The 119,960-nt window shown below is 46.3% G+C and overlaps 2 protein-coding genes across 3 annotated transcripts; one reads left to right on the top strand and one right to left on the bottom strand.

The window, feature by feature from the left end:
- The first annotated feature begins 38,813 nt into the window (after positions 1-38,813).
- KCNH3 (potassium voltage-gated channel subfamily H member 3) lies at positions 38,814-99,774 on the top strand. The gene is made up of 15 exons (XM_033138788.1): positions 38,814-39,175; positions 68,723-68,956; positions 70,313-70,447; positions 75,524-75,654; positions 75,864-76,116; positions 79,482-79,639; positions 82,896-83,103; positions 86,361-86,627; positions 88,509-88,708; positions 91,975-92,224; positions 93,118-93,332; positions 94,955-95,238; positions 96,276-96,379; positions 96,517-96,584; positions 99,181-99,774. The coding sequence occupies exons 1-15, from the start codon at positions 39,100-39,102 to the stop codon at positions 99,772-99,774; spliced, it is 3,177 nt and encodes a 1,058-aa protein (XP_032994679.1). The 5' UTR covers positions 38,814-39,099.
- Positions 99,775-101,792: 2,018 nt separating this feature from the next.
- Positions 101,793-119,437, bottom strand: MCRS1 (microspherule protein 1). 2 transcript variants are annotated; one of them, XM_033138785.1, is made up of 14 exons: positions 119,321-119,437; positions 117,427-117,556; positions 113,842-113,980; positions 113,435-113,593; positions 112,272-112,381; positions 111,288-111,396; positions 108,373-108,511; positions 108,203-108,278; positions 106,793-106,821; positions 106,006-106,098; positions 105,207-105,289; positions 104,270-104,357; positions 103,158-103,285; positions 101,793-102,294 (listed from the first exon to the last, which is right to left on the bottom strand). In XM_033138785.1, exons 2-14 carry the CDS (start codon positions 117,534-117,536, stop codon positions 102,208-102,210), a joined length of 1,350 nt encoding a protein of 449 aa, XP_032994676.1. In that variant the 5' UTR covers positions 117,537-117,556; positions 119,321-119,437; the 3' UTR covers positions 101,793-102,207. The 2 variants fall into 2 exon arrangements, with proteins under 2 accessions (XP_032994676.1, XP_032994677.1); XM_033138786.1 differs by lacking the exon at positions 113,435-113,593.
- Positions 119,438-119,960: the final 523 nt, after the last annotated feature.

Here is a 119,960-nt window from a genome sequence, read left to right as displayed (position 1 = left end):
TGCCGCTGGCTTTAAAGCCAGCTGGGGAGAAGGGGAGGACGCTATGGTCCGTCCCTTCTCCCCAGCTGGCTTTTTTTTTTTTAAAATGAAGAATTTATTGGCATTTTCATAACACAACACACACCCAAACCCACACCTACAAATATAAAACAAATACAAATACATATATTGCCAGGATTCTTCTTCTTGTTTATATACATAAAGAAAAATTTATATTTCCGAATCTTGACGGTTGACTTCCCCTGCCTTTTCACCTTCGGTTTTAAATCCATAATCTACTTTCTTAACATCTTATCTCTGAAAAAAGAATTTAACTTCAATTAAAGATAACACAATTATCTTAATCCTCATATTCTATCATAAATCTTAACAAAATATTCTTATAAAATCTAAACTTATTTCTTCTGTCCTTTATCATGCTGCTATTAACATAAAATCTCAATATCTCCTTACTTATTCAAGATAAACTTACAATTAACAACCTTCACCCTCCGATTTCAGGTACCATAACAGACCATTTAACTTTTACATTTAATACTTCACCCCACACCCCCTCTGTCCATTGTCTTTCTCTGTCTTTCGCCGGGACCAATCTTCCAGTTATCTTCTTTTCCCAGATGTCCACAGATCCAGGCAGCATTCACAACAAACTTTGCATCGAGCTTCAGGATACACATCATCTCTTTTCTGGGCTCCTCCGCTTCTTTGTACCATACTTCTTCTTGTAAATATCTTAATTCCTTGTCCCTTGCCCCCGAGCTCCCGCCTCGGGGTCTGGATATTGTAAATTTTACCGTTCCGGGACTGCCACCCCCAAAGAACGGTTCTTTTTCCCGGAGTCGCCCAGACATTTCAAACCATCCTTCAAGCATCCCTTCTAACTCTTTGCAAAGGTTTCCTTCCATTGTGTAAAACTTTTGAAAAGCCTCCTCTGTGGAAAGTAGATTTTTTTTATTTATTATCCCACTCAAGACTTTCAATTTCCGATTAAGCAGTTCCAGCCTCAAGACAGTAAGCATTTCTTCATCCGTTAATCCAGAGTTCAAAACAAGTTCAAACACAAAGTCCAGCATGTTGGGGGAGGGGGTGAGTGTCAAATTTCAGTTCCTGTCTCTTCCTCCCTTTGTTTCAATTGTTTCCCACATCAGTCCAAATTTTTCATCGCCATTTTTCTGAAGCCAGAGCGTAAAGACCAAAACTTTAAACGGAGATATTTTCTGCCCACTTAATCCCCAAAGGGAAATCTCAGCAGTCTCAGTTTTCAAATTTCAAACACTTTGTATCCATTACTGTAGCAGCAGTCACTTAAACTGGTTATTTTCTTTCTTTCCCGAAGGGAGGGAGGCAGGCTTCCTTTCCTCTTCCCCCCGGATCGTTCCCAAGATGTAAAAATCAGTCAAATACTCACAACCACCGGGTTCTTTAACACCATTAAAGACAGGTAGAACTTAGACGCTCATCACGGGATTTGTCGCCGCATTTGCATCCCGGTTGGGGTATGTCCCCTATAGCCCGGCTCCGTCGTCCCTTCACCCCCACTCCCCCTTTACAGGGGGAGCAAGGGAAGGGTTCGGAGCCACAATGGGCACAGCCGGGGAGCCCAGGGTGCGGGACGCTCTTCCCGCACCCCACCGGAGCCCCGCTTTGCGGTAGCGGGGCTCCAACCCCCGGGACGGACTGGGTCGCCTCGCAGCCGAGGCAGCCCACGACCTCCCGCAATGGCGTCGCCGCCGGAAGCCCCCAGCTGGCTTTAAAGCAAGAGGGGGGAAGAAACGCTAGTGCTGCGCACAGCATCAGGGCAGCTCTCCCCTTCCGGGCCACTAGGTCTCACCTCTTGCTGCGTTCAGCGAGAGGCGGTGGCGGGACCAGCAGCCCAGAAGGGCTCCTTTCAAGCCGCTGGTCCCCCGCCTTTCGCCGCATTCAGTGGGGGGGGCAGCAGCGAGGGAAATGCTGCTGGTTCCTCCCCGCCGCCTCCATTCACAAAAACAAGCCTGCTTTTGTGAATGGAGGCGGCAGGGAGGAACGAGCAGCATCTCCACCGCCCCCCCACCCCTTGCTGCTTGCTTGACAGGCAGCCTTCACTCCATAAGACGCACCAACATTCCCCCTTTTTAGGAGGGAAAAAGTGCATCTTATGGTGCGAAAAATATGGTAATTGTTCTCGTAGGACAAGCTCTGTGTGTGTTCCAGAAGCACAGCACTGTGTAGGTTAGAATAGGATGGGGGCAATAAATGTTAAAGCAGTTCATTTAGAAAAGCATCACTATTACACCAACAAAATATCACAGCTGTTTGAAATAAAAATTCTCTCCTGTTTCTCAAACCTGCCAGTCAACCGGAGGGCAACAGCATCTACCTGGTTGCAGACTGAAGTGTTTACAATGGCGAAAAGGATATTCAAACACACCAAGGCAAATCAAGTACATTAGAGGCAAGGATAGTAGTGAAAAATGAGTGAGGGCAGCGTATGTTTTCATCTTTCATTGGTTAGAGCTCGTTCACTTTCTGTCTTGGAAGCATAATCAAGCACACCTCCGCTACTGGTTGGAGAAGATTCAGGTGGGTGTTGGAACATAGGCAATAGATGTAGGGGAACCTTTGTCCCTCCAGATGTTGCTGAACTACAACTATCAGCCAGTGGCATTGGCATCGCTAGCTAGGGCTGATGGAAGTTGTAGTTCAGCAACATCTGGAGGGACAACGCTACTAATCTAGGTTACAGGATTAACCTTTGCAAACACCGAAGACATGATACTATTGGCTCAAATGTGTGTAGTGGTTAGAATAGAATGCGTGTTTGTTTTCCATATCCTTGAGTACTGAGTATGTTTGCTTCTTTTTGCTAGTGTTCACCAATGTATCTAAGTGCCAGCAGTGCTATCAAGGAATCCAAGCCCTGCATCCAAATCCTGCTTGCAGCTTCATGCCATCTCAAAATGTGGTGATTTGGTTTTTTTAGGTTTTTTAAATCCTTTCTCCTAGTGCAGAGTTCAACTTGTAAGGGGGGAGCTAAGAGCAAGTGAGCTAAAATTCGGCAGCAGAAAATTCATGTTTTACAGAGCTAGAGCAAGCGAGCTTATCCTGATTTTCCCAGTGAAGCCTTTTAGTTGTCCCTTGCCGTATATAAGCCACACATTTGAAAGTAAAAGAGATCCTCTGACTCGTTTATTAGGAAGATGCTGTGAGAAAGGTGTGTTCCTCAGTGAATATAATCCCTGGAGTAGCTTGTTTTGGTTTAGCTTCGTATAATTAGGAATATACTTAAGCTGAAATGAAAAATGAAGTACGTGGAAAGAAGTCTATCCATAAACAAAGCCTTTAGCTTTGTGAAGTGGATTTGAATAATCTTCGTCTTACAAATGCCTCGGAAATTTACTCCTCTGGTGAGCCTAACCATTCTTAATTGGAGGCATTTTGGCAAATGTCAGGTTTCCATTTCTCCCACTCCTCTACTCCCCCCCGCCCCCATACCGCTGTCTGCTGCTTGCCTGCTGCTTGCCCACAGCAGGTGTAGGGGGTAGAATAACCTGCTGTACAGGGATGAATGAATTAACTCTTAGGTCCTGTGCCAAAAGTTTGCAGGAAAGCATCCAAATACGCTCCCACTGCAACACAAACTTTTGATCATCATTTTTCTTCTAACATGCCCTTTCTCAAAAAAGAGCTTTGGGTGGCTAACAAAATTCTTAGAAAGAACTGTGACAAAATAAGCAGGGAGTGTGCCTGTGTCTCTGTGGCATCGTTCAATTTTTTTTAATGAAAAAAGTTAAACGTTTAAGAGAACCAGTGTGGTGTAGTGGTTAAGAGCGGTAGACTCGTAATCTGGGGAACTGGGTTCGCGTCTCCGCTCCTCCACACGCAACTGCTGGGTGACCTTGGGCTAGTCACACTTCTTTGAAGTCTCTCAGCCCCACTCACCTCACAGAGTGTTTGTTGTGGGGGAGGAAGGGAAAGGAGAATGTTAGCCGCTTTGAGACTCCTTTGGGTAGTGATAAAGCGGGATATCAAATCCAAACTCTTCTTCTTTCTCTTCCTCTTCCTGATCCTGGAAGTCCTGCGCATGAAAACACTTTACCTTGCCACAGAGGGTGGTTCCTCAAAAGTTTGCAACACATGCTGGAGAGGCAGTCTATTTTTCAGTTTAAACCCTAGGAGCAGCTTGTCTCTATTTGTGTAAATGACTGCAGTGGGAAATGAAATGGTTTAAAGAAAAAACAACCTCTGTGTGCATATCTCTTCCCCCCCCCACACACACAATGTTACGCACGTAGCTTTATTGAACTGTGGCAACAGAGGACATGCAGCAGTTGGACTTTCATTTGGAATCCTTTCCAACAGCTTCCCTTATATAGTGGTCAGCCGTGAAATGGTGAAATTGGGACTGTAGAGTTGGAAGGGGCACCAAGAGTCATCTAGCTAAGGAGCTACCCAAATAATGGTTCTCAATAGATACCATTGCATTAAGGTCAGTGTGTGTACTTAAAACTTTTGGGGAAAGACCCCAAAATTGTTGAGCTTTTCTTAGAGAAAACCCCAACATTGTTGAGCTTTTGTTAGACAAAAACCCCAAAGTGGTCCCCCCAAAAATGTGTGTTTTTTTTTCAATTGATTTGCCTTAGATCCAGGACAAGGCGCCACATTTCGGAAGTTCCCTCCAGGCGGCAATTCTGCCTTTGAAATCTTTGAAATGCTCTTGGTACCGATTTCCAAACGGCCGCACTGATAGATACTTTCCTTGCGGGCTAAGAGCTTGGAGATCTGCAGAGGAGCCAAGCTGGAATTGCAGATGAAGCTGCCTGCAACTTCTCCCTGTCGATGGGCAAGCAATAAGTGAGTGGGAATAGGGCGGAGGTGATTGTGCATCTAGGTGCAGGAGAGGATAGCTAGGCTTGAGGGATGCAGAAGGAGAAAGCGCCAGGGTGACATCACCTCTCTGGTTCCTCATCAACTCATAAGGACTGTTGGTTGTAGCTTACAATAACTCCCCTCCCATCCTCCTTGTCCCACAGAAGCAAGGGTTCCTATCTTCTCCCTCCCCTGCCCCCCACCCCGCGCTATGCAGACCCACCAGCAAAGGTCTCCCCCAGTGAGGAACCCCGTTGCTCCTTGGTAATACCGTAATTGGGAAGATTTTGTGTTCCAGGAGAGCTGCTGTGCCTCTATGAGCGCCACTTGGCAAACAGGAAGGCAGCTTTCTCTTAACTTGCAGCCTTCCGGATGATGCTGATCTGCAACTCTCATGCTGTCTGGGCCGAATGGGAGTTATGGCTCAACAAGAAGGCATCTGGTCTGGGAAGGCGGCAATGGATGCAACTGCCATCATTCAGGGATGTGGCAAGCAACACCTGTTATTCTGCCACAAGCTTTCAGAGCCACAGGGGTCCTGCTAGAAAGAAAAGTCGGCTAATTAACCACATTACTTGGTATTGTGTTCAAATTGCTGCTTGATTGCTATTCAGCAAAAGCTTTAGGTGTTTTAGCTGCCCCCCCCCCACCCCGCTAAAAAAAAGATTCCCAGAAAGGGGCAAACTGCAACCTTGTCACCCTTGGCTGTTTCCAGGATAGGACACCTTGTTATTAATATTATATTTTGGTAGGCAGCCTGCACATATATTTTTAAAAAAACTTTTTGATAATGCCTAACCAACCAGCCTCCGTTAGGATATCTTGGTGGTGGGTGCATCTGTCTCAAAGCCTTTTCACCTGTGAGTCCATGGGAGCAGCTTCTCTGCCATGTCTGAGACTGTTCCCCAGTTCTACGTAAACTCATTTTTTTGTACCAGTCTATATGATTAGGATCATACAGACAGCCTGTACAGGGTTTTTTTCAATGTTTGATGTTTTAATTATATTTTTAAATATGCCCTAAGCCGCCCAGAATGGCTGGGGGAATCCAGCCAGATGAGCGGGGTATAAATAATAAAAATTATTATTACTATTATTACAGGGAGGGTTAAGTTTTAAGTTAGGCTCCTGGTAGGCCACAAATACCCACTATGAGATTATCTCCTTTCTGCTTTTGTGACTGGAATGCTTCTCTGTGGAGTGGGAGGTGCTGAAGCTATTCCTGCTGCCTCCTCCTTTTCTGTCTAAAATTACTGCTAGCCGGAACTCAAAAAGGTAAGTTTTGCCTCGCAGAGCCTGCTTTTCCATCCTTAAATCCTCGCTTCTAGGAGAGCATAAGAGATCGGGTCAATTCCAGCGTGGCAATGCCCATCTTACCTGGATCATTGGGTTGGTTCCAGTTACAGGTGGGTAGCCGTGTTGGTCTGCCATAGTCAAAGCAAAATAAAATTAAAAATTCTTTCCATTGGGTTGGTGTGATTATTTCTATGAGCTTGTAGGATGCTATGGGCGGTGAAGAAAGGCACATACGTAGTATTTTGGAAAAGAGCAGGGGAGGAAAGAGATTTGGTGATGGGGAGTCCTTGCTGTGCTGTGCTGTTCTCCCACAAAACGTGGCTTGACACAAGCAGGGAGAATTCTTGGAGAGGAGATTGCAGCTGCTGTGCTGCCGTTAGTTAAACCATAGTTTGGCTTACCGTTACTCCTGAACCAAGGTTCGTGTTTCATCTCCTCCAGACAAACGACAAGCTGCAAACCCAAGCACAGACTTTGGCTACAGCTTGTGGTTTTTTTTCTGGAAAGGGCTAAAACGTGAACCTGAGTTTAGGCACAACACTAAGCCAAACCATGGTTTAGCTCAGTGGTGGCGAACCTATGGCACGGGTGCCAGAGTGGGCACGCAGAGCCCTCTCTGTTGGCACGCGCCATCACGCCAGCAGTGCCGTTGTTTGGGGTTTTCAAATTGGGCAGCAGCTTCCCCCCACGCCTCCTTGTGAGTAAACTGCTCCCACCCAGCCGGCAGCAGCTTAGAGGCAGTTTATCTCCCCAAAGCAGCTATATTCCTGCCTCCCCGCCCCCCCCCCCCGCCATTGGTGGGATGTTTTTTACAGCCAGCAGGCTGTAGTTCATGCGATTGGTGGCTTTGTCAAGGGTTTTCGTTGATTGGTTGCTGCCTGCGATCCTTGAGACTATATGTTGTTTCTGCTCCTTGTGCCATAGGAAGCGTTTATAATTTGTGTGAGTGTTTTTTCTCCCCCCCCCAAAAAAAACAACTGTGATCCAAGCCCCCCCCCCAAAAGCTCTGTTAGTCTTGGCAACCCCTTCCCCCCAAAAAACTCTGGGCAATGCCCCCCCAAGCTCTATGTGTTGTTTCTGCTCCGCGTTTATAATGCGTGTGAGTGTTTTTCTCCCCACCAAATAAACTACTGTGATCCAAGCCCCTCAAAAAAGCTCTGGAAGTCTTGGCAACCCCCCCCAAAAAAACTCTGGAAATATCCCCCAAAACTCTGTGTTGTTTCTGCTCCGCGTGCAATAGGAAGCGTTTATAAGGCGTGTGAGTGTTCCCCCCCCCAAAAAAACAACTGTGTTCCAAGCCCTCCCTCAACAACTCAGGGCAGCCCCCCCCCACTCATTTTATTACAGTATATTAATTATTATCCCATATTAAATTGCCGTGTTGGCACTTTGCGATAAATTAGTAGATTTTGGGTTGCAGTTTGGGCACTCGGTCTCCAAAAGGTTCGCCACCACTGGTTTAGCTCATGGCGAGCGCAGCAGCTGGCCATCATCTATCCAAGGACCAGTAGGCTCACGTGTCTGAACTCAGCCAGAGGTTGGCTTAAACCAGGCCTAGTTAGGTAGTTGGGTGTGTTAACTGTCTGAAAGAGTGTTTGCCAATTCTGCCTTCTCTTAACAACAACAACAAATACCAACGGTGGAGGAATGGTGACAGAAAATGATTGAATATATGGAGATAGCTAACTTAACAGCAAAAATTCGACAACAGGGCAACGAAACCTTTCAAAATGAATGGGGGAAATTTTTGGAGTATGTTAACAAGATAAGTGGATTGTAAAACACCAGCAGAAAGAAGTAGACCTCATAACAGAATTGAAAAAAAAAGTATTGAAAAAACAATAGGTAATGGAAATGCAATATACAATTAATATGAATAAGCAAATATAGTTAATACTGTTAAAAATCAATAATTGTATAAACAAAAGATTGTATATTTGGATTTACTCTGTGTATTTTATAATTTTACAATATACGGAAAGAAGAGATCAGCTGTAATGAATGGAAAAGGACAATGCGTAAAAGAAAGAGTTGATATAAAGAAGACAGAATAAGGAAGAATGGAAGTCAACTCCAAGGAGTACAAGAAATATGTAAAATGTCATTGTAATCTGTAATATAGTAAATTTATGGAAATTAATAAAGATCATATGGGGGGGGATTCTGCCTTCTCTTCATCCATAGCAAAGAACTGTGTGCCATTACCACTGCACTGCCTATCTCTTGTAAATTATAAGCTATTTTTCTAGAAAAAGAGGGCGCTCACCATGAAAACCTTCCTCATTCTCTTAGAATGGCAATGGTGCCCACCTGAGAGGTGCCAAAACTGAGTTCCAGCGAGTTCCGGCTCAAAAAAATAGCCCTGATTATACATAAAATATTTTTAGTAAAATATTTTCAGATGTGTAGCTAAATGAAGCTGTTCTCAGGCAGCTTTTTCCTCCAACCCCCACCCTGCCCGCTACTTTTGAGCTTTAAAAGTTCTGACACTTTTATGCTTAAATAACTCTGGGCTCCTTAAACTTGAAACTTGCCTTCAGGCTATTCCTGAAGTCGTTGCTTTGCTAAGATTTTAGAGCATGTTAATAAGTAACCTAGTTTAAGTGTGGGTGAGTTAACTAATCTCCAGTAGGTCCAGACAGAGGGCCATTGCCATCTTACTGCCTCTCCAGCAGGGATGGACAACCTGTGGCCCTCGAGATGCTGTTTGACTCCTAACTCATATTAGCCCCAGCCAGCATGGCCAATGGTCATGGGTCAGGGGGAGGTGTGGTCCAACTATATCCAGGGCAGCTGTCTACCAGCTCCATCTGTATGCAGGCAGAGACCCTACCCGCCCACAGACTATCCTGGTAGAGTGGTGCATACTCTAGTTATCTCCCACTTGGATTACTGCAATGTGCTCTACATGGAACTACCTTTGAAAGTGAACCAAGAAACTACAACTGGTCTGAACTGGTTCCAACTGGCATGGGCCAGTTCCAACCGGTCTGAGCTGGTTCCAACTGACTGTTCCAACTGGTCTGGGCCAGTTCCACTTGGACCTGTTACAACCAGGTTAAACCAGTTCCAACTGACTTGGACCTGCTCCATCCGGCTTGGAGCGGTTCCAACCGGTCTGAACTGGTTCCAACCGGCCCAGACCTGTTTCAACCATCCTGGACCTGTTCCAACTGGCCTGGACCCATTCCAACCAGTCTGAACTGGTTCCAACTGGCTCAGACTAGTTCCAACTGGCTTGGACCAGTTCCAACCGGTCTGAACCGGTTCCAACCAGCCTGTACCTGTTCCAACTCTTTTGCTTCTTCTGGTAGGCTGACATTGGTCGGTGTGTAGACCAGGGACGACGATTAACTTGTGGCTTTGCAGATTGTGCTGGAATATAGCTATTTTGTGTGAGAATACAACCAAGTGAAAATTCTCACTTCCCCAAGGAGTTGCAGACAATGAAAGTGTGCCACAGGCAACCCAAACATATTCCCTTGTTGCCCACTCAGTTGTGGAATTGAGTCATCTGTCTATATTGGGCCAGGGTATTTGCTTTCCAACTTTATAGAATTGTGCATTTAGCCACAAGTGTTACATAAGAAGCTGGAGCTTTTTTTTCCATTAGGAAAGCCACAGGAATATAAACCAGAATCACGAAAATGAAAGTTTTCCAATATGGTAAAATGCATGAAAACAGCCCTGTAGCGAGTGAAGTATTATTATTTAGAACAGGCGTCATTTGCTGCAACCCTGGTGCTGCTTGCTGTTAAGATGGCTAACCCTAATTAGAGACACTGGACCTCAATTGTGTTTTGATCATTAAAGTAAACAGTTTTATTATTTTATTTCATAACAAACTGTGACCTTATACGCACGTCACACTAAGCCGCATTTATGTGTGGCTTTATTTTTATTTACAACAAGGAAGGGGGAAATTATTTTTAAAAGATCTCTAAAAGAGCTTAGAAGTTGGAGGAAAATATGTAGGTTCTGAAATTCTAGTCACTGGCCAATCAAGGCTTAGGCATGGCTGATTTTGACTGGAAGTTTGTAGAACTGGCTTCTTCTGAACTTGAACCCAGGCAGGGAATAGTATGTGTACAAATATGGTTCCACTGGGGGGGAAACTCCTGCATCAATGGATATGGCGACGGCGTGGAGTGAATGTACACTAAAGAGCCAGTTTTTGTTGCGATCTATCGTGACATGTAGGGGACGCAGGTGGCGCTGTGGGTTAAACCACAGAGCCTAGGGCTTGCTGATCAGAAGGTCGGCGGTTCGAATTCCCGCGACGGGGTGAGCTCCCGTTGCTCAGTCCCTGCTCCTGCCAACCTAGCAGTTCGAAAGCACGTCAAAGTGCAAGTAGATAAATAGGTACCGTTCCAGCAGGAAGGTAAACGGCGTTTCCATGCACTGCTCTGGTTCACCAGTAGCGGCTTAGTCATGCTGGCCACATGACCCGGAAGCTGTCTGCAGACAAACGCCGGCTCCCTCAGCCAGTAAAGCGAGATGAGCGCCACAACCCCAGAGTTGTCCGCAACTGGACTTAACTGTCAGGGGTCCTTTACCTTTATCCTGACATGAGCAGTGAGGAGAACAGCTCAGTGGCAGAGCACATGTGCTGCAGCTTGCTTGTCACAGAGCTAAAATTCTCAAACTTTGGTTCCCAGGATTCCTTGATGCGAGCGGGAAGCTAAAGTGAGAGAAGTGTGGGCGCAGAAATCTCTGACTTTTTCATCTGTCAGCTTGACTGTATAAAGAAAGACTCCCTTCTGTTGCTCCACCCACCTTCCCCCTGGCCTTGCTCAGCCCTTGCAGAGCCAGGCAGAGGCCCGTGCCAGGTAGATAATGTGCCCCCCTTTTTTTACCCTGGGGATTTCAAGGTTTGAACCGTATCTGCATATAAAGAAAAAATGGGAAATATAGATATACAATAGTGCTTTTTAAAAAATACACAGGGAAAAGGATTATTTTAATTATTTACATTTAAATAAGGGTGAGCGATTGTGAATATGCTGACCGAGGCCCCCTTTGGAATCGGAGGCCTGGGCCAAGTGACCCCCCCCCCTGTTTGGGCCTGTTAACTGGCATGCAGCACCTGTCAGGTAGCCCCTAAGGGAATGTGGCTTGGTGGGGGGGGAAATCCCCCTGCTTTAAGGTGTTGCCGTGAAAGTGAGTTATGCTGCAAAAACCTAACTAGGCGACCCCTCCAAAATCCATTGTTTACAGTTCTGCCGCAGCTGCTCCTTTTCCTGTTCCATACCTTTTGCAATCCTTTTTAAACACACACACACACACACGTAGTGGCATACTTTCATTTTACCCCACAGTAGCAAGTGGGGTAAAATCACCTCCTGGCAAATAGAAGGGGGAAAAATGGAGGCAGTGAGACGCCTGCTTTTTGGGAGAAAAGCAATGACAAACTTAGACAGCATCTTAAAAAGCAGAGACATCAGACATTTTGGGACTGTTGGCCTTCTGCTGTGAATGTCTGAGATTGTTACTACAGAAACTGGAGTGACCTTGAGATTACAGCTGCAGAGCCCACAAGGAATGGAACTTAGATCTAAAGGAACTGGCTCTGAAAAAAGAAAAGGCTCTGTTTCCCTCACTTTACAGGAACAAATGGAGAAACTAGTTGCCAGCGTTGCAGAAATTGCAGCAGGATTGAAAAGCGTGACTGATGGATTGAAGCAAACACAAGACCAAGTTTCTTCAGGAAATACAGCAGTGAATTCAGCAATAGAAAAATTACAAGCTGACATAAAAGCTGACATTAAAAATTCTACGCAGACCCTAGAAAAATCTATTGGACAAATTGAGGAGAACGTAAGGAAGAACAGAGAAGAGATTAATAGGATTGGGCAAGAGGTGGCCACCCTGAAAAAGGACTCAGAGGAAATTAAAGTGGTCAAGGAAAAAATAAAAAAGGTGGAAGAAAAATTGGACAATTTAGATTTGGAACAGATAGAGAATATTGGAACACGACAGAGGTCTGTGGAAGAGTCCCTTGCGTTTCTGCAACTACATCAAAGAGAGGGCAACATCCGCTTAAGAAATCTTCCAGAAGTGGAAGGGGAAGACTTAAAAGATTACATAGTGAAGCTATTCTCAGGATTTTGGGAGATAGAAGAAATTAACGTCTCAGCGCGCATAGTGAAGGCCTTCAGATTTGGTCCAAGAGGTTCCAGAGGAAAGAAAAGTAACAAAACAGTCAGTGACTGTTTGATTGTGTGTCACGATCGACACGATAGAGATTTCTTTCTGGATTGCCATTACAGAAATAACCTGGTGGTAGAACAGAATAAAGTAATTTTTTATAAGGACATCCCCAGATTTTTCCTCGACAAAAGAATTCCTTACAACGATTTGGCAACTGAGATTAGAAAAAGGAAAATCCCCTTCAGTTGGGAATTTCCAGAAGGCCTGGCATTCACGTTTGAAGGAAAAAAGATAAGAATAAGGTCCCTGGCGGAGAAACAGAAGTTTTTGGACAAGCACCTGGAACAATTTAAAGGCACACCACTCGACCCAGCACAATTCTACAGGTTCCCAGAGGTACTCCCACCACCGCCGGGACCACCACCAAGTCTACCAAGTCCAGGCAAGGATCCAGAGGAAGGCAAGAAAGGAGAAGCAACTGGAGGAGAAGACTAGAGAAAGGAAAATGGCGCTCAAGTTGATGACATGGAATGTCCGGGGATTGAACCAGAGACCAAAGAGACGCAGAGTGTTTTACAGCATAGAAAAGAAGAATTTGGATATAATATGTCTACAGGAAACCCACATAGTTCGGCGTCACAGAAGATTGTTACAGAACAAAAAATTAGGCCAAGAATTCATATCATCGGACAAGGTCAAGAAGAGAGGAGTAGTGATTTATGCAAAGGAGAAATATAGCCCAAGACAGCTATTTAAAGATGAAGAAGGGAGATATATCGCAATTGAAATCAACGTACAAGGCGAAAAATTTTTAATTCTGGGACTCTACGCACCAAATGATGGAAAGTCGATTTTTTACAAAAAAATCCATGACTTGCTGTTGGATTATTTGGACTATAAGGTAGTTTGCCTTGGAGATTTTAATGGGGCAGTTTCCACATTAATGGACAGATCTCAAAGAACAAAATTAACAAATGATGGGAAACTCCCAAAGACTTTCTTTGAAATGGTGGATAATTTGAACCTGGTAGATGCTTGGAGATTAAAAAACCCCACGGAAACAGAGGCAACGTACTTTAGTGAATCTCAGCAGTCATGGTCGAGGATAGACTACGTCTGGATTTCGAATGAATTGGCTCCAAAATTACAAAAAGCAGAAATCGGTCCTAAAACGCTTTCAGACCACAATCCGGTACAGGTAAACCTAAAAATGATTTCCAAGGACTCTTTTAGGTGGAGAATGGATGATGCATTGATGAGAGATACCAAGCTAGTAGAAAGAGCGGCGAAAAAGATGAAAGAATATTTTCAAATCAATTGGAACTCAGATGTGGAGAAAAGGATTGCCTGGGATGCAAGTAAGGCGGTAATGAGAGGATTCCTCATTAGTGAAAAGGCAAAAAAGAAGAAACAACAAAGTGCAGAGATGGAGAGACTGCTGAAATTAATCAAAGAAAAGGAAAAAGAACTAAGAGGACATCCTAGATGTGTTAAAATCCAAAAAGAAATCAAATATTTGCAATCCCAATATGCCAATATTATGAATCAAGATATCGAATGGAAAGTGAAAATGATGAAACAAAGAACATTTGAATCTGCAAATAAATGTGGAAAACTACTAGCTTGGCAATTAAAGAAAAGACAAAAGGCAAATGTCATCAGCAAATTGGTAGTAAATGGAAAAAATGTAGAGAAACCGGAGGAAATCAGATGGTGTTTTCAGAGATTCTATAAACAACTGTACAAGGAGGAGAAGATAGATGATGCAGAGATAGACCGATTTCTGGAGAAGAATGGATTGCAAAAGGTCCCAGAGGAAAAACTAATAACTCTCAACCACCCAATAACGACACAAGAAATAGAAGATGCAATAAACAACATGCAACTGGGGAAGGCTCCAGGACCGGATGGATTAACAGCAAAATATTACAAGACATTGAAAGACTGGCTATCACAGCCGTTAAGAGAAACTTGCAATAGAATACTAGAAGGAGATAGGGCACCAGAGACGTGGAAAGAAGCCTTTATCACACTGATCTTAAAACCAGATACTGATAAGACTTTAATGAAAAACTATCGTCCAATATCCCTTTTGAATGTGGATTATAAAATCTTTGCAAATGTTTTGGCTACAAGGTTGAAAAGAGTGTTGAAAGATTATATACATAGAGACCAAGCAGGTTTCTTGCCAGGAAGGCAAATAAGTAATAATACGAGGATTATTGTGGACATTTTAGAAAAACTGGAGAGAGACATAAACACAGATGCAGCACTATTGTTTGTTGATGCAGAGAAAGCTTTTGATAAAGTATCTTGGACATTCATGAAAAAGAACTTGGAAAAGATGGGAGTTGGAGAAAAATTTTTAAATGGCATAAAGGCCATTTATACAGAACAAAGAGCAAAAGTCATTGTAAACAGTGTGATATCGGAGGAGATCGAAGTAGAGAAAGGAACAAGACAAGGGTGCCCTATCTCCCCTTTACTTTTTATCACGGTCCTGGAAGTCCTTCTGAATATGATTCGGAAAGATAAACAGACAAAAGGAATTAAAGTGGGAGAGAAGGAATACAAATTACGTGCCTTTGCGGATGATTTGATGCTATCCCTGCAAGAACCAGAAGGCAGTGTCCCCAGAGCCTTGGAATTAATTGAACAATTCGGACTTGTAGCTGGCTTCAAATTAAATAAGCAGAAAACCAAAGTTTTAGGTAAAAATATGAGTGCAGAACAGATCCAAAGAATTCAAGAAGCCACAGGCCTCAACTTTGTTAAATCCGTAAAATATCTAGGTATCAATCTCACAAGTAAGAACTTGAACCTGTATAAGGACAATTATGAAAAACTGTGGATGGAGATAAAAAAAGACATGGAGATCTGGACAAGACTCAAACTGTCGTTAATGGGAAGAATAGCAGTGGTTAAAATGAATGTCCTACCAAGGATGCTGTTTTTATTCCAAGCCATACCAATTTTGGACAAACTAGACTGTTTCAAAAAATGGCAAAAGGACCTATCGAAATTTATATGGCAGGGCAAAAAGCCTAGAATAAAATTTAAGATTTTAACAGACTCTAAAGACAGAGGAGGCTTTGCCCTGCCGGACTTAAGGCTTTACTTTGAAGCTGCGGCCTTTTGCTGGTTAAAGGATTGGTTTAAACTAGACAACGTGGATGTGTTGGACTTGGAGGGACATGATAATATGTTTGGATGGCATGCATACCTTTGGTATGACAAGGCTAAAATCCACAGAACTTTTAAGTCTCATATTGTGAGAAAATCCCTATATCAGGTATGGACTAGATACAAAGACTTGTTTGAGAGAAAGACCCCTAGATGGATCTCCCCAGTGGAGGCCAAGGCATATAAGAGACCGAATATGTCTGCAAACTGGTTAAGATATATGGACATATTGCAGCAGGAAGGGGACTCTTTTAAGCTAAAAAGCTATGATCAAGTAAAAAGTCAAGTCCCCGACTGGCTGCACTATCATCAGGTTTATGAAATATTTAAAATGGACAAAAAAATTGGTTTTCAAGTAGAAAAATCAAAACTGGAAACAGAACTGATAGAATCGAACTTTAAAAACCTTTCCAAAATGTATAATCTTTTGCTAGAGTGGCATACAAAAGATGAACTGGTTAAATCTTCAATGATAGATTGGGCAAAAGATGTTGGACATAATATTATGATGGATGACTGGGAGAGATTGTGGCAAAAAGGTATTAAATTTACTGCTTGTCATGGTTTAAGAGAAAATATAATGAAAATGGTTTATAGATGGTACTTGACACCAGTTAAGATTGCTAAGATGAATACCAAAGTGTCAGATGTATGTTGGAAATGTAAACATGCGAAAGGTACCTTTTTTCATATGTGGTGGTTGTGCCCAGTGGTAAGTGCCTTCTGGGATAAGATTTATAATGAGCTCAAGAAGGTAATGAAAGTTACCTTTTGTAAGAAACCAGAGGCATTTCTCCTGAGCATAACCAATGAAGAGATACCCAGTCAGGATAGAGTGTTTTTTATGTATGCCACAACAGCAGCTAGAATTTTATTGGCAAGAACATGGAAAGGTGAAGAGATACCAACGGTGGAGGAATGGCAGATGAAGATGATGGAATATATGGAACTTGCTGAACTGACCGTCAGAATCCGAGACCAGAGGGAGGGGAAGGCGTCGCAGGAGTGGAAAAAATTCAAAGACTATTTGGTTAAATCAGTTAAACTGAATATTTGAGCAGAATTAAACAGAATGTCGGCTTAGGTAGATATGTGTTAGATATGAATGGTAAGAGGAATTGTTGATATGTGAAAGATGTATGTGTCAAAATATGCTAAGATAGGTCGTTAAGATAAGATACATAGCTATTGAGATATTTGACTAAAAGAAAGCTAAGTATATTAAAATTTGGGTAAAAGTGAATTGAACAATATATAAAGCTACCTTGAAGAAGCATATGTTTTTTTGAAGACAGTGGAGGGAACGGGGGAAGTCCCCAAATAGAGAAGTTAGAAACAAGAAATATTTAAAGAAAGATAATGGTTAAGGTTTGTATATGTTTATTTTTATGTTTTTATTGTTGTTATTGTTTTGAATGTTGATTATGTTTATTGTTGATTATGTTTAATGTTTATTGTGTTTTTATTGATGTTTATGTTATGTGTTGTTCTTGTATTTTGTTCTCCTTTTTCTATTGGAAAATAATAAAATCTTATAAAAAAAAAAAAAAGCAGAGACATCACCTTGCCGACAAGGAAGTGAGAGCTGGACCATAAAGAAGGCTGATCGCTGAAGAATTGATGCTTTTGAATTATGGTGCTGGAGGAGACTCTTGAGAGTCCCATGGACTGCAAGAAGATCAAACCTATCCATTCTGAAGGAAATCAGCCCTGAGTGCTCACTGGAAGGACAGATCCTGAAGCTGAGGCTCCAATACTTGAGCCACCTCATGAGAAGAGAAGACTCCCTGGAAACGACCCTGATGTTGGGAGAGATGGAGGGCACAAGGAGAAGGGGTCGACAGAGGATGAGATGGTTGGACAGTGTCCTCGAAGCTACCAACATGAGTCTGACCAAACTGCGGGAGGCAGTGGAAGACAGGAGTGCCTGGCGTGCTCTGGTCCATGGGGTCACGAAGAGTCGGACACGACTAAATGACTAAACAACAACAACAACAAGCAGGTGGGCAAATGAGGTAGGACAAGCCCCGCCATCACATTATTACACACTTTTAAAAAAGCAAACTTCCTTGATATGTGTTCCATTGCACAGACAATAATATCTTGTTGTTGTTGTTCAGTCGTGTCCGACTCTTCGTGACCCCATGGACCAGAGCACGCCAGGCACGCCTATCCTTCACTGCCTCTCGCAGTTTGGCCAAACTCATGTTAGTAGCTTCGAGAACACTGTCCAACCATCTCGTCCTCTGTCGTCCCCTTCTCCTTGTGCCCTCCATCTTTCCCAACATCAGGGTCTTTTCTAGGGAGTCTTCTCTTCTCATGAGGTGGCCAAAGTACTGGAGCCTCAACTTCAGGATCTGTCCTTCTAGTGAGCACTCAGGGCTGATTTCTTTGAGAATGGATAGGTTTGATCTTCTTGCAGTCCATGGGGCTCTCAAGAGTCTCCTCCAGCACCATAATTCAAAAGCATCAATTCTTCGGCGATCAGCCTTCTTGATGGTCCAGCTCTCACTTCCGTACATTACTACTGGGAAAACCATAGCTTTAACTATACGGACCTTTGTCGGCAAGGTGATGTCTTTGCTTTTTAAGATGCTGTCTATGTTTGTCATTGCTTTTCTCCCAAGAAGCAGGCGTCTTCTAATTTCGTGACTGCTGTCACAATAATATCTTAAGTAGGTTTAAAGAACACAAAATATTCATATAAGAATTTGACTAAATAGAAGTCTCTTAACTAGCATTTAATCATCTACTGTTACAGCATGTTGAAAAGATCAAAGGTGTGTGGATGGTGTGTTTTGTTTTTTTCCTTCTTTCAAAGCAGTAAGCAGAACTCATTAATTTGATGCGGACTGTACCTCCTGGAACAAAAGGTGAGGGGTGAATTTGGGTTTTCCCTTTTAAAGCACGTTGTCACTCCGTTTTGTACTTGATTTCAAAATGTCAGCAGATAAGAGGTTACTTATTTTATTTCACTGTTAAGAATTACCAGTAGGTAGACTCTGTATCTCCAAGCCTGTTTTCAGGACTGCTTGTAATGAAGTGTTAGACACAATAAAAACTCACACACAAAGGTTAAGAATTAGCTTATCGGTACAGAAGCAGAATAAAAATAACAGCCACTGAATATTTTGGTGTTTGGTTTTGTTTTTATAAAAGAGGGCATTCCTAAAGCCACAGGTTCTGCATATGCAGGGAGGCTTTGAATGTGCTCATCAAAATATGTCCTTTTAAACTTGGGGGGGGGGGTATTGTTTTTGCTTGTTTGAAGGAGAGAGGGTTTCCCACAGAGAGGCACTTGTGAGTACAGGATGCTAAGCTAGATGGGCTAGGGGCCTGATCCCACAGGCCTCTTCTCATGTTCTTATGCCACAGACAAGTCCCTATTGGGTAAACTCCAGTCCCTATCTTATCCCTTGCTTGTTTCTTTTGTAGATGCCTTGTTGGACTATTGTCAATGTCGCTTACATTGCAATTCGTCGTTGTCTAGCTGCCTTTTCTGGCAGGGTCCTTAAATGTTGAATCCCTGGGAGGGGGAGCGGCCATACCTTGATTCTAGTGTGCACCCTCCCATATTAATGTGTGTGCATTAACAGTAAGCCCAGGCCCTCCAAGTGTACCTATTTTCCGTCCCAGTTTCTGATTTGATCCTGGAATGTCCCGCTTTTCCTTTTGTTGTTCAGTCGTTCAGTCGTGTCCAACCCTTCGTGACCCCATGGACCAGAGCACGCCAGGCACGCTTATCTTTCACTGCCTCCCGCAGTTTGGCCAAACTCATGCCAGTCGCTTCGAGAACACTGTCCAACCATCTCATCCTCTGTCGTCCCCTTCTCCTTGTGCCCTCCATCTTTCCCAACATCAGGGTCTTTTCTAGGGAGTCTTCTCTTCTCATGAGGTGGCCAAAGTACTGGAGCCTCAACTACAGGATCTGTCCTTCTAGTGAGCACTCAGGGCTGATTTCTTTAAGAATGGATAGGTTTGATCTTCTTGCAGTCCATGGGACTCTCAAGTCTCCCCCAGCACCATAATTCAAAAGCATCAATTCTTCGGCGATCAGTCTTCTTTATGGTCCAGCTCTCTCTTCCGTACATTACTACTGGGAAAACCATAGCTTTAACTATACGGACCTTTGTCGGCAAGGTGATGTCTCTGCCTTTTAAGATGCTGTCTAGGTTTGTCATTGCTTTCCTCCCAAGAAGCAGGCGTCTTTTAATTTCGGGACTGCTGTCACCATCTGCAGTGATCATGCAGCCCAAGAAAGTAAAATCTCTCACTGCCTCCATTTCTTCCCCTTCTATTTGCCAGGAGGTGATGGGACCAGTGGCCATCATCTTAGTTTTTTTGATGTTGAGCTTCAGACCATATTTTGTGCTCTCCTCTTTCACCCTCATTAAAAGGTTCTTTAATTCCTCCTCACTTTCTGCCATCAAGGTTGTGTCATCAGCATATCTGAGATGGTTGCTATTTCTTACGCCAATCTTAATTTTTCTTTAGGGTGTCCCTATTTTCATTGGAGAAATGTTGGAGGGGATTGAGTTATGTGACCCCCCAAGCCAAGGAGATAAGTAACTATACAACCTTTAGAAGGCATCAATGTATAGGGAAGTTTTTTGTTTTTTTAATGTTTTATTATCTCCTGGTGGATTATCAAGTCCAGGAAGCATGAGGCCTTGATGTCCTTCCTTAATAAGGTAAGAGTGTATAACTGAGGAAAATTTAAATCTGAAATCTGCTGTGTATTAATATAGCTGGGCATTGTGTTCTGCTGTAAGAGACTTGCAAATCTGGTGCCGTATTTTAAGATCACTATTGGTGAATTGGCGGCAATTAAGTAACAAAACCCAAGGGTTTTTGGAATACTGTATAGGGAAGCTTTCTAATTATTATTATTATTATTATTATTATTATTATTATTATTATTATTATTTGTACCCCGCCCATGTGGCTGGATTTCCCCAGCCACTCTGGGCGGCTTCCAACAAAAAATCAAATACATTAAAATATCACACATTAAAAGCTTCCCTAAACAGGGCTGCCTTCAGATGTCCTCTAAATGTCAGGTAGTTGTCTATCTCTTTGACATCTGATGGGGGGGGGCATTCCACAGGGCGGGCGCCACTACCGAGAAGGCCCTCTGCCTGGTTCCCTGTAGCTTTGCTTCTCGCAGGGAGGGAACCGCCAGAAGGCCCTCGGCGCTGGATCTCAGTGTCCGGGCTGAATGGTGGGGGTGGAGACGCTCCTTCAGGTATACAGGACTGAGGCCGTTCTAAAGCTTTATTATGTTTCTATATATGTTGGAAGCTGCCCAGAGTGGCTGGGGCAACCGCGTCAGATGGGCAGGATATTATTATTATTATTATTATTATTATTATTATTATTATTGACATCCCTATTTTCATCAGAGGAATGTTGGAAGGCATGTAAGCCTACTGATGCTGAGGTATAGCCATGAGATGCCATGTTAGCACAGCCGCACTCTCAGAACGGCCAAACCCCAGCCCCCCCCAATAACCAATTGAGCAAACAGAGCGAATTACTTTTTAAATGATTATTCTTCGCTTAGTGACAGTGCCCCGGGGAGAGCTGAGTCAGTGGGTTTGCCGGCAAGCGAAGCGCCCCCCTCCCCCCCCCCACTGCTTCTAGCCAAGTTTCCTAGATACCTTCCCATCTCTCTCTCTTAGGCCTGTCACTCCCACTAAAGTTTACAGAGTCAAGAAAAGCATTGGAGGAAAGAGGGCTGTCATGTTGTTGTGCTGGGACTGGAGAGAAAGAAGGCCTGGGGTGAACCCACAAGGAAGATTGAGGCACTGAGCAGAGCTTCCTATTTACACAAGTGGTTTGAGCCAGGGCAGCTGCGTGCATGGATTGGGGGCAGGACTCTTAATGCAACTCTGGTGTAAAAATTGCCAGCTTGGCAAAGCCGGGCGTGTGTGTCTCCTATAAATACACCACAGTTGGTACATTCTATCATTTATGGTGGTTGTGCAGGATAATAAAAGAATTTTGGGACATGGTGTATAATGAACTTAAGAAAGTGCCCCCCCCCAAAAAAATCCAGAAGCTTTTCTTCTGGGAATAGTAACAACAGAACCCCCCTCCCCCCAAAAAACAAATAACATTATGGATGTGCATGACACTCAAGTTCTATTTGCACAAAAATGGAGAGCAGATACAGTACCGAGAGAAGAATGGCATGTCAAAATATTAAAATACGTAGAACTAGCCAGCATGACAGATAGATTAAGAAATAAAGAGGGTAAGAGACTGAAGGAGGATTGGATATTATATACGGAGTATATGGGAAAATATTATAACAAGAAAATAATCATAACAGGCTGAAAAAATACTCAGCAGTACATGAGATTATGAAAGACAATGAAAATAATTTAGTAGTATTTATTCAATTTATACACCACCCTTTACCCGGAGGTCTCACAAGACCACAACATATAAAATCAAACCAAAAGCAGCAACCCAATAACCCCCCCCCCAAAAAAGCCACATTATAAAAGGGTGTTGGATGTCAATCAGGTCAACCAAAGGCCTGGTTAAAAAGGAACGCTTTTGCCTGGCACCTAAAGGTGTATAATGAAAGGTGTCAGGCGAACTTTCCTGAGGAGAGCATTCCACAGACGGGGGGGCCACTGCAGAGAAGGCCCCGTTCTCGTGTTGCCACCCTCTGGAGCTCTTGGGGAGGAGGCACATGAAGAAGGGCCTCAGAAGATGATATCAAGGACTGGGTAGATTCATATGGGAAGAGGCGGTCCTTGAGGTATTGAGGTCCTGAGCCGTTTAGTAGAGTAAGAAAACGCAGTTGAAAGGATAGTAAACAGGAAACCATGGAAAGAGTGGAAGGGAAATTTAATTCAAGATAAAGTGGATTTAAATAATCTTGGAAGAATATAGATATGTTGCTATTACTATCATTTGTTTATGATTCATACCTATCCTCCCCCCCCCATTTTATGTATGCCTGTAACATAGTATGTGTTGACGAGATAAAACAGAAAAGCATAAACAAACAAACAAACAAACCCACAAGTTCGTACTAAAATGGCCAGATGCAAGAGAGGATTCCTGCATCTCTGAATAGTTGCGAATTTCAGGAGGCTGGAGTTTGCGTAAGAAATACCTCGCAAGCAAGACATAGGACTCGTGGTTTATAGCTAGCATGGTTGGTCACAAGTTGTGTGGGTCTGCATACCCTCCCACATTTCTCCGATGAAAATAGGGACACCCCATTCCATAATGGTAATTTTAATATTTATACCCCACACACGGAGTTGCCCCAGCCACTCCGGGCAGCTTCCAACATATGTAAGAACATAATAAAACACTAAGCATGAAAAACCCTTCCCTATACAGGATTGCCTTCAGACAGCTCAGGGGTCGGATAACTCCATACCCTCCAACCTTTCTCCAATGAAAATAGGGACGTCCTAAGGAAAAGCGGGACATTCTTGGGATCAAATCAGAAACCAGGACAACTTCTCTAAATTGTCCTCTAAATCATGGGTAGGCAAACTAAGGCCCGGGGGCCAGATTCGGCCCAATCACCTTCTAAATCTGGCCCGCAAACGGTCCAGGAATCAGTGTGTTTTTACATGAGTAGATTGTGCCCTTTTATTTAAAATGCATCTCTGGGTTATTTGTGGGGCCTGCCTGGTGTTTTTACATGAGTAGATTGTGCCCTTTTATTTAAAATGCATCTCTGGGTTATTTGTGGGGCCTGCCTGGTGTTTTTACTTGAGTAGAATGTGTGCTTTTATTTAAAATGCATCTCTGGGTTATTTGTGGGGCATAGGAATTTGTTGTTGTTTTTTTTTTAAAAAAATAATAATATAGTCCTGCCCCCCCCCACGGTCTGAGGGACAGTGGACCAGCCCCCTGCTGGAAAAGTTTGCTGACCCCTGCTCTAAATCATCTCTAAAACAACTTTGCCCCCCCCCCAAAAAAGCTCTGCAACTTTAAAAATGAATTAATTAAAATCTCAACATTTTTTGTGTCCAGATTTTAACTTTTTGATATATGGCAACCCTACCCCGGGGTTTGGAACAGTTAAAGGTGCTTCCTTTTTCTGTGTCAGGATCCTGCACTTATCACAGCTGAAGCTTTCCCCACTAATGCACACTATCTTGGGGGAAAGCCTCAGCTGTTACCCATTATGAATCTCTCCATTACTGAGAAAGGTGGCAGGCCTGTTAAACCGGAGAGAATATTTTTCCCTCGATAGCTTCTAATTAAACTGAAGACCCCCCCTTTGAGGTTTCAAGATCCAAATTTGGCCAAGATTAGGAAACGGGATAGTCTCCAGGCTGAATGACTTGAGCTGTGGCAGAGAGATAACTTGTTTCAATTTAGTGCCGGAGTCCATCACGGTCTAAACTTCGCTGCTAAATTTTTCTCAGAGCAGATCGCTATCTCCCAGTGGATTATCAAGTCCAGGATGCATGAGGCCTTGATGTGCTTCCTTAATAGGTAAGAGCCGGGTACATACTGTAAAACAGGGGGAAATTTAATTCTGAAATCTGCTGCGTATTGATATAGCTACCTGGGCATTGTGTTCTGCTATAAGAGGCTTGCAAATCTGGTGTTGTATTTTAAAGACCACTATTGGTGAATCGGTGACAATTGAGTAACAAAAGCAAAGCGTATTAGGAATACTGTATAGGGAAGCTCTTTTAAGGTTTAAGGTTTTATTACGTTGTGTGTTTTTTAAAAATAATATTTATTTGATTTTACAAGTATAAAATTGTAACAATTACAATCATACACATCCAGTGCTCTTTTTTTTCCTAAAAAAAAGGTTTAGGGGTACTCTCATTTTGACTCAAGAAAACCACCATTTTATAGTTAAAATTGGGAAAAATAAATACAGTAAATGGACAAAAGTACAAAGATTCACAAAATGTTTAGGGGTATGCTTACCCCTGCGCCCCCCCCAGAAAAAAGCACTGTACACATCCAAATTTAAAGATTATTCCGAATCTCTGGACTTCCCCTCTATGGTTCCTTTTATTAACCTTTTCCACTGCATATTTTTTAATAGTCTATATTTAATATCATTACATTTTCTCCATAGTACATTACAAGTGTTATTGCAAGCCTGCTAATGTTTTCATATTACATTTTCATATATGGTGGAATAATAAATTATTATTATTATTATTATTATTATTATTATTATTTCTGTAAGCTGCTTTGAGACACGTGGTGAAAAGTGGGGTGCGTTCCTTAAATGATTATTTTTTTAAAAAAAAACCAACAACCCACAAAACAACAATGAAATCCTACAAGAAGCGAGCCCCATTGAATTCAAAGGGACTTACTTCCAGGTGAGGTTAAGATAGCAACCTCACTTACCTGGGAGTAAGCCCTGTTGAATCCAATAGGAACTGAGTAGGACTGGACTTTTAGTCACTTTCCAAAAACCAAGCTTGTAGCTGCATCCTTACTGTTATAGCCTTTCTAACCTCGCTCTCCTTTGCTTAACTTCTTCTGTAGAGCGCTGCAGATATTGCCAGCGCCATAGAAATAACAGCATCTCTTAAAGCAGATATCATTAGGATTATGATGCGTCACTCGGTACAAGTGACATTTTCTTCATGTTTAGGAATTGGGAGAAGGTTAAATACTGTTGGGTTTTTGTTTTGTTTTTAACCTACTAAGCTTTAGCAAAGAAGATTTTGATTTGTGTGTGCGTGTGCGGGCACACACTCTTAAACACAGATAGACCTTTTTCTGTTGCCACCTCCGATTGCTACTTCTGTTGATTTTAAATGCAGGTGCCTTTTTTTAAAAAAATTCACATATATTTGTTCTCATATCCTTTCACAGCCAGCCAGCCTGCCTGTAAGAACAACAATAATTGTCAGTGCATCAGGCTTTTAAACTATGTTTTGTTCACTTAGATAATGAAAGCTCATGGAAGCGCTTAAAGTGGCCCAAAATACTCTTGGAGTTTTCTCTCCCTTCTCCCCAAAATCACTGTTGCTGTGGGCGGAAGGGGTGGAACTATTAAAAGCAGCACAGATAATAATTCTGCACTCCAAAAGGGGGGGGGGAAGGGGAGGGGAGGCCTATGCTAACTATGAGTTAGAACAGGGCACATTCACAGATCTCAAAGCAGCGGCATAATATCCAATGTATTTTGTAATCTTGTGCATAGTTACCTGGAAGTAAACTTCAATGAGTTCAGTGGTGCTTCCAATTCCGTTACTCCTAAAAAGAAAGGCCTCTGTTTTTGTTGTTTTGTTTTGTTTTGTTTTGTGGTATGTGTGTGTGTTTTTGAAACGTCAGCTTCAACAACATCTTTAGCTCAACATACCCGGTAGTCTCCCAGAATACTGCCTATTTCTAAGCCTCTGTTGACAGCCATCTGTCAGGAATGCTTTGATGGGGTTTCCTGCTTGGCAGGGGGTTGGGCTGGATGGCCCTTGTGGTCTCTTCCAACTCTATGATTCTATGATCCTCCACAAATCGGTATAGCCATCTCTCACTCGTGTCTAAGATGGCGGCCACCAGGATGTTTTATGATCGCATAGTCCATAAAATAATTGTGTATTTGGGTGAAAGTGTGCTCTTATTTTGTTTTCTTTGTCCTGGCTCTCCCACCAGCCGGTTTCGTTGGGCCGACCCTGTGCTCTAGAAGTATGAGAGAAGTAGGAAAACGTCTTTTTATAAACTTGCTTCATACCATGCATGATTTTATAGACCTCTGTCATTTCCCTGCCTGCTTAGTTGACTTTCCTGCACCTTACGAGCTAATAAACCCCACAAGGAAAAATTTTAGGTAGTCATTATAGGAAAGTGCCTCAAGCCCTTGATCGTTTTGCTTGCGCAGCTCCATCCTTGGGTGTCTTTTCTGAGAAGGAGTAACCCAAATTGCTACAGTATTCCAAATGTGACCAGGCCATAAATGCATTATAACAGTGATTATAACAACAGGGTGGGAAGGTAGATTAGGTTCTCTTTGTGATTTGATCACCAAAGGTTTCTTATTCCCAATGGCAGTAACAACAAATTTAATCTCCCCCTCTCCAAAAAAAAAAAACCTCAAAAAACCTCATCCTGCTGACATGAAGATGTCTTGTGTTGCCAAGGAGTAACCAGCCATAAGTGGGTTTTTATGTGGCATGACAGTGAGCTCAGTTTGATTGTGATATTCAAAATAAATTCCTGAGCTCACAATCATCAACCACGCTCTGTTTGGTGGATCTCTGTTGTTGTTAAAATAGCAACAGCAGCAGCAACAACAACCCAAAACTGATTCTGCAAGCCTGAAGATCTCATTTCTGGATTTTAACACCTTCTTTCCAAACCCATCTTCATTGCTGCTGCTTACAGAGTTGGTGTTTTAAGTGAACTATCCACACGAACCCAGGCTCTGTGCACTGGATCCTAACACCCAGTTCCGTTTAGATATCTATTAATGTTACTATTTTATCCATAAGTGCTTCACTTTTCACTTACATTGCCATCTGTGTTGCGAAGCGCCCTGAGATCTAAAGATGAAGGACAATACTGTATACAAATTCAAGAAACAAATAAAATACACTGAATCTTTATTGCCAGTTAGTAGCCCATTCATCTTGTTTGGAGAGATCCCTTTAGTGTTCTTTGCAACCAATTTGGTTGCAATAATTTGGTGTCCTCTGCAAACCTGCAAATTAGGCCACATCACTGGTCAGTCCTAGCTATGCATAATGTATATTTAAAAAAAAAACACCAGCCCTCATATGTGACCTGGGGTGGGGGAACCCCATTGTTTAACTCCCTTCATTGTGAGGGTTTCCCATTTACTGTACTTTCTGTTTCCACTATTTAACCAGCTTCTCATCCATAAGAGACCAGCCCCATATCCAGTCTATAAGAAGACCATTCCTCTTATTCCTTTTTTGCTTTCAGCACAATAATTAATAATAATAATAATAATATTTATTATTTGTACCCCGCCCATCTGGCTGGATTTCCCCAGCCACTCTGGGCGGCTTCCAACAGAAACCAAATACAAAAATATCAAACATTAAAAACTTCCCTAAAAAGGGCTGCCTTCAGGTTTTTTCTGAATGTCAGGTAGTTGTTTATTTCCCTGACCTGTGATGGGAGGGCGTTCCACAGGGCGGGCGCCACTACCGAGAAGGCCCTTCTGGGTAATGAACAACTTGAAGGATAGTTATTCCATTATTTAATGTGATATAAATGTATGAAAACAGTTTTAGCAGGTGTCAGAATGTTGTAATGTCAATTCCACCTCCCTTACTTTTTACTGCTTTAACAACTGTGTGATGAGCAGAAATTCGGCACATGAAACTTCTCTCCTGAATGCATTCTTCCTCTTAAGAGGTCTATGTAAATATCTGAGCTCATGCAGAGGGAGTCAAAGTATCTGATTTTCTAAAATGCTATATGTTTTTTGTAAGCTTCTTTTGGTCAGTCTGCAATCCATTGAACTCAATGGTACTTACTCCTGAGTAGACTTTGCAGAGGCCTGCACTGGTAAATAAATTATAAATCCAAAAAAATCCCCCACGGCCCATCTAGTCGAGTGTTGCCTACACTTCCTGGCAGTGGCTGTCCAGTGTTTTCAAATAGGAAACTTGACTGAAATCATAGGCGTATTACAAGAGAAATGAGTATTTCAAGAGAAATGCTAAGTATTACAAGAGAAATGCTCTGGTACCTATTGAGAGGGGGAGAAGGAGGCAAAATGGGGCTGGGATACCTGGGCTCCCCATCATCAGGTGACTCACAAACTTTTTAATAGCAGCCAATGACACCACAGAACTACATTCCATACGGCACTTCAAATCACAGTGGCTCTGAATGAATCACATTTCCCCCAGCGAAAAGGACATTACATTTTGAATGCTGGCCTGGAGGAAAGTCTTGGATTGAAAGAGAGAAAGAAGAAGAAGAAGAAGAGTTTGGATTTGATATCCCGCTTTTCACTACCCGAAGGAGTCTCAAAGCGGCTAACATTCTCCTTTCCCTTCCTCCCCCACAACAAACACTCTGTGAGGTGAGTGGGGCTGAGAGACTTCAGAGAAGTGTGACTAGCCCAAGGTCACCCAGCAGCTGCATGAGGAGGAGCGGAGACGCGAACCCGGTTCCCCAGATAACAAGTCTACCGCTCTTAACCACTACACCACACTTTTTTTTTACTCTTTAGAGAAAGTGTGTGGTTCCTGCAGACACACATACCTACACACACACACAAACCCCACACAGCAGCATTATGTCTTTGTTACTTGATTTTCCTAGAAGGACCTAACATTTTATTCTGATCTTTTCCAGACATGGGAAAGAGCAGTCGGGCATTTGAAAGTTTTGACGAATGGATCTGAATTATCTTTCAAACTGCCACGATTTCTGTTTTGCTTTTTTTTTTTTTTTTTACTCGCCTCTCAGGCGCTGATCCCTCAGCATAACATTTTCACAGCTACCTCCTACTTTTCTACCATGAGGGCTAGAAACGCATACTTTTTTTAAAAATGAAAGTTAGGGTTCTCCATGGAACCTGAAGGATGAATACAGAAATGAGCACTTTTAGACGTTCACTCCTTGGCCGTTTCTCTCTCCTCCTGATTCCATTTTCTTTCTTCTTTCTTGCTGCATTTTTTTTACCTTCCCATTGTACCCAGAAAGTATTTTCACCGCCCATCCCACACATGCTGTGCTTCAGACAAAGACTCTGCTTAATAGGTCGGGTGCTCGCCTACACAAGAGTAGGAGATGGTACTGGAGAAGCAAGGTACACAGCGAGATAACACCCCCGACCTTGTCACTCTGTCTTCTTTTGCTGATGTGCAGATCAAACTTGCCTTCACTTCTGTTGCTGCTAAAGACTCCTTAGATTATTTAATTGCCAGTGGGAAGGGGACATAAACCCAAGACCTATCTATCTGAAACAGGCTGTTTTGTGAGCAATGGACCCAGACCTTGTTCTGAGGTGACTTTTAATACTAACTGTACTTGTGTGGAGGACGATCACAAGAGCTGTGTGTACTTCACGTTTTCTGCAGAAGCAGCGAATTTGGCAGTGGTCGGAGAATCTCAACTTCCGCTTTAAAAAAAGAAAAGAAAGGTAGGCTTCTAGCCCCTTCAGCTACAAACAAAGGCTGGTTACATTTCACAAGCCAGAGAAGAAGCTAACTAGGATGTCCCGTGATCAGATCGGAGCCTTAGTTAAGAGGTTTTTTCAAAAAAAAAAACAATCCTCATGGATAGCTGAATAAATAAAGTAAATTAAGGAACTATAAACTCCTTTGCTCATTTTGTGTCTTAGGCTGCAAAAATTGGGTTACCTAGGTGAAGGAGTCTGACGCTTCCCCCTTTAATGCATAAAATATAGATATACATGATTATTGCTCATAGTATCACACACTACAAACAAATATCTCTTTCATCTGGAACAACAATTAAAGTGTACAGTCTGTTCTGTTACAACTGGCCAATCCCAATTTGCTCCAGTAGAGGTTTATGCACAATGATCCCATCAAGTGTTACTCCAAGAGTAAACCCAGGCAGGGTCAGTTATAGCAAAGGAAACCCAGGCAGCAAAATAGAACCTCTTGCATTTCATGGCTTCCCAAACACACTTTCAGGGTTAGGGGGGGAAGGTGGAGAAAGGACACAAAAGCCCAACTTTGTGCACTGTTTCTAACCTGGCAGGTATCTGTAATTGGTTTTTTTTTTAAAAAAAAAACAGGGCTATCCTGCCTTTCTGTTTTGACAGTCTGCTCCAAAGGCAGCGAACAGTCATTTAAAGCACATTAATAAAAAGGACAATTTACAAAACAAGCCCAAGTAATTTAAAACAGCAGCAACGAAATCAAAGCCAGTGCAATGAAAACGTCTGGGAACCACATGGCAAATGAACCGAAAGCACACTGAAATAAAGCAGTCTTATCCAGGCATTGAACCATCATGGGGGTGGGATGGGGTGGTGGGCAGATCAGCCCCACAGGTTGGGCACCGCAAGCAAGAAAGCTTTGTCCGGCAAACCCGCCAGCTGCACTTGTGATAGTGGCATGGGACGCGGGTGGCGCTGTGGTCTAAACCACGGAGCCTCTTGGGCTTGCCGATCAGAAGGTCGGCGGTTCGAATCCCCGTGACGGGGTAAGCTCCCGTTGTTCTGTCCCAGCTCCTGCCAACCTAGCAGCTCGAAAGCACACCAGTGCAATTAGATAAATAGGTACTGCTGCAGCGGGAAGGTAAATGGCATTTCCGTGCGCTCTGGTTTCACTCCAGGTTTCTGTCACGGTGTCCAGAAGCAGTTTAGTCATGCTGGCCACATGACCCGGAAAGCTGTCTGTGGACAAACACCGGCTCCCTTGGCCTGAAAGCGAGATGAGCACCACAACCCGATAGTCGCCTTTGACTGGACTTCACTGTCCAGGGGTCCTTTACTTTTACCTTTTACTTTTAGTGGGATGGGGCACAGAGCAGGGGCTTATCAAAGACCTCGGAAGATTAGGGCGGTGGACCAATTGTCTGTCTTTTCAAAGGATATGTGGGTAGCACTTGCACTGGTCTCCTCCAGCTGTAGTAGCCTACATGATTAACTTTCTATACAGTTTGGGTAGTTCTGTCCCTATAATTCCCAAAAGAAAAGCTTCTGGGTTTGTTTTGGGTTTTTTTAAAAAAAGTTATTTTGAACATCCTTTTCAATTCATTGTATATCATTTTCCCAGTAAGCTTTAACCTTACTACAAGAGCACCACATATGATAAAAAGAACCTTCTTTCTCTTTACATTTCCAACACTTATTTGATTTAGATTTATACCGAGTAAATTGCAAATCCTGCTTTTGAAACTTCGAGAGGTCCTTTAAAAACAGCAAACAAATCGTAACGTTTTGGGTGAAAAAGTATGACCTGCTCTATTTAATCCTTTCTTTTTTAATCTTGCCTTTTTCCTTTAAAAAAATTCCAAGATCCACCATAAAGGCATATAATGTTGGGTTGTTGTTGTTGTTGTTTTTAAAAAAGGAGGATTATGAGTAAATATAAATTCAACAATTTTTTAAAAGTATTTTTTATTAAAGATTTTCTTGATTTACAAAGGTAGTGCAGTGTCTCTCTCGTATTTTTTCCATGTAACATTTTTACAAGTCAATTTTGTTTGTTGAGGCATTAAGAAGAAAAGGGGGAAAGAGGTGGGTGGGATGGGGAGATGGGTGGGGTGGGGTGACGATGTTTCTATTTTACTTAATATGTGTAGGGTTTGGTGTCAGCGTTGTTTGTACAGGTTCTGCTGGGAAATTTTCCTCGGGATGTTCCCTCACCCCTCTGAAAGAATCCTCTTATTCTCAAATCCCTCACTAGGTTTGAGGGCTGCTAAGTAGCTTCTCAGAGAGAGAGAGAGAGAGAGAGAGAGAGAGAGAGAGAGATTTTAACTTCAATCCTGAACCATTCTGGAGGGAGCTGGTTGTGCTTCTCTTGTGGGACCTGTTGCTGAGAAACAACATTGAAGGCCAAGTCTGTGTCTTTGTCGTGCAGGAATAGCAGCAGGTGAGGCATCGGAGTGAGACAGCTGGAGTTAACTGCTATGAAAGAAATCAATGCTGTGATGGGCATGTTTTGAACCAGGCTCTTTCAGAGGGTTCCAATGCTTACAACTTATGTGTGCTGTACGTTGTATCTGTTCCATCTTCTTTCTTTCAGTGCAGCTTATGAAAAAGAAGTTTCTTTCTTTCTTTTTTAAATTTTTAATTAATTTTATTTACTTTATTACATCTATACAAAAGAAAAAAGAGCATTGAATAAAAAACAAACGATAACCAAAGAATAGCAATGTTAAAAGATTACATGTTGAATTCTTCCTAAAAACCACAAAATGCATTCAATTAATGCCTTCCTATATTCCCAATAATTCAGTTGTAAATAATACAAAGCAAAACATAACATCAAATTCCATATTCATATACATCAGTTCTACTAACCTTTAGTAATACTTCTTTCTTCCTTTCTTCTGTCCATACTTGTCCATTTCTACTATCTGTTACTTCCCCGACAACCTGGGATGAAGACAAGTGGAAGCCGTAAGGGAAGGGGAAGTAACATGAAAAAGAAGTTTCTAGCCCTCACGGCTTTTGAAACTTCCTTATTGTAGATCGAACAAAGGCTTGCAAAAATAGATTTATTCATTGAAAGCACGTCAAATGATCTTTTGGGCACTACTCGGGAGTAGGCCTCCATGGGTGCAAGAGAAGCAGGGGCATCATATGAACCCGCCCTATGCGACTGAGGCCCCATCTGTACTATGCTTTTAACACAGCATCATACCACTTTAAACTGCCACAGCTTCTCTCAAAGAATCCTGTGAACTTGTAGCTTATAAAAGGGTGCTCTGGGAGCAGGTTGCGCTGAGGTCTAAAGCACTGAGGCTTTTGGGCTTGCTGATCGGAAGGTCGGCGGTTCGAATCCATGCGACTGGGTTAGCAAACCGCGACTGGGTGAGCTCCCTTTGCTCTGTCCCACCTCCTGCCAACCTAGCAGTTTGAAAGCACACCACTGCAAGTAGATAAATAACTACCGCTGTGGCGGGAAGGTAAACGGCATTTCCGTGTGCTGTGGTTTCCATCACGGTGTCCCGTTGCGCCAGAAGCGGTTTAGTCCTGCTGGCCATGTGACCCGGAAAGCTGTTTGTGGACAAACGCCGGCTCCCTCAGCCTGAAAGCGAGATGAGCGCCGCAACCCCATAGTTGCCTTTGACTGGACTTAACCGTCCAGAGGGTCCTTTACCTATTTTTATGTAGTATTATTGGGGGTGATGATACTGGTCTACCCTACAGGGTTGTTGGAAGGATTACTGAAATCACACGTGTGAAGAGTTTTGAGCACTTGGGGAAAGTAGCAGATTGCGATATGAAGTGCATTTTACCTGCGGCATATTAGAAGCAGGAAACTTGAATCCATCCGGCAAGATCATTGAAATAAACGGAAGTCCACAAAGCACACACCTGTTCAGCTTATTGCATGTGATTGCCTATTGGAGGGTGTGTTTGTGTGCAGCAGGTATACAGGTTAAGGACCCTCTCATCTGTGCACTATCAACAGCAGCACAATAGAGCCATTGTCTTTGCTGGTATCCCTACCTTAGTTTTAAAAAACCACCACCACCAAAAAAACACAAAGCAAACACCACTGCTGAATCTCTTTACTCAAGCTGAGTTAATTTAAATACAGGTGTTGCCATTGAAATTTCTTTCTATTGAGTGCAGGAGTGAGGAGGTGTTAGATACAACCAGGGGCTCCACTAAGTATTATTCCACAAGAAGAGAGTGAAGGGCTTCCCTGCTGAGTTAAACTGCTCCCTTTGGAAGAGGAAAATAACAGGCATTGATTCTGTTAACAGGCCCCCCCCCAAGCAGATGAAACTTCAGGGCAACCTTTATAGGGTGGTTTTTTGGGGAGCAAGGAAGAGGGAGATGTAGGGACTTCCATTGCCTTTGTAATAATCTGTTTAAAATTGTACATGTTGAACAAGCATTACTTGGGTGCAGAAATGAGCATGCAGCCAGGCAGCAGCCCTAGCCTCAAAGCAGCTTAAATTCACTCCCTCCAAATCTAAATCAGCCGCCAGCCAGCCAAATCTGCTTTTGTACAGCTCTCTCGCACAGATCAAGACTGGGCAAACTGGCTTCTGGCTTCCTAACCCCTTTCCCACAGTTTAGACAGAGGTGATTTGATATGGCTCTAAAGGAGGTGCAGAGATTTATCCGGTTGGCTCAGTATAGAGCAACATGACTTGCAATCTCTGCCAGATTTCATTTGGGTAAGGCATGCTTTGCGTTTTGCAGAATCCGAGGTTGAGAGCCAAACGTACAGAAAAATAAGGCACATGTATTACTGCGCCATTGCTATTGTCGTGTCTGCGTGGAGGAGCTGGCGATCAGCCTGGAGGGCTCGTTATCCTCCTGGCTTGCAGTCGACCTTATCTTCTATAAGAATTTCCTGCACTCCAGCAAAATCGGAAGTGCAGGAAGCTGTGACCCCCCCCCCCATTACATCCTCCCATGCTGCTCGACAGTGCAACAGACTCCTTGGGGAGGTGGTGGACTCTCCTTCCTTAGAGGTTTTGAAGCAGAGGTTGGATGGTCATCTGCCATGAATGCTTTAGTTGAGGTTTTTGCATTGCGGGGGGGGGGGGGTTGGACCTGGTGACTCTTGGGGATCCCTTCCAACTCTGATTCCATGCTGTGGTGGCTGTGGGGAAAGGCAATGGATGCTTGGGCAGGCAGTTTCTGTTCTTGATGGTTTAATAATATGAGTAGCCTGTTGTCTTTGTCAATGGAGTTTTCCCAGTAGTAATGTACAGAAGTGAGAGCTGGACCATCAAGAAGGCTGATCGCCGAAGAATTGATGCTTTTGAATTATGGTGCTGGAGGAGACTCTTGAGAGTCCCATGGACTGCAAGAAGATCAAACCTATCCATTCTCAAGGAAATCGGCCCTGAGTGCGCACTAGAAGGACAGATCCTGAAGTTGAGGCTCCAGTACTTTGGCCACCTCATGAGAAGAGAAGACTCCCTAGAAAAGACCCTGATGTTGGGAAAGATGGAGGGCACAAGGAGAAGGGGACGACAGAGGACGAGATGGTTGGACAGTGTTCTCGAAGCGACTGGTATGAGTTTGGCCAAACTGCGGGAGGCAGTGAAGGATAGGCGTGCCTGGCGTGCTCTGATCCATGGGGTCACGAAGAGTCGGACATGACTGAACGACTGAACAACAACAACAACAACAATATGAGTAGCCATGGATGGAAAAGAAGTGAGATGGGGCTGCACTTTTTCTTGCTTGGCATCTGTCTCTGGAGTACACCTTAATGGGTGGTCAGAACCTTTGGAGAGTTATAGCACCTGCTGTGGATGTACATACTGATACGGGATAGACATGTTTCATTGCAGCTGGGGCAGATGACGGTGTCCAGTTGTACTGATGGAGGGGTACCATGGTTTCTTCTTCCTGTGCACCTCCCAGCGGTCACTTCTCCTCTGGTCTCCTCTAGGGATGCGGGTGGCGCTGTGGTCTAAACCACTCAGCCTCTGCGTCTGGGTGAGCTCCCGTTGCTCTGTCCCAGCTCCTGCCAACCTAGCAGTTCGAAAGCACACCAGTGCAAGTAGATAAATAGGTAATGCAGTGGTGGGAAGGTAAGTGGTGTTTCCATGCGCTCAGGTTTCCATCGCGGTGATATATTTTTGCCAATTTAGCTGGTGTCAAATACCACCTGTACATCATCTTCATAATATTTTCTCTAAGCCTATTACGCACTGAAAATTTTATACCAGTTTTCCACAATCTTTCCCAATCTTCCAACATAATATTGTGCCCCACATCCTTAGCCCAAACTATCATTGTTGATTTTACCATTTCATCTTTCGTATGCCACTCAGGCAATAAATTATACATTCTGGATAAATTTTTTGATCTAGGCTCTAACAATTCTGTCTCCAACTTAGATTTTTCTAACTGAAAACCATTTTTTCTATCTGACTTAAATACTTCATTAATCTGATAATATTGTAGCCAGTCCGTTACATTTCCTTTCAGTTGTTCATATGATTTTAATTTTAAATATTCTCCTTCTTGTATCAAAATGTCACTGTATTTTGGCCATTGTCTATCCATATTTGCTCTTTTATGGGCTTTTGCTTCTAGAGGTGATAGCCATCTGGGTGTTTTCCTTTCAAGTAGATCTTTATACTTCATCCATACCTTAAACAAAGCTTTTCTGATTATATGTGATTTGAAACCTTTATGGGCCTTGATCTTATCATACCAAAGATATGCATGCCAACCAAAAACATTATCATGTCCTTCCAAATCTAATAAATCTGTATTTTCTAACAAAAACCAATCTTTCAACTAATAAAAGACAGCTGCTTCATAATAAATTCTTAAATCTGGCAGCAAGAATCCACCTCTTTCCTTTGAATCAGTTAATATTTTATATTTAATTCTTGGTTTCTTCCCCCGACAGATAAATTTCAACAAATCCTTTTGCCACCTTTTGAAACAATCCATCTTGTCAATAATTGGCAAAGTTTGAAATAAAAATAATATTTTTGGCAATACATTCATCTTTATCACTGAAATTCAACCTGTCATAGATAACTTCAAATTTGTCCAGATTTCCAAATATCTTTTGATCTCATTCCATATTTTCTCGTAATTGTCTTTATATAGATTTACATTTTTTACCGTCATATTAACACCCAGGTATTTCACTTTCTTAACAAAGCTTAGCCCTGTAGCTATTTGTAATTTACCTTTTTCTTCCAATGTCAGATTTTTTGCTAAAACTTTGGTTTTAGCTTTATTCACCAACTCTTGGCCCATTCCCTTTAACTGTAAGGAAATGGTGGTTCGTTTTAGTTAACTTAATTTAAAAAGTTTGACAAACTTAGACTTAGTGGGTGAGCTGCTTCTGTGATGTGCAAAACGTCAGCCAATATCTTTCCGTTGCACCAGAAACAGTTTAGTCATGCTGGCCACATAACCTGAAAAGCTGTCTGTGGTCAAACACCAGCTCCTTTGGCCTGAAAAGCAAGATGAGCGCTGCAACCCCATAGTTGCCTTTGACTGGACTTAACCGTCCAGGAGTCCTTTACCTTTACCTACCTGCTACTAAGAGATGTGTGGTGGTGCTGTGGTCTAAACCACTGAGCCTAGGGCTTGCCAGTTGGAAGGTCGGCGGTCCGAATCCCTGCGACGGGGTGAGCTCCCGTTGCTCGGTCCCAGCTCCTGCCAACCTAGCAGTTTGAAAGCACATCAATGTGCAAGTAGATAAATAGGTACCACTCCGGTGGCATTTCCGTGCGCTGCTCTGGTTTCGCCAGAAGCGGCTTAGTCATGCTGGCCACATGACCTGGAAAAACTGTCTGCGGACAAATGTCGGCTCCCTCAGCCAGTAAAGCGAGATGAGCGCCGCAACCCCAGAGTCGTTCGCGACTGGACTTAACTGTCCAGGGGTCCTTTACCTTTTACCTGCTACTAAAGGCACAGAGCTGACATATAAGGTGCAAACCCTAAAGTTAAATTATTTGGTCCTGTTTCAGCTTTATGGTTTGCATGCAGAGCCTGTCAAAACCCACTGCTGTATAGTGGTACTGTATTCTGATATTTGAAAACACCATATAAACTGGAGAATCTCTTCCATGCTAGCTCTGGATACCTCTGTAATATTCCACCGTCTCTCTCTCACTGTGGGTGCTTTGAAGATGTTATGGCCTGGTGAAGTCACATGAAGACCTAATGCTTTTAAAGAGTGCACATTGGAGCCAATTGCTGGGGGCCGAGGGGTCCTCCCAAAGTTGACGGGCATTGCCATTCAAATGGTGTGCATGCATCTCATCATGTGATCGATTATGCAGGGCAAGGCTTACCTCCCCTCCCCCCCAATATTCTATTCAAGTTAGCACCCCTGGGGTGCGTGTTTTTCATCCTCAGTCCGTTTCATTTCTCTTTCTTTCTTCAAAATAACAGACCCAGGTTTTGTGCATGTGTGCGCACGTATGTGTGTTCTCTGCGATACGTGTAATTTCTTAATCTGCACGGGAGCCGAAGCAAAAAACAAAACTCCAAACTTGCAACAACTCTACAGGTTGGCTGTCCCTTTAAGGGAGAGCCACCGGGTGTGTCTTAAGTAGCTATGGTAACTTTCAAGTTGAGGATGCTGCGCGATGCTCCGGGTGGCTGAAATTGACGAAAGATGGTTCGGAAAGGGGAGGGAGCGGGGTTCACTTTAACAGCCGCTTCTTTCCGAGGATTCGAATAACCGCTGGCCGAGGAGCTGCCAAGTCACGCGAATGACAAAGCGGAGCAACTTTCGGCTCGGGGACGGTTTGGGGAGCTGCAGAAGAAGAAGAAGTGGCGACGGCAGGAGGAGGAGGAGGACGGCGAAGGCGGCTCTGCGCTGAAAAAGGCAGCGCCTGGAAATTATGCTCCGGGCGTCCAAAGCTTTGCTGGCGATCGCGACGCCTGGCAGTTTCTGGGACTTGCCGTCGGAGTTGCGAAGGCGCACAGACCGGAGCGAGCCGGGGAGGAAGATGTTGGCGCTGCTGCAGCGGGGACTGCCGGGTCCCAGATGGGGGCGCGAGGAGAGGGCAGCCGGAGGGGAAGAAGCCCTGAGCCCCTACCGCTCCGGGGATGGGGACGCATGCTAAGCGGGAGGCGGCCGTCGGGGGACGTCCAGCCAGGATCTCCAGACCACGACCCGGGCTTTCTTCTTCTCGCTCCTTCCAGTCCGGCCACTTGGAGGGCTGATCTGGGGTTCTTCACGTCGGACTTGGCGCCAGGCCACGACCGAAGGGGACTAGGGTCCGTCCCTCTTTGGAGTGGCTGCTTATTTGGGAAGGGAGGGCGCCCCCTCTCCTTTTTGCCGTTTCTTTGCCGGATGCGCTTACCTTGCTGTCTGGGCACGGGCGAGATCCGAAGGCTGGGGCAGCTGTAGACTTGGCAGCGAGCCCCCCCGCGCCCCACAAGAAGTGGGAGTTGGGTGGGTGGATAGATCCTCTGACTTGGGGAGACTAAGGGTGTTTCTTCCACCTCCCCCACGACTTCTGGATCTCCCTTTTCTCCCAACCATTGGACGATGGAGAGGTCCTCGAGCAAGTCCTAAAATGCCGGTGATGAGGGGCCTCCTGGCTCCCCAAAACACCTTCCTGGATACCATAGCAACCCGCTTTGATGGCACGCGTGAGTTGACTTCCCACCCTCTCTCTCTCTCTTTTTAAAAGTCCTTTCCCCTCTTCCCTCCCCCACCCCCAAATCCCAACCTTGTTGTCGTCTTGGCCTCCGTAGGAAAGCTCGAGGGCTGTCTCCTCTAGTTGTTTCCTCTGCAGAAGACCTCCACTCGCTGGGGAAACCTCTTTCCAAAATATGTTCAGGTCCCCCTCACTGTTACCACTCACAATTTCATTCCTGGAACCTTTAATCCGAGCCAGCCTGGATGGGCCGCTCAAGGAAGTGGTGGTGGTAGGAGTGGGTTTTTGCACTCATTCGAGCTTAGAGGCCTGTTTCAGAGGCAACACGATTCCTGCATTCAAAGCGGTCCTTCTTGGTGGGGAAGAGCAGAGCAAATTAAAACAGCGTGCGTGTGCATCATGCAAGGGGGACACATGCTGGGAATCTGCAACTAACTGTAGCTCCCCAGGGTTCGATGTATACGCAACACACTTGTGCGTTTAGGCTACCACATGTGGTGCAAGCCACGTATGGGCTGTGTGCTATTCTTGAGTGGGCTGCAAATTCAGTCAGATTTATCTCCCCCAAATCTTAATGGACTCTCCAAAAACATATACAAAGGTTGTTGGGTGGTTGTTGTTGTTTTTTAATGGCTTACCACTGGGGGTTGTTGCCAGCTACAGACAGTGGCTGCAGACACAGTATACCTTTTAAAGCACATTCTTTCCCTCAAAGAATTCTGGGAACTGTAGTTTTGTTAAGGGTTGCTGGACGGTATATTACAGTGCCCAGAATTCTTTGAGGGAAAGAATGTGTTTTAAAGGTATAGTATGCGCGCACACTCCATGAGAGGGCTGCTATGCCTTTTAAGATTAGGACTAAAGAGAGAATTTCATCAAGTGGAGCTCCCCCCCCCATCACTGCACCACTGTGGCTAAGGAGAGCAGCATTTAGTGGAAATCATGGCTTTCATGTCACTTACAGCAGTCCTTGGAGTCTCCATTTGGTGACCCAAGTGATCAGGTATCCAAAATAGCTTTTTTTCTTTTTTGCTGTGTTCAGGATCTTTTCTTTTCTTTCAGAATTTAGGCCTAGGATTCCTAGGGGGTGAATATGCCATTTCCTCCTTCCTTCCTTCCTTCCTTCCTTCCTTCCTTCCTTCCTTCCTTCCTTTCGGTGCTTCATGTATAAACCTGAGAATGCAATGTGTGAATGGGATAGACATGTTTGCAAACCTGCGTGTCATGAGATACACTCCTTAGGGCGCCAGTGTGAACTGTTGCCACTTGCTGTGAGAGTGCACTTTCAAGTTGTGCACTTGTGGGTTGTGTGGCATGTGAAACGGACCTTGGCTATCTTGCATTGTGCGCACCTGAAATGTGAGAATACAACAACCAGGTGTCTATAGACAAAGGTACTCTACAAACTGTGGTTCCCTGCTGGGTCTACGCTTGGCAACAAACCTTCATTTGTCATCCATATTCTGTGTGAAATGGAGAGAGCTGGGCAAAGGGTCTTTTTTTTATATAACAGGACTGGGCTTTGGAACGTTGACAGTCCAAGTGATGCCCCTGCATCTTATCTTTTATGGAGATAAGAGTGGTCTGTTCTGTGGCATCAGAAGGGTGTAGCTAGAGATCTGATTTTTCATTTTGACTTTCCTCCAATGAGCTCAGGTTGGTATACTCAGCATCCCCCTCCCTTTATCTCTCACAACAGCCTTGTGGGGTAGGTTGGGCTTGAGAGGTGATGACTGACTGGCCCGAGATCTCCCAGTGAGCTCCTCCGAGCAATGGTTTGCACCTGAATCTCATTCCAAACCCACGACTGCAGCCACTATACGTGGGTGGCACTGTGGTCAAAACCACTGAGCCACTTGGGGTTGCTGATCGGAAGGTCGGCAGTTCGAATCCCCGCGGCAGGGTGAGCTCCCGTTGCTCTGTCCCAGCTCCTGCCAACCTAGCAGTTCTAAAGCACGCCAGTGCAAGTAGATAAATAGGTACCACTGTGGCAGGAAGGTAAACGGCGTTTCTGTGCGCTCTGGTTTCCGTCACGGTGTTCCATTGCACCAGAAGTGGTTTAGTCCTGCTGGCCACATTACCTGGAAAGCTGTCTGTGGACAAACGCCGGCTCCCTCAGCCTGAAAGCGAGATGAGCGCCGCAACCCCATAGTCGCCTTTGACTGGACTTCACGATCCAGGGGTCCTTTACCTTTTTTTTTTAACCTTTTTATACCACACTGTCTTTCAAAATAACACTGCAAAAATTATTATGGTCAACATAAAAAGCTAAAGGCTAGGGGTGAGCTGAAATAGCTGGATGTGTGTGTGCTTGCTAAGGAGCAGGGTGTCCTTTTTGATGCATGGAAGTGTCCTCTTTACCTTTTGTTACGACGTTTATTAGTGTCTTCCTTTGGAGAGCTTGAAAGGCCGCACTTTTGCTAAGTCAGGGGATGGACCATGTAGATTTAAGTAAGGTCCCCATATTCCCCCTCCTTAAATAATCCAGGCATTGTTGAGATGGCTCATTGTACTATGGGGAAGAAGGAAGGGTTCTGGGATGAAGGACTCACACAACCTTTTCGGAGAGACTTTTTCATCACCCTGAGACCAGATTGGCTCCCACCCCTCCCGTTGAGCAGGTTTGAACTGACTTGTGATGACAGGTGATTTCCCTGGGGAGAGCATTCCGCAGACGGGATGGGGGGGCAGTGCAGAAAAGGCCCGTTCTCGTGTTGCCACCCTCCAGAAGGAGGCACACGAAGAAGGGCCTCAGAAAATGATCTCAGGGTCTGGGCAGGTTCATATGGAAAGAGGCGGTCCTTGAGGTATTGCGGTCCTAAGCCGTTTAAGGCTTTATAGGTCAAAATCAGTATTGCTTTCCTTTCTCATCTCCAGAACCAAAGGAGGGAGACTTTCACCCACAAAAGTGGTCCCTGGTGTGGGCTAGCTTTTGTTGGTTTGTGGTGGTGGGGCATGGGAATAATCAGTTGAATATTTCTGGAATAACGGCTCATCCACGCTTCCTGTTGTGCCATGCTTAAATAAAATTTACCAAATAGAGCCTGAAGTAAAGGAATGTGTAGTAAGATGACCCCACCACCACCACTACACCCCAGGAGCAACCAAACTTCACAATGTCGCATGTAAGCTTTTGAGATTCACAGATCTCTTTCTCCAAAAACTGAATCTGAGGAAGCGTTCTGTGTAACTCGTAAGTTCTCATCTGACCCAATACATTTAGATTGTTCCATTTTACTGTATGAATGATTCCTATACACTTCCAAAAGTATTTTCTCCTTTCCCTTTCCTTCACCCCTCTCAGCCATCCATTTTTTTCTCAATGTTTCCAATTCTACCAAGGGAGCTACCACCACTTTGCAGGTGCCCCTAAGCAAACTATTGTTTTACTCGTCTCCAAGACAACGTCCAAGCTGAATCATTTGCAGGTTGGTTATTTGGGACTGAGAGCAGCCTTACAGAGAAGCAAGGAGAGCGTACAGCGAAGGAGAAATTAAAGTTTTCTACAGGGAAACTTTAAGAGTATCAGCACACTACCCTGAAATCTGATGCAATGCAGGGTAGCATAATTAATGTTCCAAATTAAAGAGCATATCCAAGCTATAGGCCTGTATAGGGCAAAGGGCCTCCCTAGACCGGGTGTGGTCTTTTAATTGGGTGTATTCTGCAACAGGTCATTGATGCAGTAATAGTGCATTTGTGGTGTATTTATACTGAGCTATTTACTTGCTTTATTAGTGGTTCTTTGAAGCTTCCCCAGTGTCATTGCATTGCTGCTGTCTGGAAGTATAGCACAACAAAAGTGGGACAAAACTAAACTGGAACATTTGTGGTATTAAAAAAATTATAATACAGGGTTTCCAAGGAAATCAAGTGATGTGCACTAATGGAAAGGGGGGGAGCAGCATGCCTGTCCCCAAAACTTTTGCAGGTGCAAACAGTATTGAAATCAAAATCAACTACAGTGGTACCTTGGTTCTCGAACAAAATCCTTTCCGTTTGACTTCTGAAATGTTTGGAAACAAAGGTGCGGCTTCCGATTGGTGCAGGTGCCCCGGAAACAATAGCCGACAGCCACATCGGATGTTTAGCTTCCGAAAAGCATTAGATAACTGGCACACTTACTTTTGGGTTTTCAGCGTTCAGGAGCTGATTTGTTCATCAACTAAGCCGTTCGAGAACCAAGATTCCACCGTATAGCCCCCGATACCATCATGAGCACAAATAATCATGAATGCAGAATAACATGGATGGCTGGATGGGGCTGTGGCCCACTAGGAAGTTTACCACGCAAGTCCCATTGGAATGAGCAGCAACATTTCTACAGATTCTGCAAATTATGTGCCTTTCTTATTAAAAAAATAATAATCAAAAAAAGTGTCCCATCTTTAAAGACATCTCTCTTCTCTTCTTTTCCATTCCTGGTCAACGGATTAAAGCGGTGGCGGCCCATTTGGTGGTTTTGTTTCTTTGACCCAAGCACAAACTACTTGGGACCAGCCCTCTTGTGAATGTAGTTTGCACAAGGTTAGGATAGCCTGGATAGCAAAGTTGGTTAGAGCATGGTGCTGATGATGGTGAGGTTGCAAGTTCGATTCCCGTATGGGACATCTACCTATTTCTGCATTGCAGGGGGTTGGACCAGACAATCCTCAGGATCCACTCCAACTCTATAATTTTATGCAGAGGAGTTTGGCTAGCTAGGAGCCTCTGAGAAAAAGCTTTGTGTGTTTTGGGGGAAGTTGTGGGGGTGCGGGAGGGAGAATTTGCTCCGAGCCGAGCTTACTGTATCTTAAACGTATACCCTGCAGAAGGCTCCTTTCCCCTTCGCAAGTTTGATCTTCTAGTTCTGAAGAAACTCTTGCATCTTATTCCCTTAAGAGAAGCTTTCATGACACAGTAGCAGCATCTATCTACCTCTTGCCCATGGGATGTGCTTTGCTTTGCTTTCCACACCACAGGAGACACACATGTATCACGGCCTCTCTCTGTCTCTCCCCCAATCCCTATGTTCTGCTGATCCATATCAGCAGCTTAGCCTGTTCCCACCCATTGCACCAGACCCTTCCAGTCATCGTCTTCTTCTTTGGCGATCACTCGTAGCCGAGTAAGTGTGGGAATGTTCAGGGATTGCAGGAGAGGATATATTATTTTATTACATCCTATTCCAACTTGTGTTAACAAGTTTCACAACTTAGCAGATTTACATTCCCCTTTTAAAGTCACACAGCGGATGCTTGCTCAGGTTCGCTAAAACCTCTATAATAATATTGTCCTGGTATTTTCCCCTTTATTCCCTCCTAAAAGATAAGACACGACACAGTCTTTTATAAAAGTGTAAAAAGTTTACTTACAGACATCTGTTCACAGTTGGATCCCAGAAGGCAGACTTAGCTAAGTAAAAGTAATATACTTGGAGACTATCTCATAAGGGAGATAGTTCCTTCTTCTCTCTTGGCTGGAAGCATCTTTGGCTAAGAAGATGTTGCTTCCTTGAAGAACGAAGTCAAAAGAGAGAGAGATGACATCTGACCCTTTGCTTTTGTTACCTGCACACAGGTGAAGTCACACCCACCTCCAGTTACATGTAGAGGAAGTCTGTCCCAGCCCAGGAGAAACAGGAAGTTTTGACTGGCTGGTCCAGACATCCCCTTCTATGTCCACTCTAGGGATGTTGTACTTGACTGCTCCCGTGTTTCACATCCCACAGTAAGATTGTCTTCCATAAACACACTTTTAACAGTGAGTCCGTAAGTGATAGTGGAGGCTAATTCTGGATCCACACGTCCTTCCACAGTGTGGACATAGGTTTCTGGGCAGGAGTTGATCACAGTGAGGGTTTGCCAAGCATGCCTTCCTCTTAGCGCATTTCTTCCTTTTGTCCTGAGTTCGAGTCCATTTTCAAGTTCGGAATAGAGTAGTTGCTTTGGAAGATGATAATCAGGCATCTGTACAACATGACCAGTCCAAAGAAGTTGATGTTGGAGAATCATTGCTTCGACACCGTTGATTTTTGCTTCTTCCAGTGCACTGGCCTGTCTTCCCAGGTGATGTGTAAAATTTTTTGGAGATACCATTGATGGAATCTTTCAAGGAGTGGCAGATGGCATTTATAAGTGGTCCACTGTTCACAAGCACACAGTAAGGTTGGTAGTCCAATAGCTTTGTAAACAAGCATCTTGGTTTCCCTACGAATGTCCTGGTCTTAAAACACTCTACACCAGGGTCAGCACCCTCTTCCAGCTGTGGGCTGGTCCACCGTCCCTCAGACCATGTGGTGGGCCGGACTATATTTTCTTGGGGGGGGGGGTGAACGAATTCCTATGCCCCACAAATAACCCAGAGGTGCATTTTAAATAAAAGGACACATTCTACTCATGTAAAAACACACTGATTCCCAGACTGTCCGTGGGCCGGATTGAGAAGGCAACTGGGCCGCATCCGGCCCATGGGCCTTAGGTTGCCTACCCCTGCTCTACATTTCAATCACTCACAGTACCAAAAGAGGGATGGCAGAAATCCAAAAGGAATAATGAGATGGCAGGTCTGTAGCCCAGGAGTGCAACATCTGCTTTCCACAAGCCTGGATAGCTCAGTTGGTTAGAGGATGGTGGTGATAACAGCAAAGTGGCAAGGTTGATCCCCTGTGCTTATGGGACAGCTGCATATTCCGACATTGCAGGAGGTTGGACTAGGTCAGGCATAGGCAAACTCGGCCCTCCATATGTTTTGAGACTACAGTTCCCATCATCCCTGACCACTGGTCCTGTTAGCTAGGGATGATGGGAGTTGTAGTCCCAAAACATCAGGAGGGCCGAGTTTGCCTACGCCTATTCCTCAGGATGCCTTCCAACTTTATGATTCCTGGGTGTAGCTGGTGAGATCCCCATTGAAAGGCTCTGAAGGTTAGGGAAGACCTCTGCCTGGGGGCCAAATCTTACGCTATATCAGGGGTCCCCAAACTAAAGCCCGGGGGCCGGATGCGGCCCAATCGCCTTCTCAATGCGGCCTGCAGATGGTCCAGGAATCAGAGTGTTTTTACATGAGTAGAATGTGTCCTTTTATTTAAAATGCATCTCTGGGTTATTTGTGGGGCATAGGAATTCATTCATATTTTTTTTCCAAAATATACTCCGGGCCCCCACAAGGTCAGTGGACCGGCCCCCTGCTGAAAAAGTTTGCTGACCCCTGCGCTATATCATCACTGCAGCACAGAGAAAAATGGACCAAGGAAAGAAGGAAAAATCAATACCCGTGTAGCACGTGATTGGGAGAAGCTATTCCCAAATGCGACCTGTCTCTCTTCCTCACTCTCTCTGACCCCAAGCTTTTAAAGCAAAAGTCGTGGTCCCTGGGTCAGGCAGTGGCGAAAGAAGAGCAGGAGCTGGCTGGCTGTAGAAGCGAATGCCTTCGAGCAGGCTCCGCTCTTTTCTATTTTCATATTATGTAGTTAGCCTGCTTACGCAGAGAAAGGTACTCTTAGGAAACCTGGGTTACAGGGCTTGATATCAAGTTGTAGAACAGATTTAGTGTGGGCTGTAGTGTACCAACAAGCCCTCTTTCTCCCCCTTGTTTTCTTTCTCCTCCCCCCCCCCACCTTCCTCTCCTTGTAAAAGCAACTTGGTCACATAAATCTTTTGGAAGGATATTTTCAGAACTCCTGTGCCCGCGCTTGGAAACTGACATTACAAGATACTATGAAGTTTTGGGTCACCCTCTTAAGGTGGAATGTGGAAGGAGGTAGCAGGCTCTAAGAGGTGCTATTTCGCACCTACACCTGCTAGAAAGGAGAAACATTCAATGGTTTACCCTTATTATTATTTTTATTTATTAAAAAAACCTGGTTTTTATCTTGGATAGCAGCTGGATTTTATTTTTAATTTTTTGAAAAGCGGGGTTTTGGAGAGCCACTGCCATTCAAGGGCCCTCCAGATGACCTGATTAATGCACAACGCTTACAGACTGGTTAGACCCATGGTTCCCAATGTGGGGCACACGCTGCACAAGGGGGCAGTTCGAGCTTGTTTAGACCAAGTTAATGGCCTTTTAGGCTTCCTCCACATAAATAGGAGCTCACTTTTTGAATAATAAGAATTATTATTATATGTCACCGGGGGGGGGGGGCATCAAGATTTTAGAGACGCTTAGGTGGGGCATGGCCAAAAGAAAGGTTGGGAACCACTGGGTTAGACTACGCCCAGTCTGTGTTAAGCATTTGTTTTGATGCGTCTACAAGTTTGCTTATACACCCCGTCACTTTCCAAACCACCCAAAAACTGGTTCTTTTTTTTTCTTTTTTTTAAGTGGATTTGCTATGCTAGGGCAACGGAATGCTTAAATCCATTTTAACCGTGCAATTGCAATTGGATCCCTCCTGCAAACAATGACAACCTGGAGACACCCTCAGAGACCACAGTGCTGGATGACAGAGGCCAGTGGTCTTGCTGAGTTCTGCCTCCTTATCTCCTTGCTTGGAGGACTGCAGCTCCAAACAGGGAGCGTAGGAAGCTATGCAGGGCTTTGGTTCTTAAGTCTCACGCAGAGGAGGATTGCATGGAAGCTTGCCAGGAATAAAGGGCAACGGCACCGCTGTTGTTGCTTCAATTTGTCACACAGGTGTTCTTCCTCCACCTTTCCCCTTCTCTCTCCTTCCCTTGTATGGCTTGTCTTTTTAATTTGGTAGCCTGAGTGCAGGACCTGCCCCATTTAATGGATGTGAACTGCTTTGGGAGATGTTTGCCAGAATGCCTAGGGAGGGGATTCCTCCAAGAGGGGGATTCCACAGGGGGAAAAAAGCCCTGCTTCTCACACTTGCTCTTCTTTTAGATCAAAAGTAAGTTAGCATCTTAAAAAGCAGAGACATCACCTTGCCGACAAAGGTCCGTATAGTTAAAGCTATGGCTTTCCCAGTACTTAGTAATGTATGGAAGTGAGAGCTGGACCATAAAGAAGGCTGATCGCTGAAGAATTGATGCTTTTGAATTATGGTGCTGGAGGAGAGTCCCATGGACTGCAAAAAGATCAAACATATCCATCCTTAAAGAAATCAGCCCTGAGTGCTCACTAGAAGGACAGATCCTGAAGTTGAGGCTCCAGTACTTTGGCCACCTCATGAGAAGAGAAGACTCCCTGGAAAAGACCCTAATGTTGGGAAAGATGGAGGGCACAAGGAGAAGGGGACAACAGAGGATGAGGTGGTTGGACAGTGTTCTCGAAGCGACTGGCATGAGTTTGGCCAAACTGCGGGAGGCAGTGGAGGATAGGGCTGCCTGGGGTGCTGTGGTCCATGGGGTCACGAAGCGACTGAACGACCGAACAACAACAAAAGTTAGGTACGTTTGGGCTATTGTGCTTTTAGGTAGACTCTGGCTTTAGAAAGGCTGTCTGAGCTAAAATTTGAAGTCTGGAGTTTCTAGTCTAAATCCTTTGGGCACTGGACCAGATGCACCCATTGTCCGATCGAGAAGATGTTTTGAACTACAACTTCCACCATCCCTAGCCATTGACTATGCAGGTTTCTGAATTTTGGGGGGTGAGGTGGGGTGGAGTTTTTGCTTTTAAAGTCCAACAACATCTGGATTTGGAGGAGGCTGCCATGTTGCAGATGGCTACTGGTTTAGATGGCTTTAGAAGGGGGAGCATTAGAATTCATACAGGATCACCCCATCCCATGAATTTCTCTGCCCATCACTGGCCTTGCTGAGGATTCTCCAACATACAAGCAACCGATAAGCCATGCTAACTAAATGGAACGTCCTGTTTCAGAGGCAGTTACTGGGGGACAAAGAATGGGGCAGCTTTGGACTTCATGTCCTAGTTGCGGAGAGATGAGTCACTGATAAACGGTTGCAGAGTTATCGAAGGACTGGCCCTTCCGCTAGCGCCATGACACTGTTTTTGTGTGTCCCTTTCTTCAAAGAGTTTTCCTAGCTGGATGAAGCGTTCAGGATCCACAGTATATTAAGGTCTACGGAAAATGTCAGGTCAAGACAGTTTCTCACGTATCCTTAATGCTCCATTCGGAATATTAAGGTTTATATTATATACTATTGTTGTACTGTGTATTTTGGCTCTATGGACCGCAATGAAGCTGTGTGTGTATTAAGGTCCACATCTATGGTTGGCATCCATGTCCTGGCAGAGGCTTGGTTTGCTTTTAACAGCCACATATTATGTGGAAATCCAGAAGTCATGTGACCATTCCCCAGCGACCCAGTACTGTGAAATGCTGCACCTGCTGGACTTCTGCCTACTTTACTGTTAAAGGCACGACTCTACTTGCATTCTGCTGCTGGTTTGAGCATCCTAGCATTTAAAAATGCATGTTCTTTCCCTTTTCTCTTCCTTCTCTAAAGCAATTTAAGCAGTTCCTATAACAATACTACTATACTGTGTGTTTTTAAAAAATAAAAATAAAAATAGGGCACACCTCTGTAGCATGTATAAGATCATTTAAATCAATTTGGACATTTTAACAGACAGAACTTGAGGGGAATACATTTGCAAATGTCTCTAGGCATGGAAGCCGGGGTGGGGGGCGACAACAATGCCTGAATCAATCTATAAATAAATGATCCCTCCATGTAGTACTTAGTAATATCGCTGCAGTTGGGCTGCTGTGTAATTTGAGCATTGACTGAGCCAATCTGGGTCCATCTCCTGCACCCTTTCCTGTTATTTTGGGTGCAATTAGAACTCTACCACGGTGACATGAACACGCGCGTTGAACTCTGGCATTCTGTGCCCGCTTTGTACAGTGTGGTTTGTATCTAATGGTCTTTCTGGGTTTTATTTTATTTTTTTAAGGTGGGGTAATAGTCTTGAATGAGACGAGTGTGCTGCTAGCCTGACCTGCTGGTATATTTTTAAATCCTAGGAGGATTAGAAGTGGGGGAAAAAATAAAAGTATTCAGAAAAAGAGGCTTTTGGGTCTTTTTTTCCTGTTTCCCCCTCACATATCATTATCACAAGGGTTAAACTCTGCTAGATGCAGAGAGATGATCCCTCATTAGCTGGCTTTGCAAATGTGCCTCGGCTTTGAGATGAGCTGATATTAGCTCACACTTTTCCTTCCTAATCATTGGCTAAATTAGTCAGATTTCTGCAACATTGATAGTTACCATACCTCCCTAAAGAAGATACATCTGCTATGTTAAATATGTGTGCGTGCATATGCAGAAGCATAAACGCACACCTGTTACATAAAACAGATGCAGTCGGGGTGCAGTTCTTTGCATGTATACTTGGAAGAAGATCCCACTGTGTTTAATGAGTTTTACTTTCAGTGTGCATAGAATTGTAGGCCAAATTGGTTGTAACTGCTGTGGAACAGCTGCCTCTCCCCCCCCCCCCCCCGTGCTGTTGAACAGTTCCTTGCTCTTTGCTCGCTTTCTAGGCTTGGGTCTGAGCAGTTCAGTGTCCCCCCCCCCCGCCGCCGCCTCCAAGGGAAAACTCACTCTTTAGTGGTGGCTCGGAACAAATGGCAATCTGGGGGAAATCCAAATTTCTGTTTGTTCCAGTTGAATACCAAAGAGAGGTTTTCCCTGGAGGAAAACAGTGGGACAAGGCAAAATGTGGATAAGCTTTGAGAGACTGAGCTAGACATCAGAAACTCTCCGGTTTGAAAGTTACCTCAGCTGTAACCTGAACTTTGCGGCCTTAGACACTTCCTCTCAGCTTCAGTCCTTCCTGTGGTTGTTGTTGTTGTTGTTGTGAGGATTACTGCAAGGTAATGTACATGAAGCCCTCTGAATGCTTGAAAGTGCTATCGAAATGTTAAGTAGTTGCATTCTTATTCATTACAGGGACATATGGTGTAAATAAACCCATCTCCCATGTTTTAATGCTGCACAATGCTATTTTTATATAATCCACTCGGAGATTTTCTTTACAGTCACAGCGGTATATGCGTTTCGTTAGGTAAAGACCGATTGAATGTGTTCTCATGCCTTGAGAGCTTACACATGAGCGGAGCCTTTCAAAGCCTTTGGAAATTTCCTTACATAGCCTACTATGACATGTGTTCTTTGGGGAGCGCATCCTCACTCAGATCTGTGGGGGAGGCATTGCTCCATGTGCCACCTTTTATGGCAGCGCCACTGCCGCCACCTCCTCCTCCTCCTCCTCTGTGGTGGTGCCCACACTCCAGAAAACATTGCAGACTGAGGAACGTCTGGCCATTTCACTGTCGGCTTTCTGGCATTTAGTTCTAAACATGGCTAATTCTGGAAGGCTGTTAAAAGAAATAAATAAATAACACTGGCTGGTGGCAGTTGGTGTTGGGCTGTGTGTGTGTGTGTGTGTGTGCCTGCCAGAATGCAGGTTGAGAAAAACATCTTTGTGTTTTTATTTTTGCTTTGCTCTATTTTTGATACTGGGTTTCAAATGTTTAGTATTATGCTTTGTTGTTGGTTTTTTTTGTTTTTGTTTTTAAAAAATCATGGTTCTGCGTTGCTTTTTTGGGTGCTGTTGGGGTGGCAGAGAAAAGGATGTGGCGTACATGTTTTGAAATAAATATTTTCCACTGTCGCATGATATGCATGGTAGATGAATAGGTGGTACAGTGCTACCTCGGTTCCTGAACGCCTCCCTTGTCATACATTTCAGTTCTCGACGGCAGAAAAGCCGGAAGTAAATGCTTCTGTTTTCGAACGTTTTTTGGAACCCGGAACGTGTGACGTGGCTTCCGCTGAGTGCAAGAAGCTCTTGCACCCAGTGGGAAGCCACGCCTCAGTTTTTGAAAGTTTTGGAAGCTGAACGGGCTTCCGGAATGGATTCCGTTTGAGAACCAAGGTACCACTGTACATTGTTAGTCAGTGGTAATGAATTGCCTCTTCCTGCTTTGTGGCACCACCCACAAAGCAAGGACTGCCTGCTGCAACAACCAGGAGGATTTTCATAAGGCTTTCCAGGTACCATCAATTAGCTGTGACTACAAATCAAATTTCAGCCCAGCTGCATCTTTACCTGACCCCACTAGCACCAATTCCAGGGGCCCCCAGGAGCCCGGGCCCCCACAAAATTTTTGCTGCAGTTGCTTGGCCTCCACCCCTGCTGCCTCCACCACCCAAGTGCCAATTGCTGGGAACAAACAATAGAAATCTATAACCACCATCAGATTGGCCGCTGTGTGATGCAGTGTTAGGCTGACCATTCTGTTTGATCCAGGAGAATGGTTCTTATTTTCTTGCCCTACTGGTTTTTTTTAAATAAATTATTATGCTGTTGGATAGAAGCTCACAGTCTGTTTTGTTGTTATTGTTGTTTAGTCGTTTAGTTGTGTCCGACTCTTTGTGACCCCATGGACCAGAGAATGCCAGGCACTCCTGCCTTCCACTGCCTCCTGCAGTTTGGTCAGACTCATGTTGGTAGCTTTGAGAACACTGTCCAACCATCTCGTCCTCTGTTGTCCCCTTCTCCTTGTGCCCACCATCTTTCCCAACATCAAGTTCTTTTCCAGGGAGTCTTCTCTTCTCATGAGGTGGCCAAAGTATTGGAGCCTCAGCTTCAGGATCTATCCTTCCAGTGAGCACTCAGGGCTGATTTCCTTCAGAATAGATAGGTTTGACCTTCATGCAGTCCATGGGACTCTCAAAAGTCTCCTCCAGCACCACAATTCAAAAGCATCAATTCTTTGGTGATCAGCCTTCTTTATGGTCCAGCTCTCACTTCCTTACATCACTACTGGGAAAACCATAGCTTTAACTATACGGACCTTTGTCGGCAAGGTGGTGTCTCTGCTTTTTAAGATGCTGTCTAAGTTTGTCATTGCTTTTCTCCCAAGATGTAGGCGTCTTTTAATTTTGTGGCTGCTGCCACCATCTGCAGTGATCATGGAGCCCAAGAAAGTAAAATCTCTCACTGCTTCCATTTCTTCCCCTTCTATTTGCCAGGAGGTGATGGCTGAGGTTAATTTCAGTGTTAGTAGCGGCATGCTGATATTATTCTTTTTAATGTTGTCTTAAAGAAATCAACAATTTGTAAAGGAGGGGATGCCTCAAAAAGTGAAGCAAGAGGCCTTGGCGAAGATCTCTTTCCATGAATCAAATGAAAACCACAATGTGCTCAGTGGAATGAAACGGTTCAGGACCTTGGACAGCACCACCCCAGCATTCCTGAGAGATCTTGAACTGAAATTTTTGTGTGTGTGACGTTTTTTCCAGTTCTAGCTGCTAGCAAGGCTACAGCTCCTAGACAAGCAGGCTGCTTAAACGTTTTCCACCACAGTACCTTTTAATATAAAAAGTTTGGTACAGTTTTCAGGCATGATGACTAGGGGGTGCAAGCCTTAATTGGTTCAATCAGTAGATTAAACAACTAAAGCTTCAGTTGGTTAGTTGGTGGTAGGAAAATTTAATTGGTGAGGCTGAGAGTTAAAGGCACATTTTCTTTCTTTTTTAAAAAAATAGTTACATTGGTTCTAGCTTGTTTATTAGAACAGGGAGCAGGAAAGAAAATGTTAAAAGATGGCTTTTTTTTTTCTTTAACTGCAAGATATCTCATGCTTCCTTTAACATACGAAATAGGGCACTTGTGTTGAGCTATTGGTAACAGGAAGAATATTGTCAATGAATAAGCGATAGGTCAGTTTAAAAAAGAGTTAATTTTTAATCAACTAAAACTGGGATTGGCTGACAGCCCTAGTGGTTACTTTTAAGAATCTTCCAGATTACTTTTAATATGGAGGCTGAGAGCACGCTTTCAGCATTTGACTTCCAACAACTCTGATGTGTTACCACATGTTGCTTAACATATGACTTTCCCAGATTTTTTTTTTTGGGGGGGGAGAATTTTCCTTTCCTTTCCTTTCTATATTTCTCACACTCTTACTTAGTGCACCAGAGTCTCTTGAGACAGGAGAGGGTGACGCCATTGTTTGAACGAGCCCTTTGTATCTCCATGGGAATGTAGACTTTAGGCTGAAAGAGATTAAAAGAAACTGTGTGTGTGTGTGTGTGTGTAAATTTAATTCAAATTCTCAGATTACCGATAAATACCCTTCAGTCAAAGCGTTTTAGTTGCAGTTTCAAAATTTAAAGGCACCGAAGAAGCTGGGATGGATGAATGGTATCGCTCTGAATCATGGGTAGGCAAACTAAGGCCCGGGGGTCGGATCCGGTCCAATCGCCTTCTAAATCCAGCCCGCGGAAGGTCTGGGAATCAGTGCGTTTTTACAGGAGTGGAATGTGTGCTTTTATTTAAAATGCATCTCTGGGTTATTTGTGGGAGATAGGAATTCCTTCATATTTTCTTTTTCAAAATATAGTCCGGCGGGCCCCCCACAAGGTCTGAGGGACAGTGGACCGGCCCCCTGCTGAAAAAGTTTGCTGACCCCTGCTGAATGGTACTTTGTACATGCTAAACTTTTAGAGCATGTTTCCTCCCTCAGAAAAATTATGGGCACTGTAGTTTGTTAATAGGAAGGAGCCCACAGTGGGGGACAATCTCCCCTATCTGAGCAACTCTTGAATCTCCCTCACCTTTCCCTGCTGGCTCCAAAGGGAAATTCTCCTTCCCCGAGCTGAACTTGGTATACCCCTGTGCTTTTAGCATGTGCGTTTTACCTCTTGCACACCCACACCCCAGCCCACCAATAGCAACTGCCTGTTCCCCTGAGCTGCACTCCCCGACAGACTACTTTCCCTGAGTAGGCGAAGGGACATCGCAAGAGGAAGGAGCACACGGTGTCCTGGGGTATAAATAGCTCCAGCCGTGAGTTGTAACAATAGCTGCGCCACCTGTGCTGGGAACAAGTTGCCTATATGCAGGAGGGGAGCTGGTGTCAGTTCTCCCCATCCCACTGGCACATGCGTACCCCTGAAAGTATAGATTTAGTTGTGTGTGTTGCTCCTATACAGAAGGAAAACTCTGAATTTCCTGTGCAAGGTTTGTGGCTTTGCATTACTCATTAGGCTAAAGGTACCATAGCGTAGGGTCCCAGTCCTATAGTACAATGATCTGATGGGAACCTCAGCTGCCAGGGGCAATTTGTCTTCATAATAATAATAAAAAAGTTATTATTTTTATTATTATTGTTGCCTCGCCCATCTGGCCGGGTTTCCCCAGCCACTCAGGGCAGATCCCAATTAAAAACACGATAAAACATCAAACATTAAAAACTTCCCTAAACAGGGCTGCCTTCAGGTGTCTTCTAAATGTCTGATAGTTGTTTATTTCCTTGACATATGGTGGCAGGCGCCACTACCAAGAAGGCCCTCTGTCTGGTTCCCTGTAACCTTACTTCTCGCAGAGAGGGAACTCCCAGAAGGTCCTCGGAGCTGGATCTCAGTGTCCGGGCTGAACGATGGGGGTGGAGAGGCTCCTTCAGGTATACTGGGCTGAGACCATTTAGGGCTTTAAAAGTCAGCACCAACACTTTGAATTGTGCTCGGAAACGTACTGGGAGCCAATGAAGGTCTTTCAGGATCGATGTGATATGGTCTCAGCGGCCACTCCCAGTCACCAGTCTAGCTGCCGCATTCTGGATTAGTTGTAGTTTCTCCCAGCATTGGGGGGGGGGGGTAGTGAGAAGCATCCCTGCCCTCTAGGGCCATGGTCCCAATCCAAATTGTTCCTTTCCCTCTGCTTCACTTACCCTTTTACAACGTCAGAGGTCTGATCACAGGATTCCCCCCCGTCTTATCTAGTTGCATTCAGAGGGTTATGCCTCAAAAATTTATACAGCTCCAAATTTGGCATCTGTTCCCTTATTGGGCAATCCCTTTTGGCTAGATTAAGATGAACGGTGTGCCTTGTATGGACATACCATTCATAGGAATGAGCTCATGTGTCACAGATGAGCAGCAAGGTAGAAAACTGCAACCTCAAACAACATGTTGCAAGGAATGCAAAGATGTGCATTGCAACCTCACCACCTGGTTGCAACATCAGAACTTTTCACACATTCTTTCTTTTTAAAAAACAAAAACAAAAAAAACCAACCCCATGATAATTGAAATGCTTGTTGCTGTTCTTCATTCACTGTACTTGTTGCTTCTCTTTATTCACACGTGCCACAGCTTCTCAGCATTCACGTTAGGGATTTGCTTTCTGCAATCCTGAGGAGACCGGAAACTTCATTTCAATCGATTTTCGACCAATCTGTCATTCTCTCACTTTGAATCCCAGGGTGCATGATGCATGAATGTCAAGGAGAAGTATTACAGCAGCCAGGGCCGGCCCACCCACGAGGCAAGTTGAGGTGACGGACTCGGGCGGCAGGATCCACAGGGGCAGCAGATCTGGCCTCCAAGAAACCCAGCTACTCATTGGATGCCAGATCTGTCACCTAATTGGCAGCCCCACCCAATGCCTCTTCCACAGCGGCTCTTAGTGAATAGGGGGCACTGCTGGTGTTCCCCCACCCCTAGGGAGGAAATGGCAGAAGCTGCCTTCAGGGGTCTCCTGAGCTTTGTACTTGCCCAGAGTGATTCAGAACGGACCACTTCCCCCCTCACGGTGGCCTTTGATTCCCAGTTCAACCATCAGGTCAGGTAGATTTGATTCTCACCTCTACTTGTTCCCGATGTACATCTTCATTCTCACCTTGTTCCCAGTGTACACCTTCCCTTCCCCTCTTCTTCCCTGATTGGAGGGGACAATTCCGTGATTCCCATCAGGTGCCAAAGTGTCTTAACACCATCAGGCACAACTTCAGACCCTCCAAGTGTCCCTATTTTCCAGGGACGTCCCTGATTTAGAGGAGCCACCCCGCTTTCTGATTTGATCCCAGAATGTCCCGCTTTTCCTTAGGACATCTTTGTTTTCATTGGAGAAATGTTGGATGGTATGTATGGTAGGATGTCCCTATGTACATTGGAGAAAAGTTGTAGGCAGGGTATGGAGTTATCCTACCCTCGAGCCATCTGAAGGCAACCCTGTATAGTTTTTTTTTTTTTGTAATGTTTAGTGTTTTGTTATGTTTTTATATATGTCGGAAGCTGCTCGGAGTGGCTGGGGCAACCCAGTCAGATGTGCGGGGTATAAATAGTAAAAATCATCATTATGGAATGGGACGTCCCTATTTTCATCGGAGAAATGTTGGAGGGTATGCAGCTTATGTTCTAATTTAGCAAATGCAGAGTCCAAATCGCTGGCTGGTATTTTTGCAATTCTTTTTGGCACGACGTGCTGCAAAGAACATTGAATTGTTTTCTGATGTTTCCCACCCTAGCAGTATACAAATAGGCAATCAAGTTGTATTCCAAGCCTAACGTACGGCCGGCGCAGCTTCTGCCCAAAGAGCTTACAGTAGATGGGGAAGTCGGTGGGGTGATGGAGGGGCCAGGGCCGTCTTTAGCAGATACGGCGCCGGGGTGCAAATATCCGCCCAGCGCCCCCAAATTATCACGGAATCGGATAGTGTTGGGGTGGTCGTAGCTGCGCACTGGCAGCCATAGGGGGGCCCCCAACTCTCCCCCATGCGGCTGCAGGGAGGAGAGCGCAGCTTCCGTTCCAAGCCTCCTCGGGAGGAGAGCGATCCCCGTAGAGGCTTGGGAGGCAAGTTGCACGCCCGCCAGCCAGCCTGCAGGGAAAGGAAAAGCAAAGCCACACAGCTCCCCTCACTTGCTGGGGCGCCCCTGAGACGGCTCTGGGAGGGGCCAAATGAGCCACCATGGTGGGGCAGTGGAGGGCCAAGCGGGGCCAGCATGACTGGGAATCTGCCCACAAGGGACCCACTGGTCCTGCTGCAGTGAGGAGGCAGCCTGGCTGCGGGAGGGGAGGGGGGCCAGTGAAGGCGTCTTGCCTGAAGCTGACACAGGAGTTGAGTAACAGTGATGGCCAAGGGAAGAAGGCACTAAGGCCGGGGGGACAAGAAGAGGGAAGTGGCTTCTTGCATTGGAAGCAGGGGAGTGTAGAGAATAGCTGGACAGGGAGAGGGAGAATAAAAGAGGCAGGTGTGTGCTGTGAAAGACGAGAAGGTTGTGGCAGGGGCTTGCAGGAGATCCCAGCTCTCTCGCGCAATCTCTCTGGACCTCTGGAGATCCTTTGCTGCACCAGACCTGGTGACTCGCCATTCTGAGCACAGCCATGCATTTGACCCACCCCAGGGGGGGGGCTTGCTAACCCCCCCCCCCCCGTTCCTGCTGCTGCTGCTGCTGCTGCTGCTTTTGGCTGCCTGCTCTGCTTGGAACTGAAAAAGCAAGAGGATTGCCAAGCGCACAATGGGGAGTGGGGCGGGGGGGGGGGAAGCAGAGTCAACAGTAAGGTTAAGTACAAGGAGCCAACGGGCCGAGTGGGTGGCTCAGGGTGCCTGCCCCCCGGCCCCCCCTTTTGATTTCGTCCGATGCACTTAACCAGATAACTCCCCGAGGATCCCAGAAACCCGGCTGCTCTATAAATACCTAACCCATCCCACATTGCTAATAGTGAGTAACAACAGCAGGCAAATTACAGAGCAGGTCTCGGCGTTCTCGTAGGCACCAACTCAAGCAGATCTAACGGGTGCATGCGAAGCCTGAAATCTGCTGTCACCCTGGGTATAATTAGAGGGGAGAGAGGAGCTGGGGAGCACAGTTAAAACAGCCAGGAGGAGGCGGGGTGGGGGGGGGGCGCTCCTGCCTGCCTGCCTGCCGCCACCACCCTGCCACCCCACGTCTTAATTGCCTTTTAATTTCAAAAGAGCTGCAGCGTGGCTCCGAGCGATGTACAACAGAGCAGTAGGGACTGGAGGTGGGCCCTCGGAGCTGCGTGTTAACAGCGATGCTCACACAAAGCAAGGCTGCCTTGAGGGTGAAGGGTGAGGGGCTGGGGTTGCGGCATTGTAGACAGGGCTGGGCGGGGCCAAAAGCGGGGAAGGACGAGAGCGCTTGAAAAGAGCAGCCCAGGGTCTGATGCAACCATGGCAAGTTCACTTGGTGGCGGAGGGAGGGAGGGAGGGAGAGAAAGGCCTAGTTTCACCTTAACGAGAGAGCAATCGTGTAGGCTGGTGCCTTTCCATGCCAAGAGTTGCGTGCCTTTTGAAATCTGGTGCAAGCACGGAACAAGAACGCAGAGTGGCACCAGGCACAGAAACAAGAACGCAGAGTGGCACCAGGCACAGAAATCCCTAGGAACTGCACTCTTTGCATAGCAAATTGGGGTTCCAAAAGAACATGAAACCCCAGGAATCATAGCATAGATTTGTAGAGTTGGAAAGGGACCCCGAGGGTCACCCAATCGATCTCAACGAGTGGTTACCCATCGAATTTGAAAGCAGACTAGACCCTGCTTAGATTTGCAAATGTGCTAGCAATTTTATCGCTGCACCACTAGGGTCACCTGAGGAGAGGAGGGGCTTCATAATAATATTATTAATAATAATTTATTATTTCTACCCCCACCCATCTGGCTGGGTTTCCCCAGCTACTCTGGGTGGCTCCCAACAGAAAATTTAAAGCACAATGAAATGTCAAACATTAAAAACTTCCCTAAACAGAGTTGCCTTCAGATGTCTTCTAAAAGTCAGGTAGTTGTTTAGTTCCTTCACATCTGATGGGAGGGCGCCACTACCGAGAAGGCCCTCTGCCTGGTTCCCTGTAACTTCACTCCTCACAGTGAGGGAACCTCCAGAAAGCCCTCGGAGCTGGACCTCAGTGACCACTGGACTTTCAATGCTCCTTGCCCCTTCCCGCTAGCTAGCAGGAGCAGAATATTATTGAGAGCAAGCAAATCAGTTCCATCGCACTTAATCAGAGCAATGGTTGCAGAATCCAGCTTTTCTTCATACAGAGTTTCGGCCGCCCTTGGCACTAAACGTCTGGGTGGTTTTTGTTTTGTTGTGAAGAACACAAGAGTGCATGCAGCTGGGAAGTAAGGGACCCTGCGCCTTGTGGTGCATGCTCTTTCTGTACCAGGGATCTTTCCCGGGCACTGAGATAAAGCTGCTGTCTCTTGGAAGGAGGAACTGCTATTTATAAAGCATTTCCTCATCTGGTGCTGTTGATTACAGCTGCAGCCGCAAGCATATAGGCAATTATACGTAGCAGCCTAGGGCAATCATTTGTAAGGTTAGCACCTCTGTTGCAGCAGCAGATGGAATGGCCCTTCGCTGCAAAGTGCCACTGTGATGGATGGATGGAAGGAAGGAAGGAAGGAAGGAAGGAAGGAAGGAAGGAAGGAAGGAAGGATTCCTATATAGACAGTGAAGTATCAGGAGGCTTGGCAGTGGGCAAAGGCAACCTAGCAACATGTTGGGATGGGAGAAGTCCGATGAGAGGTTTTAGTGAACAGTAGGAACCAGTTCCCATAGAGACTGCATGCACAGCTCACGACTTCCCCCAGAGAACCCTGGAAACTGTAGTTTAAGGGTGCTGGGAATTGTAGCGCTGTGTGCAGTAAACTAGAGTTCCAGGAGTCTTTGGGGGAAGTTGTGGGCTTTAAAGTGTTTGGTATGTATGCAAGTGGCACTGTGGTCTAAACCACTGAGCCTCTTGGGCTTGCCGATCAGAAGGTCGGCGGTTTGAATCCCTGAGAACGGGTGAGCTCCGATTGCTCTGTCCCAGCTTCTGCCAACCTAGCAGTTCGAAAGCACACCCGTGCAAGTAGATAAATAGGTACTGCTGCGGCATCACGGTGTCTCATTGCACCAGAAGTGGTTTAGTCATGCTGGCCACATGACCCGGAAAGCTGTCTGTGGACAAACGCCGGTTCCCTCAGCCTGAAAGCGAGATGAGCGCCACAACCCCATAGTCGCCTTTGACTGGACTTAACCATCTAGGGGTCCTTTACCTTTACATTTACCTATGTATGCAGCCATTGAGTCTTTGTGCTTTCAACAGTTAGAGGAGGAAGGGAAATCAGAGAGCTCCCCCCCTTCAACAATGCTTTTGAGATATAAAAGATTGCTAGTAAGGGGGTCTCCCAGCCTTTTGAAAATTCAGTCTAGTGTCACTGCAGTGCCAAACACTGCAAGCAATTTTCCCCTGCAACACCAGTTCAGGTTATTAGTGTACAAAGCCCTTAAACACCTAGGGACCCAGGCATGTGAAAGAGCTCCTCTCTCACTAACCAGTAGGAGAGCCGCTGCAATTGCTGCTGACACTGGGTTAGTGTGACCTGTGATAGGTCTGGTTCTCCATTTGCGAAATTCCCTCCCTGGTGAAGTGCATGTGTCTCCCATATTATTAATACTCACACAGAATTCAGAAGCATCCCTGCTCATCCAGCAATTTGATGCTGAGAGATGCTGTTCCTGGAATCCTTACCTTGAAATGCTTAGCTGTGAGCATATGTTGACTGATATATAACATTTTTAGGTGTTCTTAATGTGTGTGGGGAGAGACACGGGTGGCGCTGTGGTCAAAACCACAGAGCCTAGGGCTTGCCGATCAGAAGGTCAGTGGTTCGAATCGCTGTGACGGTGTGAGCTCCCGCTGTTCGGTCCCAGCTCCTGCCCACCTAGCAGTTCAAAAGCACGTCAAAGTTCAAGTAGATAAATAGGTACCTCTCCAGCGGGAAGGTAAATGGCGTTTCCGTGTGCTGCTCTGGTTCGCCAGAAGCGGCTTAGTCATGCTGGCAGGAAGCTGTCTGCGGACAAATGCCGCCTCCTTCAGCCTATAGAGCGAGATGAGCGCCGCAACCCCAGAGTCATCCGAAACTGGACCTTACGGTCAGGGCTACCTTTACCTTTAATGTGTGTGGGATTTTTTTTAAAAAATAAAATAATAATAATAGAAAAAAATGTATTGTTTTGCTGGTTTGTTATTTGATGCTCTGGGCTCTTCCAGGAGAAAGGGGAGCCAGTAATTAGTAATAATATTAATAATAATAATCATCCCCATAGGTATGTGTATCGATGATGATGATAAATTAATTAATTTATACCCCACACATCTGGCTGGGTTTCCCCAGCTATGCCGGGTGGCTCCCAATAGAACATTAAAAACACAATAAAACATCAGACATTAAAAACTTCCCTAAACAGGGCTGCAGCTCAGACTAACACTTCACGCACCTGACGTGGATTGTCAATGAAAATCGATGCCAATAATACATTTAAGGCGCAACAAGACAAATGAGCATGCACACACCACACATTTAAGTCACATCCAAAACCCATAGCTCCCTCCCCCCGCAACACATAATCCTGGAGACTGTAGTTTGTTAAAGGGTGCAGGGAATTGTAGCTCTGCGAGGGGAAGCAAGTTCCCAGGATTCTTTGGGAGAAGAGATGGCATGGACGCAGCCTTTGCTGTTTTTGCTGTAATAAGCCAACCCCTCTGGTTGCAACCTATGAGGCTGAGTGAAAGGGTGGGAAAGGCAAACAGAAGTCATGGTTTGGGTGGCTGGGATATAGTACTGGGACACACACACTGATTTACATACTTTTGGCTGCAAACGTGGACTTCAGCCTTTATTCTGAGTGGATTTATTAGGACGGTAGGTGTACCAAGGGCCAGATACAGAGCATCATGGCAGGCATCCCAGCAGAGTTATTTGTCTGTGATATATGATGAAGGATCCTGTAGGAATTGTGCATTGTCAAACCTTATGGCAGCAGTCGGATTTCTGTGACAGTTTCCAAATGCCCACGACGTTTCTGTGATTTGCAAAAACTGCCGAACTTGCAAGGACCGGCCTCGAAAATGCTATTTTTGGTTCCTTATTGCGCTCCCTTCCTGCTCTCTGCAGTAGCCAAGATTTGAGGAAACAGTGGTTGTGCTTTGCTTGGAATGTGCTAGGTGAGAATATGTGCAATGGCCTCTTGAGATTGCCCCCTGGCGGGGCTGCCATTGTGAAGGGAAGGCCATTAAGGACAGTGATGGCACACAGGCAAGCTAAATTGAAATAAGCAAGTTTGGAGAAGTTTGAAACTGAATTGCAAGGGGAGGGGGCCTCTTCAGCAGTGGCTGACACATGGAGTAGGTGAGATGATACCTTATATCATACTGGCTTGCCTGTGGAATATGGAACAGAACACAGGCTCCGGCGCTGTTCAGAAAGAGGGTTTGCTGCAGGAGCCAGACAGATGTCAGTCAGGATTATAGAAAGGAGTGGGGTCCCTTAGATGTTTGGGGCAAGTGCACCTTAACTCGGAGCAGGGCCTTTAGTGTGGTTGCCTGTTTTGCAGAATAGCATTTCTGGGATTTGACAGGAGTCCACTGTCTGCATTTCTTCCCCTGTGTTGGCAAAATGACAATTTCCCCAGGTGCCCAGCTCTGAAGTTTCCTTGCCAAGGCGTGCCCCTCCTGTTCTCCCAGGTTCTCCCTCCCCATTGTTCAGTCCCCACTACCTACCCCTCTTCCACCCACAGATAGGTGGGCTGGCTTTTTTTTATTTTACTAGCTTCTTGTCTTCTTTGGAGTATCCTGAAGACTCCTGTTTTTCCAGGTGCTTGCGGCTTGCTCAGTTGTTAGGTTAGCTAGATGAGAAACTTGTGTCATTGCATTGCATATTGAAGGTCCAGGGTACTTTGCCAATTCAGGTGGTGGGAAGAAGAAGAAGAAGAAGAAGAAGAAGAAGAAGAAGAAGAAGAAGAAGAAGAAGAAGAATAATTTATTATTTCTACCTCGCCCATCTGGCTAGGTTTCCCCAGCCACTCGTGGGCAGCTCCCAACAGAATATTAAAAACACGATAAAACATCAAACATTAAAAACTTCCCTAAACAGGGCTGCCTTCAGATGTCTTCTAAAAGTCAGATAGTTGTTTATTTCCTTCACATTTGACGGGAGGGCGATCCACAGGGCGGGCGCCACTACCGAGAAGGCCCTCTGCCTGGTTCCCGGCAACCTACAGTTACCAGATTTTTGTCAATGAAACCGGGGACACTTTAATTAATATGTAATGTTTTACAGTGGAACCTCGGTTGTCAATCATCTCCATTGATGCACGTTTTGGCTTTCAAACACCGAAAACTCGGAAGTAACTGCTTCGGTCTTCCAATGATTTTCGGAAGCCGAACGTACCTCACGGCTTCTGTGCTGAGTTTGCCTATTGTACTGAGGCTCCAGCTTTCAGTTTTCGGTTTTCGAACATTTCGGAAGTCGAACGGTCTTCCAGAACGGATTACACTCAAAAACCGAAGTTCCACTGTATTCTGTTTTTATATATGTTAGAAACCGCCCAGAATGTCTGGGGCAACCCAGTCAGATGAGTGGGGTATAAATAATAAAGTTGTTGTTGTTGTTGTTGTTGTTACAAGCTTACACCAGTTTAATGGGCTTGATTGGTGAGGATGCTGAGAATCCCCTGAAAAAGATCCTTAAAACACACATACCCCTCATAGAACTACAACTCCCAGAGTTCCCCAAGGACCGGAGATAATTCTGGAGCCCTTTTAAGTCTGTAGCCCTAATGTATCATGAGCGCACCCTTATCTGCAGGTCCTGCCCACAAGAGAGTCTGCCACCGCTGGCTCCACATTCCTGGAAACAGCTCAGTTGCACTGTCTCCCTGCTGGTTGCATGACCCCCCCCCCGCCCTCCTTTCCCTGGTGGCTCATTGCCTTGGTACCTACACAACATCTCCTCGGAGGCTTGAGATGAGCACATCTTGCCCTACAGCTTCGGGGATAAGCTCTCTCTTTGGTGTGGAGTCGAGGAGGGGCAGGGGAGGCCCGATTTCAGAGGGACATGAAATTAGCAACGTCTGAACTGTTCTAGGAGAAATGGCAGGAGGGAGAAGGTTGAAATAAGGAGTGTTAAGAGAGGTGTAAAATAATAATAATAATAATTCAGGAACACAGAAAGCTGCCTTTTACTGGGTCAGGCAATTTATTCATCCAGTTCAGTGCTGTCTGCACTGACTGGCAGGGATTCTCAACAGGGTTTAAGGCAGGGGGCACCCCCAGACCTATCTAGAAATGCAAAGGTTTGAACTTGCTGGCTTTGCAGAATGAAGCACCTTTTCCCGGCAAGAGAGGGATCTCTAGAAGGAAAGCCACACATTCTGCTTTGAGCCTTGGAGAAGCAGGTCTGGTTGGTGTTGGTCTCCTTGTTAGGGTTGCCAACTTGAATAAAATATTGAATAAAAATAAAATATCACACGATGGGGCATACCAACCCCATTTGAATGGCATTGTCCATCAATTTGGAGGGGGCGTGGCCCCCTCAGATATTTTACTGGGGGAGGGTGAAGGGACATCTCCCCATTGCCGGTGTTTTGGAAATGCAGCATTATTTATAGGTTCTAAGTTTTGCTTTGGAAATAGATGGGAAACTTCCAGCTACTAAAAAAACATTTTTGTTTAGGCAACCCTATCCAGACGTGTAGAATGTTGCCGTGCGTTTTAATCTGGTTTGAGCTGATTGCTGGTTTTAATTATTTTTGAATGTTTTAAATCAGGAGTAGGCAACCTAAGGCCTTCTCAATCTGGCCCGCGGATGGTCCGGGAATCAGCGTGTTTTTACATGAGTAGAATGTGTCATTTTATTTAAAATGCGTCTCTGGGTTATTTGTGGGGCATAGGAATTTGTTAAAAAAAAAAAAAATACTCCAGCCCACCACATGGTCTGAGGGATGGTGGACCAGCCCACAGCTGGAAAAGGTTGCTGAACCCTGTTTTAAATAGTCGTTTTTAACTGCTTTTTAACATATACTTTTATTGTTCTGCTCTTTTCGTAAAGCACTTTGGGGTTGTGTTACAATAAAGCATTATGTAAAAGGTAAAGGGACCCCTGACCATTAGGTCCAGTCATGTCCGACTCGGGTTGTGGCGCTCATCTCGCATTACTGGCCGAGGGAGCCGGCGTACAGCTTTCGGGTCATGTGGCCAGCATGACTAAGCCGCTTCTGGTGAACCAGAGCAGCGCACGGAAACGCCGTTTACCTTCCTGCCGGAGCGGTACCTATTTATGTACTTGCACTTTGACGTGCTTTCGAACTGCTAGGTGGGCAGGAGCTGGGACTAAGTAATGGGAGCTCACCCCGTCTCAGGGATTCCAACCGCCGACCTTCTGATTGGCAAACCCTAGGCTCTGTGGTTTAACCCACAGCGCCACCCGCTTTATGTAGATATTGTGAAATCGACCAATCAATAAAACAAACTCCTCTGTAAAGCAAAACAAAATAAAAAATAAATAAATTCCTTCCAGTAGCACCTTGGAGACCAACTAAGTTTGTTCTTGGTATGAGCTTTTGTGTGCATGCACACTTCTGTAAAGCAGAGAGCAAGTGCTTAATCCTTTTCCTGCCAGCTGTTTCCCCTTTCAAACCCAACCCCCTCAAGGGGCGTTTCTCTCTGTAGGGGTAAAGATGCCACGAACCAGCCTTCCTTTGCTCCTCATTGTCCACTTCTGGGTTCCACAGAAACTTGTCTAATGTGTAGTCTGGCCTTTGACACACAGAAAGGCTTGGGTGGTTACGAATGCCAAATCAACTAATCACCTTCACCTAGCAACTTTCAGTGGCTAATATAAACCTTCCTATATTAATGGGTTCGCTCACTCGGGTTTTAGGCATGACCTGGTGTGTGTATTAAATTAGCTTGTCCTGTTCTCCCGCCGTTTGTAAACTGCCCCACTGCCAACCCTCTTTTCCACACACCCTGCCCGCCTTTTCTGCTGTAGCCACTAGGCTTCACTCTTCTGCCTGTTCTGGCAATGCCCTCACTCTTTCATCCTCCTCTAGGATCCGTTTCCAGCATCCCACCCGCACCCCCACACGGACTGATTCTCTGGATATGGTAGGGACAAAGAAAAATGCCACTCCAGCATCATCATTCCTATTCAAATCTATGCAAATGAATCAAGGCGGCGGGGGGGGGGGGAGGAGAGGACTCTGGCTCTCCACTGGTGAGAAGTTGGGGGTTTGAGTCCAGATGCTGCAGGCGATGACTAAACTCTGCATGGAACAAACAGGGTAAAAATAGTCAGAAACTGGGGATGTACCAGATGGTGCCAACTCCTGGGGAGACGGTGGGGAAGAGGAACTAGGAATGTTGACTCCCCCTCCCCTCCTCCCTTCCACCCCATACTGGGCATCTGGAGGATGGGACATGATAAAGCATTTTTATATTCCCAGCTCCATGCTGCATCTATGGTTCCCCAATGCACCTTCTTCCTTTCCATTGCCAGATTATTTCCCCACTCCATAGTGATGCCAGAGTTTCGTGAACGCTTGCATTCCTAACCTTTGCACAGCTCCCAGGTCCCCTTCCAACAGTACCAGGAGTTTCCTGCCTTGCCACTGGTGCTGCTCCCTATATCTCACTCAGCCATGCATTCTCAGTAGTTTCAGTGTTTATGCATCGAACATACGTGCTCCTTTTCCGGCACATGTTGCGCCATGAATCCACTTCGGATGATCGCTGTTGAAATCCAGGGCCGGTTGCAACTGTGCAAACAGTTGAAAAGAGGAACGTCGCAATGCCATGCATTGTGAGAGTTCACTGATGGCTTGGTTGTCTGTGCAGTATGCACAGTGCGGGTGGCGCTGTGGTCTAAACCACTGAACCTCTTGGGCTTGCCGATCAGAAGGTCGGCGGTTTGAATCCCCGTGATGGGGTGAGCTCCTGTTGCTCTGTCCCAGCTCCTGCCAACCTAGCAGTTCAAAAGCATGCCAGTGCAAATAGATAAATGGGTACCATTGTGGCAGGAAGGTAAACGGCGTTTCCATGCACTCTGGTTTCCATCACAGTGTCCAGAAGCGGTTTAGCCATGCTGGCCACATGACCCTGAAAGCTGCCTGCGGACAATCGCCGGCTTCCTCGGCCTGAAAGCGAGATGAACGCCGCAACCCCATAGACGCCTTTGACTGGACTTAACCGTCCAGGGGTCCTTTACCTTTACCTTTTTATAGTTGAGCCCTTAGTTCAAATATTCAGCTGAGAGCCATGGAGTGTTTACATCATCAAGCGATGAGATGAGATCTGGGGGCTCCCCATGTGTTTTATTGTGCATTCATTATTTGTGCTCATTATAGTTCCATTGGTTAGAGTGTGGTGCTGATATTGTGTCAAGAACTTGTTGCAGAATGTGCCCACAATTAAACACCATAGTTTTTGACCTATGAAGCCTTAAACGGCTCAGGACTGCAATACCTCAAGGACCGCCACTTTCCATATGAATCAACCCAGACCCTGAGAGCCATTTCTGAGGCCCTACTTCGTGTGCCTCCTCCTCAAGAGGTCCGGAGGGTGGCAACACAAGGACAGGCCTTCTCTGCAGTGGCTCCCCGTCTGCGGAATGCTCTCCCCAGGGAAGTTCACCTGGAGCCATCATTATACACCTTTAGGTGCCAGGCAAAAAACGTTCCTTTTTAACCAGGCCTTTGGCTGACCTAATCAACATCCTATACCCTTTAAAATGTGGCTCTTTTTTGGGGGGGGGTGTTATTAGATTACTGTATTGTTTTTGTTTTTATTTCATATATTGTGACCTTTTGTGAAATGCCCTGAAACCTCCGGTTATAGGGTGGTATATAAATTCAAACAACAACAACAACAACAACAACCACCTGGAAGGACCCCAAGTGGTGTGAATGCCAGACCAAAGGCTATGGAGTAATGACTTGCCCGAGTAATCCTTTGGCTTAGGTGGCGGGTTCTTGAACTAAGATCTTTGCCAGAATAAAAGTCACCCAGTATGCATCTCTCCCTCCCTCCCTCCCTCTCTCTTGCAGACAGCAATTTTGTACTGGGCAACGCCCAAGTCCGTGGCGCCTTCCCTGTGGTTTACTGTTCCGATGGCTTCTGCGAACTGACCGGCTTCTCCCGGGCCGAGGTCATGCAGCGCTGCTGTGCCTGCAGCTTCCTCTACGGACCTGACACCAGCGAACTTGTACGCAACCAGATCCGCAAGGCCCTGGACGAGCGCAAGGAATTCAAGGCGGAGCTCATCCTCTACAGAAAAAGCGGTGAGTCCCTTTTCTCACAGAAGGGGCTGCGCTGGTGAGGGCGTTGTGGCTCTGTGGGGAGTAGCGGGGAGGTGCCTCTCGTACGTTGAAGTGTAGAAGGCTGAAGTCTAGGGCGGGGACTGGTCCCTTCACAGCAGCCAAGTGGAGCCTTGGGTGTGGGAGGACATAGAAAGCAGACCATCTTGCCCAATGGTGACTGCTCTGGCTGGCAGCAGCTCTCCGATCATCTGCTACCTGCCCCTTTCTTTAGATTCCAGGGATTGGAGCTCCTTCATGCAAAGCACTGACCCCTGACCCCTGACCCCTTTCCCAGTGTGATTTTTCCAACTCTCCTATATGTCCTGGCAATTAGGGTTGTCATGTGTCCTCTTTTTCCAGGACATGTCCTCTTTTTCAGGGGTATGTAAAATGAAAGTCATCATAGCGATCCCTAGTTAAAAGTGGAAGTCGAGTGTGTCCTTTCCCTCCCTTCTTTTTGCCTGTGGGCAAACGCCGGCTCCCTCGGCCTGAAAGCGAGATGAGCGTCACAACCCCATAGTCACCTTTGACTGGACTTAACCATCCAAAGGGGTCCTTTACCTTTAAAGGTAACGGTAAAGGGACCCCTGACCATTAGGTCCAGTCGCAGATGACTCTGGGGTTGCGGCGTTCATCTCGTGTTACTGGCCGAGGGAGCTGGCGTACAGCTTCCGGGTCATGTGGCCAGCATGACTAAGCCGCTTCTGGCGAACCAGAGCAGCGCACGGAAACACCGCTGTTTACCTTCCCGCCAGAGTGGTACCTATTTATCTACTTGCACTTTGACGTGCTTTCAAACTGCTAGGTGGGCAGGAGCTGGGACCGAGTAACGGGAGCTCACCCCGTCGTGGGGATTCGAACCGCCAACCTGATCAGCAAGCCCTAGCCTCTGTGGTTTAAACCACAGCGCCACCCACTTCCCATTCTTTACCTTTACCTTTTACCTATTGGACCAGGCATCCCGGTAACAGCAAGAAAGAGTAGGTGAGGCACAGAAAGGCTGTTTAGCAGCTCTTCTCAAACCCTAAGGGCTCCAAGGCAAGGCAAGGAAAGGCAATTGACCCATCTGTCCAAGTAGCGTCTCCTCTGTTCTGTAATCTAGACCAGGGCCCCCCAAGCTGAGCTGCGTTTTCATCCAGGTGGTCCATGGCACGTCTGCGAAGAGCACTTACAATTTGAATACTACAGGATTCAAACTGTAATACAATAAAATGAAATACAGCCCAATTGCAGTGATCAATTGAATATAATTGAAACCCATGCAGCTTCCAGCACAGTGCATTACAATTGCTGAAACAGTTATTGTCATCTGACAAACAAGACTGCTTGTCTCCTTAGGTGTCCCCTTCTGGTGTCTCCTGGATGTGGTGCCTATCAAGAATGAAAAGGGAGAAGTGGCCCTTTTTTTAGTCTCCCACAAAGACATCACAGAGACCAAGAGCAGAACACCTGCGGACAACTGGAAGGAAGGAGGTGAGGAGACCCTCTGGCTAGGGAGAGATTGTCTCATGGGCAGTTCATTTTAGAGAGCGAAACTTGCCGGTTTCTTTAGCCGAGGGGGCCTTAAAAATAAGTTGTTGGGTGTGAGGAATTCAAGTCTGCGGTTATTTTTTGTGACTGGGCAACATTTAGCTTGTTAAGTCTTCATTTGATGAAGAAGCACATAAACTGCTTTTTAAAAACAATTTGTTACTGGTTTTTAAACAAATACAGTAAGCACTAAACAACTTATCCGGCAGTACATCTTAATGGTGTTTGCTTTATCCATTGTCTCTAGACATGCACTTACACATTCAACATATTACGTAACGTAACCACTCCACTGAGAATATTGAGTGGTTGGTGTATTGATTTTGGTCATTAGTATAGTTAAAGAAAAGGGTCCACATTTCTTGGAAGGTATCTCTATTCATTATGCCTTCAATTGTCCTCCTGTGCCTGGTGCTCAGACATTGCTGTGTCCCAGATACAGTATTATTTTCCCATAGGTTCAAGGGTATTTCAGTCTGCCTCTTCCACTGCTGAGCTATCGCTAATCGTGCTGCGGTCAATAAGAAATAAACTGCATTTGGGAAACCATAGAATTTTAATTTTGCCTTCTGAAAATGTCAGGTAATGCGAAATAATAATAACAGCAACAAATAAATAAAATAATATTAATATGTAATACAACTGCAGGTACGCGGCAATCATTTCAAATGATTTCTGTGCAATTTTGAGAAACATTTTACTTGCCAAGCAAAACTAAATTATATTAATTTGACCCAAATATCTTTTGAATTCCCAAGTCATTGTTACAACTTCTTAGCACCCCTCATTTTTGAATTCAAAAGCTGAAAAATTCAACACGCCCGAATTGGGCTACGCCGGGGTAGCTAACATGATGCCTTCTGGATCCTGCTGGACTACAAGTCCCATCATCCCTGACCACTGGCCATGCTGGCTGAGCCTGATGGGAGTTGTAGTCCATCGGCATCAGGCGAGTACCACATCCCCAAGCCGTGGTTGGACCAGGGAGGCCTGAGAGCCCTTGGAAATTGTGCGATGGAGAAAGGTCCTATTTCAGTAGCTGGTAGAGATAAGAAATCCTAGGGAAATTGCTGATGTGGGGAGTGTATCCCACACCATCCCCTATTTTTTTCTGTGCCTTGACATCTTTAGCAGGGCCTCATGTGAGATAATTATAGCAGATTTCCCTCCTTCTGACTACCAAAACATGCTACCATTTTTAGTCCGCAATTCTAAAAGTGAGAGGCAAGCATTCCTTGAACAGATGCTAAAGGAGGTGTGAATGAGGACAGGTAAGGAGGAGGAGGAGGAGACAGACAGAGAAAATAAATAAAAAAATACTGCTCCAAATCCCTTGCAGCTTTACCAATAGAACCCTACACACACACACACACACACACACTAACACAGTTAGCAGCTTCCCCTCCCACACTGCCCCAGGCCTGGCTCCTGTGCCTTTAATAGCAGCGTGACAGGCAGAGATTCAGCAGGTGAAGTTTGTTCCGCCCTGTGGAACCCCCTCCCATCAGATGTCAAAGAAATTAACAACAGTATCTGACGGCAGCCCTGTTTAGGGAAGTTTTTTATGACTGGTGTTTTAATGTATTTTCAAACTTTTGTTGGAAGCTGCCCAGAGTGGCTGGGGAAACCCAGCCAGATGGGCGGGGTAGAAATAAATTATTATTATTATTATTATTATTATTATTATTATTATTATTATTATTATTATTATTCCTATAACTTGTGATGGTGCTGGCATCTGCTTCCCAAGCCCTTCTGCTGATACAACTGTGGTGTTTGTTCTCCGCTGCCTCCACATTCAACTCCCCTGCCAAGGGAAGCCAAACGCTGCATTCTGAAAAAGTTGCACACATTTCCCCACAATATATGTTGCTTTTGCTAGCTGCAAAGAGGGACAGCGAACAGTGTAGAGAATTGGATCCCTGCCCTGCAGCTGGGGAATCCTGCACAGTCCTCTCTGGCACCTGAAATTTCATGAAAACTGCCCATTCCAGCCTCCCTGATGACCATTGTTCCCCATGTTATTCGTTTTGAAAGGAAATGTGGTTGGACAGCAGCAACCTGCGGGTGGGGGCCATGGTGTTAATAATAACACTGCCGTACCTTGGTTTTCGAACAGAATGCGTTCCGGAAGTCCGTTCGGCTTCCGAAACGTTCGGAAACATAGGCGCAGCTTCTGATTGGCCGCAGGAGTGTCCTGCAGCCAATCAGAAGCCACGGAAGCTATGTCAGATGTTCGGCTTCTGAGGCAAAGTTCACAAACAGGAATACCTACTTGTGGGTTTGCGACGTTTGAGCTCCAAGTTGTTCGTGAATTAGCTGTTCAAAAATCAAGGTACAACTGTCATATTTATTTATTTATACATACATACATACATACATACATACATACATACGTACGTACGTACATACATTCATACATACATACGCCGCCCATCTGGCTGGGTTTCCCCAGCCACTCTGGGTGGCTCCCAACAGAATATTAAAAACACAATAAAACATCAAACATTAAAAACTTCCGCAAACAGGGCTGCCTAGAGGTGTCAGATAGTTGTTTATTTCCTTGATATCTGATGGGAGGGCGTTCCACAGGGTGGGCGCCACTATCGAGAAAGCCCCTTGCCCGGTTCCCTGTAACCTCACTTCTCGCAGGGAGGGAACTGCCAGAAGGCCCTCGGAGCTGGACCTCAGTGTCTGGGCAGAACGATGGGGGTGGAGACGCTCCTTCAGGTATACTGGGCCGAGGCCATTTAGGGCTTTAAAGGTCAGCACCAACACTTTGAATTGTGCTTGGAAATGTACTGGGAGCCAATGTAGGTCTTTCAGGACTAATAATAATAATAATAATAATAATAATAATAATAATAATAATAATTTTATTATTTATACCCCACCCATCTGGCTGGGTTTCCCCAGCCACTCTGGGCGGCTCCCAACAGAATACTAAAAACAGAATAAAACTTCAAACACTATGTTATATGGTCCCATCAGCCACTCCCAGTCATCACATTCTGGATTAGTTGTAGTTCCTGGGTCACCTTCAAAGGTAGCCCCGCATAGAGCGCGTTGCAGTAGCCCAAGCGGGAGATAACCAGAGCATGCACCACTCTGGTGAGGCAGTCCGGCCATTTTACAGAAGAGCCACACTTCAGAGAAGCTGGTGGGCAGCAGGCCACGAGTGCACCTGCAAAATCCCATCTCTTGCAGGTACAATAACACCAATTGCACATTTCTGTCTGCCCTTATAGGTGCACAGAATCGTGCATTTAACACAATCATGCAACTAACGCTGTATTTAGCTTGATCCTTGGGCACACTTGCAGGCAGTGCCTTTCCCAACCTTGAGATACTGAGCATTGAATCTGGGACTCTTTTTTTGCGTTCAAACCATGTGCTCTTCCTCTGAGCTTGTACAGAAACGTTTGATTTTTCACCTAGGTCTCCCATTAACTTTACAGGCATTTGTTTGCTTTACTCTCTGTGAATTGTGCTCCTGGGTTTTGTGTGTGCAGGAAGAGGTGTTTTTCCTTCTTCCCCTACATTTGGAGATGCTTGTCTAAAATACTGTGGTTTATACTCCTTCAGAGCAGCAATGCCACACAGAGGATGGCGTTACATCCAATTAGTTCTGCTAGCTGGCAGAGTTACTGTGCTGGATGGAATTGCTGACAACCCCTTTGTGTGTGTGCAAGATTAGCATTGTTGCCTGTGCATTGTCATAGCTAATGGGTAAAGGAGAGCGTATGCATGCCAGCGTAGAAGGAGGGTATAGTATAGACAGAAGACATACGGCAAGACATGCAGGCACACGGGAGAGAAATTTCACCTGCATCCAAAATCTGAGCAGGATTCTCTCTGAATTCCACAGCGCTTAGTACTGAGCTATAGGGTTGTCCTGTAAAGTTTCTTATCATCATTAGAGACTTAGCATATCCAAGTGCTAAGGAATCAAAAGGTTTTGTGTCTCTTTTGTAGGAAATGTGTCCTTTTGTGTATGTGCGTGCACACACACACATATATATATGCACACCCCTTGGTAATGTGATGTTAATGAGCAGATAAACATGAGTATGGTCGTAGAATCATAGAACTGGAAGAGAACCCACGGGTCATCTAGTCCAACCCCCCTGCAATGCAGGAATCTCATCTAAAGCATCCATGACAGATGGCCACCCAACACCTACTTAAAAACCTCCATGGAAGCAGAGTCCACCACCTCTCATGGGAGTCTGCTCCACTGCCGAACAGCTCTTACTGAAAGTTCTTCCTGATGTTTATTTAGTCAGAATCTTCTTTCGCTCACGCACCTTGAAGGCGTTATTTTGGGTCCTACCCTATAGAACTAGAGAAAACAAGCTTGCTCCAATGTGTACGTGTGTGTGTGTGCTCATGCACATGCTGAAAGCCTTGTCATCAAAACCTAAGCATCTACATATGCACAAGATTCACGAGAAATGGAGATCCACTCTAGGCAGCAATAGAGAGGAATGTGTGGAATCACCTAGAAATGCAGGTGTGTTTCAAAGTGTTGGTGCTGACCTTTAAAGCCATAAACGGCCTCGTCCCAGTATACCTGAAGGAGCATCTCCACCCCCATCGTTCTGCCCAGACACTGAGATCCAGCTCCGAGGGCCTTCTGGTGGTTCTCTCCCTGCGAGAAGTGAGGTTACAGGGAACCAGGCAGGGGGCCTTCTTGGTAGTGGCGCCCGCCCTGTGGAACGCCCTCCCATCAGATGTCAAGGAGATAAACAACTACCTGACTTTTAGAAGACACCTGAAGGCAGCCCTGTTTAGGGAAATTTTTAATGTTTGATGTTTTCTCGTGTTTTTAAATATTCTGTTTGGGGGCCGCCCAGAGTGGCTCGGGAGGCCCTGCCAGATGGGTAGGGGTATAAGTAATAAATTATCATTATCATTATTATTTTCCACTGGGCACTTGCACACCTCAGAATTGCCCTTTCCATGAGAACGGAAAGGAGCATCTGTCGTCTTAACCCACCAAATGTCTGCCCTTGTCAGGTGGACGGCGACGTTACAGCCGAGCTGGGGCCAAAGGCTTCAACGCCAACCGTCGCCGGAGCCGGGCTGTGCTCTACCACCTCTCCGGGCATCTCCAGAAACAGGGCAAAGGGAAGCGAAAGCTCCACAAGGTATGTTTGCATGGGCAAGGGAACCTTTTTAGATTGCCTGGGCTGCCTGCGGTGCTTTGCTCTCACCTTACCGTGGGGCCTGGACTGTGTGGGTTTTGATGCGGAGGCAGCCGATATGGGAGACAGCCCTCCTTTGCGGGGCAAGTCACTGCCCGTGGCCTCCCAGCCCTGTGATTTGGAGTGGTGACCGCTCTTGTCCTTCTCTCCAGGGTGTCTTTGGGGAGAAGCCTGCCCTCCCCGAATACAAGGTGGCTGCAGCGCGCAAGTCCCCCTTCATCCTGCTGCATTATGGGACCTTCAAGGCCGGGTGGGATGGCCTGATTCTGCTGGCCACCCTGTACGTGGCTGTGACCGTGCCCTACAGTGTTTGCTTCAGCGGCACCAAAGATGAAGGGCTTCCGGAGGCCGCTCGGGCGCCCCCCAGCATCTGTGATCTTTCGGTTGAGATCCTTTTTATCCTAGGTAAGGAGTTCAGAATCGGACGAAAGAATGGGAAAGGGGCCATTGCTCACTGTTAGAACAAGCAGAAGGTCGTAGACTCAGAGAATCGTAGAAATTGCAGAGTTGGGAGGGACCCCAAGAGTCACCTTAACTAAAACATCCATGACAGATGGCCACCCAACCTCTGCTTAAAAGCCTCCAGTGAAGGGTCCCAGCTTCAGTTCACAGCCTATCTGTCAGGGATGCTTCATGGCCAAAGGAAAGCATGCAGCAGTTAGTTTACTCTCCAATGTCTTTTCTTTTTGAACTATTTTGTATTTTATTTTACAAGTATAAAATTATAACAATACAACCATACACACCCACATTTAAAGAAATCTCTGGACTTCCCACCTTCCCCTCCGTGGGTCCTATGTGGTGTAGTGGTTAAGAGCGGTAGACTCGTAATCTGGGGAACCGGGTTCGCGTCTCCACTCCTCCACATGCAGCTGCTGGGTGACCTTGGGCTAGTCACACTTCTCTGAAGTCTCTCAGCCCCACTCACCTCACAGAGTGTTTGTTGTGGGGGAGGAAGGGAAAGGAGAATGTTAGCCGCTTTGAGACTCCTTCGGGTAGTGAAAAGCGGGATATTAAATCCAAACTCTTCTCTTCTACTCTTCTTCTATTGTTAACCTTTTCAACTGCATGTTTTTCAATAGTCCATGTTTTATATAGCTCAGTTATCGCCATAGCACTTGCTACATTACAAGTGTTATTGCAATCCTGCTGAAGTTTTCATCTGCTTACAGATGAATTACAATTTCCCCCCATTCTTTGTTAAAGTTTTGGTCTTCTTGGTTCCCAAGCTTTCCGGTCAGTTTTGCCATTTCGGCATAATCCAACAGTTTAGTTTGCCATTCTTCTCTGGTAGGGACTTTATCTTCTTTCCATCTCTGGGCTAGTAGCATCCATGCAGCTGTTGTCGCGTACATACTCTTCATTGTCAAAGAATGAACACTTACCATTGTTTCCGCGGCTCCAAATACCCACACACGCCACTCTAGAGTCTAGGCAGCTATTCCCAGGTCCATGCTCCATGGAGCACTTGCAGCAACTGAGGACCACTCCAGCAGCTTATGAACCTTCCCCCAATGGGCTGTGCACACGCAACCGGAGGCTATGCCTACTTGGAAGCTGCCTCTGCTCTTCTCACTTCTGTCCCCTTCTGGTTCTGGGAGACAGGAGTGCAGGATTGGGTGGGGAAGCTCCTGGTTCCTACCCTTATCTGGGAGGTGCAGCCAGAGGTCTTCGCAGTCAGTGCTAGGTAAGCACACCGTTGGTGACTGAGTAGCAGTACTTGCAAGATCTCCAGCCTCTTTTAATCCACAAGAAAAAAGTTTATTCACAATATGACCTATTCCTGTATACAGCTTGTGTGATTTGCTTTAACTTTTATACGGAAACGTAGTTCCCTTTGTTAAACCCTTGCTTTGCCAGGGACTGGATCTGCTTGCCTTTGCTGATGTCAGGATCCCTGTGCCAAGTTCAAGAAGCAAAACGGCTTTGTTCACATGTGTGTGTGTGCATGTAACAGATACCAAACTTTCGACAACAAAGAAGCAATGCGATATCCAGCGCCATGCTTGCCAGCTGCCAACCATGGCTGATTTCTCCATTTGTTTATTTCGTAAAAGTTATATACCGCTTGATTGGGGGGGGGAGAACCCCTCAAAGTAGTTTACAAAAAACTAAAACGATATAATTATTACTTTTCATTTCATTTCACTTTAAATGTGTATAACTCCTTTCTATATTATTATACACAAGGCAGTCAATAGCAACAAAATATGCAGTGAAGAACACACACCTGATAATAATCTGATGCAATACAAAAAGTCATAATAAAACATGAACGACTGAACAACAACAACAAAACATAACTTTAAAATGGAACGACTTATATTTTCTTCTTTCTTCTTTGGCGATCGCTCGTAGCCAAGAAAGATTGTCTTTGATAAACACGGTCTTAACAGTGAGTCTGTAAGTGACTGTGGAGGCTAATTCTGGATCCACACGTCCTTCCACAGTGGGGCCATAGGTTTCCGGGCGGGAGTTGATCACAGTGAGGGTTTGCCAAATGTGCCTTCCTCTTAGCACGTTTCTCCCTGTAAAAAGTTCCCCTCCTTCCTCTATCACAGCATCAGGCAGAGATTCCACCTCCTCAACCAGCAGGCATCTTTTATAGCACACATCACCTCACGTTGCCTCAGTTGAGTAATTCCCAACAGACATTTTTCTCCACATTCATTTCTGAGTCATCAAATGATAGGTCAATTGGTAACACTCACACAAACACACGATACAACACTTTAGCGTGCAGTCATTAATTGCGCCCATTTATCAGGTGAAGCAGTTAAGGCAGAGCCAGCTCCTTTACTATTCACGGTGCCTTTCAGCCTGTAGCCTCCGCTCCTATGCCTTCCTCAGCGTTTGAGCTGAAAGTGTGGGAATGTTCAGGGTGGCAGGAGAGGATATATTGTTTATTAATATCCTTCCTAACTTGCGTTAGCAAGTTTATTTACTTAGCAGAGTTTACATCCCCCCTTTTTACATGCACAGCAGATAGCTGGTTGCAGGCTCGTGCGAGCTTCTCACTAATATACAATTCAGTCCGTCTCAGATTGAATTGTAAATTCCTAGTAAATTCCCTTGAATCCCTCTTAAAAGACTAAAGACACCACAGTCTTATTGATAAGTAACAAAAAGAAGGTTTACACACAATCAGGCAGAGCACAGTGTGATCGCTGAAGGCAGACTTAGTTACAAATATGTACATGCGGATCTACCCCATAGGGAGGAATGATTCCAGTGCTTCGGCTAGCTGGAAGCAAGCAGAGCAGTCCTAGCTAGAAGTTGGTCAAACGAGGAAGGAAGTGAAAAAGAGTGAGGTGTGCTGACTCGTCCTTTTGTTACTTGGACACGTTAGGTCACGCTCACCTTCTATCTATCACATGCAAAAGGAAGGATGCTCCAGCCAGGGGGAACAGGAACAGGAAGTTTTGACTGGCTGAACCAAACATTCCCTTGCATGTCTTCTCTAGCATTATAAGGAATGTTGTACTTGACTGCTCTCAGTGGATTACATCCCACAGAAAGGAGGCAGCCAATCCTGATTAAAGCTGTGTTTCTTTCTTTATTTCCATTTAGCTTCACCGCAGACCATAGTCTAGCTCAGCGGTGATGGGGAAACTACAGCTAGCCCTTCACATGCCCTGCTTGACTACAACACCCATCAGCCCTAGCCAACATGGCCAATGGTCAGGAATTATGGGAAATGTAGTGCAACAGCAACCACTGGTGGAACTGCTGCGGACTTGCTCCTTAACACTTCTGCCCTTTCTTTCCAGATATCGTGCTGAATTTCCGCACCACCTTTGTGAGCAAGTCAGGGCAAGTGGTGTTTGACCCTCATGCCATTTTCCTGCACTACCTGACCCGCTGGTTTGTACTGGACCTCATAGCAGCACTGCCGTTCGACCTCCTCTATGCTTTCAAGGTCAATGTGGTGAGTTTTGGGTGAGGCGCTGTGTTACAGGATGCAAAAAAAGGGGCTGAAGTCTGCAGCTGCCCGTAGATCTCCCACTGGGAGCCTGGTGCCATTTTGCTGGGCAAAGCTGGCATTATAACCTAGTTGGGTTTGGGGTTTTCTCCTACATCACTCCCTGACGCAGGTGGCGCTGTGGTCTAAACCACAGGGCCTAGGGCTTGCCGATCAGAAGGTCGGCGGTTCGAATTCCCATGACGGGGTGAGCTCCCGTTGCTCGGTCTCTGCTCCTGCCCACCTAGCAGTTCGAAAGCACGTCAAAGTGCAAGTAGATAAATAGGTACCGCTCTGGCGGGAAGGCAAACCGCGTTTCGGTGCGCTGCTCCGGTTTGCCAGAAGCGGCTTAGTCATGCTGGCCACATGACCTGGAAGCTGTCTGCAGACAAGCGCACAACCCCACAGTCGTCCGCAACTGGACCTAATGGTCAGGGTACCTTTACCTTTACCTTTTACCCATGTCACTCCCTGAAACTTGTCTCTCTCCCTCTCCCTTTTTCCTCAACATTTGATTTACATGTAAGCAAAAACAAAACCTAAACGCTGAAATACGTTTCTGCAGCTAAGTCATGCCTTCCGTTCCTATGGATTGCAAGAATCGCGATTCATCAGGCATGAGAGAAATCTACTCTGTATATGCTCAGAGGTGCTCTTCACCCCAGGCCTGAATTAAAACAGCCCACGCTAATGCATCATACGGTTGATTCAAGTTATCAACATTGTCTGAAACACACTTTAGGGCCCAGTGGGGCTAATAATCACTAGCATCTGCTGGGCTTATACAGTTTGGAAAAGCTGGCATGTCCTCCCAAGCTCGGCAGTGGCCCGATGGCATTGGCAGAGTCACCTCTGTGGGGATGTACGGCCTCCTTAGCGAGAGACATTAATGCAATGATAAAAAGAAACCAGCTTGCTGAAGATTCTTAGGTGATTGCCCAGACATTATGTTAAAAACATGAATGCACTGAATACACCTGTTTTTTTTGTTTTTTGAACCATAACAGCTTCAGCGGTGTGTGTGTGGGAGGCATAGCTGTCAAGTTTCGGATTTGAAAATAAGGGATCAGCAGTCTCACCTATCCCGGGGACAGTCACATGTCAGTGGTGGGCGGAGCCAGAAGCAAAAGTGGGCGGAGCAGCAATGTAAACTCCAAGCGGGCTTGGGCTCGGAGTGGAGCAAAGAGGAGGGCAGCCATGTGCTCCGCACAATGGAGCCCCATCGTCTTCTTGTCTGATCCCATCAAAACAGGACAGGAAGCAGCAGCTGCTCAAAGGCAGCCAGGCTCCGCCCGCCAGCTAACCCTATTGGCCGGCTGAGGGGCTTGGCGGCAACGGATAGGGGCAGATGCAGGGGGAGGAATACACCCCTCTGTAAGCATGGGAAATAGCTCCCACTTGCTTTGAGGGCTGAGGCTTTTCTCTCCAAGTAGACGAGGTCTTCCCACCCAGGCCAGCAGGGGAGGAGCTGCTTCCATTAAAAACGGGAAATTTAAGGGAAATAAAAAATAAGGGAGAGCAGCGGGGAACTGCTTAAAATAAGGGAGAATCCCGGGGGAAACAGGATACTTGACAGCACTGGTGGGAGGACAAGCAGGACTGCAAACATTGCATGTGGGGAGGCAAGCTTCCTCTTTCCCCCCCCCCCATGGTGCGGATTAATACCCCTCCCCACTTCAGAACTGCTGTTAGCTCTAGGCCAGAAGCTTCCCTTAGCTCCTGTGGAACTCTTCACTCTTAAATTAAGGCATAGTGCTTCCTCTTTGCTAGGGGGCTGTCCTGGTACCTGGGCTCCAACCCAGTTTTGAGCTCCACCCAGACTCTTGAGAGTCCCGTGGACTGCAAGAAGATCAAACCTTTCCATTCTTAAGGAAATCGGCCCCGAGTGCTCACTGGAAGGACAGATCCTGAAGCTGAGGCTCCAATACTTTGGCCACCTCATGAGAAGAGAAGGACTCCCTGAAAAAGACCCTGATGTTGGGAAAGATTGAGGGCACAAGGAGAAGGGGACGACAGATCAAAGCTACTAACATGAGTCTGACCAAACGGCGGGAGGCAGTGGAAGACAGGAGTGCCTGGCATGCTCTGGTCCATGGGGTCATGAAGAGTCGGACACGACTAAACGACTAAACAACAACACCCAGCCACCTGCCACCCCCACCCCCATTTTGCAGATGACCTCCCAGTTTGTGGCAGGCCTATATCCAGAAATGTGATAACGAGACGGCCACTTGGGCTGTTGGCTGGTGTCTTGACGGAAACGGCAAAAACCTAAATCTAAGTGTGATGCACTTTAAAGCTGTTTAGCTAATTAAGCTAATTCATTAGCAGACCTGGCATATATTTTATTGTTTTCCTTTCCTTTCCTTTTCTTTACTCTCCCCCCCCCCAAATAAAGTCATGCTTTAAATTTTGGGAAGAAAGATAGTAAACTGACATACCCACCAACCATTTTTCAATGAAAATAGGGACGTCCCGTTCCATAATGATAATTTTACTGTTTATACCCCACACGTCTGACTGGGTTGCCCCAGCCACTCTGGGCAGCTTCGAACATATAAAAATACATAATAAAACATTAAACATTTTTTAAAAATACACCTTCCCTATACAGGATTGCCTTCAGATGGCTCAGAGGTCGGATAACTCCATACCTTCCGATGTTTCTCCAGTGAAAATAGGAACATCGTAAGGAAAAGTGGGACCTTCCGGGATCAATTCAGAAACAGGGACGGCTTCTCTAAATTAGGGACATCCCTGGAAAATAGGGACACTTGGAAGGTCTGAACTTATATTTAATTCAGAGGGAGATGCATTCTGAAGGGTATCTGGTTGTAGTCCCATTCTTGAAGATCCCTTCTTCCATTACCAGGAGCGCCAACCTGTCCCCACAACAGTGGGTGCCTGGGTCCGTGGGTGCCATGCAGCTGGCACCAAAACTTGTGGGTGCTTGGTACCTTGATGGAAAATTTTTATAGGTCCTCAGGCACCCAGGGCCCCAGGTAGTTGGCACCTATACCCATCACCCTCCCACAACTTCCCCTCCGTCAGCCCTCCAGGACATCCCCTTCTTCCCTAGTTCGATTCCCACCCCGGCCATCCACATTGTAGCTCCCCTCCACGTCCGAGGGGGCAATGCAAGTTGACGCAACTTCTCTCTCTCTCTCTCTCTCTCTCTCTCTCTCTCCCCCCCCCCTCCCTCTCTCCTTCCCACCCTACTCAGTACTTCGGGGCTCATCTGCTCAAGACGGTGAGGCTCTTGCGCCTGCTGCGGCTGCTACCCAACCTGGACCGGTACTCGCAATACAGCGCCGTGGTGCTGACCCTCCTCATGACCGTCTTTGCGCTCCTGGCGCACTGGGTCGCCTGCGTCTGGTACTTCATCGGTCAGCGCGAAGTCGAGAGCAGCCCCTCTCAGCTGCCGGGGATCGGTGAGCGGTTGTTTTTTATTTTGGAGGGGGTCTTTGCTCTTCCCACCACATAAGCAAGCATTGTGCGACTCAATGGGGGGCGCGCACACGTGTGTGTGCATGCGCGTGCGTGCACACGCGTGCATGCAAACCAGCCGATGCTGCAGGTGCCACATAAATAATAGTCCTGGCGCGCACGCTCGCTTTCACTTTGGGGGCGATGAGTTCTCCTATAATTACTGTTGTCTACCCGACTCCTGGGACTGCGTGACGGCAGGCTTAGCAAGCAAGCGCTGCCTTTACCTTGCCAAATCTTCTGGGACTCGGATCCTGACAATCAGCGGGCGGAACCTCGGTGCTCAAAAGCACTTGGCACATAGTCGGGAGATATCTCCCAAGCCCCTCGCTTAATTTATCTCGGTGTGGGATTTACTGACACAAACGCACACCTTTTTCATCTATCTCCCCCCACCCGCCCCCAGCCCCGTCACTTTTAAAAAAGCAAGCAATATTTTTTTTCTCTCGATAACTGCAACTGGAGCAACTGATGTTGGCTGGGTTGTTTTGGGACATGTTTTGGGGCTCTTCTGTGCGCTGGGTTGTTTTTGGCAAGAGAGGGGAAAGGGCTGTTCGTGCATTTCTGTGGAGCTTGCCTGAAGATCCCAACCTCTCCTGGCACTTTGGGAAAAAACACCAAACCGAGTGAAAGGAAACAGACCCCGCCACCGCCACCCCCCACCCCCCGCTGCCCAATTTTCGTTTGCAGAGATATGAGGGTCAGAGACGAGCAGGGATCTCGTGACCCCACCTCGTGATTTTAAATGAACGAGATGCTAGCCAGGAAGTAAGCCCAACTGAATTCAGTGGGGATTACTTCAGAGTAGACACAGGTAGGATTGCAGTGGACAGGCTGTGGGGTGGGAAGTGGGATGCTCCTCCAAGATACATCCCACACACACCCCTCCCCGAGGGTGAGACATGTAGGACAAACCCCAGGAAATGATTGCACTGTATATACTCCTGCTCCTGGGAGTCCCAGTTTTGAAGTAAGAGTGAAACCGGCATAGGGGAAGCAGCACCAAAACGCATTGCAGTATTTCAGAAGAAACCAGTAGATCCGCCATGGATTCCAAGAATGGGTAAAAATGTCCTCAACCCACAGTAAACGGGAATGTAAAAGGTAACCCGTAGAGTAGCTGGGGATGGGGAGAATATGCCTTAAAACACACACACACACACACACACACACACACACAGACACGATAGGAATTCTGTGCCCTGAAAAACTGGTCTCTTCAACCTGTGTAGTCTTTGAGTCCTCAACACCGCCTCTGGGACCAGCTCTGTCAGCTCAGGAAGGGAGACTGCTGGGCAGCAAGGCGGGCTGTAAACCAGCAGAATCCCTAATCTGTCCGATTGCCCAATGCCAGGAAGGCACACTCTAGATCCACCCCCCCCCAAACTGGACAGAGAGCCTGGAGATAGAATCTGTATAGACCACAGCAACTCCCACTCCCCAACCCTCGAATCTGGCCTGGTGCTGCACTGAGTACACAGGTGGGCACAGCCGGGTGAGACCAACCAACTCCACCCTGTTCACCCACCCAGGTCTCAGTGATGCATGCCAGATCAGCCTCCTCATCCATAATCAGATCATGGATGAGAGAGATTTCATCTGGGCCGACCTGGCAGTCTCAGACGCGAGGGCTGGCCGATATGACAACCCCCTGATCTCCCCACCCCCACCCCACAACAGTCCAGATGGGGGAATTGGCAAGCCTTTTCCTGTGCTTTCTGCTGCCTGAAGATAGCATGCTGTTGCTATCCTCGCGAGTACCGCACACCTGCTGAATAAGCGCATGAGTGGGATGTGCTGAGACTAGCTCTTCTCTGACCTCATTCACCCATGCCTTCAGCTTGAAAGCCTACAGCACGGCAGCCATGGGCGTAGCCAGGGGGTGGGTGGTTGGAGGGACAGCAGCTCCCCTAAATCACGTTTTTTTAAAAAAAATACTTAATTAAAAGTAGAAATAATCAGAATGTTTGAAATTCAAATGCTCGCTGAGGTCACTTGGGTGGCGCTTTCTGTCGCAGGTAGCTCGGTCCTACCACTCCCCACCCCCACCCCCCCAATATAAATTCTGGGTACACCCAGGCTTCACCTGTACAACTGTACACACAAGGGATTCAGCACAATCTGGACCCCGGTGGCGCAAGCTTGTACACGTGGCAATCTCCTGTTGCAGACCTTGGGCACAGACACGCAGGGCAAAAGGGGGTGTCAGTCGCCTTCGTGCCCTGAGCTGCTGAGAGCCATTTGGCTGTACTGTATTGGAAACGACACCCCCTGTTCAGATGATGAGGCGCTTCCTTCTGCTCACGGGCCCTTCCTTGTGGCAGAAAATGGGACCAAATGCCTCTGGGCAAAGATTCTGTGATTGTGAGGAGCAGTGGAGCCCTGTTGGTGCAGAAGGGAACTGTGGTCTAAACCACTGAGCGTCTTGGGCTTGCTGATCAGAAGGTCGGCAGTTTGAATCCTGGGGTGAGCTCCTGTTGCTCTGTCCCAGCTCCCGCCAACCTAGTAGTTTGAAAGCATGCCAGTGCAAGTAGATAAATAGGTACCGCTGCGGCGGGAAAGTAAAACAGCATTTCCGTGCACTCTGGCTTCCGTCATGGTGTCCCGTTGCACTAGAAGCAGTTTAGTCATGCTAGCCACATGACCCGGAAAGCTGTCTGTGGACAATCGCCGGCTCGGCTCCCTCGGCCTGAAAGCGAGATGAGCGCTGCAACCTACCCCATAGTCGCCTTTGACTGGATTTTACCGTCGGGGGTCCTTTACCTTTTACCATGTTAAAATCTGGGATATAAAAGCTCCCCAATGGCTCCTGGGACGTGGGTTGCGGGCGCAAAATCAGAATGTCTAGTCGCCATGTCCTACATGAACTCTAACCACTACGCCACACTTCCTCTCACTGGGGTGAACCTTTCTGTTTGCAAAGTCACAGCTCCTGTGATAGGCGGAGCTGCCAGCGGGGGGCATTGTCTCGCTCTGCCCATGCAACGTGATTATTTTCCAAGTTCTGTTGTTTTTATTTCTGGAAAGGAAAGCACTTCCCTGTAAACGGCACAGGAGCGCTCGTGCAAATATATATATAGTATATAAACTGATGCTGCGCCCTTTTCCAGATCCTTGGTTTCTTTGAAGGTTTTTGCCGGCTAGCTTTCAGGAGGAGGGGATCTTTCTAATAACCTGCTTCCCCCCTTCCCCTTCCTCCCAGGGTGGCTGCAGGAGCTGGCCCGTCGCCTCGAGACGCCCTACTACTTGGCTCAGAGGAACAGCAGCGCTGAGGACGATTCCGTCAACGGGACCAGCCCGGCTCTGAACGGCAGCACGTGGGAGCTTTTAGGGGGGCCCTCTCTGAGAAGCGCTTACATCACCTCCCTCTACTTCGCCCTCAGCAGCTTAACCAGTGTGGGCTTTGGCAATGTGTCGGCAAACACCGACTCGGAGAAGATTTTCTCCATCTGCACCATGTTGGTGGGGGGTGAGTAAGTAAGGCCCGAAGCCTGAGGCGGCAGTGGGCTGGGAGTGCCAGAGCATCGGCAGGTTTTGCTTTGTTTTGTTTTGTTGTTTTTTTTTTAAAAAAAGAAAACAACAATAACACGTCATTCTGCTCTTCCTCCTCGTTTCGCTTTTCTCAGCTCCTGGGCAATCTGGTTATCATGACAACCACACCTTCTATAAATACGGCTTTTAATTTGGTGCCGTCCCAAAAACCCAGCAGCAAGGCGGTGCTGGTGTTTTGAGAACCTTCCCTTACAGCAGGAAGGTAGTTTGAGGGCCCCGGTTCTTTAAAATGGTTGGTTCAATCTCTAGGCCTAATCTCTAGTCTAGGTGCTGTCGGACTTCAACTCCCAGCAAGCCCCAGCAAGCATGATCAATGGTCAGGGATGATGGGAGTTGCAGTCCAACAGATCCCACCAACCCACTGCCCTTAGATGAAAGGAGGTAGGAAATAAACGAGAAGGGGGAAACATGAGGATCTGCTGTGTTAGTATCCACTGTGGGCAACCTTCAGCAAGGATGATACAGGTGGGCCCAAGCGTTGGGAGTTTGTGGCATTCTTGGACAGGGACAGGAATGTCCACGAACTTAGCGAAGGCTTGCTGCACTCATGCCTGCTGTCCTAGAAAACGAGAGCAGAAAGTCTTCTGCGCCCAGTACGTGTTTCTGTGTGCGTCTGTGGAGTGGTCACAAAATTAGGGAATACCTTCAGCTGTCGCTAAAGTTAATGAACTGGAGGTGAAAAGCCAGTCTCTCCCCGCCCCCGCCCCCCGGAGAATTAAAAAGAGAGAAATATGTGGCACAGGGTATCATCTGCAGATCTGTTTCTAAAACTGTTGATTTGAGATTGATAACCTTGAATGGACAACTCTGCCTTTCTGGGCTTGCATATGCAGCAGAATGAGCTTGGAGTGAGATGGGTTAACTTCTAAGGTGGCGGAATGGACTGTATTAATTTACGCTGCAGGTGTGTGTGTGGTGTGTGGGGGGGTGGAATTGTGTTTTTAATGCTCACTTATGTGAAAAGCACCCAGCAAGTAGAAAACTAGCTCAGTGGTGCTCCTTTTCTTTTTAATTACTTGCAGGGAATTAATTAATTACTGGGAGGGGGAGTGACATTTCAAAAAGGTGACCCACCACCTGCAGCCTAAAGAGGTACATTCTACTACCTCAGAATTCTGCAACCTGCGTAGTAGTAGTAGTAATTATAATTATAATAATTTATACCCCGCCCATCTGGCTGGGTTTCCCCAGCCACTCTGGGTGGCCCCCACAGAATATTAAAGACACAAGAAAACATCAAACATTAAAAACTTCCCAATACAGAGCTGCCTTCAGATGTCTTCTAAAAGTCAGATAGTTGTTTATTTCCTTGACATCTGGAGGGAGGGCATTCCACAGGGTGGGTGCCACTACCAAGAAGGTCCTCTGCCTGGTTCCCTGTAGCCTCACTTCTCGCAGGGAGGAAACCGCCAGAAGGCCCTCAGAGCTGGACCTCAGTGTCCAGGCTGAACAATGGGGGTGGAGACGCTCCTTCAGGTATACTGGGTCGAGGCAGTTTAGGGCTTTAAAGGTCAGCACCAACATTTTGAATTGTGCTCGGCAACATACTGGGAGCCAATGTATTTGGGTTGCAGGTCAATGGATTCTTGTTCAGGGCAAGGCAGGGCGTGGAAGACCAGTGTCTTCGCCGCCATGCCTTGCTTGTGCTTTTAGGTCACATATATTGCTTGGACTTTGCACAGGTAGGCAGAACAGAGTAGCCATTCATCCCTCGGCAAGGGGTGGCGGAGGGGACATTCTGCTCCACATTTGCCGGACTAGCTTTGACGCCGTTCTCCTTCCTCTCCTCCCCCCTCAGCCTTGATGCACGCGGTCGTCTTCGGGAACGTGACCGCCATCATCCAGCGCATGTATGCGCGCCGCTTCCTCTACCACAGCCGCACGCGTGACCTGCGCGACTACATCCGTATCCACCGCATCCCTCCGCCGCTGAAGCAGCGCATGCTGGAGTATTTTCAGGCCACCTGGAGCGCCAGCAACGGCATCGATACTCGTGAGGTGAGGCGGGAGGCCAGGGTAGGGTGAAGCATTCCTGTTCTGCTGAACGCTTGTTAAAATCAAACCCAAGGCTAGACTCCTGGGCACCACGCAGTTCAGTGGCACAGTCCCGTTCACTCTCTGCTTCACAGAGTTGCAATGAGGATAAAATTGGGCGAGGGGCATGATGTGCCGTGCTGAACTCCTTGGAATAAGCGTTGGATGCATGTGAGGATAAGGATCGCAACAGAAGGAGGCACATGGAGTTCTTTCTGGGGGTTGATAAATGGCAGGAAGAGTGGAATACACTGACATAGCAATAAATGCTTAGAAAAGGTGGTTTGGCTATTAAGGGGGAAAGGAAATAAGAGTAGGCGAGCATAAACTAATGGAAATGTTCGCTCGCCCTCAGTCCGTGCTGAAATCCGCCCTCATCATCCTACACACTGTTGGTGCTTTAACCTTAAACCAAGAAAAAAATGCACCAAGAACTCTGGCCAGTAAATTTCAATGGTGGGAATAAATCCTACTCACAAGTAAAAAAAATCAAACAAAAGTATGTATTCTGAAAAGAATTACAAACTTAAAACAAAGAATGCAAACTTTAACAAACAATACAACTTCAAACTCACAGTGATATGTGTGGCACAATAATTTGTTACAGTATAAGAATACAAAAGTTTTTAATTAACAACAAATTTATATCAGTCCATACTCAGAATGGCCGTTTCATGTATTGAGCCGAAGTTAAGAGTCGATTCTGGGTCAAAATTTCTATGATATAGTAACTAGGTGTGGATTGATCAATGTGTATTTCAAACTTTTTTGTACGCACAAGATATATTTATGAGTTCTACAAATTAACAAGACCCCTAAAAAACTAGCTGACGAAGGTGTCCACATCGAAACAGGGCCCTGTCCTGGTTTTTGACCCAGAAAACTTAAAAACTTTTGTATTCTTATACTGTAACGAATTATTGTGCCACAATTATTTGTTTGATTTTTGACTTGTGAGTAGGATTTATTCCCACCATTGAAATTTACTGGCCAGAGTTCTTGGTGCATTTTTTTCTTGGTATATTTAATCACAAGAACTCCAATTTATTTAACCTTAAACCAGGCATCATCCCCAAACTCGGCCCTCCATATGTTTTGGGACTACAATTCCCATCATCCCTGACCACTGGTCCTGTTAGCTAGGGGTGATGGGAGTTGTAGTCCCAAAACATCTGGAGGGCCGAGTTTGGGGGTGCCTGCCTTAAACGTTGCATTCCATTCAGAATCTTCCCCTCCGACACCCTTTCATTGCCGAACAGCTGCATCAATGATTCCCAAACTTTTTTGGGGGGGGGCCCTTGGTTCCATGAGCTCCTCCCCAGCACCCCCTACCCTGTAAACAAAAAACAAAAAAGCCCATTAATCAGAAGAGTGGTTTGCACAACCCACTGAGGATAGAATAGTAAAATCTGACACAGAAACAATTGCACATTTATTCAAAATCCAGTTAAAATTATTTAATTTATTCACTTGATCCAGTGATGCCCCCCCAGAGGGAATCCCACTTCCCACTTTGGGAATCACTGAGCTAGAAGGTAGTCTAGTGTATCAGGAATGCGGGTGGCACTGCGGTCAAAACCACTGAGCCTCTTGGGCCTGCTGATCGGAAGGTTGGCAGTTTGAATCCCCGTGACGGGGTGAGCTCCCGTTGCTCTGTCCCAGCTTCTGCCAACCTAGCAGTTCAAAAGCACACCAGTGCAAGTAGAAAAGTAGGTACCACTGCGGCGGGAAGGTAAACGGCGTTTTCATGCACTCTGATTTCCGTCACTGTGTCCCGTTGCGCCGGAAGCGGTTTAGTCCTGCTGGCCACATGACCCGGAAAGCTGTCTGTGGACAAACGCCGGCTCCCTCGGCCTAAAAGCCAGATGAGTGCCGCAACCCCATAGTCGCCTTTGACTGGACTTAACCGTCCAGGGGTCCTTTCCCTTTACCTACCAGTGTATCAAACTGGCCTATCTGAGCCTGGCGGGGAAGAGGAGCAGGCAAGGTGAGCACACCTGTGAGACCTTTTCCCAGGGATGAGAACCTAAGATGAGCCCTGTTGGATCAGGCCAGAGGCCCATCTAGTATGGCATCCTGTCCTCGCGGTGGTAACCTTTGGGAAACCAGCAAGGGTGATTTCAGCACAAGAGCTGTCTCTCCCCTTCCTGTGGCTTCCTGCAACTGGTATTCAGGAACATCGCTGCCTCCAGCACCCAAGAGTTCTTAGGTGTGGGAAGAGCTTTGTGCACATGGTGCTAAAACAGAAGGCGGGAGACATCAAAATGAGCAGCTGAATTCTGTGGCTTGTGTAAGACGTTCGTATCAAGCAAGCCTGTGTGCTAGGCGTCAGTGGTTTTATTCTGCTTCTTCTGTTCATGGAGAGGGGAGAGGAGTAGCAGGAGTGTGCCCTGGCCAGTGGAAATGTTACCTAGCTTCCTCTAAGGCGCATGAGGTTTCACGGAACCCACTCGCATCTTTTCTGGCATAAGGGCTTGAAACCTGTTTCAAAACGAAACGAGCCGGTGTTCATCAGGTGCGGAGTTTGGTGCCCATTGCAAAATTCCACACTCTCTCTGGGCTCTGTAGCAGATGCAGGTGGGATTAAACAGGAGGTTTGTTTTACCACACTGGCATCCCATCCTTACTCCAAGGGATTCAAAGCAATGTAGAAGGTGTTATACAATGGTTATCCTCACGAGTCATGACGACGTGTATTCGCATTGGGTTGTGTGACTGGCCGTGGGCCCCACAATGAGGAATGACAGAGGATTTTGATCCAGGTCACCCATCCAAATCTAGCATGCTCATCACACCACACTGATTCTCTGCATTCAGGAAGATCTGCTGCTCCTTTTAAATCTTGGGCTGCATCACGCTTTCCGAAAGCTGGGTTGTTGGGTAGAGCCAGAGGCCATCCATTTTGGGGACTAGGGCATGTGTGTGTGTATGTGTGTGTGATGTGGTCTCTACACTTGGCTTTTATGCACTTGATTGCCATTAGTGGCGATGTCTTTAGTGGCGGGTCTTTGGGCCCATTCAACAGACCCTTTTCTCTCACTTTCATCACTTTTGTGATGTACTTTTGGGGAAAAGGGGAGCAGGCACCACCAGTCTACATGTGTTGTGGGACGCGGATGGTGCTGTGGTCTAAACCACTTGCCGATCAGGTCCTTCACCTTTATGTGTTGATGATGGTATCAGTCGTGATGCTGCCACCATGACCATTGCCTGCCCTTTCCTCCCTCCAGTTGCTGCAGAGCCTCCCGGATGAGCTTCGCGCAGACATCGCTCTCCACTTGCACAAGGACCTGCTGCAGCTGCCCCTTTTTGAGGGGGCCAGCCGGGGCTGCCGGCGCTCCCTTTCACTCAGCGTCCGCACGTCGTTCTGCACACCAGGGGAGTACCTGATCCGGCAGGGGGATGCCCTCCAAGCCCTCTATCTTGTCTGCTCAGGCTCCATGGAGGTGCTCAAAGACGGCACTGTGCTCGCCATCCTAGGTATGGTGACCTCTTTTTTTTCCAGCCCCTTCTCTTCCCTCCTAGGAGTGGGAAATTTGGTGGCATTTGGGAAGGAGGGAGGAAGGAAAATGGGGAGGGAGGGAGAGGCAGGCACACTTCTCTGCTTAAGAGCTGCTGCATGTGGAAAACCAAAGGTTCAGACTAGGGTCTTCTCCTTGACATGCTAGATTTCTATGAACACGAGAACGGGACCTTTTCTGCAGTGGCTCCCCGTCTGTGGAATGCTCTCCCCAGGAAAGTTTGCCTGGTGCCTTTGTTGTACACCTTTAGGCGCAAGGCAAAAACCTTCCTTTTTAACCAGGCCTTTGGTTGATCCGATTTCAAAATGTATTTTTGTGTGTGTGTTGGGGGGGGGTGTTGGGTTGCTGTTTTTAGTTTTATTAGGTATTTTGTGGTTTTGTATCTTGATTTTATTCTGTGAAGCGCCCTGAGACCCCTGGGTATAGGATGGTATATAAATTCAATAAATAATAATGAAGTTTTTATATGGATGGAAAATGGAAGCATATCACTTCGCAGCAGCATCCTGAAGTTGTATACACCTCCAAGACAACTGGAACATTTCCACCCCAAAGATGGAAGATCAGATTCCCATTCTGTTCTGTTTTGTGTCCCCAACTCTTAAGCCCTGCCAATGCCACTTTCCAGTTCAGGAGTTCATTTAGCTCCTTTTGAAAACCAGCACCCTGCTTCTCTTGCTAAGGCAACCCAGGTAGGTGCTGCAGGTTGGCAGACCCAGGTGTGTCGCAACAGGGTTCCACAGAACTAGCTCGACAGGCCTTTAGATGCCAAGGGAGAAAGTGTCCCGTCCAAAACTGGGGCTAGTACTATTTTGCGAGTTGGATCTCACCAATTGCCCCTTGTTCTTTCAGGTAAGGGGGACCTAATTGGTTGCCACATCTCATCCAGGGAGGAGGTGGTCCAGGCCAATGCGGACGTGCGGGGCCTCACCTACTGTGACCTGCAGTGCCTGAGCTTGCCTGGCCTTCTCGCCAGCCTGGAGCTCTACCCAGAATTTGCCAGCAAATTTCGCCACGAGCTCCCATGCGAGCTCAGCTACAACCTGGGCGGAGGCAGCAGCTTCCAGGTGAGTGGAAAGAACAGCTGCAACAGGGAGGAAAGCACTGTAAGGAGTAAGCAACAATTGCCTTTGAAAGGGTCATGGGTGCATTAAGGCCCTTCAATGCGACCTGTTTATTGAGCATTCATCCTGATTTGCTTGCCCAAAGGGTTGGATTGTGTCTGGGTCTTTACTGAGCATTTGTTCTGATCTGTGATATGACAAGCATTTATTCTGATTTGCTTGTGGGATGTGTACATGCCTGCCTTTTAGTCATTCATTCATTCATTCATTCCACATTGTTCAATTCATTTTCTTGTTGCCTTCATAATGTTCTTTTTTTAAAAAAAGTAGATTGGTGACAGAATCCCCAAAACCACTTTAACTGTGCGAACCTAGTTTTCCAATATGCACCTGAACTCTTCCTACAAAACAGTGGCTTTGTGGAGACACCCTTTGGGACACTGTCATTATGCAGAGCTCTTTGTTCTTCAGGGCATTGCTTATTGCCCTTTCAACTTAACCCAGAAAGCATTTATCCAGATGCAAACTCAGATACGGCTGGGCAACTCTTCAGCATCCACTCCAGAAACAATCCAGAGCTAATAAATAAATTACTTTCCTAGGAGTCTGATGGGTGTCTAGGAGGTTAACCCAGATTATGTCTGGACCAGCCTCCTTGAAAGGGTTGGAGCATCTGGGGAAGGTGGAACGATTAAAGAGGCGAGTTCATCTGGTTCCTGCTTGCTTGGACACTTTTATATCATTAGCTGAGCTCCCAGCCATTTCTTCTCTGACCCTGGCATGCAGGGTCACATCCATGGCATGAGAGCAATGGTACCAATGACATGATTGCTGCATTGCCAGGGCCTAGATAGTGTGAGGAATTTTCCCACCGCCCTTCAAAATTGTGCTCGCTTTGCTTCCATGCTGTATAGTAGAAAAAGGGAGCTTTCTCTCCCAGGAGCACAGAAGCGGTGGGCTCCCTCTCTTTCCTGCTCTGCTGAGCTGTACTCTCCAGTCCCTGCAGTCTCCCACACAACATACATGCACGTAACACACAGAGAGAACTCATCTGATTGAAGGTGGCAGCTCAGCAGTGGGGAAACTGTAGCCCCCCATCAACTGTGGGCCTAGATGTATCTCGGCAGCACTGAGCCCAATCTGGATTGATTCTGGAGCTACGGCAATAGATGGCACGGAGCCCAGTCTGGAATTGAACTGAAAGAAGTGGACTTAGTAAATGAACCAGGGATTCTTTCTGGAGATAGTTGGCAACTGTAGCCTCCCTATGCAGACTCCAGAACTGGTCTCCGTTTAGTCAAAAGATAAAGCTGGAAGGCTCTGTTCAAAGTGAAGAGGCTTTTGACGGCCACATGTATGTCAGCTCAGTGGAAAATCCACACAAACACTGCAATGAATGTCACTCCTGCATGCAAGAATTCTGCGGCGTGCAAATGCTGAGAAAGTCACAGTTGGTTTGGGCTTCTCTGCACATGCATATCTCTTGTAGAATCATCACATTGCCTTATGCTCTATAGCTCAGTGTCTAAGCATCTTCCCCTTTTGCAGCGGACAATTCAGAGAAGACAGCAGGTTGTAAATGCGGCAACAGAAAGAGGTTGCATCTGCTTTTCCTTCCTTTGCAGGCTGAGACCCCATTGCTGAGCAACAGGGCACCCACCGCGTTGCTTTCCACGTTGGGGAAGGACTCCGATACTTCGTTCCCTTCACGCCGCAGAACTCCGTGCTTGCCCACAGAGGCTGTGGACGAGCCCTCCAGCCCCTTGATCCCCTCTTCCGCTGGAGGCCACGGCAATCACCCGCCACGGTCAGGCTTTCCACACCACCCACCCCCTGAAACTTCCTCACGCCCCACGGCGTTGCGGCTACATACAGCTCCCTGCAGTGGCCCCCCAGACCTCAGCCCCAGGTAAGGAGCACGCAGAGACAGACAAGAAGATGAACAGAGCAGTTGAACGGAGAACGCAGGCAGTGGCGTGGGATAGCCTAGCTTCTGTTGTCTAGGCTCTGGCAATCTCTGCAGTGTGCTATACGTGGGGCTACGTTTGAAACTGCAGCGAGTGCAGAATTTAGCAGCCAGATTGCTGATCCGGGCAAGACAGTCTTCAGGTGTAACAGCGATATTGGCACGACCGCAGCACCTACCAATTAGTCTACAGGCGTATTTCAAAGTGCTGCTTTTGACCTATAAAACCCACAGGCAGCTCAGAACCTGCAAGGACCATCTCTCCCCAGATGAAGTAATCTGGAATCTGACACCCTTCTGAATGGGCTGCCTCCAGGAAGGTGCGGAGGGTGAGGACACAAGAACAGGCTTTTTCAGTCGTGGCTCCCAACTTTCGGAGTGTCCTCCCTTCGGATGTATGCATGGCACCCTTGTTGTATGCTTTCAGACTGCAGGCAAAAATATTTTTTATTTACCCAGGACCTTTGGTCTTTAATATGAAGGGTAGCCAGTTTGAAGGACAAGCATCAAAAGAAATCACAGGCATTAAGCAGGGTGGTAGGATTTGTTTTAGACACAAACACACACACACACACACAAAAATTAGGTTTTGTTTTATTGCTGTTCTTATATTTGGTTATAATGTTCCTTGTTATTTTTATCCCTGCTATTTCTATTTTTATCCTGTAAGTTGCTTTGAGACGCTTCAGTGTAAAATGTGACTGATACAGTATAATAGATGAATAATGTGCTTCTATAGACACCTCTGGAGACTTCCCAGCGTTTTGAGTTCTCACAGAGAGGGAGCATGGAAGGGGTTTTTCTCCTGCAGGAAACATCTGCTGCCCATGTGCTCTTAGTCCCCATCTGGCGTACCTGCGGCACTTGCCCCCCAAGAACCTGCCCTGCCCCTCTCAACGTGTTCTGTCCCATGATTGGAGTGTGATATAGAATTCCATCCTCCTAGGGCTCTATATGATCTGCTCTTTCTCCCTCTGAAGGGTTGTAGACGGCATCGAAGACGGATCCGGTTCCGACAAGCCCGTGTTTAGTTTCCGCCTCGGCCACTCGGGCCCGGACTACAGCAGCCCTTCACCTGGCACAGGTAAACCATTCTGCATGGCCTTACAGGGAACAAGGCGTGACCGTTAGGAAAACGTGGTAGCAGCACACAGGTCAGAGAGTTCCTGTGGGCTTCATTTTCCATGCCTCTGCTGACCCAACCCGCTTCTCTCCTTACAGACAGCGGCCTGCTCACAATCCCCCCAGAGCTATCTGGTGCAGACACCATTGAGAAACTGCGTCAAGCGGTAAGGTTTTCTTGTGTCTTTAAAGTGGTTCATGTATACTAGGCATAGCTGTCAACCCTCCCTGCTGTTTCCCAATGCTATAATAAGGGAATTTCCTGCAAAAAAAAGGGAAAGGTTGACAGCTATGTCTATACAGCTATGTTGAAAGCCCTACTGTCTACTTGACAGTAGGGCTTTCAACATTGCAGTGTATCAGCAGCCAAATGGCAACAAACCGTGATGCACTGGCCCCAGCCAGCGAGGCGCCAGGTGAAATTGCCACAGCTCTTATAACGGGAGCTGAGGCGCTTTAACCCCAGTGCCTCATGGGCTGCGTCCAATACAGCTGGTCCCAACCTGCTGCTCAGCTGGGGGGCGGAAGAGCTCCTGCCCCAAGTGGAGCCAGCCCCAAGTCCCCCGACGCTTGCAGGGGCAGGTGAGCTACCTTGCCCCCCACTCCCCGAAGACTGACCAAGCGGCCAGGCTCCTTGCATTTGACTGCCTTCACCCATATGGGTGCACTGCCTCTTTCCTCTGTGGTGCACCACAGGAGGAAAGACGCAGCCCACCCTCCCAGGCAAAGTCTACAAGGCGTGGGGTGCAAAGCCACCCTATCTGCACCTTGTGGAGAGGGGCTGCTGGCAAGCACTGGACCTGCCAGCAGCATCAACGAGCCCCTACACGGCCTGGCTGCCTTCCACCAGGAGAGTGGGCGCAGCACGCCCACCTTGGTGAAGGCAGCCAGGCGGTAGCCCTGCTCCTACTCACATGCGCGCAGGGTCAGGTGTCTCAGCTGCAAAGGGAGAGCACCTTCCTTGCTGTGGGCTCCGTGAAACTGCTTGGCTGAGGTGCACTGCAGCCAAGCAGTTTAAAGAGGAGAAGGGAGGAACAAGCTGCATCAGCAAGCTTGTTCCTCCCTCTAGCGGGGCAGAGTGTGATGGCGGCTTTACCAGCAATATACTGCTGCGTGAAGCTGTCATCGCAGTCTCCCCTCCCATACTGGTCCTGGGCGATGTTCTTCTTTGGCGATCATTCGTAGCTGAGTAAGATTGTCTTCCATAATCATGGTTTTAAAAGTGACTGTGGAGGCCAATTCTGGATCCACACGTCCTTCCCCAGTGAGGACATAGGTTTCTGGTCAGGAGTTGATCATGGTGAGGGTTTGCCAAGTGTGCCTTCCGCTTAGCACGTTTCTCCCTTTCGACCTGAGTATGAGCATCTTTCAAAGCCCATGACACCTTTGGTAAAGGCTGTTCTCCAACTGGAGCACTCGCAGACCAGTGTTTCCCAATTGTTGGTGTTTATACTACATTTTTTAAAATTTGCCTTGAGAGTCTTCATACCTCTTTTGTTGACCACCAGCATTACGCTTTCCATTCTTAAGTTCGGATATATCGCCCAGCCTACCCTCAGTAGTATATCACGGGTGAAACAGCAGGTGCTCCTCTGGTGCCAGAGAGACTCAGAAGCAGCTGGCTTCTTCAAAGTGCTCCACTCAGTGGAGCAGTTTAACAAGGCCCATACCCTGCAGGGTGGGGGCTTGGTCATCTGAGAAACGGGCAGTTTAAGCAAGCCTACTTATCAGCTGTTCAAGCTCCCCACCTCCAGCTGGCGCAATGGCCTCATCTGCCTTCATATGGGCAGGCCTTCTGGGAGAAAGGTGGGCTGCCCATGTGAAAATGGACAGGCTCTGTGCACTTGGCTACTGCCACGTTGCAGCCTTCAGGCAGGAGGGTGGGCTATGTCTTTCCTCTTGGAACCAGGAGTAAGGAAACAGTGTGCCCACTATGGTGAAGGCAGGCAGGCGCCTTTGAATGAGTCCCCCCAGCCCCATAAGCTGCTGGGGTGAAACTACCCCAACTTCCTCTGAAAGGCTCCCACTCCCCAGCTGAGCAAGCCTGATGCTTCTCTGGCTGGCGTGCGAAGCATTGGGGCTCGCTCAGCTGGGTTAGGAGCAGTTTAACTGCTCCGTTGAATAGGGTGCGGCTGCCACATGCCTCAGGGGAGCACTTTAGAGAAGCGGAGGGAGGAACACAGCGAAGCAGCTTGCTCCACCCTCTGTTGCATGAGGGGCAGAGCGCGATGGCGGCTTCACCCGGCGATGCCCCTCATGCCAGTCCTGGGCGATATATCGATACATCATCCAGGCCTACTGTCCATGCCTTTGAGGAAGTCCCCTACCCCCCTGGCTCACGTGAACTGGAGAGCTATGGGCGCTTCCTCCCTAAGGTGGGGAGGAAGAAGCAGTCAAGATACACCAATATATCACAATGTCTGGAATGTATCACAGTATTTAGCTTTGACAATGTTGAAAACCAGATACAATCATACCTTGGCTTCCGAATGCCGCAAACCTGGAAGTGAGTGTTCCGGTTTGCAAACATTCTTTGGAACCCAAAAGTCCGACGGGGCTCCCGATTGGCTGCAGGAAGCTCCTGGAGCCAATCAGAAGCCACGCTTTGGAAGTCTTCTGGAACAGATTCTGTTCAACTTCCAAGGTATGACTGTATGGCCCAAGCCCTACCCCACTTCTAGGTTGCTATTGCACCCAAGAGAAGAGTATAAGCAAACAGAGGCTGCTAATACTCACCCAGTTTCTCCTTGTCTCGCTTCCCAGGTGGCCGAGCTCTCCGGGCAGGTTCAGCAAATGCGCGAAGGCCTGCATTCCCTTCGCCAGGCTGTGCAGCTCTTCCTTCTCTCCCAGACGCCGACGCACTCGCGGGCCGACCCTTCCGCCTACATGCCCTTTCCTCATGCAGATGCTGCTCCTGCCACGCCTCTGCTAAGTCCACTCCGAGTAGACACGGGACTCCAGCCCGCCTTCTGCCCCCACAGCGTCCCGCCCGCCCCCTGTCCTAACGGTGCCTGTGGCAGGGTACAGTGGATGTGGGCACCGCCAGCTGGACAGAGCTCGCCTTGGCCCAGCATGTACTGGGCACGGGGGCCAGGCAAGGACTCTGAGACAGTGCCGGTGGGGCACGGATCCAAGGACCAAGGAAGCAACGCACAGCTGCCAAGCCAGCTCCAAAGAGAGAGCTCCTTTTCCCGAGCTTGTTCCCCCACAGATCCTACGGGCCTCACGGAAACCAAAACTTCCAGGACTCAAGCCTGCGATTCCTCAAGCCTTGAGATGGTGCTCATTGGTGCTGAGGATGATGGGTCTGTGTGTGGAGCCCCCTGCTGGCCGGAGGAAGAAGGCACAGGCCTGTGAGTCTGCTTTTGGAAACATGGGGGGGGGGGAGTCTTGCAACAATGGGTACTAACAGCTGTCAACACACGGACAGAGGAGGAAAGAACTAGAATGCAAGTTTAGGAATTCTCTGCAGAAGGCTGGAGCAAAAGCAGACACAGAAGCTGGACCTATCCTGTCTGGATCGGGGAAATACACCCATTTCAAACTCAGATGCTTGAAATATGCAACATATATATATATATGTACACACCCACCCCCGTTTTAGCTTCTCTTCTTCCTTCTGGCACTTTGATTGTTAGCCATGGGATGGCAGGGGTGATAAGAGTGTGAATCCCACTGTGCATGCTGTTCCTCTGGTGGGAGGGCAGAGGATTTCCCCAGCCCTCTGCAGCACTGGGGCTGGGCTAAAGGGGGCGCTCGTTTTATAAAATAAAGGTACGTTTTGGACTCTGACCTCATGGTTTACTAGCTAATTACTCTTGCTTGGGGTTTATTGCCCTCAACACCAAGGGAGGGATGAGTGGGGGGTCCCACAGCGAATGAGATAAAGTGAACAGTAGCATGTTAACTAGGCCTGGCCAATGTATTGATACATCACCCAGGGGCAGAGCACAATGGCAGCTTCACCCGGCAGTATGTCGTGGGTGAAACCAACACCGCTCCCAAGTCTCTCTGCCGCTTTCACCATCAGGCCACTGGTAGCAGTGGCAGTTCCACCAGCGATATACTGTAAGCTGTCCAGTGGCTGAGGAAACCAAGCCAGATGGACAGGTTATAAATACAGTTGCGCCTTGGTACTTGGAAGCGAGGGTTCCGTTTCGTGAATGTTCTTTGGAACCCGAACGTCCGACGGGACTTCCAAGGCTTCTGATTGGCTGTGGGAGCTTCCAGCAGCCAATCAGAAGCCGCACTTTGGTTTCCAAACATTTTGGAAGTCGAACGGACTTCCGGAACGGATCCCGTTCGCCTTCCAAGGCACGACTGTAATAAAATAAATATTACTGTCGGGTCAAGCCGCCATTGTGCTCTGCCCATCATACCACAGCAGGAGGAGCTGGCTGCATCGCTAGGGCCGATACAGCTTGTTCCTCCCTTGTCGTCTTCGAACTGCTCCACGGAGACACAGGCAGCCGCATGCTCCTCAGTGGAGCAGTTTAAAGAAGCCCCCCACCATGTGAGCCAGAGTGGGGGCTCCATTAAACTGCTCCCACTCCCCAGCTGAGCGAGCCGCGATGCCTTGCACATGGGCCAGAGAGGCATCGGGGCTCATTAAGCAGGAGGTTGCACAAGGAAGCTCCGGCGAGAAACCAGGGTCAGGCAGCCTGTTCGCTCCAGATGCTGGGGATAGAAACTCTCTCTGCCCCTAGGTCTAATATTAAACCATCATAGTTCAAAAGACATTCACACCATGCACCAACTCTTCTACAATGCTGGACGAACCACATTTTACACATCTCAAGAGGAGCCCCAAATTCTGTCTGCAGAAGCTACACAAAACAACAAAACATATTTAGTACAACTGATTCCTAAGGGATGTTTGCCGAAAGATTGGCAGCATCAGAGAATACAAATCTGGGTTTCCTCTCATGACCAAAGCCAGCTCTAAACACCACACCTGGAAACTTCAGTAAAAATAGCAGGTAGCAAAATTATAGCCCACATTATAAACACTAGGCATGATCTGATTTCGCCACTGCTTTTTAAACAGTTAGAAATCATTCTTGACTATTTTCACAGTACCCTTCAGAATCTTACATGTCCATAGTTAGGCAAACCAGCTATTCCACTCTTCCTTTAATAACTTTATGAAAATTAAACTCTAGACTACGCTGCAGAGAGAGACAGGCAAGGCAAAACATTAATCACTACTGTTGCAGAATAATGTAGAGAGAGCACAGTATCAACTGACGGACCTCAATCACTGCCTGACTGCTTCAAAACATGTTCCTCCCACCGCTCCAAACGTGAGAATCTATTTGGCAAGAGCTGAAAATATGGCTGTGTACAAAGAAGCAGGCCACCAGCACAACACAGAGTAGTGAGATTTGCAACTATTTATTAGCTCGTTTGACACTTACTCCCCGGCCCTTAATCCTCCATGGTGGTTTTCGTCACTCCGTCCCAAAGAGTATCGAGCGCAACACCCCTAGCCAGCAAATGCCCCACACAGCCAAGAACATCCAAACAAGGTGCCAGTTTAAGGCCTGGCTCATACCTTTCTTTTACATAGATCCGCTGATTGATGAAGCAGAGCTCGTCCTCCTCCTCAGCCGCAAAGGAAAAGGCCCCCAAGAAGTTTCAGTCCTAGCCTAGGGGAGGGAAGGCTCTATGAAGCTGCACTGTCATCATCTTATTCATAAAGCATGGTGGTCCCTGCTGGCGAAAGGAGTCCGGGGCAGGGGTTGGGCAGCCGCACACAGATCCACTGGAGCCTTGGGTTTGATCCAAGCCTCAAGGCTGGGCAATTTTGGCAGCCTCTGCCTTAATAAGCGCAATCAGGTCTTGGTTGATGAGGAAGACAAAGCGCAAGCTAGCAATCTAGGGGGGAAGAGAAAGGCTGTCAGTCTGGGTGGGGTGGGGTGGGGGGGCGGAAGGGAAGAAGTGAAAGCGCTGCATCTTTTACAGCAGAGCTTTCCAAACTTGTCGCGTTGGTGATACACTTTTTAGACGTGCATCATTTCGCGACACAAGTCAGTTTTTCTAGCAGCCGACACGCTAATGTGCCGTAACACACAGTTTGGAAAGCTGTGGTTTTATAGCCTATCCCACCTCACTGAGTGGCCAAATTGGCTGCTGCAAGAAACTATGTCTTCCCAAACTGGAGGCTCTCCGGGTAGGTAATAAACCGACCTCAAGGAAGAAGAAGAGGAGGAGTTTGGATTTGATATCCCGCTTTTCACTACCCGAAGGAGTCTCAAAGCGGCTAACATTCTCCTTTCCCTTCCTCTCCCACAACAAACACTCTGTGAGGTGAGTGGGGCTGAGAGACTTCAGAGAAGTGTGACTAGCCGAAGGTCACCCAGCAGCTGCATGTGGAGGAGCGGAGACACGAACCCGGTTCCCCAGATTACAAGTCTACCACTCTTAACCACTACACCACACTGGCTCTCTTCCACTTAGTTGTCTACCTTCCATTTAGCACCAGGCTCTTGACTGACAGCAGCTGAAGAAACCAAATCCCAGCACTTCTTATTTATTATGTTTGCTGGTTCTGTGTGGAATCAAAATTCACAACAGCTGGATGCAGGCAAAGGAGTCTAGCATCCCATGGATTTAGGGCTGGGTTCAGCTGCTCTGGATACTGGCATCATCTTGTTATGGAACCAATGACCAAGAAGACTGTGAAACCTTTCACCACAACGCAGCACAGCCCTCCTCCCTGCCCACCTCCAACGGCTCACCTCCACCACTGAGTTGTTGCTGAGCTTCCATTTGCTGCCACAAAGCACTGGGCGCCCATCCACATAAATGGGCCGCCGGCCTTCGTTTGCCAGGAAAAAGTCACCGTTGTTCTTCAGTTTGATGACACCTGTGTGTGCGCGCATGGAGAGATGAGAAGTTAGACTTTCCAAGCAGAAGGAAGAAAATTGGCCACAACTGCTTGCAGAGAATGCCTTGCAAGTCAAGGGTGAACTCCGCTTGGGTAATTGAAACTGTGTGTTTTGTAGCAGGTTCGAGACCCTGAACCTGCAATATCCTTATTGGAAATTTTGGCTCTCAAAAGTGAGAATCCCAGGTCAATTTTTCCAAGGCTATTTTAAAATGTGCAAACTGCGAATTTGGACTTTCCTAATTGCGCCTTTTTAAACACAATTATTATTATTATTATTATTATTATTATTATTATTATTATTATTATTATTATTATTATGTCACTTTGTGTTGCAGCCTCAAGGGCCAGCAATTTAATCTCAGGCAGATCCAACCCCCTTCTACCTGATCATCTGCATTTACAAGTTGCTTCCTTAAACAGGGCTGCCTTCAGATATCTTCTAAAAGTCATAGTTTTTTATTTCCTTGACATCTGATGGGAGGGTGTTCCACAGGGCGGGTGCCACTACCAAGAAGGCCCTCTGCCTGGTTCCCTGTAACCTCACTTCTCGCAGGGAGGGAACCGCCAGAGGACCCTCAGAGCTGGAGTTCAGTATCTGGGCTGAAAGATGGGGGTGGAGATGCTCCTTCAGGTTTTGTTAAAAAGTCTACAGAATTCCATCTAATGTCTTGGAAGTCCTCATGTGGCCATCAGTTAACAATTCCCGATTTTGGGCAAGGAACAGCAACTGCCTCGCCTGCAATTTCTGACACAGCAAAACACCAAAGGCACCTTGATATCACATGGCATTCACATCAGGAACCATGGAGAGAAATTAAAACACTGAGGCATAACTTAACAGCCCTATGCAGGCAGTCAAAGGGCTGCCTTCTCTTTCCATCCTACCACAATTTCACACCCCTTGTCCTACACAGTCCTTCTCCCTGAGCAACTCAAAGGCAGTAGCCCAATCTCAAGCACCTTGCTTGCGGGATATTTTCCAGGCTGGCCCCTCGAGCGCTAGATCCACATCAATCTGATTGTCTTTGGTGGCTCTGCCAAGTGTGATCTGGAAGAGGAAACAAACAGAAACATTCACCGTGTGTCTAGGGGACCAGCGTTTTGCTCCGAGGAAATGGCAATCCACAGCCATCAAAATTAATTAGCCAAATTGACACGGCTATGGCAATCGTTTCATCAGCGCAAGCATTTTACCTTGCCAAACAGAACAATCCCCTCTCTCCTCCCTTTGCGTGCTGTTACGGGGGTTCTCCTGACCCCTTTCAGAACCAATTTAAGGGTGAGCAGTGGAAGCCCCCCATTGCGCTAGCCGAAGTCCCTGTGTGGGCTTCTGCTAGCACGACTCATTAACTCAATCTGGCTCATTGCATTTTCTTATTTGGTTTCAACTAGCTGAATTGGCGCGTTGCATTCTGACATGGATATTGAAGCTGCTGTTAGCAAAAGCCTGCAATCCCTTGGGAGGCCAATTCCAAATTCCACATTACGGATAAAGTTGCACCATAGCAAGTGGGTGGATTCTACTGTTGGGTACAGTTCTGTCTTTTGCAGAAGAGGAAAATAAGAGCTCCCTAGAAGCATAATCATATTGAAGATACTTCCTGTTTGGGAAAAGGGAGAGTTCTCCAACTCTTGAATGCAAATACACACACACAAACAACCCAACAGCTGTTATTTTTGGCTTAGAAATATAGTTGGAAATTCTGTAGAGGCTACAAATACACACACACACACACACACGTTTTAAAATTTGTGCCAGACACTGATGTTCTATTCTGTTACTGTTGGTTCTGCTACTGACAGAACTGTATGCAACTTGCTCTCTCTGATGCAATCCTACGATGAAAAAGCTCTGCACTGTCTCAATCTAAGCAGCCAAATGACAGACTGGACTCACCTCCCGGGAGCGCATGAGATAACGCACCATTCTTCCACGCAGCACAGCCAGTGTCTGGTTATCAAAATCAGGGGAACTCATTCCTGGGAGAAAGAAAAGGAGGGATTAGACCAAGCATGGCCTTTGGAAGACACTGGTAACCCAAAGCATGTTGGGCAAGGAAAGGTGGATTTTGTCTCCAGGACTCTCACTTAGTTGCTCTCACCAAAGGAGCCCTTTATTTAATAGTAGTCGTAGTAGTAGTTGTTGTTGCTATTTGCCAGCCACTCTGGACAGCTTCCAACAAAATATGAAATATCAAACCTCCCTGTACAGGGCTGCTTTCAGACATCTTCTAAAAGTCAGATAGAAGTTTATTTCCTTGACATCTGATGGGAGGGCGTTCCATGTTTATTCAATGAAAATTTATATATTACCGAATAAAAAAATCAACCTCTATGAAGTATTCATTCAAAAATAGCAGCAACGGCACACTGTAAAAACAGTGGGCAATATTATCATTATAGAATACAAAATTGTAAACTGTGTTGAGGTTTATTAGAATAAAGCGCTATATAAATACAGTAAAACTATGAAAATGGAGGCAAAAAAAAGCTTTAACAAAAACAAACACACTTAATGACATTACATTGTCTGGATAGGGTTGCCTCCACGAAGCTGCTCTTAACAGATGTCAAAAGCAATAAACAAATGCGCTTGCCGAATATTAGCTGGAAGTCCCGGGGGATTAGGTGACACAACACTAGGAGATGGGGTTTTTTCACCTGCGAGAAGAGACAGGGTGTGGCTCTTCTCTCACCTGTTATGCTGTCCACCAGCACCTGCCACTTGTGGAGCTCTTGCTCCAGTTGCCGGATTTCACGCTTCTGTCTCCGGTCTGCCACCGTCAGTTCTGCGTAGAGAAAGGCCGCAAGCGTGAGGAACGGATTTTTGAAAGAAAAACAAAAGTAACTTTAAATAAATAATCATGAAAAACCAGGAGAGAGAAAGAGAGAGAAGTGGTCTTGCGGTTGGATAAATTATTCCATCGCAGGTAAAGCTTGCTTCTGTCTAGGGTTGGATCTACATTGTTCTTCTAAACTTTTTTAGATTTAACATTCTGTAACGCTTAATGCAGTTTCCCTTTGCTGGCGGCTCGCTGCTCTGCAGCGCCCTCTGGCGTCTCATGTTAATAACGCGTTTTTTAACGTTATACGGGTAAGCCATGAGTGTAGATCCAGCCTATGACCATTAGGGCAAGACAGAGGAGGTGGGGGGGGAGGACAAAGCTTAGCTCCTCTCTCTGCAAGCATCCATTCCCAACCCATGTTGAGTGTGCTGGCCTCCACAATAAAGGGGAGGTTCCCTTACATATAAAATACGCGAGGCTCAGTGGGCTCCTGCTACCTGCCCATAGCTGCCCAATAGGATTCTAACACATATTACAAGTGATTCCGATTTTACAGATCAGTTTTTTTTTCAGTTTCGCCCAAGAGCTGGCTCACAGGGATACACCAGCCAGAGTCACACAGAGTTTTATGGAGACGGAGCCATTTGAAGAGCATTATTTTTGCTCCACCTTATGCAACAAAGAGCACTCAACTCACCATGCTCCAACACCTCATCTCGGACATCCCTACAGGAGAAGGGAGGAAGGGAGAGAGGTGTTAGATCTTGAATTGGTAACTGATCACTCAACTCCAGTGCCTGGGCCACAGATAATATATATATAATATTTAAAAAAAAACACTAGCCTGTGTTGGCTGGATTAGGGCTCTGCCATGTGCATGTTGAGAGAACCACAGTAATGCTGAAAGCTGCAGCAAGGCAGGAGCCAGACTGCTGGATGAAAAATTAGGAGAAACAAAACTCACCATGGACTCCACTCATTAACTACTATTACCCTAGGTCTGAAAGGCCCCACATCTGCTCTCTCAAAGGGGTGGCTTCAGGCATTAAGTCACACTGCGTCCTCATCTGGACAATGACAGAAGCAGCAACTTGTCTCAGATGTTAAACTTTAAGGATGATGTGTGCCAACTGGGCACCATATTATATGTTATTGCCCCCTAGTCTCCCTATCTAGAAATGCTTTGGTTTTCCCAGTGTCGATCTGATCAAGTCTTAGGATCAGTAAGAATGCATCAATTAATTGCTCCCATATTGAACATCTACCTAATCCGGTTTAGACCAACTCGTTTAGAAAAAAACCCCCCTCTCTGGCATTCTTCTTGGTCACTTTGTGTTGCAGCCGCAAGGGCCAACAATTTTATCTCTGGCAGATCCAACCCCCTCCTACCTGATCATCTGCATTTACAAGTTGTTTGCTATAATAGTATTTTATTATTTATACCCCACCCATCTGGCTGGGTTTCCCCAGCCACTCTGGGCGGCTCCCAACAGAATATTAAAAACATGATCAAACATTAAAAACTTCCCTAAACAGGGCTGCCTTCAGATGTCTTCTAAAAGTCAGATAGTTGTTTATTTCCTTGACATCTGATGGGAGGGCGTTCCACAGGGCGGGCGCCACCACTGAGAAGGCCCTCTGCCTGGTTCCCTGTAACCTCACTTCTCGCAGAAGGCCCTCAATGCTGTACCTCAGTGTCCGGGCTGAACAATGGGGGTGGAGACACTTCTTTAGGTATACTGGGCCGAGGCCGTTTAGGGCTTTAAAGGTCAGCGCCAACACTTTGAATTGTGCTCAGAAACGTACTGGGAGCCAATGTAGGTCCTTCAGGACCCGTGTTACATGGTCTCAGTGGCCACTCCCAGTCACCAACCTACTGCTGCTATTCAAATTGTGTTCACGTTATAAATTAAAAGAAGATAGATTCCTATTCATGTGTGGGCTGGATGCGAGTTTAACTAACCCTTAGCCTAACATATGTCCAGGCTGGAACCAAAGGTTCTCCAGCCACTAAGCCAGACAAACGTAGGCCAGGAATACTGATGGCTGAGTGTTTCTAATGAACAGGGGGGACGCAGCTGGCCTTAGCCACACCCCTTTCACTTACTTTAGTTTGCTATCATCTATCATGTCCTCGGCATCGGAGAAGTTGAGCACCTGGTCCCCTTTGGGCAGTGGCTGCACTGGAAGAGACCAGAGAGGACAGAGGATGGTTCAGAATCCTGGCACAAGCCGCAGGTTCCAGACTTTACCTGGCAACAGATTAGCTGGCCATACCTGTTTGATCATCCAAGAGGTAGTACTGCTTCATGAGTTGCCAATGCGTCTGTAGGACCTTGGCAGTGCGGGAGGGGTAGAAAACCTCGGGGTGCTTGTGCAGGAGGTCCTGGAAGGTGTCCAGGGTGGGTTGGCTGGTCTAGGAATAAGACAAAGGAAGCTCAAGCAGGAAGAAAAGAACCACCAGAAAGGTTGCTCCTCACATTAATTTTCCATGAATAGAGATATTTTTTTTTAACAAAATTTATTAGCATTTTCATAATATAACACAAACCCAACCCCACACCTACAAATACAAAAACAAATACAATTACACATAATGTCAGGATTCTTCTTCTTATTTATATACCTTACAAAAAAAAATTCTAGTTCTAAATCTTGACGTATGACTTCCCCCGCCTATTCACCTTCGGTTTTAAATCAATATACTATTTCCTTAACCACTTCTCTATAAAAAAAAAAATTAACTTTACTTAACGAAAAAAAAAACATACTTATCTTAATCTTTGCATTATAACCTAAATCATAACCAAATATTCTTATAGCTAAACTTATTTCTTCTATCCTTTATCATGCTGCTTTTAACTTAAAATTCAATATCTCCTTACTTATTTAGAATAAACTTGTAATTAACAGACTTCACACTCCGATCTCGGATACCATGGCAGACCATTTAAATTATACATTTAATACTTCAACCCACTCCCCCTCTGTCCATTGTCTTTTTCTGTCTTTCTCCAGAACCAAATCTCGAATTGTCTTCCTCTGAGTGTCCACAGATCCAGGCAGCATCCACAACAAACCCCGCATCGAGCCTCAGGGTGCTCATCATCTCAATGGGCTCCTCCGTTTCTTTTTGTTCTTCTTCTTGTAAAAATCTTAATTCCATGTCCCTTGCCCCCGAGCTGCCACCTCGGAGTCTGGATATTGTAAATTTTCCCGTTTCAGGTTCCTTTTCCCGGATTTGCCCAGCCATTTCAGACCATCCTTGAAGCACCCCTCCCAGCTCTTTGTCAAGGCTTGATTCCATTGTGTAAAACTTTTGAAAAGCCTCCTCTGTGGAAAGTAAATCCTTTTTATGAATAATTCCACTCAAAATTTGTAGTTTCCGATTAAGCAATTCCATCTGCAAGACAGTGAGCATTTCCTCATCCTTTAAATTAGAGTCCAGCATTTTTAAATTAAGTCCAGCATTTTAGGAGAGAGGGTGAGTATCAGATTTCAGTTCCTGTCTCTTCCTTCGTTTCAATTTTTTCCCACGACAAACCAAATCGCCGCCATTTCTCCGAAGCCGGAGTATAAAGACCAAAACTTCAAATGGAGATATTTTTTCCCCAGTTAACCCCCGAAGGGAAATCTCAACAGACTCAGTTTTCAATTTCCAAGTACTTTCTAATGATTGTTGTAGCAGCAGTCACTTAAAGAGTTAATTTCTTTCACCACCCGAAGGGAGGGAGGCGGGCTGCCTTTCTTCTTTCCCCCAGATCGTTCCAGGAATACAAAGAGTCAATCAATTACTCACAGCCTCTGGGTTCTTATCAGCTCCTTGAAAACAGGTAGAACCTAGACGCTCATCACAGGCTTTGTCGCCGCATTTACATCCCGGTTGGGGCATGTCCCCTATAGCCCGGCTCCGTCGTCCCTTCACCCCCACTCCCCCTTTACAGGGGGAGCGAGGGAAGGGTTCGGAGCCACAACGGGCACAGCCGGGGAGCCCAGGGTGCGGGACGCTCTTCCCGCACCCCAACCGGAGCCCTGCTATGCGGCTGCAGGGCTCCTGACCCCCGGGATGAACTGGGTGCTTCGCAGCCGAAGCATCCCACGACCACCCATAATGGCGTCAGCCGCCGGAAGTGTTCCATGAATAGAGATTTTAACTCTAGTTTAGTTAAGCCCATCAAGTTAAAAGTCAACTGTCAGGAAGACGCGCAGCTTGCAGACTTAACATATAGAATAAGAGAACAAGAAGAACATACGTTTAGGGAAGATTGGAAAACGTTTATTAAATATATGGGAAATAACTGTACAGCTGAAAACGCTGGCAGCATTAAGATAAATTCAACAGTGTAAATAAATTTTGATGGATGTCATAACGGAATACTGAACGGTATAGTTTTTTGTAAAATATGCAGGGATTGATGATATGTAAAATGAACCAAGGCAAGAGAAGAGGGGAAGCCACTGATATTTTAAGGATGTAAAAATGAGTACTTTAAAATTGTAGAACAGAGAATATAATAAAATTTATATATAGAGAGAGAGAGAGAGAGAGAACTGTCAAGTTTTCTATAAAGACAAGAATGAAATTTACAGGCCACAAACTTTTGTGTAGCCAGTCCATCATCTCAAAATTATACAAGGGAGGCCTTCAAGAAATTGTTGCTGTGTGGAATGCTTCTGTTCAGGCTTCCAGCTTAGCCAGTGAATGCCCTTTGGGAAACTCTGCTCCATTATCCTTCGTCCCTTGTTCTTTTTGTCACATCCTCCACCCCAGTTACAGAGACAGGGCATTCTGCGCCCTCGCTTCTGGTTATCTCCCTCTTTTCAGGTCCATTTTTCTAATGATTGTGACCACTTCTGCAAACCTCGGGGTTTCCCCCAAACCTGTTGATAACCCTCTTTCATGAGGAAGTGATGTCATTTTGGGTACAGAAGGACAACACTTAGAAATGGAGTGTGCTATTAGTATACAGTATATTACAATCACACACACATATACACACATAAATATTCACACGCATAAAGAAGAAAAGGTTTGTAAATGCCAGGGTAGCTGTTATATCAAGCAAGCCACTTGTTATACACAGGGTATGGCAAAACTCTACCAAAAAACATCAGGGAGAAAAACAGCTACTCTGAACCCTGTCCTGAGATAACCAGGGCTAGGGTTGAAGTAGCCCATTCTTGATCCTTACCGATCCCACTTTGCTTAGTAGCTGCTCCTCTGCTTTGCTGAAGAGCACTTTACTCTGCATAGAGGCTATGGCTTCCGGATGCAGCTGCCGCATGGCCTGGCAAGACAGCCTGGTGGAGGAAGGGAGAAGGAGAATGAAAAAGGGATCAGTCGCCCCACACCAAACAGCAACCAGCGGCATTCACCCAAGAAAATATAGAACCTTTAAAAAAAGGAAAAACAAAGAGAGGTGTGTGTAGTTGGTTTTCTATCTTCACAAGTGCCAAGATGGACCCATGGGGAGTCTCATTTGTGCAATCAAAACCCACTTTTATTAGGGGTAAACATGTATGTCAAGGTTCTTAAAACTTCCAAAAAGCCTCATAAATGCCTTAACCCCAGAAACGCAAGCAAAATTGCCTTCTTAGGTGAGGTTTGGATATGACAAAGAGGCAATTCAGATTCAGGCGCTGAGGAAGCAGGGAACAAGCGCTTCCCAGTGAAACCAGCTCTGCTCTCAGCAGCTGTTTGGAAACCAACAGTGCTGAGATTCCATCTTTCAGTGCCATCTCATCAAGAAGCCTGACTTTATTTTTAAAGTGGAATAAATCAAGAACATTGCATCCTTCCTCCTACTCTGTGGGGCTGAAGAACGAAGAGGAGAAGACAATAAAGGAACTTCCTTGCCCATACACAGAGCCTTCCATTCCGAAAATGAACTTGAAAGGCAAGTCCCGTTCATTTCAAAAGAATCTGCTTCCAAGTAAGAGCATTTATGAAAAGTTTCGGAGCTAGGTGAAAACCATGTTCCTCCACCGGTATAGCAGATCATCTTCCCTCCCACCACAAGCTGATCTAGTCCTAGTCCTCAAATGGAGATGGTCTATAAATGCCAGACAGAAAAGGAAGCACTTTGTCCTTGGGAGACAAGACAACCCTTTAATAGGATCAATCCTCATACCTCCCACTTTGAGAAATGTGACTCTGTGTGGAGGAGAAAACTTACTTGGAAATCACGGGGTCATAGAGCAGAGCGTACCACCTCTCCTGGATCTCCCGCAGATTAAAACGGCAGCTGAACTTCACTCCCAGGTGCACAGAGGTCAAGTCATTGGTCTTCAGGGAGAAAGAGAGGGGGGGGGAATAATGACTCTTCCTTGCATGTAACAGATGTCTGTGAAGCCTGACCATCCGAATCACAGCCACTCACTCACACAGAGATGCCCAACTCTCTTTGGACAACCATGCTCCAGCCTAGGGCAAGCAGACTATTTTGAAAAAGGCAGAAAGCAACCCCATTGGCTTCAACTGTGTTGTGCTCAAACGGAACACACTGGAAGATGAAGCAAGAGGGCTATTGTTCTTATTTTGTTTTTATATATTGTGATCTTTTCTGTGAACCGCCCTGAGACCTCCGGGTATATGGCAGTACAATACAATACAAATACCTTTATTGGCATTACAAGTTAAGACATTTCAAACCACTAGGATAAATTTAAAAGGGACAGGAGTGAGGCTGTCGAGGGTCACAAGGCACTCGATTGTTCTGTTTCACACTGTCTATTCCCTAGAGCAGTGATGGCCAAACTCGGCCCCCCAGCTGTTTTTGGACTACAACTCCCATCATCCCTAGCTAACAGGACCAGTGGTAAGAGATGATGGGAATTGTAGAGTTTGGCCATCACTGCCCTAGAGGGATGATTCATTAAGAACCCTTTTGGGTAAGATGGAGATTTTAAAAGGGCAGTATATAAATTCAATAAATAAAATAAAATAAATAAAAGGTAATTACTGAGCAATGTTGAAAATGCAGGGAATTAGAACACATGAGAATATATATGAAGCTGCTTTATATGGTCCATCTAGCACCCTACTGTCTACACGACCTGGCAGCAACTCACCAGAAAATGTGGGAACGCAAGGCCCCAGGGAAGTACCCAGGCCAATATGGCAACAGAGAATGGGCTCAGGGCATTACAGATGTCATTATTTTAACATCTGCACATGGAAGACTGCCTGGGAGCCTCACTTCAGTCACTGAGTTTCTTGAAATCAAATACTGTTCCTGAAATCAAATACTGTTCCTGATCCACTGTGGATCTTGATTTTAAGAACACCTGGCATCCCCGTATCTGCATCTATCTATATGTCTTATCCCTGTTCTACTACCTGAAGCACAGCGTTGATCAGCAACAAATCATCAGTGGGTTTCCAGCGGCCCAAATCCTTGGTGACCTGCAAGGGCTGCTTGCTCTTCTTCATCCGCTTGGTGAGGCTGGGGTTTGGAGCTGGGCTTGGAGTGACAGGTGCAGAGACAGATTTGGACACCTGCGGAAGCAGAAGTTGGCATACACACTACATCAGGGACAGCAACACAATGAAGCCAAAATGTAGCAGAGAGCCGTGGCCACTGACAAATTGCACCGCAAGGTTATTTAAGGGGCACCCGCAACAGCACAGGACAGCACTGAGGTGAAAACGTGTGCAAGGATTTCAAAAGCATCAAATCTGAATAATGTGGCCACAGATCTGGTATGGTGGCTCTTATCGAAGGAGGTATATGTCACCCAGCTCACCTTCTTCTTCTCACTGGAAGAGGGCTCACTGCCAGAGCAGCGCCCTGGCTCCACCCCGCTGGGGCCCTTGGCCCGGCTGGATGATTTGGCAAGGCTGCTCTCTACCAGTTCATCATCAAACTTCTTCCGCTTGATGAACCTAGAATGAGGAAATTCCATATTATATTGCAGCAAGTTGCCTCCACCAATGGCCTCATCAGCACTGCTACAAACAATATGAATATGGGTTGTCAATGGAACTTCCTGAAGGCTGAAGTCCACAAAAGGATTGAGAATGATTGGGGGGTTTTCCCCACTTAAAGGAGTTTGTTTACAGGTCCGGTGAAGAAGGAGAAGAAGAAGATTTATAACAACAACAACAACAACAGTAATATTTATATCCCGCCCATCTGGCTGGATTTCCCAAGCCACTCTGGGCGGCTTACAGCATATATAAAAACCTAATCCAACATCAAACATAAAAAGCAGAATATCTTATACAGACTATAAATCAGGGGTCCCCAAACTAAGGCCCAGGGGCCGGATGTGGCCCAATCGCCTTCTAAATCCGGCCCGCGGACGGTCTGGGAATCAGAGTGTTTTTACATGAGTGTCCTTTTATTTAAAATGCATCTCTGGGTTATTTGTGGGGCCTGCCTGGTGTTTTTACATGAGTAGAATGTGCTTTTATTTAAAATGCATCTCTGGGTTATTTGTGGGGCATAGGAATTCGTTCATTTTTTTTTCCAAAATATAGGCTGCCCCCCCCCCCCCAAGGTCTGAGGGACAGTGGACCGGCCCCCTGCTGAAAAAGTTTGCTGACTCCTGCTATAAATAAACCAATACTTCAGTAGAAACTAATAATACTAATTGTAAGAGTAGTAGTAGTAGTAGTAGTAGTAATAATAATAATAATAATAATAGGAATACTACTACTACTACTAATAATAATAATACTAATATTTATAGTTATACCCAAATTAACATAATTGTCAACCCCAAGTAAACATTTAACCAACCCCAACCCAATGAAAACAAAACAGGAACAGAAATTAGAACCGTTTAAAACATTATAAAACATTTTAGCCAAGAGTTGTTCCAGCAATATCCCTCCAGCCTCCTGGGAGCCTTTTTTAGCTGTTCAAGGTGAGTCTGGGCCCCAGCCCCTAGGCCAGGTGGAAATGGGCCTTGCAGCAGGGAGCAATCCATTCCTTTGCCTGCATTTGTTTTAAACTGACTTTAATATTGTACTGGGTGAAGGGCAGGTAAGAAATCAAACAAAAATGGTAAAATCCTGGACCGTAAGGGGAAATGAATAAAGTGCCAGGTTACAACTCTGAATGGAGCATATTTGGTTCTGAACCCACCAGGACCACACTTGCAGTTATTTATATGAGCCCTTTGCGAATAAGATGGATACAGAAGGGCTGCAGGGTGGCACTGCTCCTCCTAGCTTCTCGTATGCTGAGGCATAACTTACAGAGTGGAGGAGAAAACCTTTTCCACCTGTGGAAGCTCCCTGTGCAATTTGGAAGTCAGGGTTCTAAACTGTCCACAACTAGAAAAGGCTCTCCACTTCAGAAGCCATCCCTCCACAGACACGGGGCCAGACTAGAAAAGCTAACCAACAAACTGAAACTAGCACGGGGACCAGCAAGAGAGGACCCCTTCACCCCGGTATGTCCCCCCCCTTTATCACATACACAGCTCAACAAAACAACATAGCCTCCCCACCCCCAATAGCATATAAATTGATATAGCTAACTTGGCGCAACGATAAATCACGGCAACTCCCAGCTCATTAAACGATAGATTTATTAAGAGCAGTAAAAAATACCTTCAGCCAGGCAAGAGTGCTGCCATCTTGGCTGAAGACAGACACCAGACTATTTACAACGTCTCACGTTACACAGAGAAATACACGTACAAATCCCCATATATAGAGACGTCACCCTGTGACGCAGCTAAAAAGCTGGGTGATCACTGAGGTTTTTTCATCTCATGATTCTGCTGGCTGCGTCGTTAACCAGAAGGGTTAACGCCACAAAGAAAACTCACTGCAAGCAACTAAATGCACCCAATCATGCTACGGGCTCTCCAAGCTCCCACACTGCCAAAAAGAACAAAAAACACAACAGATAAAAGAACATATCCTCACAATGCTGAGACAAAAAACTCTGCACATGCACTAAGCAAAAGAATGAAAAATCTCATGCCCACTTCTTTCTCACCCCTGCAACCTCACAATGTCTGTAACAGCAGAGTCTCACACCAAATGAAACTGACCTGTAGAAAGGACTCGAGTTGAAAACAAAGACGTTGTATGTACCCTTGTTAGCTATGAAAATACTTTAATAAATACAACTATTAAAAAAAAAAACAGACACACGGGGCCAGTAGAAGCTGCTTAACTTAAGGAATAGGGTAAAATGCACAGATCCTTTAGAGCCATGTTGCCCCTTCATGTGAGTCGTATGTGAAGAGGATTGGAGTCACATTGTTTTGGATTCTTCCTTCTAATTAAAAGAGCTTTTAGTGTTTTATGCTGTGGCCCCACAGGTGAATTTCCCAGTTATCCTCAGAACAGTGGAAACCCCTAGGCAAAAAAAGGAGCCAGACTATTTATCTACTCTTTAGCACCTGGATTTCAGGGGGGGGGAACCATAGCCAACCCACAATGATCTCTATTCTACACAGCTGCTCCAGTCTCCAAGCTCAGGCACCAGGTGTCCTCCTTTTCCCTAGCTCAGAGGTTTTCAACCTTTTTGAGTCCATGGCTCCCTTGACCAACTACATTCTTTCTGTGGCACCCCTGTGGGGCTCAGGAGCCCAGTAATGTCACTCCTTACCTGCAGAGCTGTAGCCTCTCACTCTTTTTCGAACATGCCCCCTTGTGCAATGCTCCCTCAGCCTTCTCTCCTCTCCCCTCTCCTTGGGAGTCCTCTGGGTAGCTGCTGCTGCCCCTGACCGCTGACCCACCCACTCCACCCCAAAGAGGGGTGCCTTCTCACACTGCCCCACGAGCCTGGGAAGAGGATGCCACCAGCCTTAGCGGCCTGATGGAGACTGGGCAAAAGTGAATGTGAGGCCGGTACATTACACTAGGAGGCAACAGTGGCAGCAGTGGGCACCGCCAGTCCTGCATGGTGGAAATACTCCCCTTTGGAGCTGGGCATTCAGCTCCCAGGCAGGCCTTGCACAATGCAAGCGAAAGAAAGGCCAGCGCGGTGCCTGCCAACCTACCTAGGCTCCCACATGTCTGTCTATTCCCAACAGCAAGGACTGGCGGACTGGCTGGCTGGGCTCCCTCACCCACTTGCTTGCTTACCACCTCAGCTCCTGGCAACCAGCCAGCCCCCGAGGCACCATTCGCCTGGGGAGTTAGTAGCCAGTAGCTGCTGCAACAAACAGCTGTGCAAGCCTTTGGGAGGCTGAGAAGCGAAAAGGCACCAGAGGGAATGAGGGAGGGAAGGAAAGAGGGAGGGACAGAAGCCAATGTTGCCCACAGCACCCCTGAATATCATTCAAGGCACCCCAGGGTGCCACGGAACACTGGTTGAAAACCACTGCCGAATGTTGCTTCCCCAACCCAACCCAGCATGGTACCTGGAAGAACTACGCCGTTTTGGAATGGCACCCGACACCTGTGAGGAGCTCCTTTTTTGCCCTGCCAGAGACTCTTCGTCTTCAGAGCGGCTCGCTGTGCCCGACGCCATCAGTCTGGAATACAACACGTCTGCGATAGAAAAAGGAACAGAATCACTGGCTGCACTACTGCTCTGATTTAACACCATGCTGGGCTAATTTTAACAATGTGGCCAATACTGGATGCTGCAAAGGATAAGCAATAAGGTGTGTGTCCCCCACCCACCCATTCACAATTTGTCTACTGATTAACCCATAACTTGGCAGCCCCAGGCATTCAGAAATCAACTGAGTTTGGTTGTCCTCCACCTTTGTTTGTGTATTCCTAAATACATTTACCTGGAAATGTACCATCCGAGAAACTTGCTTCTAAGGAAATGTCCTCAGCCACTCTTTTTTTATTATTAGACAGAGAACACCTGCCATGACAATGGCTTCCACAAATCTATTGTGACAATGTTAATAGTAACATTTGGGGCCATCCAAGGAAGCTGAACGCTGGAACGTTCAGGACACACAAAAGGATGATAATTCAACATGCTCTACGTGGGGCTTGACCTTGAAGACGACTTGGAACCTTCAACTGGTGCAAAATCCAGCAGCCACATAACCAAGGGCAAAGGCTTTGAGGCTGAGCAGTCGTCTACCAGTACCACCTTCTAGAATTCTAAAAACAGGCTGGCATTTGGGGTAAACCAGAGGTTGAGACTAAGGAGGCATTTGGTCTGATCTAGCAGAACTTTCTTTTCAGTGTGGCTTTTCACATCATCCCCTGCCTGACCCCTTTAACTGGGAACTGAGCCTGGGGGCTCCTGCAACTGAACTAGCACCAGAGAACTAGTTTCAGTCCAGGCCGTCTGGAGCTGTGCAGCAACCACCCACTCTTTGCCCCCCCCCCAAAAAAGGTATATCTGCGGCTGGTAGTTGCTACACATTCACTCAGTTTATGCCCAAACATTTATAGAGCTGCCATATGTCCGGAATTTCCCACAGATGGCAATTGGAAACTGTGTCTGGGTGAAAATCACTGAAATCTCCAGGAATCTCCGGACATATTGCAGCCCATGCTGGAAGTGTAGATTTTGGCGAATTCCTTAAAAAACAAAACAAAACAAAACCAAAAACATGCAACTTCTGCGTCTGGATTTTCACTTTTTTAAATATGACAACCCTATTTTTAAGTTTTAAAAGGGTTGTGTCGTTTACAGCTGGGACAGCTCAGTCAGGGCTTTTAATCTCAGGGTTGTGGGTTCAAGTCCCACATTGGGCAAAAGATTCCTGCATTGCAGGAGGTTGGACTAGATGACCCGTGTGGTCCCTTCCAACTCTTATTCTGTGGTGTAGCAGCCAGTGTGACAAATTTGCACCGGGGAGACGAAAATTCAAAGCTCCACTCAGGGCATGGACAGTTAATTAAATCATTACAGGGTTGCCATATTTCAAAAGGTGAAAATCCGGACACAAAAGTTGTTGAGCTTTACAAAATATCGAAGAACTTGGGACGTTTCTGAGCTATTCCTGAGTTGTGTGGTCGGGAAATTCCGGACGTGTGGCAACGCAATTTTAATCGGCGGGATGGGGGGGGGGGGTTAAGCGCGGGCAGAAGCTACTCAATCTGCGCAGGCTTGCAGGGGTTTCGCCCTGAATCTCGCTCGAACCCGACGCGAGGGGAGAAACGCAGGCGTCCCGCGCCTGCGCAGCGCCGCCACCCTCCCTCCTCGTCCGCTGTCGCGCATGCGCTTTCCACCCTCAGCCCTGCCGTTTTCGCCCTTAACCGACTGTGACAAATGTTTCCCCCGCTTAACGGTCGTCCACCTCCGAGGTTCTAGGAAAGGTTGCCCCGACAATGCCTCACCATTCCCGAAAGTTACGACAGCTCCTGCCTCTCTCCGACGTCCATCTCGGAGACGCGAAAGAAAGCTGAATCACTTCCGGGGGGGAAAGGAAGGAGTCCTCGAATACACTTCCGGTTTGTCATAAACAAGCCCAAGCGAAGCCGAGACGGCCATCTTTGTTAAAGGCACAGCAGTCCTTTGGGGTGCCCCAAAACCGCGTAAACGGCATTTCCATGGCAATGTGCCGCGAAGCCTATTATTATTATTATTATTATTATTATTATTATTATTATTATTATTATTATTATTATTATTATTATTATTATTATCATCACACACACTTTTTTATTTTATTTTATTTATTATTATTATCTTTATGAGAAAATATTTTATTGTTGTTTAGTTATCAGATATACAATGTTTGCCATAGTTGTACAATAATCATTCCGAACGCAAATAAAGATAATTACAATTACTGTATTTGCTTGATTTTGTTGTTACCCCTAATCCAATTCTATACACTTGTAAGAAACTACAGATACAGCAATAATAATATAAATAAAAATAAAAAAATCAAGAGAACAAAGAAAAAAGGGGGGACCCAGAAAAAACCCAAATAAGAAAACAATACCAACAAATTTCCCAAACCCATCCGACTTC

The sequence above is a fragment of the Lacerta agilis genome, chromosome 2 (genome assembly GCF_009819535.1).
Source record: "Lacerta agilis isolate rLacAgi1 chromosome 2, rLacAgi1.pri, whole genome shotgun sequence".
Lineage (NCBI taxonomy): Eukaryota > Metazoa > Chordata > Lepidosauria > Squamata > Lacertidae > Lacerta > Lacerta agilis.
The sequence above is the reverse complement of the archived record's forward strand: the minus strand, read 5'-3'. Positions and strand labels throughout refer to the sequence as shown.

Excerpts from the sequence above, each read along its gene's own strand:
- KCNH3 (XM_033138788.1), top strand. The coding sequence starts at position 39,100 with ATGCCGGTGATGAGGGGCCTCCTGGCTCCCCAAAACACCTTCCTGGAT. Across the intron at positions 86,628-88,508 it reads CTGCACCATGTTGGTGGGGG|CCTTGATGCACGCGGTCGTC; the intron begins GTGAGTAAGTAA and ends CTCCCCCCTCAG. Across the intron at positions 96,585-99,180 it reads TTGAGAAACTGCGTCAAGCG|GTGGCCGAGCTCTCCGGGCA; the intron begins GTAAGGTTTTCT and ends CTCGCTTCCCAG.
- MCRS1 (XM_033138785.1), bottom strand. The coding sequence starts at position 117,536 with ATGGCGTCGGGCACAGCGAGCCGCTCTGAAGACGAAGAGTCTCTGGCA. Across the intron at positions 113,594-113,841 it reads CTTCCAGTGAGAAGAAGAAG|GTGTCCAAATCTGTCTCTGC; the intron begins GTGAGCTGGGTG and ends CTGCTTCCGCAG. Across the intron at positions 104,358-105,206 it reads ATCTCATGCGCTCCCGGGAG|ATCACACTTGGCAGAGCCAC; the intron begins GTGAGTCCAGTC and ends TTCCTCTTCCAG.